At 37.4% G+C, this 144,179-nt stretch overlaps 1 protein-coding gene and 1 long non-coding RNA gene across 2 annotated transcripts; one reads left to right on the top strand and one right to left on the bottom strand.

Annotated features, from left to right (window-relative positions):
- Positions 1-60,544: 60,544 nt before the first annotated feature.
- LOC106027277 (uncharacterized) lies at positions 60,545-72,439 on the bottom strand. Its single transcript, XR_010051397.1, has 4 exons — positions 72,298-72,439; positions 70,996-71,082; positions 62,057-62,219; positions 60,545-61,587 (listed from the first exon to the last, which is right to left on the bottom strand). It is a non-coding gene; the product is annotated as an uncharacterized LOC106027277 (long non-coding RNA).
- On the top strand, positions 72,076-138,197 carry Tacr3 (tachykinin receptor 3). Its single transcript, NM_001172729.1, is given in 5 exon segments — positions 72,076-72,617; positions 101,103-101,291; positions 103,095-103,245; positions 136,113-136,309; positions 137,572-138,197. Coding segments are annotated over 5 exon segments (1,323 nt in total). The 5' UTR covers positions 72,076-72,144; the 3' UTR covers positions 137,885-138,197.
- The last annotated feature ends 5,982 nt before the right edge of the window (positions 138,198-144,179 follow it).

Here is a 144,179-nt window from a genome sequence, read left to right as displayed (position 1 = left end):
TTCTTGAACAGTATAGGAATCCAACAATCAAACTGATAAATTTGGAATTTTATTAGCTGAGCTCAGGACCATTTGCATGTAGATCCCTGTTTCAGAGTCCCACTGAGTGGCACGGAACTGGAAAGTCACAGAGCTTTTTAAAACAGAAAACCACAAAAAGACATCCTGTTGGAAACAATTTAGCTAGAATCTTACTTAGTTTTTGGTTGACACCTGTCTCCTGCTTCTTTGTTGAGCAGGTTAATTTTTCTTTTGTGGGTGCATCTCATTTTTCTTATGGGATTGTACTCCAGGTAATTTTTCATTCTCCTGGCTCAAATACAGAGCGCTAGTTAAATGCAGGGCTCAAGATGGCATCAGTTATGCCAACCTACATCACAGTTCCTCCAAATGAGCTGATTGCTCACAGAGGCGGGCGAGAGGGCTTAGAGGTTATTCTCTCCTCAGCCTGTGCACCAGTTGGCTCGGTCAGCTCACAGCAAGGATTTAGCTCGCTTCCTGGTTCTTCCCATTCCATGCTCCACCATGGGGTGGCTAAATATTTTTAAAAGCCACTTATTTCTTCTCAAAGAGGTCTATTGGTGAGAATGAATATAGATATTAGCTTGTTGATTTCAGTGAAAATGTACTTAGTGCACATACATTACTTCCAGACACACAGTCTGATCGTTAGCACAGTAGTCAACTGGACCTCTTCCAAGAACTGAATGACTTTAACTATGCGCCTTAGTTTATGGATGAGTCATGAGATTGCTAGAAATAAAATAGAAAGTCAGTCCATTAAACGTGCGCCTGAACCATAAAGCAAAATAGAACAAAATAAGATCATACTGATCTTTACCTTTGGCTAATAATTCTTAAGTCTATAGAAATAAAGTAGAACATCAGGTAAAATATACTTGTGAAATGAGCCTGTAGTGTTTAGGATTTCACTGATTGTACCTTGAAGTGTTTCAAGGTCAAAAATAAAGTGAAACAAAAAATTAAAACAAATCAAAAGCATCCATGACTATTGAGAATTAGATTTAGTTATAAAACTTGAGTCCCTATTCAATAGTTATTTCTCATACTCAATTCAAATCAAAGACCACTATATCAAGGTATGACCAGTACTCCAGAGGAAAGGCTTACACTACAGTGTACAAATGCATATGTTGATCTTACCCTCCAATCTCCTTAAAGTCATTTATTCAGATACCTACAAAATGGGTAGGAGAGACTCAAAGCAAGTTTATTTCATAATGGCTGTAGGTTCTTGTGTCTACAGTGCTGTTTTCACCCAGAAGTCAGAAGAGGGAGACAAGTGCTAGATGCATGAAGGAATTGCATTCTGATTTTCTTGATTGTGTGACTTTGAACACTATAAAGTGTTAATAGGAATCTTTTGTAATTGTAGAAATTTTTATTGTCTTCTGCTATGGTTTCCACCTTCAATATCCCAAAGGCATACACGCCCCAACTTGTTTGGCAAGCTATGGTATTATTGGGAGGTGACAGAAACTGAGGTGCTGAGGCCTGGTGATAAGGTAGGCCATTGATGGTATGCACTTGAAGAGGATTCTGAGGCCTCTGCTCCCCGATCCTCACCGCCTCCCAGGATACTGACTTTGCTCCACCAAGATGCTCTACATCACTGCATGTCCAGAGCAATGTGTCAAAGCAACTTAACCTGGACTTAATGGACTTAAACCTCTCAAACGATGGCCCAAAATAGGCCTTTCCTGTAGTAAGTTGAATTTCTCAGGTATTTGATGACACCAATAGAAATTTGACTAATAGAAAATTGGTACCAGAAGTGGGTCTATATATTATATATTATTATGTATCATATAGGCATCAACTATAGGTTGTAAAATACATAAATATCATTAGAATATTTTTATAAAAATAAGCACTAATACAAGAACTATCGGGCTGGGGATTTAGCTCTGCGGCATAAGTGCCTGCCTTGCAAGTGCATGGTTGTGAGTTCAATCCCCAGTACTAATAAAAAAAATTAAAATTTTTTAAAACTCAAAAAAAAAACCAAGATCTTACCAAATCTAGGTAGCGTAGATCACACACATCATTGATCACTGAGAATATAAAGACATTTAACTTTTCAAATGGACAATTCAGTTACTTGATTGCTACTGAATTCAAAACTTTACAATAAAAAATAATAAGGTAATTTTTGAGTTTCAGCTAAGGTATTTTATTGCTGACTTCTGTCTTAACCCCCTATTGTAAATGTAAAGTTTTGTCATCAGCATTCTTACACCTAGTAATTTATTTCAATAACAGAATTTCTGTGTAAGATGTCAAGGTATTAGGTAAAAACTGAATTTCTTTATATTATTTTATTAAGCATGTGAATGTATAACAAATTCATAAATCTGTCAGCTAAGATTAGGGAATAAAAATTAGCACTTTTTTCTTACAATGCAGTATTGAAGTCCATTTTAAAAATATTATTTGAAATATATTAGCACGCCTTTTGGCTGATTTAAAGAATGAGATCATATCAATTGTTGAAGCTAGTTTTCTAAAATAAAATATGTTCATCTACGGACATGACTTTCCTTCATTCTTATGAACATCAGGGAAGACAATTGCTTCACTTCTAAATTTCTCAGTCTGTAAGACGGACAATAGTTTAAACTAGCATCACAAAGCATTGAGTGAATAAGACTGTCCACTGTATCTTGACATGCCATTTCAGTTGGTCAGTATCAGCGTCTTGTCTCACTACTGATATTAGTTCAGCGACTTGTAATTGCTTCTCCTTTTGGGAATGCAATATTGGCCTATGAATCTTTCGAAGGTCTTTCTTTCTTGAACAGCACAATATTGGCAAGCACACAGGCTGCCCTCCTACCTTAATAATCTGTCCTCTGCTACCCAGCGAAGCACTGCAAGTTAAGTTCCATTACGCGTTCCTGTTTTCTACCTGCCAGACGTGTAACCGACATTAAAACTCACTGGTGGGAGTAATTACACAGGCAGCTTCACAATAATAGTGTAAGTATGGTACACAAACCATTCATTTCTTTAGTATGAAGACTAAAAATCAAATCAACAAAAAATAATTACGTTGAAAAGTTAAGAAACAAGCAATACAGAAACATATAAAATGAAACATCAACAACTCAAATGTGGAGTAAAACCAAGTGTAGAGTTTTTCTTAATACAGTTCTATTTCTTTTCTGCTCATTTCTGGTTTTTACCGTCATGTTGAGCTGCTCTCATTTCAAAATGGCTTGCAATAATCAGAAGGATATTTTTTAAGCAGCAAAGTAACCACAAAGCAAGAAAAATGTATAATAAATAAATCAAAAATGATTAGTAAGAAACAAAAACTACTACTGCTGCTACAACTATGACCACTACCACGATCAGAAAGAATCAATCACTACTGGAGTAAAGCGTTTAACCACAAAGGAAGACTGTAAGAGAAGGAAACATACAGCAGGGAGCTACGGGAAAGCAGGAAAGAAGTCACGGAATGGCTACAGCATTAATATTACTAGTGATATTTAATTTATATGTAAATAGGTTGAATTCACCACATAAAAGTCATAGAGTGACAAAAGGGATAAAAAATAAGCATAATTACATGTCACTTGCAAGAAGCCTCCTTTTGCCTCCACCCTACACAGACTGAACGGGAAAGGTTGGAATGAAATTGGCCTTGCTCACGGAGCCCAGTGAAAGCACGGGTAGCCGTGCTTATTTTAGGGGGTATTTTACTAGCATGTGCATTCTGGTCTTATGTGAATGTAAGTTGTGGCTATCATGTATACTTACATGTTAAGTGAATAACTCCAGAAAAAAATTCACTCCTTTTAAAATATAATAATAATAGAATACATTCTGGAAATGAATAAATATGTGGAAAACAGTTGTCAAAGATCTGCTTCCAGATATAAAGATTAAGTAGGCACCGAAAATAACTCCTCTAATTTCTGTGGGTATAAAACAGACTTCTGGAGAAGCCCAAGGTTCAGGGCACTGCTTTTTAAAGTCACTGTCTTATAAAGGAAATTACCCTAGCAAGTGAAAATTGCTAGGGAAAAAAAAAAAAACAAAAAACCTCCGGATCTGCCAGTAAGATACCACATCATTATATAGATAGGAAAAAAGTATTCTTCCTGCCACAAGTGGAGATACAGTTTTCAGAGTGGAGGTTATAAGCACAAAGTGAAAAATGTTGAACATTCCTAGTGCATTTCTGCTAGGTGTAATGATTTGCTTTTCCTATAAAATTATTTGTTAAAATTCACACACGCGCATGCACACACACACACACACAAGATCTTAGCTGCTTAGCTATGCTTTGAACTGAAATCAAGTATTTATTTGCAGATAAACTGGAAAATTATAGGATGTAATATTTCAGGATTTCTTCCCAGACGTATCTGTAACTAGAATTACTCCAAAGTAGAGAAAATTGCACCAAATTCTGGGAAACAGCACGCAAAAGCTTTCTGCTGACAGAGTTCATAGTTTCACCAGGAGATTATGAAGGAATTCCACATTCAGTTGCCAAAGAGAAAAATATTTGTTTTGGTCACAATAAATGAATTTTGGTCGTAACAGGAATATGGGTCTAAGGAAATTACTTGCTGATGGATAATTAGATAGATGTAGGTGGATTTTTTTTTAATTTTTAATTTTAAAAACAAAAAAGAAGTCAGAAAAGAAAAACAAAAAGCAAAAGAGACAAACAACACAAACCCAAAATTTCTTCTGAATCTGAATCATTTGCATTTGAGAGGAAGAGCAAGTGTTTGTTAAATGCCCTATGCTCCAAAGCACTACCTTGAAGAAAAACGGGACACTCAGTAATCAGAGGAAGCAACTTAACAGTCAAAGTAAAACATACCTGACCCAGCAGTGTGAACTATTTTTCTAGGTTCTTACTATTTTGATGTTAAGGTGCAGTTGAATAGTGAGCTTAAGTAGTTGGAATGAATGGTCCGTGTCCCAGGGTTTAGTTATGCGTATGATGTTCCCTGCATGTGGAATTATGGGTTATAAACAGGTCAAATGACATACCTATGGTATACTTTGACCAGACACATTGCCTGGGGTTATAGCAGGAATCTATAATACCACATATATATTATTGTCTCATCTTTTAGCAAATTTATAAACTTAATGGGGTAAACACTAGGGCAGATTAATATTTTTCCCTCAAAATCCAATGTTTGACCTGATTCAGTTATATTAAATAGCATTAGAAATAAAATTTTAAAATCCATTCCATTCTATAGTAGGCAAAAGAAAATTATCGATATCTTTGAATTTTTATTAATTACTGATTTTTCATTTCAAAGAGAGTTTAAGAAAACAAATTGCTTGTCTTAATAGTTCACTATTTTTAGCTGGGTGTGGTGGTGCATATCCGTAATCTCAGCACTCAGGAGGCTGAGGCAGGAAGATTGTCATGAGTTCAAGACCAGCCTGGACTACATAATAAGTTCAAAGTTAGCCTAGACTGCATAGCAAGACTGCGTCTCAAAGATATAACTCAATTATTTCACAAATCATACTACTACAGTTACTGGCTTGAAAAACAAAAAATCTCTATAGGAGCTATTTAATATTTTGTAGTTCTTTTTCAAAATAAAGATACACAGTTAAGTGATATCGATGGCAACAAGTTTGCACTAAAATATTGTAACTATAACTGATTGCTCAGAATACTATAGAAATTAATAATTACATTCTTTTATTAGTTGTGATTGTGCTACTCATGTTTGAGTAGAAACTTCCAGGGTTTTAGTTAAGAATTTAGTAGTGGACACCCAACAAAGCTTATACTCACTGAGAAATCAAACAGAATAATTGCAAAGGAGCAGAATATCCGTAAATCTAGACAGTGCTGAAACTCATGTATAAAATAGTACTCTAAAGACTTACTATAACTTATTGTTTTCAAGGACATATTACCTTGCCTTTGCCTTACTCCCTTGTGTTAAATCAAAACATCCTCATGGTTATCCTTTATTACTTTTAACCTACTTTGGAGAATTAAAAATCTACTTAATAGAATTACTGCCCAAATAACAGGCCGTCAGATTCTCCTTGTATAAGAACGAAAGCACCTTGAAACCGTACTCGTAATTGAAATGAACCAGACACACATGTAAATATTGCATTGTCTCTCTGGTGTGAGAAACGGAAAGTGTAATTAAGGACAGAAATATGTAGAGATTGTGAAATAAGACGTAATTGTTCAAAGGAAATGGGGATGAGGCAGAGGGAAGAGAAAAAATTAAACAGGTTTTTCTTTCCCCACCACATTGATATGTAAAAATAAATATATTTCACTGATTTATCCTAAAATTTCTGTAGCAGGATTTGATACATTCACTTTTTCTTATATTACAGCAAACATGAATGATCAAAGTAAGTTCATAAAGTTTATTTTACTTATTTTTACATTACTAACGCACATTAGTTACACAGAACACTGTGACAGGTTTTGCTTTGGCATCTTTGATGATTTTCATTCCCTATTATTTTGCTTCTCCTCTCCTCTTGGCACCCCACTTTCCTTTTCCCTAGTATCTTTCCTCTGTTTTCCCATCAACACTTCTTTTCTTTTTGTCTTACCAGGGAGCTGATGTAATCGACTAGGAAACACCAAAGTGGACCATTTTGCTCACTATTGCTGAAGGAAGGGCATTTGCTATACAGAAAGCATATCAGTAAATCATAATTCTCCCCTAAAAATGACAGTATAGCACAGAATGTTATCACGTTAACATTTTTGAATATTTTATCTACATGATAACCAAAGCCCCTTATACAAGCAAGATTGTTTTTCATTTTTTCGCTTAGTTTTGGTATATATTTGTCTGTGCTTTGTTTTATCATGATTCACTGGATGGAAGCATCATATGTCCTGCCCATTGAGAAAAAGATGAAACATGGTCCTAAATTTTGGGACTTTAATGTTGTCATCTTTACCCACGTGTATAGCTGGTCACTGTTATTTACATTTGCTGTGCTGGGTGCTGTGTAGTTTCAGTCTGCTATAAGTGAGACTTACCTGGTTAAATGTACTCCTGAAAGCCAACATAAATGTAGTACTAAAGTGTTGGCAGTTCATTTTATAAACCAACAGAAAGGAAATATTTGATACTGAAAATCTGAGTTGGACCGTTATATAAAACACTTTCACAATGACAAAGCGATGTACTGCTTAATACAAATCTTTTCCAAAGTAAACTATGCAAAAGAACAACTCAGCTCTTTTCTATCATTTACAAATTGCTATTAGTATTTCTTCTTTCAAAATATTTACTCTTTTGAAGGAATAGCAGGGTAACTTTTAGTTTCATAGGAATATATTGAAAACTAAAACAAACACATAACATTTTAAATCAAAATTTCACCATACTTCTGGAAAGATAAGATCCATATATTTCAAATACTCTGTATATTAAGTACATAAAAGTATGACCAAAATACGACATCACAACTCACAAGATGATGTAAATATTAAATCAGATATTCTATTCAAGGGAGTCAACATAATACTTGACCTGGGAAATGCTCAAAATAATGTTAGTTATATGAAGAATCCTTTTAAAAATATAATCTTGTTTTGGAAGAAAATAGTTTGACAGTAAAAGACATTTCATTTTCATAGGATTTTGTGTGTCTCCCACTTTGAGTTTGCACACAGCTGCTTTTCAGAGTAGAGGTTGTCCCTGTAGGTCCCAGTTTCGTGGGTGACTTACAGAACTAAATACCATGAAGGAGAGACCAAAAAAACTACAGCAAGTGGATTGAGGAAGTTGTGTGTAGACAGGCAGGAGATTATCAATAACTTAGCTCTATTATTTAATTATGTAATATATGTAAATATAAATTTTCATATTCCTAGAAAGACTTTCAGATGCATTGTATTCTTGGTATCTCTTTAAAAACAAGCTCAGGGTAAGGAGCAATTCTATATAGGAAAAAATGTCAGTAAAGTGAAGAAATTCATCATTGGGCTAGTTCAATTACTGTAAGATAGATACAGTCAACCATGTTCCCATCAGGAGAGCCGAGGAAGAGTCTTTTAAAATAGATGCTTCCACTGACTTTAGTGCAATAATGTAGCTGAGAGACATCTGGGAAGTTAGAATGAAGTTTTAAATATTATTTTAATTCTATCATGGCTGTCAAGGCAGGAAATGGTAAATGACTTCACATCTAAAGGACCAGGATGGTGAAAGAGGGCTGCTACTTAGAAGCCTTCTCCTGACTTGAAACTTCCAGAAAGTGTTTAAGAAAGAATTTATGAAACAAAGACACAACTGAAAAGGGGTGCTTAGAATTACCAAGTAGCCATCTAAAATATGAAGATTAGTCATGGGAAATCAGCACAGGGCTGAGAGCACATATGAGCATATTCCTAATTTTCTAAGTGATGAGATATGCAACACTGCATAGCCACCATGAGAAGCGAGGTCATCGATGTGCGTTTGAGGTTTGCAGCATCTCTCCACAGCGATTCTTAAAAGCAGCACAACTAATAAGATGAATACCACTCGTCGTCATGTTTTGTGTGTTTAGTGCAGATGGTACTCTGAACTCTCGCGCAGCTGCTCACTTAAATCTCACAGGCAGCCCGACTCAGTGACTACTATTATGATGTCCATTTTTCAGAAGAGGAAACTGAGGTTTGGAAAAATGAAATTAGTTTCTTAAGGCTATTCACTTAAGCTAATTCATAGCAAGTATCAGCACTGCCCATGACAGTCAACATCTGTTCACACCACACTTCAGCTGTTGCAGGTATCACAAAATATCTGTTCATTCATCATTTCAAAATTATAGTCATTATACCCATACACTAGGTTATTAATAATTTGTTAAGAGGTGTATGTATAGCTGTATAGTAAAATTACTCTATTTCACAGCAGCTACAGTTCAGTATAATTGGTTCCATTTTAAACCACAGTATTTCATTCAATGTATTTAGGGTCATTGTTCTCAGAAAGAGTACTTCAGCTTTCTACCCGGCCAAAGGAGTCCACAGCACAAGACAAGGTTAAAAATCTCTGGTATAGAAACAAAGACATCATTTTCTGATAGGAAAGAAATATTCCCTTTCATAAGCAGGAATATGGAGAGCAATAAAAATATTAAGTCCAGCCACAGAGATGCAGGCAGAGGGGACAGAGCAGTTGTCAAGGGCACAGGAGCCGTGGACTTCAGGCAAGGACAAGAGGTTCCTTGGAAGGCAACAAGTCAGCTAGGATGGAGACAGAGTGTATCAAGGACACTCAAGGGCAGAAGGGAGGAACAAGATTGAGCACTGGCACAGGAAAGCAGAAAGCACTATGTAGTGGGCTTTTTTTTTTCCTTTATACTTTTCTAAAGTTTTGACGTCACTGTGTGTCTCCACACAGCTCAGTTGATGGGATACTTTCATACATTTTTGAAGAATAATCATCATAACAATTTTGGGCTGCTCTCCGGAAATTGAAATTAAAAGGTTATATTGCACAGAAAAGCCAGGGACTTACTCAAAAGACTTGAAATGAGAAAAAAATATAGTTGTTTTCCATCAGCCTCTGGGTAATAAGTATTTTGTCCCATTTCATTCTTGTTTCCATCTGCACTAATTCTTACCATAGAAATCACAATGTAACTAATTTAATTACACATAAGAGCATATGGAACCAAGTGACTATTTCAGGAAAGATACTTGGGCATTACCTAAGTCTTAATGCATGCTAGAAGTTTCCACAAGGCTACTAATTTTATTTTAATTAAGTACCTTAATATTTGCCAACTTTCCAGGCTAAAAGTAATCTCAAAATGAATTACTGTTTCAGAAATTTAAGTTTAATAATGAACAGCCTTTATAAACAACACATCAAAAGGCAAGTATGGCATTCATTCTTTTAAGCTACGAGATGTTTGGGTACAAAATATAAATGAAGCAATCAACTTATCCCAACAAATGTCCTTCCAAAGTAATTGAGTCCTAAATGCCGAATCAAAATAGTTCTCCTTAGACTGAATGAAAATGTTCTGTTCTAAAAGATGTTCTGACTGATAGTAAATTTAATAATCTTTTAAAATGTCAAGTTGTTTTAATTCTGAGTCTATATCTCTAGAGCATAATGTGTTACAACTTTGATATCATGACGCCATCTTTTCCCTGAGTTTTGAATTTAAGAAACAAGAGCAAAATTAAAACTGTACCTTGCTTTTCATCCTTTGGAAGCTCAATTAACTTACCTGAATTGCTAATTTGTAGGAAACTATTTTAAAATACAAGTAATAATAATTTTAAATGTATAGACTGCAGCCAAACAGTTTCTTATACTGCCAGACAATTAGGATTCTGAACTAGAATATAGCTTCTAAGCTAGATGAAACATAGGGTAAAAATAAAGTCCACAAAATAATGAAACAACAACATATTGGTTAAAATCCATCAACTGTACAAAAGTATTTTTCAGTAAATATTTAACTATATAGGGGACAAAATAATTATCTACATGCTTAAAATAAGTGAGTTAATATACTGATATTTAAATATCTTAACTGCCTAAAACATATTATATCCACAAATTCAGTGAATTATTGCTTTATATAGAAAAACTTCTTTTAATAACTTACAATATTCCAAAATAAGATTCTGTAAGTGTAATGTAGCCTTACTAAAAATATCCTACTTTGAATAGTTATATCTTGCTAAAAATGAAGCTAAATTCTGCAATTGTTTTAATAACGTAATGATCCCACAGGTGATTTAGGACATGTACCTTGACAGAAGAGCTGCACTCCTTCTCAGGGCCTCCGTTTCTTCTGCAGTCTTGGAGTCCTCAGCAGCACAACACACTGTTCTAACGTGCCTCCCTCATCCACCTCCTGGAGGAGTACAGAAAGTTTTCCCCAAGATTTAGTCATTTCTCTCGAACAAATGTTTCTTGGATTTTTGTAAGCCTTTGGCTAATTTCCCAAGTTCTAAAAAATTGATTTTGACAGATTTCACCATTGTTATTACTTTGAGAGGTACAAATTTTTACTTACACTACTTTTTTTCTCAAAGTGCTCCTACACTTGAAGTTATTTTAATGATCTTGTTAAATTTTGATTTCTGATTTTCATTATTAGCATATGAGCATGTAAGTTGAGTAAGCTGAGTTTTGTATTTTAACCTTTTACGATGTTGCCTTGCAAAATTCTTATCAATTTTAGCAAATTTGTTTTTCCACTAATTCTCTGTGTGGGCTACAGTGACTTTTAACTTTCTTCACCTCTGCATTAGTAGATGAGTGTAGCATGTTGAGTAGAAACAATGAAAGAATCCACATTTCCCTCGATTCTGACTTTAGGTGAAGAACATTCAGGTTTTTACTATTAATGGATGCAGAATGATTTTTATGGAATCCCAGTATCAAGAGAAGTGGGAGTTGTTTTTAATGAGAAATAAATGTAAAACATTGTCAAATATAGTCTACACATTGATTAAACTGATAGTTTTCGTTAGTTGGTTAATGTGATCAACTAAATTTATTAATTTGTGAATATTGATCTAACTTTGAATTGCTATGTTATTTGCCAACTGGTATTTGATGTTTTAACAACTTCTGGCATATTATTGGATCCTATTTGTTCAAGTTTTGCTTCAAAAATCTTGTTTGAACATTATTTATTAAAAATGTATGGTCTTGTAATGTCATTGTGAAGTCGTGATTTCAGACTAATTCAAGCCTCATAGAATTAAGATGAGATGGGCTCTTAGCTCCAATATTCTGGATTTCTTTGCATACATAAAAGATAGCATTTCTTCTTTAAGTGTTAGTTTCTTCCTTAAGGATTTATCAGTGAGATCTGGACAGGGATTATCTTTGTGCGAAGGATTTAAAATATTACTTTAATAATATGAAACTACTTTTGTTTTCTATTTTGTATCTGATGAGGGCTAGCAATTTGGAATTATTCAAAAAATTTATTCACTTTAAGTAGTTAACAGTTCTTAGTAAGATTGTTCACAATATTCACCTATCATCCTTCTATAATATCTATGGAACTTTTAGTGGTTTAATAAAAGCTGTAACTGCTAGCACTGAAAACTGTGGTCTGCTTACTTTTGCTAATCTTATGTGTTGAAGGTTTATAATTTTGTTGATATTTTCAGAGCATCAGATCTGGGCTATTTTTATTTTCTCTTTTAGTTTTCTGTCTCTATTTCACTAATGTTTCATTCTAACCTTTTTTCATTTACTCTCCAAGTGTGTGTGTGTGTGTGTGTGTGTGTGTGTGTGTGTGTGTGTGTGTTTGGTACTTTTCTTATGTTGGAATCTGGGTTTATATATTTGAGGATTCAGTTTTTAGTAATGATCTTATGTAATATAAGCCTGTCTCTTCAATTGATCTTAAATAATTTGATATACGATACCTTCATTTTTACTCACTAATGTATTCCTAAAGTCTTTCATTTTTGTGGAAACATGAATTACTTACATTTTATTTAATTTGCAAGTATTTTAATGTTTAAGTTACTTATTTCTATCTTAAATTTATTTTTAGATAACAAATTTAATTCTTTTGAACAGTTTTATAGCTTCAAATATGGTTTATCCTAAAAAGATCAGTCATGCTCTTAAAAAACCAATGTGTTTTCTCTGGTGCTTAGGGAGTGATCTGCAAATTTCAAGTCAATTTGACACACGACTAATGTCACTCTGTAAGAAAAACTTACATATCCCTGTTAATAAAATAATTTTATTTTAAACTAAAATCTGCCTAACACAGAACTACACACCCAGATGTCTTCATCATTGAATTATACCAAAACATATATGCGAAAATCACTGGCAAATTTCTACACAATTTTCCACTTAATTGAAGAGAAATGAATATTACCTAATTATCCCATGAAGTTAGAATTATTTAATCCAAAACCACTTTCCTGAACCCATCCATATATTCACTTACCCATCCATTCACTTAGGGATTCTCTCATGAAGAGAAATCTTTAGTCTACTATATCCTAGGCACTACACTAAATTCTAGAAATATAAGAGATAATACAGTATTAACTCTCTAATGTTGTTGAGTCTCTTGTAATGTAAACACTCAAGAAAAGAACTCAATACTAATATAAATGTGTAGCAATTCTTTACATATGGGGCTCAAAAAAATCCCAACAGTTTGACAAGAGTACAGCAAAACTTAGAGTTGAAATAAAATCTAACCACAGTTGCTCTGTCTGAAATTACCTGTTTGAGGTATAAATGATGTTAACCTATCATGGTGCATTTGACACACAAGGACAATGGTAAGCTTCAGTGTTGGCAGGACATGTGACTACTCATACCTGAAGCCATCTCCTTCCAACAGTCTAAAAATCCCAAGAAGTATATACAGTACAAAGGATAAGTGGGGCTGAGAATATATACTGTAATCTTGTAGGTTCATATTTAAACTTGGGCTCTGCAAGATGCTAGTAATATAAAAGACAAGTGACTAAAATTTACTATGCCTCAAAGAATCTCTTAGAGAGTACAGTAATTTAGTTCATGGAAAGAACTTGAAATAATACCTGGAACATAGCAGGGTTTCTAATATGAGCTCTTACTGTGACCACATCTTCAATCATATAGATACTATAAATTGTTAGAGACATACTTTTTAAAGTTATTTGTGCTCTGGAAATTTTACTTTTGAAAACTAGAGATTCCACAGTTAATACAGAGATGTTATTTCTGTAAAGCACTTTCATTTATGTGTTGCTAATTTAAACCCAATACTCTAGCCATCTAGTCACAGACACTATGTTGCTCCAGGATCCTGGTGGAAAACACCAGCGTTTTTGAAATCAAATGTGTTGGATCCCTGATAAAATCAACCTCACATTGACTATTTCTCACCATCCTAACCTCTAGTCGTCTACCAGGTTCTGGGTAGTTTGTATTCAGTTCCTCCTATACTCAAGCTAAAATCATGGAGAATTCTATAAAAGGCAGACCAAAAAAATCCCCCGGGAGACTGCACATGTCCTAGTTTGCACAAAAAGTATTTAAAAAGTTTTACATACATTTAAAGAGTAGATATCTTTAGCCATAAAACAACTCTGCATTATTTGGATGAGAATAATGTAAGCACAGGAGTCTTTACAGTTGAAGAGGAATGCAAAGCAAAAAGAATAAAAGATGATTTCATGAGGAGGATTCAGTTCATTTCACTCTGAAGATGGAAGCCATGAACCTAGGATGTTAGAATCTGAACAAATGAAAGAGACACATTCTCCACCAGGAATCCCACATAGGACTCAGCCATCTTGGCTTCTTGACTTAAGACTCATTTTGGAAATTTCACCTTGAGAACTGTAATGCAGATATATTTGTATTGTGTTAAGTGCTCCTGGTGGGAGTTTAGCATGGCAGCTTATTATGCTTTGGATCTGAATGTCCCCCCAAACCCTCCTGTGTTCAGAGGGGGGGATCTTGGAAGTTGACTGGATCATGGGGTAGTCTACTCATGAGCAGATTGATCCATTGATGAGTTCCTACCTGAGTGTCCATTAGGAGCTGGGGCCCAGTTGGAGGATTACTGGACATAACTTGGGAGGTTCTGTTCTTGTCCCCAGCTCCTCTTTTTAGTCTCTCCACTTTCTGTCTGCCATGGCTTGAGAAGATTCCTTTCCACAGCCACTTCTGCTTTGGGGTCAGCTGACTATGGACTGAATCTTGTGAAATTTTGAGCCTATAAGCCTCTCCTCAACTGGGGAGTATCAGATATTTTAAATCAGCAATGAGAAAACTGACTGATATACAGCAATACAAAACTAATGCAGGCTCCCAGTGTTACAAATTTTTGGTAAAAAGATTCTAGATTTTCATAAATACAGTCATGATCCCTATAGTTCCCAGGTAGCTGAATCAAGAGCTTAACAGGTTTTTCACTTAGTAGGTTTAAAAGTTTCTTTTGTTATTAAACACTTGAAAGATAATTGCCCATGATAGTTGTAGATTAGTATATTGTATAGCACTAATTAATCTTTTAGTTCAGAATACTAACACAGTTATCAATACATCATTATTATAATAATGTTAGAAAGAAGATTCTTACATGGTAATTATCATATGATAATTATACTAATCTCATCAAATTAGACTCCTAAAGCTGTAATAGGTCCAAAAGTGCAGGTGTACATAACACACCCCAACTTCTTATTACCAGCCTTTTCCTCTCCTCTCCCTTCACTACCCTCCATCTCTTGATTCCCTTCTCCCTTGAGAACCATTTATCTCCATCCCTCCTGTTATCTGTCTTCTATTTTGCTCTTTATCTTACATCTGTATTTTATGCATATGTGTAAATATTACGTATTTCAAACATATGCAAAAGATGGAAGGAGGTCAAGGTTTGGATGGAGGGAAGAGACAGAGAAAGGGAGGAGGTGAACAAAGGGAGAAATACGTGCTGTGTCCACGTGCTGACCCCATACAAGTGTGTAAGCGTTACATGCTACACACATGCATTAATAAGCTAAAATAAAAGATGAAAGTCTTGTACAATGCCTAGATTAATAATATCACAGTAAGAATGTGAGTACCAATATTTATGTGTTCCCTATAAATGTAGCTATTTTCATTTTCACCCATTTATTTATTGCCAATTAAGTACTACATAATGGATCACCAATGCCTTATTCTGAATTTTTTGTATTGTTGGTAATAAGATCTTAAAAGGATCATTGCATTTTGTTTATATTTATTAAAATGCTTAGCTTTTCCAAATGTGAAACAGTCATACATTCTTACAGATTGCATTCATGGTTACATATCTGTTCCTTTGAAAAGAGGTAATGACAAATCTCTACCTTCATAGAATCTAAAGTCGTGGGCTGGGGATTTTGCTCAGCAGCAAAAGCGCATGCCTGGCAAGTACAAGGTAGTGAGTTCAATCTCCGGTACAAAAAATAGTAATAATAATATTAATAATAATAATAATCTATAATCTTCCTGTAAATAATAAAGCTGGCAATCATTTAATGGATAATTGTATCCACTGAAGTGCAATAATGAAGAATTTTATGTTATTTACTTATTGAAACTTTAGTAATTTTATGGAGAATTTATTTTAACTGGTCTTGGGAGACAAAGTCAAGATTCAGAGATTCAAGAGATAACATTTACCATTTTGTTAATATGTGAAGCCCTCCAACAAAGGCTTAAAAGGCCTTAATGAGTAAAAGTCATTTAAATAATTTAATGTAAGGTAAATTTAGTACTTGGTGATGGAACAGCAGAATGTAGTGAGTCCACATCCTAGCACATTTAGTTAATATATAGTGGTACTTTCTGGACTCTGCCATTATCTGAGTCACTTTTTTCCTAAGTAGGATGTATTTTTCTTTAAAAGAAAATCAGTGATGCCTGCATTACCATTATGCACATAGATTTCCAACCCAATAGCACTCTCCCATTCATCCCACCTCACAATAGGCTGCAGGATGGCCAGCCAGCCAGTGTCTATGATTCCACTGTCAAAGAGTGAGCCCTCTGTGTATTTCCTGCACATTGCTTTGTTACTGTTTAGTACTAGGATACTTTCATAACAATCCGTGAAAAACCTTTTATGTATATGATTTTATTTTAGCCTCCATATCATTCCATTTGCTCTTAAAAGACAGAACTATTTCCCAGGCTCAGTGGTGAATCATAACTAGGGAACAGATGGTTAAATTTTGTACTAAAATATGATTTATGATAGTCCATGTGAAATTTACTTTTTTAAATGTATTTTTATTTATTTGTGATTTTTAAATGTCATAAAATCCCTATGTGTAGCTATTTGACTTACTCAGGATATATGGGTTCATTTAAAAGAATAAAAATAAACTATGATAATGAATCATAAGTCAAAGATCATCTTTTGTTGACTCATTTCTTCTGATTTATTTGCCTGCAAATAGAAAGTATCTGGTTAAAAAAAAAAAACTATGAAATCCTTCCACACATAGCTGTCTCTACTGCAAGCCCAAAAAAGACTAGACGGATCTGTCTTCTTCCACGTGTGGGCTTCCTGAGTTCATGGTTTTGCACAAGGACGAATTCCAATGGAAAGGTTATAAGTTTTGCCATGGAAGGAGACAGATAGTGCAGGAAAATGAACCTAAAATTCTTGTGGCACTCTTTTCCCTTGAATGAGAAGGCAAATCTATGGCTACAGACTCACCAGTACTCTGGACAGAGACTCTCACAAAAGGCAGTCAGAGCACAAAGGTGGAAAGGACGATGGACCCCTCAGAGTCACCAGGTGGGAGGTCAACATCGACAAGAATCTTACAGTTCTTTCACATGGGAAAAGATGAATCTTCAGTGATGCAAAATTTTTCACATATTATCTGACCATATCATTTGTAAAGCCCAGGAAAATAAATATTTTTATTCCATTTTAAATTGTATTTTATTATTGCCTATTAATTTTATAAAATACTGGATTTCAGTGTGATATTCTCATATATATGTATATTTTGATCATCTTTATCCCTATGTAACCCTTCATTACACCCCTTTAACCTCACCATTATTTCCTTCATATATATACATCCATTCTTCTGTTGGGGGGCACATGGCTAGTACCATATCATGATTATTGTGAACTGTGCTATAATAAGCATGGGATACAGATAGCTCTATAGTATATTGACTTTAATATGTACAGATACCTCCCAAGGAGTGATAGTTCAAGTGGTAGTTTTATTTTTAGGTTTTTGAGGTCTCTCCATACTGATTTCCATAGTGGCTATACTAGTCTACAATCTCACAAGCAGTGGGATAGATAAATTCTCCATAAAATTGCTAAAGTTTCCATAAATAAATACCCATAAAATTCATTATTGCATTTTCCCTTCATCCTCATCAGTCTTTATTGCTTTTGCATACTTGATGATAATCATTTCAAGTAGGGCAAGATAGAATCTTAGTGTAATTTTGATCTTCAACCTGAACTGTAACTCTAACTTCTAGTGCTTCTATATTGATGGTATATCTATATGGTGGATGTTTAAATGTTTTGAATATATTACAAGATACATTACCATTAATTAATTTCAAAGTACACCCTCCTCATTTTGAATGTGTCATCCCATCATTCCTGCCACTTTCTGAGGCAATTCTGGAAGTTCCCTTCTGAGTCTCTAGTTGAAGTGGGTGGTTGCTCAGGACCCTGAATTGACTTAACACATTTACCTTTCACACTTATTTTTACTTTGTAGAAGAGCCAGAAGTTGCATGGTGCCATAATGGATGGATAAGGTAAATGGGAAACACCATAATGTTTTTATGAGCCTGGCTTTCTGCTGAACAGCACTTGACAGTAATATTGACCATATTTTATTATACCATATAAAGACACTCACAGAAAAATGGATAATTTTTAGCTATCACTGTTCCCCCAATTAGGGCAGCACCACAAAGTGGACTTAAGCCAACGCTTTGAAAATTGTTCATCTAAGACATTTTCTAGCATTTGTGATAGGTGCCCCATGCTTAAAATTTAAAAAAAAAAGATTTATCATGGGATATCTAGGTATTTCTCTTCTAGATATCTTTCCAAAAGAGGTGAGATATCATATTACAGTAATAAATGTGTATCCCTGTTTATTGCAGCACAATTTATAATAGTTAAATCATGAAAACAGCCTATATGTGCATCTTCAGATGTATAGACAATGAAAATATGATGTTTATACATGATGGGGTACTACTGTGTCATAAAGAAGGATAATCTTGAGTCATTTGTAGGAAAATGGAAGGACATAAATACCATAATAGTGAAATAAATCACACACAAGTTTAAAAATCATATGGTGCTGGGGATTTAGCTCAGCAGCATAAGCACCTGTCTTGCAAGCACACGATTGTGAGTTCGACCCCTGAAATAAAAGACAAATAAATAAAAATTTTTAAAAACTAAAAAAATTAAAATCACGTGGTTTCTCTTATATGAAAAATCCACAGTATAAATAAGTCAAAGGGAAAAATGAAAAATAGATAATAGGAAATATGGAGAGAGATGGGAGGGGGGATTAAGAGCTGGGGGAGAGGGAAAAGAAGTAAAAAGGAATAAGCTGAGTCACATACACACACCAACTATCCACAGTGAATGCGCTCACAGTGTCCTGCAGCCTGTCCTAATGAAATACAGTCCTCAGGCACCTAAGCTAACATTAACCATTCCGCAGAGCACCTGAGTCAGATATGGACCACGTGGAGCTTTGCTCTTTCCAGGTTTTTGCAGCAGTAGGGTGAGTTGCTCCACCTCTTTCTCCCTGCGGTCAGTGTTAACCGAAACCTGGACAGCCTCAAGAACAGCTTGCTAGAGAGACCACTGCTCCTAGTGTGCACCTTAAAGCTCCCAGGAATAAAGCTCAGAGCCATCACTCTGAAACAAAGCAAGTTTCACCAGAGCAAGGCACTTCTGGGCCCCTTTAGGTCCTGCTTGGACTCGGACACCAGTAGAGGGTATTTATTCAAAATGACAAGATAATTAGGATAAGCAAGCATAAGACTGCTAACCCTTCTAAACGTGCCTTTGTCTTTCTCTGAAATTCCTGGATGTGTGAGGGGTAATTCTCCATACCAAATAATCTAGACTCTGGCCTGACTCTTCAGGACTCAACTGGGGAGCATCCTCTTGGGAACCCCTAAAGTGCCTGTATCTTAGCTCTCCTCATCACCACCCCCATCAATTGGAGACTGATCCTGATAAAACACGGAGCATCTATTGCTGTGAAATTGCTCAGCTTCCTCTGAGGTATGCTTTCTCAGGTATCATCTGAGATTAGATTTATCTGTGATGGAATTTACAATTACAGCTAACACTCCTGATGATACTAATAAATACCTGCTTGGAGCTTAATAGGACGGTTTAATAGGACAAAAATTATACAACCAGGCCTTCAAATTATCAGCCAGGCATAAAGTTTTGACTGCCCTTCTTTTTAGAAAGGAAATGAAGAGTTATATAATCTCTCACAACAAGATCTTCAATTTCCTAAGAAACCTTCTGCTTTGCCTGCCCAGCACAGAGAAACTAAAACAGAAAAGTCACTCATCTCTTGCCACAGAGACAGAACAAAGGTTGGATAGTAGGGAACTCAGCTGGGGGGCTCTGCAGGGAAAAGATGTTTTTAACAAATTCCTCCCTTCCACAACCTTTTAATGACACGTCCCTTTCACATGGTTTTCTAAGTTCTAAAGAGAAGCTCCTTCAAAACCCTTGTTTCTTTCTGAGCACACAGGCATTGACTTGAATAAAAGCAATGTTGGAATTTAATGAAATCCCGACCAAAATACCACTAGCACACCTCATAGATCTAGAGAAATCACTTCTAAAATTTATCTGGAACCAGAAGAGACCTAGAATAGTAAAGGCAATTCTAAGCAACAAAGGCAAGGCAGGAGATATCACAATTCTTGCAGTATAACTTTGAAGTTATACTACAAAGTTACTGTAATAAAATCAACATGGTACTGGAGTAAAAACAGATCTGAAGATCAATGGAATGGATTAGAAGATACAACTACAACTACAAATACATGCAGCCACCTTATCTTTGATAAAGAGGCCAAACATTCAGTGGAAGAAAAATAGTCTCTTTAATAAATTGTGCTAGAAAAATTGGTTCTCCGTATGCCAAAAGCTAGAATTAGACCCATGCCTATCACCATGTACTAAGCTCAAGTCTAAATGAATCAAAGATCTAAATATTAAAACAGAAACACTAAATTTATTGGAAGACAAAGTAGGTAGAAATCTTGAAGACAAGGGGGTAGGTAGAGAATTCACCAACAAGAATCAAACCACACAGGAAATACTTCCCAGAATCAATAACTGGGATCATGTCTTATTAAAGAGTTTCTGCATGTTGAAAGAAATCTCCAGTATAATGAAGAGAAAACCTACAATCTGGGAAAACTGTTAGTGAACTGTCCCTCAGACAAAGGACTTCTATCTAGAACATATAAAGAACTAAAAAAATCAGACCCCCAAAATTCAAAGACTCAATCCAAAAATGGGCATCTGAGAGGAAAACACAGTTCTTAATGAAGAAATACAAATGGCAAATTCAGCATCATTAGTCATTAGAGAAATGCAAATTAAAACCACACTGAAATTGCATCTCACTCCAGGAAGAATGGCCAGGATCAAGAAAACTACCAACAATAAATGCTGGAGAGGCTGTGGGGGAAAAAAAGAAAAAAAAAACTCTTCTGCACTGTTGGTGGGAGTGTAGACTGGGGCAACCACTGTGGAGGTCAGTCTGGAGATTCCTCAAAAAGCTGGAATTGGAAGTCCCATTTGACCCAGCTATTCCACTTCCCAGAAGAACTGAAAACATCATACCACAGTGATATAGGTGCACCCATGTTATAGCAGCACAATTTGTAATAGCCAGATCTTGGAAACAGCCTAAGTGCCCATCAACTGAGGAATGGATAAAAAAAGATGTGGTATTTTTATACAATGGAGTACTACTCAGCTATAAAGAATGATCACATTGAGATGTTTATAAATAAATGGATGCAACTTGAGACCATATTCATCAGTGAAATAAATCAAAATCACATGTATAAATATCATATAGTCTCCCTAATGTAAGAAATGGTAAGAGTACATAAGCGTTTATGGTAATCATGGTTCCCAATTATATTGCTTTGAACTCTTATAATGTTTTCATTCATTGGTTGGAATGGTTTTATTCTGTTTTGTTTAATTTGATTATGTGTGATGGTATGAACACCTACTTTGAAGAAAACAAAACATTATGGTAGCCATTGCTGACTTAATATCATCTTGCTTTGAAGTCCTACCATCCTTTGTTCTTCTGTTTCAATTGGTTCTATCCTGTTGTGTTTTATTGGATTTTAATATGTGATAGTATAAACAAATTTTTTAAGGAAATGAGATATTATAGTAGCCATTGTTCATTTTCTGTTATTTGGTTTTGAGTGTCCTATAATACTTTTATTCTCTTGAATAGTTTTATACTATTTTGTTATGTTTTATCCTATTGTGTGTGAAGGTATGCTCAACTATTTCAAAGAGACATCGTGGTGGCCACTGCTTGATTTCCGGTTGTCTTGTTATGAACTGCTGTGTTGCTAGCATTGTTTTGTTCTGATTTGCTTTATTCTGTTCTCTTTTGTTTTATTCTCTTTAAATAAAATTAAAAAGCAATGCTGTCTGCCTGAAAAAAAATAATATAGGTGCTGGTCTCAGCATCTTGGGGTCTTGTTTGATTTGATGAGTAAATGAGAGCACCATTCTCTGGAGAGGAAAGTCCCACTCAGAACCAGCTTTCCTACCCCCTGTCTCCTGAATCCCTTCGTCTCCTAAAAGCCTTTTATGATCCTGAGCCCCTAACATGAGATTTGAGTGAGTTCATTTCCTCCCACCAACTTCTCTCTTCTAAGTTTTTCTGTGGAGTGGAGGGCAGCATAGACCTTAGAGACCAGTAATGGAAAAGCAGATAGGGAGTTTTCCCTGAGCTGACTCATTAAGCAGACTGTAAGATAAGGTGTTACGGGGAATAAGGAGGACAAAGAACAAGCAGCTGTCCCTCAAGACTACTGAAAGCAAATACCAGCGTGCTACCGCACCATGAGTCTGACAGGTAGATTCCAAACTCCACGACACTGCTCACCTTGCAGATGAACCAGCTTCCCGGCTCAGCAGATGGGGAGGAGAGGGAGCAGCAGGTGCTTTGGTCCGGGGTTCTATGGAAGGGTCTGCCAAGCTCGAGTAGATGGAGAGGAGTCGCTTCCTCAGCCTCCACTGCTCCACCTACACGGAGGGAACTTTTAAAGTCTAGTTCTCATGTAAGAGGTTGGAAGCCGCTGTCCCATTTTAACACGTTAAAAAACTGAACATACTCATTCCTCTCCTTATATCTGTAAGAAAAGGAAGGTCACTGTGAAGGGCTTTTCCCTCACATTGGAGAGACAGACTGGCAAATGCGAACAATCAGTGTCAGGATAGGAAACCCAGAATTATAATTGATGAACTACTGAGGACCCATGTGGAGAAGACCGAGATATAAAACCTCCATACAGACCCCATCATGGACATAGTGAGATTCTATGCTTTTGAGTTTTATTTCTAAGATCTTGGTTAGATTCTTGAAGTAAATATCTGAAAATAGCATGCTTCCTTCATGGGAGAGAGAAAGGAAACATTTTAAAATATTCTAAATAGAACATTGTTTTCTTAAACAGGTCTACTTCTAGGAGAAACTATTTAAGTAGAGATTAACCTACTGAGTAAGGTTTTCTCAAAATCTGTATGACTTTTATAAAGGAAATACCAAACATCACTCTCAAGCCATTTTGTCTTGGTGACGGGGTAAATGCTAAGAAACACTCATGAGGTTCATATGCTCACAAAAGACTAGAAGATTCTTCTGTTAGGCATGGGACCAGAGGTCCCCATCAGCTCTCTGAATTCACTGATCAGCCCACCGTCAAGAGTACAGGCTTAAAAAAACCTCAGACTTCCCAAATTCAAAGACTCAATCCAAAAATGGACATCTGAGATGAATACACACTTCTTAGATGATGAAATATAAAGATAAATAAATATATGAAAAAAATGTTCAATTCCATTGGTCATTTAAGAAATGCAAATTAAAACAACACTGAGATACCATCTCATCCCATAAAGAATAACTATCATCAAAAAATCACCCTATAATAAATGCTGGAAAAAAGAATCCTTCTCCACTGTTGGTAGGCGTGTACAACCACTATGGAAATCAGTGGGGAAATTCCTCAAAAAACTAGGATTAGAAGTCTCATTAAACCCAGCTATTCCACTTTGGAGTGTTTTTCCAGAAGACTTGAAAACATCATTCCACAGCAATGTATGTGAACATACAATGTATGTATGTTTTTATAGCAGCACAATTTGTAATAGCCAAATCTTGGAAATAACACAAATCCCCATTAACAGAAAAATGGATAAAAATGTGTGGTATTTTTCTATAATGGAGTACTACTCAACTATTAAAAAAAGATAAACTCAAGACTTTTATAGGTAAATGGATGCAAATAGAGACCAGACTCATAAGTGAAATAAATCAGACTTGCATGTATAAACATCATATTGTCTCCCTAGTGTAAGAAACCGAAGGAGTAAATAAGATCCAAGTGGTATAATGTATATTGTGAAAGAAAAAAAAAACTGGTCAAAAGAAAACAACAGGGATGGGGGAAAGGAGAAAAGGATTGAGGAAATAATATATATATATATATATATATATATATATATATATATACAGCTAAGATAATTGTATTACTCATTCTATTAGTTCATTGAAAGAACAGTTAGTGCTTATATTGTTTGATCAATTTTGCATGCCTATGTCTAGTAAGCTATTTTGAAGATAGAAATATGTAATATAATAGTAATTGTTAATTTCCTATCATTGTTTGGAAATTCTGTATCATTTTTATTGTTTGTTTTCATTTATTCTCTTAAAAATGAGAAAAGAGAACAAGCCTATAAAAGGTGAAAAAATTATTTTGTTCAGAATTGCTCAGATTTGGAAAGAAACTGATCTAATTCCCTCAAACACATTTCTACTTATAAGAAATGTAGAAAAGCCAGGAAGTATGCACTTGTAGATTAAGGCTTTGGTCCACCAGCAGGCCCAGAAAAATGATTAAAGTCAAGTGTGAAAAGATCTTTTGGACCAAGGCTAGAGTTGGAAATGTTTCTTTCAACACAAAAAAGCCAGAGAAATATAACTTTTTAAAAAATCTCTTCCATGCGTGTGAGTTTAAAAAAATATTTTCTTTTTAATGAAATACATGTTTAGATCACGATTTGATTGATTCAGTTTTTTAAAACTCCATTTCAACCTTTCTGTCTTGCTTATTTTCTTCCTCCACACTATCACATCACGAAAGAGCTGTTCACAACGATTCATCTCACCAAATACAGCATGCGCAGCTATCAAGAAAAAGTTAATTGGCAGCCTAAACGTCCTAAAGCACTGATGGAAATGACATCCATCCTCAGAACCAGATGCAACATGGATAATGAAATACTACATATAAAACAAGTATGATTAAAATCCTAATGGCACTGAGAAACACTTTCATCCCACAAACAGCACCCAAATGGAGAATAAAATGTTAGTCTTTAACACAGTATGGAGAGAGCATCTGGAATAGGACTGATTATGTGGCAGAAATGCTCAAAAACACAGAGGCTTAAGATAGCCTGGTAGGGGTTATTGGAATAGGAAAGAGGACGCAGACACAATCTGCACATATTCTGCCATCTGATCTTTGAAAAAGGTGCCAAAAACACACCTAGGAGTGAAGGGAGACAGTCTGTTTATCAAATGTCCTGGGAAACGTAGCTATGCGCATGCCAAAAGATTGAATCTAGACCCTTATCTCTTACCATGTACTAAACTAAAATCAAAATGGATCGAAGATCTAAATTTAAAACAGAAACCTTTGATCTGCTGAAAGATAACATAGGTAAAATTTTTGAAGACATAGGCAAAGACAAGGGCTTTTAGACACGATCCTAACTGCACAGAAAATAACATCAAGAATCAATGGATGAGATCATATTAAATTAAAACAAAGAAAATGATCAACAAAGTGAAGAGATGATCTACAGAGAGAAAACACGTTTTTATCATCTATACTTTAGAGGACTAATGTTTGCAATATACAATGAACTAAAAAAATTAGATCCTCCCAATTAAAAGACCTATGTTTTTAAAAAATGAGTGAAAAGACACTCTGGAGAAAAATTTCGCACAGCACTACTCAGAAGAAAAAATACAAACAGCCAGAAAATACAAAAGCATGTTCGTTATCTGTGACCATTAGAGAAATGCAAAAGAAAACAACATTGAGAGCCCATCTTACCCCAGAAAAAATGGCCGTCAGCAAAAAGGCAAATAATGACAAGTGTCGGTGGGGCTCAGGGGAAGGAGAACACCTTCTGCGTTGGTGGTGGGAACGTGAGTGAGCACAATCACCTTGGAAATCAGCATGGAGATTCCCCGAAAAACCAAAGTCAGAAATTGTATTTCACCCATCTATTTCTCTACTAAGTATCATTCCAAAAGAGTTAGAGACGACATATTACAGAGACATAAGATCTTGAAGCAGCCTGTATGTCCATCAGCAGATGAGTAAATGGAAAATATGTGCTATTTATACACACGCTATCCTGGCATAAAGAAGGATAAACTTGAGTCCACATGTAGAAAAATCAATGCACTTTGAAACCATATTGTTAAGGGAACAACCACTTTGTAAAACAATTTAGCTTCCACAATTGAAGATGTACACTGAATACTATTAATCTTTTATATTATTAAACAAGCAATTCTGTTTAAAGATTTTTAGCAGAGCCCTTGTAATAGCAAAAAGAAGGTAACAGCCTCCATGTCAACTACTGATTAAAAAAGCATTTATTTAAGAGAATCATGCACAAAAGAGGGAATGAATGAAAATTCACAAACATTGATGATCTTTGCAAAGTCTTAAGTACGAGTTGGAAGTCTAAGATTTCAGAAAATGCATTATTTACTCAGAGTAAACATTTAATGCTATAAATAGGGTTTAGAGATGAGTATGAATATAATCAGTGCATACATAAATGCACACATGAAAATAATTACCACCAAATTTTAAACATGTATTGATTGGAAAGTATGAGGTTTGGGGGGCCTACAAAATGGTTTCAGTATACTTAAGGTTTTGCTTTAAGAGCCCCATGATGTCAACATTGAGTTGGAGATTTTTTTGTATCTGTTGAATGAATTTTTATTCAAAAGCATTTTTTAACTGAAAAAGTAAGAAGCACATTTAAAAAATCAGTTCATGAAGATAGTAATTTTCTTCCAACTCAGAAGAAAAATAATTTTTCATCCAGGAAATAACAAGTATTAACTTATTTAAAAACTTATCTCTTTTTAAAAGACAACAGTTGGTGATAAGTATTTAATGAACATAAAGATTTTCAGAAAAAAAATTGTATAGTTTTTGGCTAAATTATTTTAGTCATTTGTATCTGAGTTTTACTTATCTCAAAATTGTTATGACTATTACACAAACTGATGCATGCATAGAACTGAAGAGGTACTTGATCAACAGCAAGCACTAACTATTGATTTAATTATAACCTGCTTTGCTAGAGAATATCACTGAATAAGTAAAATAAACAAGCAAATAACCTTCCTGAAATAGTAAGTCTCCCATTTCTGTTCTCTTTATAAGTCAATAATTTTAAGAGCTCTTAAATAGCAATAGTGCTAGAAATTAAAATGAATATTAAAATACAGAAAAGAAAATACCAGTGGTGATCATGAACATTTGTCTTTTGCTGATTTTAATATGATGCATTTTTTATTTTAAGCATAACATTGCTATTTAAGTCGAGATACATGTATTTTTATATTAAAGAAAGTAACACAAGAACGTTTTTAAGGAATGGATGCTTAGTCCATAGGTAGTAGATATGAATGTATGATTTTTCTGTTTGGATGATTTTGTGTTATAATCAATGGGATCACCTTTGTGTTTCTGGAGTAAATTTCACCTATTGAAGTTATACTAGATTATGTTGCTAAGATTTTTTAGGATGTTTTATTTAAATTTCTATTGACTTGTTTGTGTTCTCTATCTATCATTGTCAGGCTTTTGTGTGAAATTATGCTACCTAAGTGAAAATAATGTGGAAGACAGTCTTGCTTTCCTATGTAAATATTTCTCAACTTTTGAGGTTCAGGTTCTCAGTTCTACAGATCTCCCAGGTGATGCTGTCCAGCATGATTAAAAGGTGGTGGAACAACTAAATATCCCTTGCTCGTTTCATTTACATTTAAAAAGTATTTCTAAAATAGTTAGCAATGGGCTTGTTTGTGCTCGCCCCGTTCTCTACTAAATTTAGTCCTTAAATTTATTTCAGTGGACTAACTTCACTTTCACACAGACTCAGAACATCTGTCTACTCTCCCATGCCCAGGACCCAGTCCAGCTCCCCTTCCCCACGACACACACAGCCCAGCAGCTGGCAGTCTCCAGACATGCTCTGTGGCCTTTTTGACTGATGTTTCATTTTTCTCTTAAAATCATTCTCTGCAATCTGCAGGATAGCATTTCCTATCTAATTACAGACACATGCTGGTATGTAAGGCCAGTGTGTACAGCATTCATCAAATTCTCTGAAGAGTTCCTCACTCGCGAATATGCACAACAGGACAGTCTCCCATCCAGCTTCTATAGCCACTAGCATCTGCAGATGTAATTGAAGCCACTAAGAGCACTGGTGGAGATGATGACGTCCCATTTCTCATCTAATAATAGCACACAGAGATGAAACACTGAAAGCACAGGAATGGTACTCTTTTGAACTTGTTAAAACCATATGCAACTTGGGGAGAATCAGTGAATAACAATGATTTGACCAGTGTTTACCAGGTCACATATACCACAAGCGTAGAACAGATTATGTAGGCATGATACATTGCACATGAATATTTTAATAGCCCCTTTCCATTCCAAGGATCCTTAAGGAAGGTAAACATACTAAATTTTCAATTGGTGAGAGCACAGCTTCAAATGACAGATTAGTTTTGAGGAATGCAGAAAACTTCCATTTAAGTGTTGGTATTAGTCAAGGTTCTCCAGAAGAGAATCGATAGAATGCCTTTATACTTATAGGAAGAGACTTGTTAGATAGGATCACATGATCAGAGTGTTCTCACTGTGACCGTCTATAGGTGAAAGGTCAGGAAATTGGTAACTGTTCAGTTCAAGGAGCTGGAAGCCACAGAAAAAGAGGACCAGGTATGCAAATGTGACCTGAGCTGTGGGCCGGGAGGCCTTGCAGAGGTCTTGGTGAGATTTCACATTGGAAGCTGGCGTCTGACCTCTGACGGCGAACTGCTGCGGAAGAGGGGAGCCTGAAGCTGCGTGGAGCTCCCTGTCTGCTTTCTGCTGCGCCTGGGCTCTGGCCTACTGCATGGTGCAGCCCATGTGAGGACAGGTCCTTCCTGTTAACTCCACGGAACCACACACTAATATTCTCTGAAAAACCCGCAGACACGTTCACAAGGCTGCTTCCCAGCAGGCAAGTATCCTAAAGTTAGAAAATATTCTAGCTTTATTTTTAAAATTTAGAAAAAAAATATTTCTGACATCTTTGTAAATTCTACAACATGGGATTTGTTTTACGTGCAATGGAAATCAGACCTCCTTCACTCCCCTGCACACAGTGCTCCCCCTCAGAATTGCGACTATGTGGCTGATGCTCTTCTTTATTTCAAGAGAGTTGACGATTCCACATCTTGTTCAGCACTTTGTCTCCCCCACACCACACAGAAACACTTATTTAACAGAAACTAAATAAATGCAATGTTCCAGCAAAGGACTGCACTGCAAGATTAACACTGAATCAAAACATTTAAATAATCTGACTTCTGCATTTCCACTGAACATGTTGGCTATTCTGGAACAATAAGAAATTGCTATTTATCTTGACAATCAAAATATTTAGATTTTGCAGAGCTACCACAAGTAGGGCATTATAGCTATTTAAATTTATTACATTCAGCATGTAAAAAATGGCAGTAGCTGGGCCAATTGCCTCGTGTTAATTAGACATGATGATGAAGTCCCTAATTCAGCAAAAAGTTCCTAATGAAGCAATAACTACATTTGTATTAAATTTTTAAGTTCTTTAACTTATTATTCATCATAATGACTAAATTATTATCCTTATTGGCTACTATGAATAGAGCAGTATTGTGTTATACCATGCGGCCCAATACCATGCCCTGCCCATGGTCACGACTGAAGGCTTGCTCTCTCCAAGGATGGATGGCTATGTTTCGTGTCACGGCTGTTGGTCTACAAGCAAGACTAAATAAATACCATTGTTTCCCATTTCATATTAGTATATGTAAATGAATTTGAATCATCTTATAAAGAATTTTTTCAAATTAAGTGCAGTTGCACTTGGTAAGGATGATGGAGGGGGTGCCTGGGGAGACCCAGGAGCAGCCCACTGGGGTAAGTGATGAAGCAACGCCAGTGCCTCAGGAGCACATGGAGGGGGACGGGAGGTGGGTCTGTTCTAATTTTCCAAGCAGAAGTGGAAAGAAGCTTCCACATAACAAGCAAGAAAATTCTCATGTGTGTAACAGAGAGGTAATTATTTTCTATATTTTACCCCCATCCTGAAATCAAAACGCTGATATTAGCCCTATTATCAGCTACAGGGGATATGGAGACAGAAAGGTCAATTTAAATAATTTGCATTATTTAAGCACATATTTTTGCTTAACCTTCACCACTACTAACATTTATTGTCTTTGGTAATTGGATCTCTGGTAGGTTTTCAATGAATGATATTCCACTTATAAATTTTAAAATTTCACATGTAGGTGGAGTCCTTAAAATGAAGTAAATATAGGATAGTTTATTACTCTCTCAAAAGTATATAATTGTACTGAGAATATAGATCAGTATTACTCTAAATACTTTCATTTGTATATATTTATAAGTAATTTCAAATTTTTATTTTCTAAAGCACCTATTAAGGCCTTAACATGATTTTTACTTATAGTTCAAGCATTTCATTCATAATTGTTCTGTAATTAATTGTACATGAAATAATCATTTCTCTAATTTTGCTAAAATCTATATTACGCATTAACAAGTTTATTAAGAGTACAAATATTCAAAAAAGATAAAACTTATGAATATTTTCACATAGCAGAGAAAAATTGCAGTCTGTCAAGTCTCTGAAATGACATTTAACTTCAAGTAACAATTTTAAATTGGTTTAATGGACAAGGAAAGTAACAATAGTGCATAAAGAAGCTTCTGTGATCAGTAATGATTATATTGAAACATACAATTAACATTTACAGTTGAAAAAAGAACCAGTGAATATATAACTCCCAATATGCTTTCTTTGGCACCTTAGCTTAATCTACAAGAAATTTTATCAGCACTAAGTACATTATTTATCAGCAGAATGCCTGCATATTTGCTGTTATCACCTGCCTTCAGAGAATTTACTTCACTATGTATCTCCGACTAAATTCCATGACTCTATCCATGTTATTAATAAATAGCAGGTTAAGCAGACTTCAGATCTTTTGTTAGGTTAATCAAGGGCACTAACAACTGTGAAATGATACAGCCACTCACACCATAAGATATAACCAAGCAAAGGATCACAAAGTCAAATTTCTCCTAAACAATCAGCTTTATGTTTGGTCACATCTAGGCAATATCCTTCATGTAACCTCAAAAAGCCCTACACAGCATGTGATTTTCATCCAAAATTTTAAATCTGAACTTTCAATAATGAATACACTTTCGAACAGAAATATTTTCTTATTCCTGCATTTACCCTCCAGTAGGGTAAATTCTGGTCACTGAGAATGAGCGTAAAGATGGAAAAAATATTGGAACAAAAATAACAATAACAACAAATTTTCCTAAACTCTACTCCCAATCTACTTCCAATTTGAGCACATGGTTGAAGAGTCAATTCCTGGTTAGGTAGCCAAGATGCATTCAGACACTGGTCTTCATTAGTTATGTGACCTGAAATAACTTATTGCTTCCTAGTTTTCTCATGCACAATATGTAATGATACTTTTTAGTAAATTACCTTAGTAACTTTGAAAACAAAGGTAGAAAACAAGTAAGGTGGCTAGATTTTTTTCTAGTAACTTCATAGCTTTTGTTCCTACAGTGAAGTCTATAATCTATGTAGGTTATTTTATATTCACGATGAGAAATTAGAATCTTCTACATGTGGGTATCCAATTAGAAAAGAGACTCCGTTAAAAAAATTGTCCATTGTTCATTTATTTGGTGACAACTTCATCAAATATTAGTTGGCTGTGACTGTATGGTTTTATTCCTGTGCTTCCCATTCTGTTCCATTGATGAGTGTGTGTGTGTGTGTGTGTGTGTGTGTGTGTGTGCATCTGTGGGTGTGCATGTACACCTGTGTGTGTTCTTAATGCAAGTACGCTATTCTGCTTACTATATCTTTGTAGCATACTTTTAAGTCAGGTAATACGATGCTTAGTACTGCTTTGGCTATTTGGTATCTTTTGTGAGTCTACTAAAATTTTAAAACGTTTCCTTATTTTTCTGAAGAAATGTCACTGGTATTCTGACAGGCATTGGATTTAATCTGTAAATCATTTCAGATAGTGTGACTATTTTAATACTAATTTTTCCAATTGATAGATTTGAAATACCTTTCCACTTATTTTTGTTTTCTGCAATGTCCTTCATCAGTGTATTGCAGTTTTCATTTGAAACATCTTTAATATCCCTGCACAAATTTGCTACTTAAGTATGTTTTTGTAGACTTTGTGGTTAACATTTCTCCCATGGCTGCTTTCTGTGTTGGGACAAAACACCTGACACCCAAAATGAAGGAAGGAAAAATTTATTTAGCTCACTGTTTGTGGAGGTTTCAGTCCACAATTAATTGGCTCGAAGGCTGGGTGGTGTGACACAGGGGCAACACTTCACTGCAGCAGCCAGAAAAAGCAGTCAGAAAAAAGGGGGGAAAGCGCAAGCCCATTTTCCCCCCTTAGATTGTACACAGGCCGTCCCCTTTCCTCTAGGCCTGATGTAGCACTCACAAAATCTCTCTGCCCTCCTGTTTCACAGGTTCAGGATATTTATAAAGTAAGACTCTTGGCTCCTTCTGAGTTTCTTAGTTAAACTTCTAAATTTCTCAGGTTGACACAATGTGTCACAATGTGTCTGAGTGTGTGTGTATGTTCATGATGCCAGGCCTTGAATTTGGTGTCTTGATGCTGAGCTGCATCTTTGTCTTGCTCTTTTCTTATTTTGAGTAGGTTCCCACTAAGTGACTAAGTTGTCCAGGCTGAGCCTAAACTTGTGATCCTCCTGCTTTAGCTTCCCAGAATGCTGAGATTAAAGGTGTGCAGTTTTTCAAATAGTTCTTCATTATCATATACAAATTATTGATTTTTAGAGCCTCAAATTGAATTTGTTCTTTAGTTCAAAAATTTTAAAATTTTCATATGTAAGATAATGCCAATGGCAACAAGCACAATTTATCTCCTTCCCCACCATTTATGACATTTTCCATAGGTATGACATATATAACCTTGATCAAATTGAGACATATATCATCTATAACCTATCTGGTTAAGCATTTTTACCACTAAGATGTTGGATTTTATCAAAATTTTTCAATACCTATTGATTGACCATGCTTTTTGTCTTAAAGCTATTGATGTAATGTATCACATTTTATTTTTTTACATGTGCTTATGCATAGTTATATTCCTGGGAAAACTCCTAGTTGGTTGTAGTGAAAGATATTCCAAATATCCTTTTGAATGTTTTGTATCAGAAAGATGCTGGTCTTACAGAATAAATATGGAAGAATAACTTCAATGTTGGGAATGGTTTAAACTGAGATAATACAATTCAGGTCTTGGGCTTGCTTTTATGGGAGGCAGATGACAGCTAAACTTTTCCAAATATTGAAAAGTATTAGAACGTTATGGTAATTAAGACTATCTCAATCTTAATTCAGAAGTATTAGAATTAAGACTATCTCCATGATGAATGGACTAAGTAAACAGAATAAGGTACTCAACATCATAGTCACATATATGTTTGCATTTTGATTTAGTGAAAAGCTGTCATAATCGATCATAGGGAGATTTCATACATTTATTTATTTATTTATTTATTTATTTATTTATTTATTATTGACGAGATACTAGCTGTCAGTAAGTGCCCTAGAATAATTATTGGCCTATTAAATAGTTAAATTTGAATGGTAAAATCATGGTTTCTTGGAGATATTTTTGTAGGAAAGCATTTCACAAAGAAGACCTACGAAGAATAATCAAAAGTAAAAATAGACTGAAAGATGCAAACTATACTTTTTCAACAATGACATTATAAAAACAAAACTGAAGACACAATGTGGGAAATTTATCTGAAATGCAGGTAAACAAAAAGTATTAGAATTAAGAAGGGGACGATTCAATGTAGCTAGAGGAGGAGCCTCATTCAGGACTACCCAGAGAAACTCATTTAGAACACAGGTGATTGGAAGAAACAAAACGATAGGCACCCTGAGATGAAAGTCAGTCTGACATAAGAGACGAATAGATCAAGCCAGACATAGATAAAGAACTTAGTAAAACGGCCAGCCCAGCCCACCCAAGTGTTGGTGGATTACCAGAGCAGGATGACTGCCTGCCATATTTGAAATCTCAAAAGAAGAAGAAAAAAGTATGCACTAAAATAATGCAGTTAGATCAAGCCATACAAGATAGATGTGGGATGTAAGGTCCCCTGCCTCTTCTGCCTTTCTCCAAATACAAAGTGCTGGAGGACAGCAGTAAATTCTGCTGACATGAGCTGCTTCCTCCCCGAAAATCAGCCAGTTTTCCTTTTTGCTTACTTTCTTTTTCTTTTTCTCTTACTTTTCTTTTTCTCTCTCTTTTCTTGTCCTTTCTTTTCTTTTCTTCCTATGCCTTTTGTGCAGCAGGGCGCTATCTACAATGCCAGGAACAAGATTAAAGATTTCAGGGGTACGTGCACAGTAAATGGAACAGCTTACCGTCCCCCACGACCATGGTTAGAGAGACACAGGGAGTTAAACAACCTGGAACCCTGGGACTGTGCAGCCCAGGCTGACTCCATGCTGCCGTGGGGTGGGAGCAGAAAGGTACCCCACAGGACTCCTTCATCCTGCCTGAGGAAGTTAAAGACCACAGCATAGACAGGTCACTCTGACAGCAGAACTTGTAAAGCAACAAATGGGAAGTTAGCACCCAGCTCATGCCGACTGTGTAGCCTTGGACTGCAGCAGCAGGAGCAGAGGACCAGACCGTATCACAGCATCCCACCCGGCCCTCCAACAATGACCTGAGAGGACAGAGACTGCCAGTGGAAGAGGAACACAGGAGACTGAGCAAGGACCAGGAGGAGCAGAAGGCTCATGGGCCTGGGTACAGCGCCCTGGCTCTGTCTGAAAACAGCACTTTAACAGGGAAGGAGACAACATCAACAGAAACAGGGTAACGAGTGGGAAGCTGCTAAGGGACGTACAGAAATTACTAGCTGAAGACTCTGGCCCAGGACCACAGATCAGCCTTAAATGCAGCACACACTCTAATGCAGGCCTGGAGTGTCATCCAGTATTTTGGACTCTGAGTGGACACCAGCAAATTTTTTTTTTCTTCTTCTGCTTTAGTTTTTACTGGTTTATGGTTTCTCATTTCTTTTCCTTTTTTTTCCCTTACTCTTTTATCTGTATTTTTTTCTACTCATCTTCCTTCCCTTTTCCTCAATTTACCTCTCTCTAGACTCATACTTCCATGAGTGAAGAGCCTAATTTTTCTGTCAATTTCAATAATCCCTTGCTCACTACCTCATCCCTTCTCTTTTGCCTTCTTGTGTAGTTTCCCAAAGCTTGTGTGATTGTTCTTCATCCTCCAGCCTGGCTTCTACTTTATTTCTTTTCAGCTCTCTCTGTTCTATCCACTATCCTTCTTAAATTACCCCCACCATAAGGAAAACACTCTCCACCAAGGGAAAACACTTTGCATACAGGCTCCCAACATATGATCAGTACTGTGATATGACTCTAGATTTTGCTTCTATGGCTAAAGGTACAAAATTAATAGTTACTACATTTTTTTTCAGTTTCTAAACTGTGCCTGAGGCTATTGTCAGTGGTAATTATATTACTTTAGCTGGAATGACATATCTGTTTCAATCAATTGTTCTCACTTCTCTAAAAATACTGGAAATAACCTCACCACATCCCAGCAACAAAGGACAGGGGAGTGATCCAAATTGATAGCAGCATCTCACTCTTAATTAACTGGAAAAGTAGGCTCTTGGGACAGACAAAAACCAAGAACTTCCTACACACAGAGGCATCCTGAAGAACAAGCCCTACTGAGAGAGGTCATGATAGTAGTGATAAAGTTACTTACAACAAATACTTAAAACAAGCAAAACAGAAAATAAAATGAAAACTTTTGAACTAGAGAATGACAATATGCAGAAGCAAAGCGCTTAGACCTCGAGACCACCCAGAACAAATACAGGAAATGAGATAGAGGAAGATTAAAGACACACACCTGAAATTTCTGAAATGATAGCAAGTGAAGTAATGAAACATATCCGTCAGGCTACCAAGGAAATCAGATCAAAAATAATCTCTCAGATAAAAGAAAAAGGAAATGTTAATATTTATAAATGAGCTGCTCAACAAATCTAGAGTAGAAATAGATTAAAAATAGATGATGATATGAAGAGGGTGGAAATCATGAATCATCAATACAGAAAGGAAATAGAATGCATGAAATACTGACACATTGAGGATATAAAAATTCCATTAAAAGCTGGCAAAACCAGCTTAATGAAAATAAAAACAGATTTTCAAAACTTGAAGATAGGATCACAGCTAGTCATTATGAAAAGAAAGATTTCCTGAAAACAGCAACAGATCAAGAAATAACAATTCAACAGCTTCAAGATGATGCAAAGAGAAATAATACAAGAATAATTGATGTCGATGAAAAAGCAATAGCCAACAGAATGACATAAAAAATTGTAGAAGTAATAGCAGAAAATTTCCCAAGCATGAGAAAACAATCTGACATGCAGATAAATGAAGCATGTAGAACTCCAATTAGCTATAAACAGTATAAAGCCCATACAAAGCAGGAAATTATAAGATCAGAGTAGAAACTAATGCATTTGAGGCTAAGAAAACAATATAAAGAATTAATAAATCTAAATAGTTTGTTGTTTGATAGAATACATTAAAAAACTCCTGCTAATCATCAAAAAAAGGGAAAAAACTCAAATTCATGCAATGAGGAATGAAAAAGGTGAAATCCACTACAGATTTGGTGGAAATTCGGAAAGTCATCAATTCACACTTTGAAAATCTTTACTTGAATAGCATAGAAAACACAAGAGGAATAGACAGATACCTAGAAATGCATGAATCATCAAAGCTGAATCAAAAAGATGTGAAAACCCTGAATAATCTAATATCACTTAATGAAACTGAAAACACAATTAAAAGCCATCCAACAAAGAAAAGCCCGGGTCCTCGTGGATTTATGGCTGAATTCTACAGGAAATTTAGAGATTTAATTCCAATACTCTTCAAACTCTTTAATGAAATTGAAAGGGAAGCAATTCTTCCTAACTCGCCCCTGGAGGCAAGTATTACCCTTATACCCAAACCAGAGAAAGTTGCAACCAAAAAAGAGAATTAGAGGCCAATATATCCCTAATGAACAAGGATGCAAAAATCTTTAATCAAATGCCAGCAAACAGGATGCAGTAAATTATAAAGAAGAATATATGCCATAACTAAGTGGGATTCATCCCAGGAATGCAGAAATGGTTCAATATATGCAAATCAAAAAATGTAATACACCTTATCAATAGAGCCAAAGACAAAAATCACAAGGTTATCTCAATAGATACAGAAAAAGCTTTTGATAAAGCCCAAAACCCATTCATGTCAAAAACCCTACAGAAAATTGGAATAGATGGTCTTTATCTCAATCTGATGAAAGCTACCTATGACAAAGTGACAACCAACATCATATTAAATGAATAAAAGTGAAAAACTTCCACTCTAACATCAGGGACAAGACAAAGATGTCCACCAGTACCACCCCGATTCAATGTAATTCTGCAAACATTAACCAGAGCAATTAGACAAGAGAGATATATAAAATGAACAAGGATAAAAAAAGAAAAAGTTAAATTATCTATTTGCAGGCAACATGATACTCTACAAGAAAACCCAAAAACTTCTAGATTTAGTAAGAAAGCTCAGTACTGTAGCTGGTTACAAAGTCAATACTCAAAAATCAATAGTTTCCTGTATACAAATAAACTCACTGACAGAGGAATTAGGGAAACCACTTTCTTCATGATAACATCCAAAAAATGAAATACTTTGTAATTAATTTAAAGGAAGTAAAAGATTTCTACATTGAAAATTACAGTACTCTGAAAAAAATTGAAGAGGATTTCAGAAAATGGAAAGATGCCCCTTGCTCACTGATAGAAAAAACCAACACAGAGGAAAAGGCCATACTCCCAAAATGGTTATACAGACTTAACGCACTGCTAATCAAAATACCATTAGTATACCTTACAGACCTAGGGAAAGTATTTCTAAAATTCATTTGGAAACAGAAGAGATAGAATAGCAAAGGCCGTGCTTGGCAACAAAGGCAAGGGAAGAGGTCGTGTAATCCCTGAGCTGAAATTATACTAGAAAGCAACTGTGATAAAATCAGCATGGTACTGGCAAAAAACTAGACCGGAGGATCAGTTGAACAGATTAAAAGACATACCTACAAGCACACTCCACCACCTTATCTTTGAATAAGGAGCCAAACATGGACACTGGAAGAAAGATAGCCTGTTTAATAAATGTTGCTGGAAAAGCTGGGATTTCCACATGCCAAACACTAAGACTAGACCCATGCGTAAACTAAATTAAAAATGGTTCAAAGATCTGCAAATTAAAGTAGAAACACTAAATTTACTAGAAAAGAAAGTAAGTAGAAATCTTAAAGACGTACAAGTAGGAAGAGAGAGCTCATTAACAAAACCCAAACTGTATGGTAAGTACTTCAAAGGACCAATGGGATCTCATCTTATTAAAAAGTTTTTGAGCAACAAAATAAATCACCAATAGAATGAAAAGAAAACTCATAGAGTGGGAAAAAATCTTAGCCAACTGTCCCTCAGACAAAGCACTTCTATCTAGAACATATAATGAACTGGAAAAAGTCAGGCCCTCCAAACACAAAGACCCAGTCCAAAAATGGGCATCTGAGTCGAATACACAGTTCCCACATGAAGAAATACAAATGGCAAGTAAATACATGAAAATGTTCAGTATTATTTGAGAAATGCAAATTAAAATAACACTAAGATTCCATCTCACTCCAGAAAGAATGGCTTATAATCAAGAAATTAGCCAATTACAAATGCTAGTGGAGCTGTGGGAAAAAAAGAAATCCTTTTCCACTATTGGTGGGAATGTAGACTGGTGCAACTACTTTAGAAATCAGTGGATATTTTCTCCCAAAAACTAGGATTAGAGGCCTCATTTGACCCAACTATTCCTCTTCTGGGTACTTTCTCAGAAAAATTTAAAAATCATACCACAGTAATATACGTGAACCCATGTTTATAGAAGCACAATTTTTTTTTTGTCTTTTTTCCCTTTTTATCGTTACCAGGTATTGAACTCATGACTGCCTGCTTTCAAGGCAGGCACTTATGCCGCTGAGCTAAACCCCCAGCCCCAGAAGCACAATTTATAATAGCTAAATCTTGGAAACAACACAAATGCCCATCAACCATGAAAGGGTCAAAAAAGATGTGGTACTTTTGTACAATGGAGTATTACTCAACTATGAAAAAAGATAAACTCAAGGCTTTTATAGGTAAATGGATGCAACTTGAGACCATACTCTTAAGTGAAATAAATAAAACTTCCATGAATAAACATTATATTCTCTTAATAGTGTAAGAAACTGAAAAAGTAAATAATATTCAAAATGTACAATAGATATTGTCAAAGATAACACACTGCTCAAAAGGAAAGAGCAACTGGGACAAAGGAAAGGCAAAAAGAATGAAGAAAAAAATATACATATTTATTAGCTAAAATAATTACACTACAAATGTCTGTTAGTTTATTTAAAAGAATAGTTTGTGCTTATATTGTTTGATCAATTTTTGATGCCTGTATCTTGTAAGCCAAGCAACTACTTTGAAGATTACAACACACAACACATTAACTATTGTTAATCTACCATTAGCTTGTTTCCAAATTCTGTGTCATTGTTTGACTGGTTTTTCTCTTTAAAATAAATACAAATAAGATAACATAAATATCACATATATCAATATGAATAATAAATTAAAATGGGAAATGAATATAAGGGATTTTTACAAATTATGAAGGATGAAGATTATCCTATTAGCCAGTAAATATATATATAGTAACATATAAATATCTTTGAGAAACATGTTTGGGTATCATTTATTTGCTGAGTATTGATATTCACAAAAATATAATAATATAAACTACTGAAAAAGATTTTGGGAAATTGGAACTTTTCTGTTCCAATTATGGAAATTTAAATGGATTCAACTTTTTATAAAAAGAAACTTTTTCATTATCTGAATATATATACATATGAATATATATGTGTGTGTGTGTGTATATATATATATATAGAGAGAGAGAGAGAGAGAGAGAGAGAAAGAGAGACAGAAAGAGAGAGAGAGAGAGGTCAAACTATGATTCAGTAATTCTACTATTGATATACATCCCAAAATACTGTTGTAGATCTGTTATGATCACCTGTGTCAATTTGATAAATTTAGACGTTTAACTGAGAGATTCAATAGGGAGCCAGGGTTTTTACTTTGTAAATACTCTCATCCTGTGCAAAGGAGGGCAAGGAGATTTTGTGAGTGCTACACCTGCACTGAAAGTGGAGGAGATGGTGGCCTGTGTACAGTATAAGGCAGGAGAAAGAGTTCGTTTTGTTCACTTTTGCTCTGGCTGCTGCCCCAGTGCCACACCACCCTGCTTTGGAGTCAGCTGATTATGGACTGAAACCTCCACAACGGTGAGCTAAATAAACCTTTCCTTCCTTCATTTTGGGTGTTGACTAGTTTGTCCCAGCAATTGAAAAAAAAAAAAATTAGCAAGACAAGATTATAACAACTATTCAAAAAAGAGTATTTACATTGCATTGAGTAGCAAAGTGGTCTGGAGATGATTTAAACTATTGCTGTACACTAGCAAAAAGAGCTTCATTATATTTGTATTATACCAAAATACTTGTATTGTACCAAAATACCTGTAACGTGGCCCTAACTGTTCTGTATGCGTTTTTCTTCCCCCTCTGGGTGACCTAATTGATATGTTAATCAATGCTCTCCTCTGTAAAGGGTTGTGAATCCCTGAGAATCTTATCTAATTGATATGTTAACCATTGGTTGCCCTCTACAAATAACAAATGTGGTGCTAAAATAAGCTAACAAAAAAATTGTTAATTACTGCTAGACTTCTCTGTTCTCTGCGAAGGAAAACAGAGATCTTCCTCATTAGCAGATTTCCTGATCCACGCCCATAACCCCTTACTTTGTAAACTGTGATATGTACATAAAGGCTGCAAGTATGGAGGAGCAACACACAGCTTTTGCAATCTCCAACTGCACTGTGTCGCTGGGCCCAGGATAAAATAAATCAGCACTGCTTTCTTAAAATATGTTTTGGCCTCATTTTTTTGAACTCAAGTTTGGGGGCTCATTTGTGGATTACGAGATTTGAGGGCTCGCTCGGGATTACTGGGGGACCCTCCCCCAATTATTTTTTTCTCCAATCGATCAGCTAAACATCTGTAAGAATTTGGAGTGGTTTTTTTGTTTTGTTTTTTGTTTGTTTGTTTGTTTGGTTTTTTTTTTGCCTGTTTGTTATCTGAGTGCACACATTTGTAACTGTAGATAAAATGAGACAACTTCCGGGGGCGTTTTTGCCTGTTTTGTTTAGGGCTGTTGGGGCCCATTTGTAACTTTGGGCTTCGGCCCGTGTTGGGGTTTTTGCCCATTTGTAATTGGATGTGTGCAGTGACTGCAGATGAGCTAGGGCTCCTTCTGCACCAGACTCGGGGGGCTATCACCCGTTTGTAATGTGGGGGCTTAGGCCCACGTGTAGGGCTTAGGCCTGTGTGTGTGGCTTAGGCCTGTGTGGGGGACCTAGGCCTGTGTGGGGCATTAGGGCCTGTTTGTGTTTCTTTAGCTCCCCAAACTGGGGACAAAAAACCTTCGTTTGTGTCTTTAATGTGGGTCTTGTCTTTTGTGGCGCCTTGTTTAAGGTTTTAGTCCTCAATTGATTACTTGCAACCTCGGCATGCCTCTTAAAAAGTATTTTTCTTTCTGGTTAAAATGTGAATATATGTGCACATATATATGTATATTTATGGTTTTTAAAAATCATATTAACTTTACCAAGTAAAACCAGATCATACTGTAATTGAGCCAGTTAAAAAAAGTTAACAGTTTTTTAAAATGTAGCATTTTAATGTGGTGAAAAGACATAAAATGATTAAATATGTTTTAGACTACTAAAAAGATCACTTCAAGGGTTTTGTTAAAGGTTTTAATGTTGTCTAAAAAGCAAGAAAGGGTTATTGACTGGTAATAAGTAAAAAAAAAAAAGTGGTTTTGTCTTAAAATAAAAATGTAAAAGAGAAAATGCTTTCTGTGGCATGGCTATCAAGAGCAAAGAGCCCAACAGGATAATTTACAATACTGTGAGTTTGGGGGAGGGGAATTTCCAGGAATGCTATAGATTGTAAAGACAGAGTTGAGATTTTGATTGCTAAAAAAAAAAAAAAAAAAAAATAGAGAAAAAGGAACAATTCGTCTTGTACTAAAAAAAAGCCTATCTAAATTTAAAAGAAATAACTATTGTGCCTAATGTGATTGGTGATTATAGAGATAAAATACAATTTCTTGCATGTGCTGTGGACATCTGGGAGACTATGCAGACAATTACTTTTGCTACCTATGAAAAAGCCCTTTTGTTAAGTATATAATTTCAGTAAAACAATGGCCTGCCACGTGGCACCCTGGGACAAAAAAGCGATATGCCATCCAGATAAAGCCTGCCCTCTGATCTGGAATGCTAGAACCATGTTTTCCTTTTGTCCCACCCCGATTGGACAACCAGAGGTAAAGAGGCAGAGATAAGGAGGTTCCCTATTGGTATCGCCAGTTGTTCTCAGTAGCCATTATGGCCTCCCAGAAAACCCACCAATATGCCCAAGATAGCAGAGATGAGACAATTGGCTAATAAGTCTCCCTTGGGGTTTTCTGAAAATATTGCAAAAGACCTATCACATTTATACACCAGTAGCACCTAAAAATGCAAGGGCCATTAATATTGCCTTTGTAACCCAGCCCGCCCCTGATATTAAGCAAAAATTTGAGAGATTTGAAGGAATGCCCTTCAGTCAGTTATTAGAGGTTGCTTAAAAGATATGTGAAAACCAGAAAGGCCCTAAAGACCAGGTTTAAGAGGTTTCTGCTGGGCAAAAAGACTTCATTGGTTGTTGGACTTTCCATAAAAAAAAAAAAAGACTCTTTCCTCCCAGCAGATGGAAGCCATCCAAAAGATTCCAGTCCCTGTGACTAAAAAGCAAATGCAAGAATTTCTAGGAGCCACAGGACTGACCCAGAGTTCGGGACCCTGGCAGAGGCCTGTTGCCTATCTTTCCAAGAGACTTGATTATGTGGTAGCCAGATGGCCACCATGTCTGCAGGTGATTTCCTCAGTGGCCCTCCTGGTAAAGAAGGCTTAAAAATTGACTTTTGGGCAGAAACTCTTAATTGTCCCCTCTTATTCACTGGAGACTCTCATCCAGGCTTCGCCGGACCGATGGCTGCCCAACTCCCAAATTATGCATTATCAGGCCTTCTAAATCTGACTGCCATCAATTCAAGGGAACAAACCCTGCTACTCTGCTGCCTGATGATGCCCCTCCTTGCTCCTCCACCACTGTATTGGGGGCCAGACTTGACAGATGAGCTAATATTCAGAGTTCCTTTACATTTCTCCAATAAAAGCAGTTACATCTGTCAAGGTGGGCTGGTCGTGGGAGCTGTCATTACCGCAGACTCTCAGATTCTATGAAAACCAACCCTGGAGCCAAGAACATTGGCCTAATGGGCTGAACTTTTCAGCCACTTGAGTGAGGCCTCAAGTTGTCAAAGTATGCATTTGTTACTGCCCATGTTCATGGGGCCATTTATCACGAATGGTGCTTATTGACTTCTGGGGCCAAAAGATTAAAAATGCTCCCCAAATTTTGGACTTGTTGGCTGCCATCTGGATGCCAAGGAGAGTGGCTATTATCTTCTGTAGAGCCCATTAGGCAGGAGATGGCCTTGTTACACAAAAAATAATTTGGCAGATGCCACCACCCAAAAGGCAGCCACAAAATCAGTGGGGATTGAGATAGCCCTGACATTACTGCTGATCCCACCTACTTTGTCAGAGGCTATTTGCACTTCAAAAGACTTACATCTAGTGGCTCAACTTGAAGGGATCCCTGGGGGCTAATATCAAAGCTTGCCCAGTCTGTGAGCCTCAGATGCCCTCAGTGCCAACTGGTAAACCCAAAACAACTGCAACAAATAGAAACTGCTCACTATGTGGGACTATGCCTAGAGAATACTGAGAAATAAACTTTACAAAAATGGGAATCCTGGAATTCAAAGAACTACGTACTTATTAGTAATCTACGTACTTATTAGATATTTTACACTAGATGGGTTAAAGCTTTGCCTACTAAGTCTGAGTCAGCCCTGATAGTTTCCCTGATTTGGCCTCCCTTTATCCATGGGGTCCAACAATTGCCCACTTTTATAGAGCAGATGACTTAAAAACTAACCTAAGCTTTGCAGATCAATTGGAAACTCCATTGTGCTTACCGGCCTCAAAGTTCAGGACAAATAAAAGGGACTTTAAAGACTTTAATGACAGTAATAACTAAGATGGCCTTAGAAACTGGCAAAAACTGGGTGAGTCTCCTTCCTTTTGCTCTTTTGCATGCGTGATGTACCCCGTATGTTGCAGGTATTTCCCCTTTCGAAGCTTTGTATGGGAGACCTCTTCCTCTTATCCTTAAGATTTCTAAAGAAAAATTAGCTGATTTAGCTAATCAAGATCTTATTAAATCCCCCCCAGACTTTTCAGCCAGTTCTAACTTCCATCCACCGGTTATTTTGCTGCTGCCCACTGTGAGGACAAACACCCTGCTGTGGAGCCTGGACACTGGTCCTTATCAAGAGGCGTCACCGTAAATCTCTTGAGCCGCAATTGAAAATGTCCTTACACTGTAGTCTTCAGCATCCAACCTCTATGCTATCAAAGTAGCCAGAAAGCCTGCCTGGATTCATCATTCCCACTTCAAGTAGGTTCCGGCTTCCAAAGGCGATCAGCCTAGAGATAAGTGGACTGTCGTTCCCTCCAAGGACTTTTTAAAGCTTAAGATTGCCAAATGTAACTGATAATCTTGTGTTCTCCCTTATAGAGACCTCAAGGAGGCTTCTGTCTAGCTTTAAAAAAAAATTGTGGTGGCTGGGGGTTTAGCTCAGCGACATAAGCGCCTGCCTTGAAGCAGGCAGTTATGAGTTCGATCTCCGGTACTGATAAAAAGGAAAAAGAATTGTTACTTGTATGACAGAACAGAATAAATTTAAATGTTGGTTTCTTCTTTTGGTTAACAGCTTTAATAATGGCAGCTGCATGACCTTTGTTAATCCTCGTATTGGGCCTTGTATTATGCACAAATTGGTAAACTATGTTAAAGATCAGGTTCAAACTATAAAGCTTATGATTTTAAAGACACAAGGTTATAAACTGATAACTATGTCTAAAAATCTCACAAGCTAATGATTTGCCTCACTGACTAAAATCAGTGGGAAATGCTGTACACTAGCAAAAAGAGCTTTGTTATTGCTCGTTATGTTTGTATTATACCAAAATACCTGTAACGTGGCCCTAGCTCTTCTGCATGCATTTTTCTTTCCCCTCTGGGTGACCTAATTGATATGTTAACCATTGTTGCCCTCTACAGATAACAGATGTGGTGCTAAAATAAGCTGACAAAAAATTGTTAATTACTGCTAGACTACTCTGTCCTCTGCTAAGGAAAACAAAGGTCTTCCTCATTAGCAGATTTCCTGATCCACGCCCATAACCCCTTACTTTGTAAACTGTGACATGTACTTAAAGGTGGCAGGTGTAGAGAAACATCACACAGCTTTTGCAATCTCCAACTGCACTGTGTCACTGGGCCCAGGATAAAACAAATCAGCCCTGCTTTTTAAAATCTGTTTTGGCCTCATTTTTTTGAATTCGAGTTTGGGGCTCGTTTGTGGATTACAAGACTATCTGGAGATGATGCTGCCTTCTACGCAAACGCTTTACCTAAGTGTTTTGCTCAGTCATGGAATCTGGTGTCTATGCGGAGTCACTGAACCACTGCTAAGTGGTAACTGAGGAATAACTGCATATTTATAAGCATCGTTTTCAATATATTCAACATTTAATAGATTTCCAGAAAATGGCAGAGCAGTGAGCAGCAGAAAAAGACTCTTTCCAAGTTTTAGTGTCTAGACACTAAAATAAAGCTACATGAGGAAGAGAAGGAGGAGAGAAATGGATCCCATGGAAACAGGAAGGATCTGAACGGAGACTTAAGCCCAGGGAGAGAGATGATTCAGGAATTCAGCAAAAATAAAAACATTAGGAGAGGCGGACCTGCCAGACAGAGAAAAACAATAAGGAAGCACTGTGTCCCCTACCCTCTGCGGCCCAGGGAGGTGCTGCCAGGGAGGAGCTGCCATGTGGTTCCCACCTGCTGTGTGCTGGCTGAGGTCCTGTGGGCCCTGGGGAAAACGCAGAGGAGTAATGAGACTCCTGCCTCCACCCCACCACCACCCTTAACCTGGACACAGACACAGGCTGAGAGGATACCCAGGAAGCAACTGAAATAGGGGAATTCCCCGACATTTATGTTGTTTACCTGACTTCACAGGCCTGAGGTCTGCAGTCTGGGGAACTATTTAGAGGGTAACAATTCATGACACAGTAACCATTGTGGATTTCCTACTGTCCTGTTAGTGTTTTGTTTTGCTTCATTTTACTGTCCTCTTTTGCTCCCTTTAAAATAAAAAAAAATTCATGGGAAATTTATAAATATACAAAAATGCATAGACTATAAATATTCATTTTAATTGGCCTCGTTCGTGAACTGTACAGCATGGTTTCTGTTATCGTCCTCATGCTTTTGAGGCCCATTGTTTTTTACAAATAATAAGATTATAAAACTAAATTTTCAGACACTTAGTAACCAAGGTTCAGGTTTTATTTTCAATTCAAATTAAACTTAATGACATAATATAAGGAAAGGCTGATAATCTCAAAATACAAGATTTTTCAGTAATTTTGAATACTAACTAATTACATAAGTATATTTTCTTCTAACAATTAGTTAATTAGTATTCCAATAAGTTGTAAGCATTAAAAAAATACAATGTTTATCATGATAGAATCCTTTAGACATAGAAGTAACCAAGTAATTACAATAAAATGCAATAAATGCTCTGTTGGGGAATGCTGATAGTAATTTGGTGGCATGTAGTACTTACATCAGTCTTTCATGCAAAAAAATAAATTAATAGAAGTTGAATTGTAAGCTACAATGACTCAAAATCTGTGTTTCAAATTTATTTTATAATTGGTGAACTTCAGTTAATCGACTCTACCTGGGAAGAATGACACAACCTTCAAGGGCAATCAAAGAGTTATTACTCCTGAATTTCCTAAGAATCTTCACTGGATTTGAAGATTCTCCTTTTTATTTTGGTTTATGCAATTATAAATTTATTTTATATCTCTGTTAACTACTTTTACATGAGTTATTGTTAGAAAAATAATTCTGTGGAACTATAATTTTCTAGGTTCATGAGTATTTTATAGAGACTTCAACATTTACTTGTGAAGGTGAATTTTTCTATTTTATAATACGAATAGTTAAATGACCCATTTACGTCTCATCGCGTCATCTTCAACTGAAGTCCCAGGGGCCTAGATGCCACTGAAGACAGTGGAGACTCTAGATGTCACTTTTAGCTTGCTGTTCATCTTGCTTCCTCAGCTCTAGACTGCTCTGTCCTGCTGGAAACTGTGATGAAAATGGTATGATGACTCCGATTACTTAAAAATAGTAATCCTTATCAGTGGAAATATGGTTCCTGTGGTGAGAAATTATCACAGATTCAGTCACTTAAGAGGACGGTACTTTTTCACAGCATTGGCAGCCGTAAGTCTGAAGCAGAGGGACCTCCAGTGTGTTCCTCTTTCTGGTGTCCCCGGGAGACGTCCCTCGTCCTCTGCAGACTCCACTGGTTCCTGGAACACCTCGGCGATCTGTGTTCTCATCTCCACTCTTCTTGTCTTGGGTGTGTTCATCAAAACTCCCCCTGCCTGTATCCTTAAAGTGCACGGCGCCCTCCTCTAAAGGTCTTCACTGAAATCATGTGTTTTGCCAGGCAGGGAAACATTCACTCCTGAGTCACTTTAGGATGCAGATTCTTGAGAACACTGTCTGAAGCACATGGTGTGGGTGGCATTTTATCGTCTCTGCATCTCTTCTGTGCCATTATACCAACCACTTGAGAGATTTAGAAGCCACGTAAATAAGTTAAGAAAAGCATCCTTCAAAGCAAAAGACGGCCACTCTTCCCAGAGAAAAAGCTCCTGTGTGACAACATTCTGTGCTAAAAAAGGTAATACTCAAATAGGATCTTTTTTGATAAAAAAAATATAGTCTGAAATAAACATTCAGCATTTCATGCTGATTATAGGAAATAGCATTAATGAGTAACAATTTATCCTAGTAAATTCACTCTCCCTTAAGAAATGCAATAAAAACAGAGTTGAGAGGTTTAAACTTCCTGGACTCTACAGGCTCCCATACTGAAGCATGCAGTAGTTCATACTACTTTTAATTATAGACAGTTTTATATATTTTTCCCTTTGAGAAAGCTTATTTTGTAACTATGCCATAAAGTTACGTTTACAAGAAAAAAAGTCAGAATTGGTTTTAGTTGTGCTACAATAAGTACATAAGAGGAGATAAATTCAATTTGGTCTCCATTTCTAAGAAGAAATCACCCAAAAAAAAGAGTGTGACAGAGGAAATAAAGAAGCATAAAACACACTTGACAGGTCCCCATGAGAAAACACGGGACGGCAGCAAATGTCTGCCTCCTCAGGAAGTGTCAGTATTTTATAGAAATAAATTAGCCATAGAAGAAGACAAATAAGACAATGTAGTCTTTCCATTTGTGTCAAAAGCAAGCAAGACTCTCAGCAAGTCTCTGGGAAATGTTTAACACAGATCATCTGCACTTTACTGCCTAATTCCCTGCTCCGTGAGGGCTCCTGGGCCAGGTCCTGTGACTTTCTCACCGAAGTTTCCCATCTTGTCTAGAGGAGGCTCCTTCCCCATCCCAGACACACTTCCCCACCCATGTGGGGAATCACAGGTGCTGGTGTCCCCAGCACATGCAGACTCACCCGAACTGGCCCCTGCTCTTTGGAGTCAAGTCAGCAGGATTGAGAATCGTAATAACTACAGCAGTACCTGTTTTCACCCCTTCCACATTCTCTCAGACAAATGAGGGAAGGAGAACAGGAGCCAAGGCATGGAGGGCTTGGGGACCCCCCACTGTCTGGGCTGGAGGCTCCTTCTTCCGGGTTCCTAAAAAGTGCTGCTTTGGGGCTCCCCTGCCTGTGCAAAGAGCTGGCAATCTGAGGTGTGAAGATGCTTTGAAGCCAGCTCCCCAGCTGTGACTCCAGAGAACGGACACATAGGAAGCAGTTTCCAGGCCCTGAGGTCGTCTGTGCCTGTGTCTCTTTGCCCTGATATTTTGCCCATATATATATATATATATCATCCAGTCGTGTCCTGTCCTCTCTAGCATCACTTTCCCGCCTCTCTGTCAGAGTCCTTCACACTTAAAAGAACTCCTGACCCTCAAACCTTCATCTCAGGATCCATTTCTACAACAATCCACGCTCAGGTCTTCATTTTAGGCAGCAAATGGTAAACATATAAACCCAACTGGATTCCAGATCAGTAAGCCATTGATCTGATGGGTTGTAGATTAAGTTTTTTCAGAGTGTCATCATCCCAGTCGCTGTGCTTTTCACTACCGGAAGTGCACGTTGATATAATTTCAGTTGCCGCACTTCCTGCAGTGTCTAAACTTAGTGACTGCAGACACAATGACTTTCTCCCATGTTCTCACCACTCTTACTTGACTTAAATGTTGTGTTACATAAAATAATGACAACAAAAAGTTCCAAACTCTGAGCCCCAGTATCTATAAACATGTGATCGTCATGGGAAAAGGGACTCCACAGACGCGATTATGCTACAGATGTTGAGGAGTACCCTGGATTAGTATCTCAATCTAATATAACCAGGAGGGTCTTTATAATTGGAAAGCAGAGGGTGATTGGCTACAGAAGAGACGGTCCAACGGATTCAACTTGTCCTCAATTCTTCTGAAGATGGAGAATGAGGCCATGAGCCAAGGAGTGGGGGGGCCTCTAGAAGGGAAGGGAAGGGAAATGGCTCTTACCTACAGCACCCAGAAACAAACACATCTTGGAGACACTTTACTTTTAGGTCATTGGGAGCCTTTCTTGGGTTTTTAAATGATGGAAAGGTAGTAAATACATGTTATAATTTTAAGCTACTAAGTTGGTAACTACTGTAAGGGCTGCAATCGTGGAACAATATAAATACCAGTCCTTCCAAAAGGCTTTCTCTGATAAATCTTCCCAGCACCTCTGTCATCCTTTGTAAGTACGTCCATCATCTAGTTCATCACACAGACCATCGTTTGCACTTTACTGCTGTTGTCAACTCCAGAACAAATGCTCCCAGCTTTCCCCCTTCTTTATAACGCTGGGTGTGGTTTTATATGTATACTATTGATTGATTCTTTGCTATGTTCCTTCCGCACCTAATTTGTTGAATTTTTGTCAGGAAGGAATACTGAATCTTATCAAATACTCTTTCTGAATCTATTGAAATGGACACATGGCTTTTGTCCTTCATTCTGCTAATGTGTATTTATTGGTTTGCATGTGTCAAAGCATTTTTGCATACTATTTGGTCGTAGTGTATGATCTTTTTTATATCCTTTTGGATTTGACTTGTTAATATTCTGTTAAAACTTTTTGCATCTTTGTTCGTTGCAGTATTTCTTTGTGGATTTCTTTTGTTGTTGTGCTTTTGTCTGGTTTTGGCCAGAGTAATTATAGGATGAGTTTCCAAAAACAACGTTATTTTCAATTACTTTGGAAAATTTTAAGCATTGTAATTATTTCTTCTTTACACATTTTGTAGAATTCTTCAGTGAAGCCATTTGGTCCTTGAATTTTTTTATGAAGACCTAATTGCTGCTACAATTTCATTATTCATTATTGGTCCGTTTAGTTTTCCTATTTTTTTCTTCACTCAGTCTTAACAAAATGTATGCGTGCGTCTAGGAACGTATTCATTTCTTTTAGGTTTTTTTTTCAGTTTATTAATACAGTAATACCTTTCACAAATGCTTTCACAAATACTGTTCACAAATGCTTCTTTTTGAGAACAATTCAGTTTGCAAACGAAAGCATTCAGTGTAATTTTGCTTGTTTGCTGACTTCACGCTGGGTGCTGAACACGACCTCAGCCAGCTGCTCTGCATGAGCACAAACAGGGTCCTCTCCCTCGGAACTGTGAAACAAACTAAATTCATGAACCACAGTACCACTGTGTATAATTATTTATAATATTTTTATTCTTTGTATTTCTATGGCATCAGCTGTAATAGCTATCTCAAATTGCATTTTTTAAGTTTTGTGATTTTCTTTATTTCTTCCTCAAACTGACTTTCTGGTTGGTGTTCTGGAATCTTTCATCTCAATTTCTTTTCTGCTCAATTTCTTGCCTTCTGCAGATTTGAGTTTGATCTTTTTCTGGTATTTCTAAGTTCTTAAAGTTCACAGTTAGGTTGTTTTTCTGAAATCTTTCAGTTTTCTGGTTGTATTGTGTGTTCTTGGGTGCTTTCTGACTCTTTTATTATATATTATTGTGGTTTCATGGTTTCCAGTTGTAAAAAGATTTATTTTCTCATTTTCGTTCATAATTTGTCTTCCCAGTGAGTTGTATTCTTCGACATGTTTCCATGATTTTCATTTGTGTACTTTTACTTTGACATATACTAGTGCTCTCCTGAATTAGTATTTTTTGTAAAGCCCACACACCAGGAAGGAAGCTGGGGCCACAGTTGCCTGGTGCTCTTCCCTGCCCTGTGCAGCCTTCCGAGGCTCAATGCCACTTATGGTCCCCAGATGCCACTATTTGACTCTGCCCCTTTCCCTGAACCATGCTTCTCCCCACACAGCCGTCCCTGTGCTGTCCAGCTCCCCAACTCGGCCAGCGTGCAGCTGGACAGGATTTGGTGGAGGATCTACTATAGGGGTGCTACAAAAGTCCTACAAAGTTCCCGTGGAGGTGAGGGTTTGAGTAATTTCAAATACAAAGTAACAAAATAACATTCAATCACAGGCTAAGAGAAAATAATTAATAAAGACAAAATAGAAATGTATAATTAAAAATGAGTTTTTTAATCATCCCTCTGTACTTCAGAAAAAGATATATTGGTTTCCACCTCATATCCATTTGGAATAAATTTTGTTCTGCCCATTGTGTTTTATAAAGAGAAACTTCTGGTATGATTGACAATGAAAAATATAACAGTGACACTACTAAATAGGCTAGATCATAGCCATTATTATTTTTGCCTAAGATGGATAGCATGTTTTATTTATGTTGTAAAAAAAACACAATTGTAGATGACCACAGAAGTCCAGCTTGAAGAAAGAAAGATTGAAAATATGAAGACTGTCTATGGAGAAAATATGCTAAACAGAGTTTTCTATTTTCATGTTAAATTCCTATCTAACAATACTTTCTGACTATCTTTAAATGACTTGAAACTTAAGAGAGAAAAAGAATCATGCCAGGATGCTTTATTCAGAACAAATGACTCACTTTACAGACTATAGCTGGGCGATTGCTAAAAACAGCATTCGTCTTTTGAAAAACTAGGAAAAGGTAATTTATTTTCAACAAACGGATTTATAATACAGACAACTGTCTTCTGAACATAGTACAATGATTCTTGATCACTGGCCATTAAGTGGATGGTGGCGGTGGATGTACCTTTATTTCTAAATGGGAAATCTGTTAGCACAGTGATTGGGGTTATTATGTCCCTGTCATGACTTTATTTATCCTACTCATTTCCCCTCCCCTCCTCCTCACCCCTCACCCTTGTACCATTGGATGCTTTCCCTTTTGCAAGGGACTCATCTCCTGGTCCCCTTCTATCCCTGCTTTATGACTCTCTTTGTTTGTACTTTGCCTCACTCAAGTGGAAACACCAATGGTATTTAAGCTTGTGCATCTGGTTTATGTCACTTAGCATTATATTTTCCAGGGACATTCATTTATATGCACATACCTTACAATGCATCCTTCTTTATAGCCGAGTAATATTCCATCGTTCCACATGGCATTCTGAATATTCTATTCACCACCACCTTCCTGGTTCAGGACTCATCGCTTTCCACTCAGAACTCCAGCAAGTTATCATCAGCCCATGTGAATGATTTGAGTTTATTCATGTGGTAACAGTGTCTGAATATTTTTATTATAGCATGTGTCTCAAAGTCTCTCTAATGTCATCAATAACCATCTGAAGAATAAACTATAGTTTTTTCATCTTGTAATAATTTAACACCCAGATCAGTGACTGGATCATTTATTTTTAAGTCCAATAAATGTGCATGGTGCAAAAGGGACCAAGCTGACACCCCACAACTGATGTGAGCCTATTTGTTCAATAAAACAGCTAAATAATGGCTTTCTGCTTTATAAATTATAACTGCCTGAAAAGCCTTCCTTTTGCAAAGGATACAAGCAAAGAGAATATTAGTACCACATTTTGCTAGGCACTTCATCAGAAATTATTCTGCTGTGAATTTTTGTTGTGGCTGCTGGTGTTGCCGAGCAGAGCCACTGTCTGGAAGTATGTGCCAAGAACTTCTAAAAAAATCCAGTGATACTTTTCACAAACCACAAAGCACCCAAAGAATCAACCAAATAAATTTTATAATAACATTAGTTGAATATGTCGTGAATATAAGAAATCTTATTTCTTGAACTGTGTTAAAAATAACTACATGTGAATAAAAACATTAAACAATCCATAACTTCCCCATTGTTTATGGAGTTAAGCATCAACTGATTGGCTTAAAAAGAAAAAGCTTAAATAATCACCAACTGATTATGAGTGTCTAAACTGAATATTACATGGAGACAACAAAATGCTTATTTTTTGCAAGCATATCATTCCTACATGTATTGTCAGTTGGCATTTCTCTGTAAATAGAAGTTTCCTATTCCCACTTTTTTTAGTCTCACAAAAAGAAAGATAGTAACATTTTGCCAGAAAATTGAAAACCTTATTTTTACATGTGTACTCAATCAACAATTAATAAAAATAATAATTAAATTTATCATGAATAAAATTAATAATCAAAACTACTTAACATTAATAAAATTAATGAATAACATTTTAATAAGATATTTTACTTTCTTTCTTCATAGTAAGTGAATTCCAGCATGTATTTTATATTTTAATTTTAGCTAACCAGATTCCAAAGGCTCAGGAGACACTATGCTTGCTACACTGCAGGGCAAAGACTTAAGGTTTTAAAGTTTACTCAAGTTCTCAGTCAAAATGAAGCCTTTAAAAACTGTTTTTTGGTTTTCTTATTGATACCCACTAGAATTTTGCTTTACCAAGAGACTCTCTGACTGAAGAGACTTAGCTGTGCTGCAGGTAATGAAGTCTGTTTTGTTTTGCTAAAGTTTCTGCCTCTCTACAGAGGAGTGCTCAGTTTACTTCTGCTCCTCTTCTGAGGATGCTGCATTCCCTGAAATTTAAATTTATTGGAACCAAATGCTTTGAAAAAATGGCTTAAAGAATTGCTATAATTAGAAAATGTAATGGCTCAATCCTCTAAAAAACTGTGTACCACTTCTAAATAATACTATTAAATTTTCTTCTGAAACTATTGATGGTATTATGCTACAATTATTTCCCAGAAAGAAAAGAAAAATCTTTTGTCTAGTCTGAGCTCATTCAACTCCCCAACTTGCAAATTAATGCATTAGTTTTGTAAAACATTTTGAAAATGAATTAGGTACTTGGTGTGTGTGTGTGTGTGTGTGTGTGTGTGTGTGTGTGTGTGTGTGTTTAACCCAGTCTGGTTAGGCTCTTACTAGAATTGGTCATTCTGAGCTTTGTCACTTTGAATTACTAAGCCTTCTCAAACTGTTTTTTAAAAACTTTTAATGATAGATTTTCCCCAAACAATGTTTTTAAAGGAAAATCTAATTTTATTGAAAAGGAAAATCAGAAAAATTCATTTTCTCATGTATTTTTCCTCTGAAACTTTAGAGAAACTTCTGTGGCATCTCTATAGTAGTAGAAGCTCAGTTTAACCAACTTTAGAAAAATTAAGAATATAAATCCAAATCATGAATTAAGTTACTCTTTTTCCTTCTTCTACCTTAGAAACTCATGTATACCTAGACTTTTTATCTTACTCCGTATCTTCTAATACCCAATTACATTCTAGTCTACTAAATAAGTATAAAATGTATGCAAGTGCAAATATTTGCAAAAGTCCCCACAAGGACTTGTAGACGTGGAGAAGCTCAAGGCCTTTACCAGGACTTTCTCTCTTCTTGCTACATTGCCTGCCGTGCAATAGTTTTTGATATCTTGATTTTCTGTGTATTTCTGAACATGAATGAGAAATATCTCTTCCTCCATGTAAGCTATATTCAGACTGGTGGATACTAACTACAATAAGAGCCATCACACAAAAATATTTTTAAAAGTACTATACAATGTGGGGATGCAAGGTCGGTTATGTCTCATGCTGAGGGGAGCCTGCACTCTGAGATCATAGACCTTTACTTCTTAAATATTTATGCTAGCTCTTTTCCTCACTGTTTAACAGACGGGTCCCTCCAGGAGAGCCATTCTAGTAAGATAGTAGAGATAGGATTTTCTTCAAAATACTTCCAAGTATCCAAAAATCTTTGACAAAATATAGGATTTTTAGAAATCATTCCAAGTTGGGATCTAGTTCCTGAGAAAGTACTGAGGACTGTGACGGACCCCTGAAATTCAGGGGGGTTATAGTTTAAAACCTAAATATGCTACCTCACACAGTTCTGCTATTTAATTTAATAAAATATTGTATTAATAGAGCATTAGAAGGTGCAGGGTATTTTGGTGGCATCTTAAGGATCTTAGAACTTTAAGGAGAACAAAACTGAGAACACTCAAGATAGCAATTTGTTAGAATGCAGCAATGCACCAATGGTGTGTCTGAGAAGGTGGGTTAGAGGGCAGCAGCCAGTCAGCAGCAAGGAGAAATAAATAACACGCTCGGATTGGCTACTTGCAAACCTTCCACCAAAAAAGTAATTGCAGAGGATATTTGCAATGACTGCAAAATTGCAGAGGTTTCCGTGAACAATTACTAGATTCTAAGTTACATTCTAAGGACAAATCCTTGAATGACAGAAGCTGCGAATTCTGAACCATGACTTCACAGGAGTATACTGTATTTGTTTTTATTCACCTTATAGGATACATTTAAACATACAAAATATATTTCAATTTTATTATCCATATTTCTGTGTGTCCTCATCCAACTTATTCACTGAATTGGGCACCATAAAACTTCTGGCTCTTCCCCAAAGTGAAAATGAAGAAAATGACCAAAAGAAAACATTTGGAATCTATTTAAGACCTCAAGTCAGCCAAGACAGTGAAAATAAAGATATGAAAAATAACTCCCAGAAATGTGTTCACAGTGAGTTGGAAAATTTTGAGGAGGATTAATGGCAATATAGCTTTTAATATAATATTTTGTAATTTAAATATCACTATATTTATCCTTTCTTTTAAGAATTACTGTCAAAATAGTTATTACAAATAAATAATTATATTCAAGCCACAATAGGAACCTTATTTATTGATTCTCATAAAATGCTTATTGGTTGGGTTGCATGATGAATGTCACTCAGTGTTTGTTAGTTTGAAATCAATTCAAGGTACTTGTCACTACTTTTTCTATGGTGATAACAATTCTTCTTGTATTATTTTCTCATGTAGTGTATATAAGGACATAAAATAAATAATGAGAAATCATGATTAAATATGCTTGCATGAGACCAATTTTATAGATTTTTCCATTGTATCAGTATTACTTGTCTTTCCTCTCTTTGGAACAATGTAAATGAAGCAATATTTACAAGTGTGTACTTCTGGGGGAAAAGTATGTGACTTCTTGCCAATTTATATTATGTAAATAAGTGGATATTTATTTATTAAGCTCAATTTTAGGAATTTTTTCTTAAAAGATAAAATTTTTACTGAATAAGGTTAACTATATATCGGGTAGGTAATTATATCACCCACCAGTCAGCATAGTTAAATACATTATGGTACAGGTATAGTATGGTAGAATTTCCTACATCTACTAACTAGAATAACATTAATCTGGTAGGCAGTTAGGTGATAGAGCGCTCACCTTCTATGAACAAGACCCTGGGTTTAGTTCCCAGCATTATAAATAGAAAAACATGATATTTATGTATCAAACTAGAAAAATTATCCATATATATAAGTGAAAAAATCCCAGTAAAATATTTGCAACAGTGCCATTTTTTAAAAAAAATTGAAGAGCATGATAAAAATTATGTTAATAGTCCTTTATAATTCAGTATTAGGCCATACATGCATTTTAAAACATATTCTTTCAAGAACATTTTCTTTCATTACAATGACTAACCTTTGTTCCACTCCATTTCACTGGACTTTACTTCAGGGATGCTCATACTACTATGTAGGATTTTCTTGGCAATCGACTCTAATGTTCTTTGAAGAATTACTTCTTTTTCTTTTCCATTAGAAATAGTAGTATGGACTGAATTTAATAGTATTCAGGCCTTTGTAAATCTCAAATAAAGTGCAGGTCCCATACTGCAGAATCTGGGTAAAAGGTGAAAAGAAACTGTTAGGCAAAGGGCAGAAGTGTATGGGTCTAAATCACCCCTCACTCTTTTCCCTATTTTTCTCTGTTTCAACAATCTGTCCAACCATATGCCATAGATATTCACATACACCAAGTTTCAACACACATTAATTCAATTGGAAAATCCTTTTCATTCATTTATTACCTCTTAACTTATTTAATAGCCTTTTCAATTGCCTGTTCCAATTTTGAACTTTTCCACTGTTTTGTGGGTGATAAGGTATGATGTTTCCCATAAAATTGTTCCACTGCCCTTATACTAAATTGGATTTTCTGCTCACAGGCCACATAAGAAGTTCCTTACTGGGAAACTTTATGCTCTTCCCTTGAGTCATTTTTTTTTTCAGTTTATGGATACATAAATCCAAATGTAGACTATCTAAACTTGTCAAGTCTGTTATGGGACAACCTGAGTCTGCTCATTCTTCAACAGTGGCTTCTTTTATTCTATAACATTCCTGATAAATAAATGAAAGAAGAAAGACAATAGTTAGTGGTGTTGTGAATTTCTGGGTGAGATACTGTGAGACTTAGAAATTTTTTTGTTGTTAATCAATTTGTTGTTTCATTCCTCCCCACCCATTATCTCATGTATCATGACAATCACTTGCAAGGAGTCAGCAAAAGAACAGAAGGCCCCCAGTGGGTTCCACGTTATCACCTTCACCAACCATGATCAAAAGTACTTTTTTAAAAAATCAGCTGTATCTCTACTGAACACGTAGACTCTTTACATGTCCTCATTCCCTAAACAACATGGTGCAACAACTGTGTGTTTATACAGTGTTTATACGTATGATTAAGAATGTATTGGAGGACGTGCAAGGGTTGCACATGAATATTACATTGTTTTGTGTAAGGAAACTGAACATCTATGGATGTTGACATCTGCAAGGATTCTGACCTCAATATATAAAATAATAAGAAACAGCTGTATTCGTATTTTGGTCCTGTCCCTTTCCTGCATGTCAATGAAATTATTTTAGTATCAACATGCTCTGCACTGAGTTCCTGCTTCTAAATCCATAAAGTTCTCCCTAACACATCATCTTTAAGGTCTATATTCACTATGCTTGTCTTTCCATTTGAAAAAGAAGGAGATTCCTTTATATTCTAGTTATCTAAACCACATTTTCTAGATATATTTCTGGTCCATTGACAGCTGCTTAATGAAGGATGAGAATCCATGCCAACTCGCTGTCATTACACTCCTGTTTACCTGTTGCCATGAGAAGCACCTCCTTAATGCTGCCCCTTGAGTGAAGTTATTGTTTCCTTCTTCCCTTTGCTTGTTAACTATTCATGGAGCAGATGTTTTCAGGTTGAGTATCAACCCGGCATGCCTGAGGAAGGATGTGTAGGTTACTTGCCTTTCACATCCTCACATGACTGATTGTTGGAGGATTCTCAGTCAGATGGTTAGGCAGTTCCTCGGGAAGGTTTAACAAATGACCCTGGGCATAGCAGTATCATGGTTATTTTTATAAATGACACCTCCAAGCAACTCTCTAGTTGTGTGTTCTTGAATATATTATTCTCTCTTAGTGAGGAAAGTCTCTGAGTACTTCCCAATTATAACATTGAAATAATATAGCCCAAGCTATGATGGGTTTATCAGGTCTCAAAATAACTATATGATCTTCAGCCACCGAGCTTCACTGACTAGCTAACCTCAAAAATGGTGCTGCTATGGTTTAGAGCTAGAATATCTTCCAATAATCTCACATATTCAAAGGTGGGATTTTTAGAAGGCGGTTGGATCTTGGGATTGCTATGCTCACCCACTGATGGGTCCATAGTTGCATGTGCTGTTAGAAGAGGGGTCCTGGTCAGGAGGTATGGGTCACTGGGATGTGACCTGGAGGGATGCATCTCCCTCCTCAGCACCTTCCTTCTTTCTGGGCTACCTGGATGCAGTGACGTGACGTAGACAGATTTTCTTCAGCCAGGCACTTTCAGCATGCCATTTCTAGTTTGGAGCTGGCTGACCACAGACTGAGGTCAGAAGCCATGAAAACCTCTCCCCCTTCAAGTTGTGGATGTCAAGTATTTTGTCCCAGTGATGGGAAAGTGACTGAGGTAGGTCAGCACCTTGAACATCCATCAGACTGTGTCTTAGTCCAAAATCCCAGTGATCACAGATAGGTGGCAGTCAGAGACTTCCCCAGACTCCTGAAAAGGGGTTGCCCCTTGCAGACACTTCCAAAGTCACTCAGGGGCTCAGTGAGGCCCTACTGGGCTTGACTGCAATCTGGATTTTAAAAGCTCAAAGAAAGCTAGTTCTTGGTCAAAACACCATTAAAATTAGTGTTTTTCCTGGTAGCTTTATGAAGAGAGAATAGTAAAATTTCCAGCTACAGTATGTACTCTTGAGAGAGACTAAAAATCACAATCATTCTCTGAGTGTCTTGTTTTGATTTTGGCTCTGACAGAAATAACTCATTTTTTATTTTCAGAGGGATATCACCAATTGTTCCTGCAAATGTGGGCCAGGGGATTTTCCAATTTACTGCATTCCCTGTACTTTAGTTGGGTTGATCAGTCATCCTCTGGAGGTCACATGATGGTCAAGCATTCTGTTCTTGTTTGGTTGAAGGTTGAGAAATCAGCATTACAACATCAATATGAAGAACAGAGCATTTTATTCTAAAAAATCAAATATACATATCTTCAGATTTTTGCAGTTAGTAAAATAATATAAAGATTTCAGAGGAAGCATAAAATACATATTAGAGCTCATTCGATGCAAGTGAAAAATCATACTTTCTTTCCTTCTAAGGCAGGAATGAAATGAAAGAATCAGTTAAATCAACAATCAAACACCAATCTCCAGCATTTATTGCACAGCTTGAGTTGTTGATCAAACCGGGCTCCACTAATGTCACCGGAAATATCACTGTCCTCAATGTTCTGGATCTATAACTTCCAGAATACACAAATTTTCTTACCAGCCATATTTGATAAAGACTTGCTGAGTACTAATGTTTACAGTGGATAGATCCTAAATTAAAATGAAATTTCTTTATGGCTTCCACTTATCCTATAATTGTTTTATATTAACCACTAAGTGGGTTTAGGTAATTGGGAAAATTGCAATCTAGCAAGCTCAATTTAAAGGAGATGAAGAGATGTGAGCAGTATCTTTCTACCTGTGGTCTAGAAAAGGAAAGCCTTTCCTGGTTGGTTGGCACATTTATTCCAATAATATAACCTCATGACAATAGGACATGACTTTCATTAATAAGTTCCAGGTCTAGTGGGGCAGTACACGGTGTCCCAGCAGTCTACAGCACTAACAGCGTCTCGTCATCCCTTCAGACCATTTATCTACACAAATGTGCATGACTTCCTGTCAATCCCAGTGAATCCCATTGTTTTGTCTCTGGGGGACCTAGATTAAGTGAGGTCCACAGTCCTTCCCAAAAGAGACTTCTGTGTGCTGAGGTTTAATTTTTCTTCCAAGTCAACCAAGAAAATGATTTATTCAGGTGAAGCAATCAAGTTCTTTCAAGTTCAAGGAGGATAACAGGATCAGTAGGTTCTGGTCTGACTGTAAGCTGTGCATGGTGGTGCACACCCTAACCCCAGAACTCTGAAAGGCTGAAGCAAGAAGATCTCAAGTTCCAGTCCAGCCTGCACCAGTTAGCCACTTAGCAAGATCCTGTCCTAAAGAAAAAAACAAAGCAAACAAAAAGGGCCTGATTCAATCCCTAGTACTGGAAAAAATAAGTTAACTGTAAGTAAACTGTATCTTATTATACATGTGCTTGCTAAATTCAGAAACACAATTTTACAGCACAACAGAAAATATTTTCCTTGTCACATAGCAAATTCTAGCAACCTAAAACAAGCAGCATAAACATTCCAAAAGCTAGGATCCAAATTTTCCTGTTTAAAATGACTTATTCAAGCATTTTCCCCCTAAAATTCTTATACCTTATCTCTTCTTAAAGAATGAAAATGCCAGTAAGTCTATTAGCCTAACACTCCCAAACAGAAAAATGTGAATCCCCAGCTAAAAAAATAGTATCAGCTAAATACAATATAAAACTTCAGAGTTAGAATGAGTCTGTCAGAGTAAAAACTTATAAATGCAATTGCCTATGTTCAAAAAGTTCTATTAGGTAGAGCTCACTTTTCACATGGCCCCTGGAACTCAGGAAGACAGCACAAACAAGAGAGTACATGTGGTTTTCTTCCAACCCAGTGGTCTCCAAGTGCTGTAAGTTGAAGTCAACAGGAAAACTCTGCCAGACAGAAAGCAAGGTACCTTCTATGGCTTGAGCAAGACAGTAGCTCTGGAAGAAATAATACAGAGCAAGGAAGTGTAACACAAATTTCTTTTATACGTAGCCTACTTTGAAACAATGGCTTAAATGCCCATGTCAGTGTTTAATTTTAGCTGTCCCACGTTTTGTTGCTATGCAGGTTTCAGAAGGGCTCACAATCTGTTGTTACATTCCTATGGAGCAATTATTTATGTGTCTCTGTGTATCCCAACTATTAGGAAACTCTGAGCTCTGCCAGGTCGTTCCCACTTGGCAAAGGCCTTGATGCACCTTTGATTAATGAGCCAAGTCTGGTCTATTGATTATCACCTGGAACTGAGTCTACCCATGAGTTCTGTGGAGGAGTATTTTTTTTTCCTATTCCTATTTTTATTGTTTTATATTTGTTTCAGGAAAAGAACAGTGCAGTGATATCTTTGAACCATCAGCTTTAACTAGACCGTGTTCATGTTTTAGGTTTTTCAAAAGACTTTTGCTTGTTCCATTTGTTAAATTTTGTTTTGTTTCCCTCTTGAAGATGAACTGATTAGAGATAAGGAATTCGGGGCAAGAACACTGTGTTAAACTGCACGCAGTTGCAGGTCCAAATTTCCATTTCATTTGTCTGCCAGTTGTTTTATGGTTTGTTCATCTGTTTTCTTTGAAAAATGGCATACTCGAATGCCTAAGGTTCCAGATGTTGATCCTAAATTCTCAGTACAATTCTTCCTCCTAAAATTTCCTAGATATATGTTTGCCTTCAGATAAATTATGTGATCTTCTGCTCGAATTCTTTGCTTTTAGAGTAAAAGCATCATCACAGAATATCTTTAGGACATATAAACGAGGCAAGGCGTGTAAATCACATGCCTGAACCACTACAAAGAACATACAAAGTGCTCAGTGAATTCTTATCTTTATCAAAATAATTTTCTACATTTAGGGGCTAAATTCATCTAGCACAGACATCATACTTAGTACCCATTGTGTGGTGGGTATTTAATACAAAAGATACATGGTTAGATAAAACGTTCCCAACTTTCACATCCTGAAGATGAAAGGGAACCTATGACCAGTTATTTAAAGGGTGTCTGAGTCAAGCCCCAGCCTCTTAGTGCTAAGAGCTCATGCTTCTCACTATTTCCAGAAAATTATAAGATAAACAGTAACTAGAGGAGTTGTTTTATTGATTGAATGATTATCTCAAATTTACAACTTACTGCACTATAGAACATAGTGTGACAATAAGCATGCAGGCTCTGATTTTTGTTAAAAGTATTTTGATTTTAAGAGTCATAACAATAAAATGTCTTCTGATTCAATTAGCTAGTCACTTAGTCAAGAATACCAAATTGTTTTTTAAATTGGTACCGGGGATCAAACTCACGACCACGTGCTTGCAAGGTTTGACTATTAACTCTTTTTGAAGTCCTGTAAGGTCTCCAATGTAGGTTTTATTGGTCTTGTTGTGTACTGTCTTGATCAATTCTATTATACCGAATGATATAGGCAACTCAATTTAAAAATAGCAAGAGGCACAATGGTAACCACTTTTGATCACCTGGTATTCTATTTTTGCATCATGTACTATGTCCATCCTGCTGTTCTAACTGACTCTGTTTTGCTTAGTCACGTTTGGTTTTATTCTCTTCAAAAAAGAACTGTGGGAGTAATAAAACCCAAAAAGTATAATTGTTATTGTAAAAAAGAGAGGAAAGGAAGGTGGACTAAGGGATATAACCGCAGGTATGTTTGAGTATGTAGGATGGAAAACCATATTACTGAGCTTTTGCTGGATCATTGAAAGGAACTGTTTCCAATATCACTGTATGAATGTCCACTTTATATGCTTTAATTTTATAACTTGTACAACTGTTTCTAAGAAGACAATATGTAACCTATTAACTAGTGATTTCTTACTGTATATTTTTTCCTGATATTCTGTATTACTTGTACCCTTTTACTGCTTTTTTATGTCCTTTCTTTTTTCTCTTTAAATAAAAAAATACCAAATTGTTACAAAAAGTAGGTCTTCATTAGAATATTTATTTAACATCTCAGTTACAGCGAAGGAGATACTTCAAATCATCACTTCATTTGCTCCCTTCTTTCTCAGTGCACGAATTCCTCAGACCATATTTTTTATCTACTACTTGCATGTTTTAAATGAACAGAAGCAATGTAAGTGTAGAAATAAATAGATGAGGGGCTGGGGATTTAGCTCAGCGGCATAAGCGCCTGCCTTGCAAGCAGGCAGTCGTGAGTTCGATCCCTGGTACCGATAAAAATGAAAAAGACAAAAAAAAAGAAATAAGTGGATGTGAAGGAATAAAAATTAAAGTCATGAACAACCCTAAACTCAACAGTGACTACCAATTTCAAGGAAATGTAAGTATTCTCAAATTCTTTTGCTCCTGATTCTGATCATGCAGTTCAATTATTTGTCTGTACAGTTGAGAGAAGAGACTGTACAGAGCTCTATATGTATTTTTATTTTTATTTAAATCTATAACATATCCTATGTCATTAAGTCTTTCAAATTTATTCTTCAAAAGGAAATATAAAGTCCAACTTTGGAAATGCCATAATTCATATTCTGGACAATCCAAAATTAATTTACAATTATATTTTTCATATTTCCACTCTCAAAAATATCGCTATCATATGCATCTTTGTAAGTCAATTTTTGTGTGAACTTCTGATTATTTCTGCAGATTAAATCACTAGTAGTAATTAGAAATGATATTCCTAGGCTCAAAGGTTGAGGGTTTCCCTTAAGATTTTGATGTCTATTAGAAAATTGCTTTACATTGTACCCATTTTGGGCTGGGGATACAGCTCAGCGGCATAAACACCGCCTTACAAGCAGGCGGTCGTGAGTTTGATCCCCAGTACCAATTTTTAAAAAATGGCATATTGTACCCATTTCTACTTCTTTAATGATTTACTCGGGGATTATTATTTTTAAAATATTTACTGTTTTGAGGGGAGGAGTTCAAGATATTTTCACTCAGTGCCTCTGCGTTTTGGTTCCCACTCAATGCTTCATTTGGTAACAGATGAGCTTCCATTTCCCAATTACGTATTACCTTCTCTATTCGTCAAGCCTAATCACAGCATTTATCTTTCAGTCCTGTCCAGTGCCTTTGTCCACTTGCTATCCCTGTGGTCTTGGACAAGATCTCTTGAAGCCTCTGTTTTTCCTCTGTCAAATGGGTGCCTCAGTAGTGCGTTGTTGTAGGATAACAGAAGATCTATGTAAGTAAGGCGCTTCCAGAGTAAACCTGCCCTTTACAACGGCCATTTGAACTAAATTAAGCATAAAAGTATCTTTAAATGGTAGCTAACATTTCCGTAATATCTACTCTGGTTTGGATGTGATTCAAATGGGTGGGTCCCCAAAAGATCCTGTGCGGCGTGGCTCTGCTGGCGCTGGGACCTTTAGGAGCTGAAGCTTAGGGGAAGGTTACTGGCTCATTCATTCCCCCTGGGGGGAATGCCTGGGGTTCTTGCTGGGTGCCAGGGAGTCCCAAGAGAACAAGTTGTCAGGAGAAAGGCCAGCACCTCCCCCTGGTCTTCCCGCTTCCTCTGCAACCTCTCTATGGCTCTCCACGCTGTGACGCTGCCCCAAGCCTTTCACCAGAAGCTGGACTGATGGTGCTGCCCAGTGTTGGACTTACAGCTGCCAAAACTTTGAATTAAATAGACCATCTTTCTTTATGTAATACTCACCCTTAGGTGTTTTATCATAGCAGCAGAAAACAGGCTAAGAGGCATTTGTCTGTAAGGAAATGACACAGTATCTTTGGAAAAAACTCCATAACTAAATTGTATCAACATGTAAGTGTTTTATAATTCTAAACCTAGAGTATCACCTGACATAAAATATATTCTCAATCAACACATTGCAACCGAGTCAATGCTACCATACCGCTATGAGTCACAAATCTTTTAAAGCACAGGAAAAATTAAGGTTGGTATTTCAACCTGTAAGAGAGGACTGCTGGTCAATATTAAAATTTTAAGCACTTGTGGTTTCCTGCTCCTTTACTGAAAAGTCTCCCCCTGAGAAATAAGAAATATATATTCAAAATACACCCACATTCTCCCCAAACTTCTCTCTATATTTCTACTTGAACTGAATGGGTCATTGTTTCCCAAATGTATGCAGCAGAGAAAACAGTAACTGTATGGATAACAATTTATTCCTACGTGAGACACACACGTGAAGTGACTCACAAGACAAATGTGACAAAATGAGCAAAAGAAAAAAGATTAATTTCACATTATGTTTTATGAGTATTGTAAATTTTTAAACAAAGATAATTGCAAAATAAAATAAATATGGTTTTTGTAGCAGAAATCTCCAAAGAACTGATTGCAGTCTCATTTCCACAAATGATTCATTTGGAGATCATAGGAAATGAAGTTTACTTCCCAATAATTTAATTTCTTACACTCCCAAGCAGTAGAATGAAATTTTATATTTTCTTCACTGAGAATTTTCAAATTCTCAGTTAATTGAATATGAAAATCTTTGTCATTTCTTAAACTGTAAAACAAAAATACAACATGATTGTATATCTTTGCCTGAAATTTCTTAGAGAAAATATGCATAACATTCAGTGACTTCTATCAGTGAAACTGGTAAACAGAACCCAAAACTGTGAACACATGAATAGATTTTGCATTAAGTATGTATTAATGGAGTGTAAGAGCACTATTTCTAATAACACCTAGTAAACAAAAAGATTGGCATTTTCAATGATACAGTTGTAGAAAAGAATCTAAAACTGAGGTTCTGTAGGTATTTCAAGTAGTATTTTGTTACAGGAAATGAATGTAGTATACAAATGTTTTACATTTATGTGTGCATAAAAAATCAATTCATAAATTCTGCCATTCTTTTAAGAGCACCAGTGTACGATAACATGTTGAATTAATTACATGCCTGATAGTACATGATCTTCTGTGAGTCTAATATTAACAATAGATAATGTTAACAACAGGACTCCAGAAAAAGGAAAGACAACATTAGACTAATGTATTATTTTAATGTGAAATGTGCCTGTGTATGTTTTTACAGAAAATATGAAATTATTACTTCCCAGTATGATTTTAAAAACCAATTAACTTTAAAATTACAACTTGCAATACAACATAAGCTTCACCTACAAACTCAAATAGCATTTACTTCTGAAACGTTAATTTTGTAAATTAAACATCCCCTTTAAAAACTCACTAGCTAATTTAGAACTGTCATTTTCAAATCATAAACAAGATCAGATGGTATACTAAGCACCTAATATTTCCACTGACATATTTGTTATAGGTTTTATGTTATCATAATTCATATCTTACTGACAAATGTCTTATAATTTAATTGGAAGGGCAAATAGGAAAATCATAATTATAGAACAATGTGAAATCAGCTAAGCTACGGTATGAATAGGTAATGGAATGGCCTACCCCTGCTTGGAATGTTTTTTTTAAAATGAATAACATTTAAATAAAATTTGAAGAACAAGAATACAATAAAAGACAAAAAAGTCTCCAGGAGAAAGGCCAGAAGGGTGAATACGTGATATGCAAAATATGAGGGTGTGCTTGAAGCACTGTCAGCAGCAGCAGATATTTACTGGGGAAGGTAAAGGACGGCGTTACGGAGGCAAACAGGGACCTAACACTGAACAGCCTCGTTGCTCTGGTGGGGGAATGACTGATCTCATTTATGTCCATAGAGATCTGTGTCAGCCACAGAAGAGAACAGGTGACAAAAAGGTTTTGACTAGCATCAAAATGATCCAAACAGGGATTTAAATTTGGGAAGAAACATGAGTGAGAGCAGAAATAAGAAAGTGAACACAAAAGCTGCTCAGAATGTTGCATCTACTCTTCTGGAGCCAGCAAGTTACTGGATTTGTCCCACAAGGGGGAAAGTCATAATTTCTTAGCCCCTCAAATGTAGTAAATTTGTCCTGCTGGGATGTGAACTCACTTTATCCTTTCATTCCCTCCCTTCTGTACATTTTATAATGAGGATGCCACCTCAAGCTTGATTCCCCTTTACGTTTGAGGGGGACATAGTTATTTTCACATCCAAAGTCCTGCGGATGGAGAGGAATTTTGCCCTAGGATGGACCATATCCACAGACTGCTACAGACCTGATTTAGACGCTGGGAGATGGGGAGTTTTGAACTGACATTTAAATCATATTTTGGGCTTCACGTTGATGCTGGAATGCGTGAAGAATCTGGGGAATAGTGGGGTGAAGGGGATAAAGTTTGCCTGCAGAAAGCTCATGCACTTGCGGAGACGAGGTTCAGAGTGTCTTGAGTACGATTCTGTCCCCTCCCCCCAAGTCCTGATCCCCAGTGCCTGTCCATGTGGCCTTATATGGAAACAGGGTCTTTGTAGTAGCAGGAAAATCAAAATGAAGTGTACTGGTTCAGGATCAGCCCTGGCCAAATGACTGATACGTTTACAAGGAGAGAGAAATTTGGACACAGAGGAGGACACCGGGAAGGTGAAGTAAACACACCAGGGAGAAGACTATGTTACAGATGTGACAACTGGGTCTGCCCATGTACACGCCAAAGAACCTCAGAGAGGCCAGGAGAGAGGCAAAGAATGGACTGACTCTCTGTCTCTTTGGACATCAGACTTCCAGCACCCAGTCTGTGAGAGAATAAATTACTGTTGTCTGAAAACACTCAAGCTGTGGTCCTTTGTCATGACAGCCCTGGGAAACTAGTATAAATGTGAAACAGTGCTGCTACACGAAGACCAAGAAAGCCCTGGATGACAGTGAGTGTTGGGTTTTATATGCAGACAGCTGATAGGAAAGTGCGTGGAGGTTGTTAAACATTCAGCACTTTAAAACTGACACTGTGACTTGAGGAAGTAGGAATATCGAATCTAGGTACCTCAGTAGAGAAGTTCATCTAGGAATAGAAGAAGAGAGATAAAAGCGGTAACTAAAGCACAGTGGAGTCCAGAAGGGAAACTTTAATGCAGACTCTTCTGTGTGCTTCAGTACTAAAGAAAATGAGCCCAAAAGCCAAGGCGAGCTGATGAGAGAACAAGCAGCTCAGATAACAAAGGTTGTTAGCAGAAGAATAATGACCAGCACTGAGAAAATAAAAATGATGAAACATGGATGAAAATGGGTGCTGTGTAATTTTTGGCTGATGGCTTTTTATTTTGTCTGATAGTCTGGAGGCAATCTGACTTTCAAAGCCTAAGAATGAAGATGGAGAAGGAAGAGATTTGAGGAGTGGGTGACAATGTGGGCCGTGGGAATCGGTTACAGGCACACATGGAGAGGATGTTCACAGGGAGAAACAATTTTTAAGAAATAAGTCTGTGCACAATCAAGTGATGTACCGATTGATTAATGGCTGGTGTTTCCCAGGAGTAACTGCAAAGCAATTCTGATGAAATAGCAAGAGAAAAAAAGCGTAAATCAGGGTCAAAGTGGTAGGCAGTAAGTATCTATAATTGATAAGGAAAAACATTTCAACAAAATTGCTAGAAATGAACATAGTAACTAAAAACTATGAGAAATTTGTCGAATAGTGCTCTCTTGAATAAGTATTTTTTTAAAGCCCACATACCAGTCAGGAAGCTGGGGCCGCAGTTGCCTGGAACCTTTCCCTTCCCTTCCCTCCCCTCCCCTCCCCTCCCCTCGCCTCCCATTCTCTTCGCTTTTCTGTCTTTTTGAGACAGAGTTTCACTAGCAGTGCAGGCTGGCCTCAAATTCACTTTGCAGCTTAGACTGCTCTGAAACTTGCAGAAATCCTCCTGCCTCCTGCCTCGGCCTCCTGAGCACTGGAATCACGGATGTGTGCCACCACGCCCAGCTCATTTTCAAAGGTAGACATTTCTGGTAATTGTCTTTATGAAACTTCATTCCCTCCTCAAAAAGAAATTACCAGAAAGTGACAGAGCCCATCACTCCGTGGGTGTGGCTTCCTCCTTGGCAGTTCAACATTCTCACTTTTCTGTTGCTTCTTATTTTTAACTCTACACCTGCGTTAGTGGCAGAAGAAACCTCTAAGCGACAGGTGCCACGAGGCCCACGTCCACCGCTGACCGCTTAGTGACATTTCCAGTACTTGACACAGTCATGCAAAGAAGTCTTTTCAATGCACACCTGAGAAACCACAAGCAAAGACCCCGCTGAGACCCGGGACCTGTAAGGAAGGCAGATCTAGGAGGAAGGCCACGCTGAAGCTCTCCTGCACCTCCAGCTTTAGAACGGAAAATATGCTTTAAGCCTCTTCCACTGTACCTGCTTCTAAAACCATCATTCAGGATTTTGATTTTTTATGTCACCTCTATGAGTATGCAAGCCTAATAAACACAAAATACACAGCCTGGTGATGTTCTGTGTGATAAGCAAAGCAGTAGGATTAAAATTATTTCCATATAACTACGTAACTTTCCATCTTTAGAACTTCGATCAGGACCTGTTTAATTACTAAGCCACCGCCTAACGTGTTTTATTATCTTGAGTGGTGTGTCATACCGAAGAGTAGTTTGATTTTATTTCTTCCTTGTATCATTAGGGAAGGAGGAAGAGGCTTTCGTTTGTTACTCAAGCAAATTCTAGATGCTGGGTGGGAAGAATTAATCTGCCTTTCAAAATAAAATGATTAGTAAGGTGGAAGTGTGACACCCTTATTAACTTTGCCTGTCATCTGTCAGATCATCACAGGTTTGCCTGGGAAGGGACAGGGAGTAATCACACTGACTAATAATCGTGTTCCCCGTGCACTTAGCTTGTGAGCATGCAGCGGGTACCTGCCCGGCTCCGGCTTCCTCCACGCCCCGCCTCACTGTTCAGCTCCTTCTCATCGGACAGTGTTCAGACAGAATGCACGTCGGTTGCTAGAAAGGCATTAATATTTTAATATTTATCGAGGTCGAAGAAAATGCACGCAAACTGCCGACACCCATAATTATGCTGTAAATTTGATTTTAATTACTTTTCATTTTTAAATAAGGTGACTGGGGTTCAGACAGTTCGCGTATGGCTGAGAGATGCTCACCTTACGTTTAAGCCCGAATCTCCGCACACCTGTCCAGCGGCTAAGGACGGACGCTTCCTGCAGCAGTGCCCTGATAACCCCTGTGGGACACCGCTTTACTCCAGTTTGCTCTCCGGGTAAGCGATAGGCTCCCTGAAGGCTCCTGCTTTTCTCTCCCTGGAAGCTAAATTTATCATCCACATCTTTGCTTTTAAAAGCTGGACACCAAGTGAGGAAACCCGCGGAACCCTACAGCCAAGTGTGAGCTGTTTGTGGAGAGGTTTTACTCCCTGGGGGGAGAGCTAAGTCCAAATCCGTAACCAGGAAAACTTGGCGGGGGTCTGCAGTCCCTGCGGGTGTCTGCTAGACCCTCCCGTCCCGGGCAGCCGCGGGAGAAACCCAGGGGAAGGAGGTGGAAGGAACTGGCCTTCCGGGGAGAAGGGAAGTGGGTGGACAGGGGGAGTAGGAGCCAGAGGGGAAATCGAGGCGTGAGCAAGGGTCCTGGGGTCGAGACGTGGCGTGAGATTTCCAGTGGGCGACACCCAGGGCAGGGAAGCGAGCACCAGGCCACTTCGGCGCCCGGGGAGGGCGCGCGGATTTAGCGAGCGCTGCGCACCGGGCCGTCCCGGGCACCTCACCTGGGCCACCCTGCGGGTCCGCAGAGCGCAGCGGGAGGACGGTCCGGGGACCCGGGGCTGGGCGAGCGGAGCGCGCGGGGAGGAGCCGCGGGGCGGGGAGGCGCGATAGCCGCTCTGCACCCCGCGTCACCGGGCGGGCGGGGACGGCAGGGCTATAAAGCGTGCCGGCCGCCGGGTTCACGCTCTGCTCGGCGAGAACCCCGACTGACCGCGCGCACGGCGGCTCCCCGACCTGCCGCGTCCTGCGGGCGGCGCTGGGCTCCGGGCACTCGGGCTGCGCCCCCATGGCCTCGCCCGCGGGGAACCTGAGCGCGTGGCCGGGCTGGGGGTGGCCGCCGCCGGCCGCGCTGAGGAACCTGACCTCCTCCCCGGCCCCGACCGCGTCCCCGTCCCCGGCCCCGTCGTGGACGCCCTCGCCGCGCCCCGGCCCCGCGCACCCGTTCCTGCAGCCGCCCTGGCGCGTGGCGCTCTGGTCGCTGGCCTACGGCGCCGTGGTGGCCGTGGCGGTGCTCGGCAACCTCGTGGTGATCTGGATCGTGCTGGCCCACAAGCGCATGCGGACGGTCACCAACTCCTTCCTCGTGAACCTGGCCTTCGCCGACGCCGCCATGGCCGCGCTCAACGCGCTGGTCAACTTCATCTACGCGCTGCACGGAGAGTGGTACTTCGGCGCCAACTACTGCCGCTTCCAGAACTTCTTCCCCATCACCGCCGTGTTCGCCAGCATCTACTCCATGACGGCCATCGCGGTGGACAGGTGAGCGGTGCGGGGCCGGGCCGGGGAGAGGGACCCCGTGGGATGGGCCGGGGAGGGGACCGAGCGGCAGGGCGCAGAGGGAGCAGGCTGGAGACAGGAGGGTGACACCCGGGAATGGGCCTGCTGGAGCGCGGGAACTAAGGACGCTCTGGAAAAAGCCTGTGGCTGCACTGGTTTTTGCTTTCCTGGTGTCCCCTGCAACCTAACCCTGACTCCCTGAGTTCTGATGGGGCATCCAGGGACTGAATGGAGGGGAGCCAGGGACGCGAAGATCGCTCATCGCAAGTAGGACAAACTTGGCTAGAAAGGGTTAATACTGGCACAATGTTCAAATGACTTGGAGAAATGGAGTGAAATTCGTATGCTCTGTAAACTGCTGTGGGCCCTCTTTTCCTCTGCTGGTCACTATTCTAGCAGAGAAAGACAGTCGCCCACCAGCCTGGGCGCCTCCTCTCACTCTGCCGCCCCGCCCTGCTTCCTAACCGGGTTCCTACACCAGCCTGGCTCCCTCGCAGTCTCAGCCCAGCTCCCTGCTGAAGAAGACTCGTGAGTGCTAGCAGTTCCCGGGCGGGGCTCAGGAATCAAGGCTTCCCTGTGCAGAGGGAGACCTGGGTGACCCCGGGCTCTGGAAGCGAACGAGAGCAATGAATAAGTGATTTTTAAAATGAGACTCACTACTTTACACCCTTTAAAATAATTTTTTCAGAGTGTTCCCCCTGCTTCACTGTGAATTCTGCGATGCTTAAGCAATTAAAAGAAACCGAACCTACCTGGGCTCTCCTATTTGGTTTTAAAATGTGTGGGCATTTGCTTTTGTCCACTGGGCGTTGTGGGAGGCAGGGTGAATCCTGCTGTTGCTGAAAGCAGGCTGCGTTTTAACTCAGCTTTCCCTGCGGTGAACCCGAAGTCCGGAAGCAGATTCCGGGATGGCCAGGGCCAGGGGTTGCAGACAGGTCCCCCACACCACACGCTGCCTTAGCGTTCTCATCTGTGAAAAGGGCCTTTTTTCCAGGAGTGAACCTGTTGGGAAGGTTTTTCTTTTTTTCTATTAGTTAATCCGCTGTTTACTACTTGGCAACAGTGAGCACAGAAGTGTTAATGACAATTCTATGGAAACGATTTTGATGGCCTAAGCCCAGAGGGTTACATTGAAGGAGAAGCCATCCGATCTCTGGAAGTGGAATAAATTAGCTCAGAGTCACACTTTTTAAAGCGGCTGGAGTTGCTGTCTTCCCTTGGCCCTCACGGCTGGTCTTCCACCATCAGCCTGGAGCTCCTGCTGGGGATACAGGTGGCTGAGACAGCATGGTCCGGCTCCTTCCAGGAAGCTGCCTCAACTTACTCCCCCAAGATGAAGTGAATGCTGTTGCTTTGGTTCACAACCCCTCCTTTCCTACTGTCATTTCTTTGCCTAGGTTTCTTTCTCCCTTTTGAATTTCTTCAAAGTGCATATGTGGCTTTTTAATGCTGTGGTCTGGAGAAAAGGCTTTGGGATATGATAAAATGCTCACAATGCCCTTGAAGCACTAAGGAGATAAATAAAATCTGATGGAAATTGTAGTGTGTGTAAAACTGATATTTCAATTCTAAGGGGAAGCATTATGTTTCTAATTTTTTACTGCCAACACTTTTGAAATGGTTTTGGTACTATTTGAACTGATAATGCAGTGGTATTTCATTATGTTCACTGGCTTGGAATAGTATATACTTTAATATTGATTCCTTTCTGTTGTTTAATAGAAAGCATAGCATTAAAATTGCACAAAATTTATACAGCATGTAATCTACTGTAAAATCTAAAGCACATAGAAAATCTCCTTTAAAATTATTATTTAAGATACTTTTCAGCAGGAAATTGGTAAAAAGGAAATACTGAAGAGGTGATAAACATTTTAAAGATTATTTTGAGAATCAAAACTATATAAATATGACATTTACGAGACCCTCGATAGTGTACCAGTCCAAGGAACACTATCTTTCTGCACTAGTATCTTTCTGCACATGGACTGGGGACTAACCCTGCTTTCAAGGTCAGCCCCCCTGAAATGCCATGTGAGTCAGGGTGCCTCTGGTTATGGTAACGTGGACTTACTGCGTCAATTGACTGAGGACACAGTTAACAGTGTGTGCTCATAGACATATTTTTTCTAGACAACTGGTGATTTATTGCAATAACTATAAATATTAAATATCCCTAATTATCATTAATAATGCAATACATCGTATAGACTGTAGTGTGAACACTTTGGTTATTAATGAAAGTGTTCTCCATCCACCTTTCATATAAACTGAATTGCATCATCCCAGCCTAAATGAAAATTACATTCAGTTCACTCTGGTTCCCTGCTGAAAATCAAAACATCTCCTGGATATGGAAGAAAGAAAAAGAAAAAGTCTTCAGCTCTGACCTGGGCACATTTGCTTTCCTTCAGCTGCAGCAAAATGCTTGCAAGCTTCCTAGAATTTTAAACTAATGGTCACATCTAACAGGGATAATTATGGAAAGAAATATTTAACTGAACTAAGAAATGGCTTTTAGCCAAATAAATAAAAATGGACCATGTACATGACTGTCTTTTCATAATTTCTTTAGAAGTCTCCCAGTTCATAAAACTGATTTGTGCAACCTATTCATAAACCCTTGGTGGAGGGGAATTTTGTAATTCATTATTCACGAATAGCAGAAATACACTCCTGGAAAGCAGTGAGGTCTTGATTTGGAAACAGATTATCTAAATGTCACAGGACAGGGGAAAATCACTGTCCAGGCAGGTGACCCTCCTGACCAAGGCCACACTCATCCTTGAGTCCTTATTTGGTCCGCGTGCTGACCGTGATGAGATTAGCCTGAGGTCAGGTACTATCAAACCTACAAGGTATGTGTGATATCAGACACTCAAGGTAACCCTTTTACAGCCAGCAGAAGTCCAGTTAATATCAGGATTACATTAAAAACAGGCAGCCAAAGGTCTGAAAACAATCTGCCGTGTATTTAACAGGCATAGTGTAAAGAAAGAAATTCTAACATACAACATCCTCATACACTCAGAAAATGATAAAACCCCCATTTAAAAATGACATGAGCAAAAGGTTTACAGAAGAAGAAATAACAGAATCGCACGTCAATTCTTTATACTCAGTATTTCCCTTTCCCCATCTGCTGTTTGCTCCATAAGCTGCTCCAGTCTGACTTCTGACACTCTGCCCACAAAGCCCTGGCATCAGAGCCGGTGGGCACCACAGTCCCTGGCTTCCTTGGCCTCCCAGCAGCTTCCACACGGAAACTCTCCCATCAGCCCTCCCCTGAGCTTCCAGTCTTCCCCCCTCCTTCCTTCCTTCCTTCCTGGCTTCTCTTTTGTGTCTGTGCTGCTGAATTCCATTTGGAAGCAATGTTTAAATACATAGGTCCCTCCAGGTCAAGTCCTGGGTCTTTCTTCTTTCTGTATGTTCTGACCCCAAATAATCTCATCCAGGCCTGTGGCTTGATTTACCATTTTTGAGTGATGAGAACCCAACTTTTTAGAAAAAAATCTAATTGGTTTTCTTGCAGGCTACAGTCGATATATAAGATCCCATATAATAGGATCAAATATATGTGAATGAAAAAATTAAGATTAGAAAATATATATCAATACATAAAAGTAGAATCAGATATACACATTTTGTATATAATTAAAACATGTCCAGGGTAAAGTTATAAAACCTTCAAGTCAAGGATCCTAATGACTTGTGAATGTTGAACTTTTGGTTGCTGAGCCTCTTGATAACCAAACAAAAGAGGAAATAAAATTATCAATATGGTTTACATTGTCCATAATGACACTACAATGCCCTCCTTAAGTGTTGCAGAAGCTTTATCACTTTGAGTTACAGGGAAGCCTCGTAACAGTCATCAAGAGGACAATCCTCAACCTCACTGTCCTAAATATCAAGCAGTTCTTGGAGGACTATGTTTAGCTTTGCGTGAGCAGCCGGAAGGTGAGGTCCTAGAGCAGAACCTGGTAGAAGTTCCCAGGTGCTGGGCCTCTGTGAGAACACAGCTTCCAGATGGCCTGGCTCGACACAGGAGGAAACTGCCAAAGGCATAACGTGTGTTTTCTCCACGAGTGCTTTCCTCACCTGAACCTTGGAGACAGCATGAGAAGTCCATAACTCGAAGTGGTACTACAGCTAAAAGCTCTGTAAAGCATTCCACTCCCGCCTCTGCTGTCGAGCCATTCTTATTTCCTTCTTATTTTTAAATGTATTTTCCTCCAGTTCATTGTAGGAGCCACACACTCACAGTGAAAAATCAAACCTGAAAATGCCCTGCTCTCCAACTCACGAGCCTCACATCCACACTGCAGCTCTTCAGGAGGTTTTGATTTGTTTTCTCTTTCACTTTCTTTCTTCCTCTCAACTTTCTCTTTTCACTGTATGCAAACATTTGTACTTTTACAGATTGCATAAATTGATATGTACAGATAAATTAGTAAAATAATGTCACATGTCTTCTTTAAATGAGTATGCTTGTTTATGAAACATTTATGTGACCTTGAATATATTTTAGTATCAGAATGTAAAGATTTGCCTTATTCTGTGAAAGTTTTACTTTAAGTTTGAATACACATATTTGGTGTAAAACTCTAAAAAGCATTTGGCTCACAAATTTAAAATTCCACCCCCAAACCTTCTTTGAGTCACCCGCTTGACCTTCCCGCTTCCATGTCTGGAGCCTTCTTCATTCCACCCATCATCTTACTTCGCTTCCTTTTCCTTGTCTAATGATACCCTTGCTGATTGACAGCACAAGCATCCCTCAGGGCTTCGAAGGGCTCTCAGCCTATCCCCTTGCCTCTGTCTCTCTGCTCATTGCCCTGGCCCGCGACAGCCTCCTCTTCCCTGGCCACTTCGGTAGCCTCCTGGCTGGTCTCTTGACTTGAGGCTCTGAATGTGTGTGTGTGGCTGTATTTTGACATGATCACTTTAGACATCAGCATTTTTTAGTTTAGTTCATTAGCATGTGTGTAGTGCATAATGCTTACATCCCTTGTAAGAAGTTGGTACTACATGGACATGACACACCTTAATTCTTTCTTTTTCACCCTGTTTCCCTTCCCACCCTCCCGGGATCCTCCCCCCATCGTGGAGTCACCATTTTTTTCTTTCTCTTTTTGGTACCTACCTGCACTACATAATCTTTGCTTTCCTTGTGTGGAGTTCATATATTTTTATAACACATCTTAGTTCCTTCTTTTTAATCCCTTAACTCTTCCCTTCCTTCATTCCATCTCTGGTTCCCCTTCCCACTCAGGGGAAATCTGTCTTCCTCCTTTCTATTATCTATTTTTATTTTGCTCTTAAGTTTTAGTCTGGATTTCTCATTTTAGAGAAATCATGGGGTATCCAGTCATAAGATATCCCAATCTGTTTGTATAACACAGAATGACATTTTCAAAACATGTAGTAAAAAAAAAGATTCCTGCTGAGACTCCTACAATATTTTCTATTGTTTTTGTGAAAAAATATTCTGTACCCAAAACTTCACCCCATGTTGTAATTTAGGTGGGTTAGATTCTATTGCAGCCTCTCAGATCCTCTTTCAAGTTCATGACGCAAGTTCTCTGAACACACAGTTTTGTTTCTGCCTCAAATTCTTTTCTTCCAATTCCTGATTAGGCAACAGTTCCTCCCTGGGTAATAGTTCAAGCATCACTTAGTAACGGTTCAAGCATCACTTTCACAGGAAAATCTTACATGGACTTTCAAATTTTATTAGATACCCTGGTATAGATTTTATTAGGTATCCCGGTATAGATTCTCTGAACACACATCAGTCGTAACATATTTCAGATTGTTTCAGATTACTTTTAAAAATATTTTATTAAAAATTTTCTCTGACAGACCTGTAAAATGTAAGATGAAAGCAAAACAATCCTTGGACCTCTTGGAATTTATATGTCTAAGGTATTAGATTGAACACAGCAAACATACAATCCAGATTAATAAGCAAATTAGCTGTAAGAATCATCAAATAGATGAAAAGTCAAAGAGATGCCACTAAAATAGGCAGAGTATGCGATGAAGAGGGTGTTTTACCCACAATTTTATGAAATTACTATCATTATACCTTAAAACTGTCATGCAGTTTAACCTAACATATAGTTATCAGTTGGCAAAACTCTGAGAGAAGTAGAGTTTGCCAACACATATTTTATTCCACTCTTAAGAATTAGTTCTAAATATAGTAATAGATTTTAATAAAATTCACATTTAAGCATATTTTTACACACTAAAATTGAAATAATTGAAACCAACTAAAAATCTACACAAAAGAAAATGATTAAATAAATGATGTAACATCTAAAGTTGAAATTCTAGATAGAAATTTAAAAACAACATGTTTAAATATAATATATTTATGTTGTTATTAAGAGCAACCTTGTACCTAAACTTCTGTTAGCTGCATGACCAATTTCTTAATAACAAGGGTTCCTTCATCTTTTGCTTGCAATTGTCTATTTGTGGGTGACGCTCTAAATTATCTATCCAGGGCATTAAAGCATAAGAAAATAGCAAGGAAACTCTTTTAAGTATTTAAAATATAAAGGATAGCTAATAACCTTAATTTATAGTAAGTTTGTACAAGTAAATAAGAAAATGTTGATGCAAATATGCAAGAGACAATAAATTTAAGGGAATAAAACTGTCTCATAGATGAAAATATTCATCTTTAAAATAAAAACATGAGCTTTTGCCTAAAAATAAACTACCACATTTTATGTTACTACAGTGCTAATGAAAGTTGTATAAACGGACTGTCTAGTTTTCTACTGACAGAGAAATCAGAACAACCTTTTTTTAAAGATAAAAAAAAAGAAAAGAAAAACAATAAGGAAAAGAGACAAACAGTAACAACAAAACATCCAAAACAATAACAATACAGGCTTTCAAAACAAGATGGTAGGAATTTAACAATGGCTGTTATATTGCATATTGTTGTCTTCAAAAGATTTGCTTAGATTATCAGATAAAAACATGCAAGATTGATCTAATCATATGAGAATTTAACTGTCCTGAACTAATAGAATTAGTAGTATAATTATTTTATATTTATATTTCCTTTTTCCTTCCTTCATTTCTCCTTTCCCCTACCCCAGTTATTTTTCTCCTTTGAGTAGTTCCTTAATCTTTCACAATATTTATTGTAGATTTTGAATCTTACTTACTCTTGTAGTTTCTTACACTGGAGAAACAATATAGCATTTAAAGATGTGAGTCTGATTTATATCACCTGTGAGTATGGTCTCAAGTTACATCCATTTACCTATAAAAGCTTTGATGTGATCCTTCTTTATAGCTGAGTAGTGCTCCATTGTATAAAAATACCACATCTTTTTTATCCATTCCTCAGTTGATGGGCATTTGGTTGTTTCCAAGATTTGACTATTACAAATTGTGCTGCAATAAACATGGATGCACATATAGCTCTGTAGTGTGATGTTTTTAGTCCTTCTGGGGAAAATGCTCAGAACTAGGATAGCTGGGTCAAATGAGATCTCTAATTCTAACTTTTTGAAGACCTCCATACTGATTTCCACAATGATTACACCAATCTACACTAAGACCAACAGCAGAGAAGGGTTCCTTTTTCCCCACAGCCCCATCAGCATTTGTTAATTGATTTCTTGATCTTGACCATTCTTCCTGGAGTGAAGCCATATACGATAAACCAACAGCCAACATCTTACTAAATCGGCAAAAACTGAAAACTTGCAGTCTAAAATTAGGACCAAGGCAAGGATTCCATTATCACCACTTTGATTCTATATAGTTCTGGAAACATTAGCCAGAGCTATTAGACAAGACAGAGAAATAAAAGGAATAAGGATAGGAAAGGAAGAAGTTAAATTACCATTATTTGCTGATGACATGATACTCTACATAGAAAACTCCCTAAACTCCATTGAAAGACTTCTAGATGTAATAACCAAATTCAGTAACATAGTTAGATACAAAGTCAACACTCAAAAATCAATAGCATTCCTGTACACAACCAACTCACTGAGAAAGAAATGAGACACTACACCATTCACAATAGCATCCAAAAAAAATGAAATATTTAGGAATCAATCTAACAAAGGAAACAAAAGATCTATACATTGAAAATTACAGCATTCTGAAAAAATATATCGAAGAGGATATCAGACAGTGGAAAGCTATCCCTTGCCCATCAATAGGAAGAGCAAACACTGTGAAAATGACTGTTCTCCCAAAAGTGTTATACAGATTTACTGCAATTTCAGTCAAAACACCATTAGCATACCTCACAGATCTAGCGAAACTGTTCCTATAACTCATCCAGCGCTAGAAAAGACCCAGAATAGCTAAGGCAACTCTGAGCAACAAAGGTAAGGCAGAAGGCATCATAACCTCTGACTTGAAAAATTATATTACAATGCTCCTAAAATAAAATCAGCATGTTACTGGAATAAAAACAGACCTGAAGGTCAGTGGAATAGATTAGAAAATACAGCCACAAGTACAAACACACTCAGCCATCTTATCTTCAACAAAGGGGCCAAACATGCTCACTGAAAAAATGATAGCCTCTTTAATAAGTGCTGGAAAAACTGGCTTTCTATATGGTGGAAACTAAAACTAAACCTTATCACTATGCATTAAACTAAAGTCAGAATGGATCAAAGATCTAAATATTAAAACAGAAACACTAAATCTGCTGGATGACAAAGATTTCTATCTTGAAGACATAGTGGTAGGCGGTGAGTTCATAAACAAAAATCAAACTGCATGAGAAATACTTCCCAGACTCAACAACTGAGAACTTGTCTCATTAAAAAGTTTTTTTATATCAAAAGAAATTTCCAAAAGAGTGAAAAGAAAACTGATGAATTGGTATAGAATCTTAGCCAACTGTCCTTCAGACAAAGGACTTCTGTCTAGAACACATAAAGAACTGAAAAATATCAGGCCCCCAAAATTCAAAAAGCCAATCCAAAAATAGACATTTGAAATAAACACACATTTCTCAGATGAAGAAATACAAACAGCAAACAAATATATGAAAAACTATTCAACATCATTGGTCATCAGAGAAATGCAAATTAAAACAATGCTGAGATTCCAGAGCAATCTTTTAAGAAACCAGTTGAATATATACCATTGCTTATTCCCTTAAGTACAGCAGCTTTTATTATCTATCCACAGAAAGTTAAGTTGCTAAGAAAAACATCTATTGTTTGCAGTTTTTAACATTTTACATAGTTATGAAATAGACTTCCTTGTAATTGTTTTAGAATGAAGCTCAATCTGTAATTAGAAGTTACTCTGAGAATGTTGCAAAATAATGTACAGTATTAATTTATTAAAATTTGGATCATTATAAACCCATTAAAAATATAACAATATTCTATGCATAACAATAATCATATAAATATACATATGCATAATAAAGCAGTAAGAAGAAATTAAAAAATGAACCATTATGTTTACCAATGTTTATTTTCTTATGTATATACTTTCATATTTCAAAATCATATGTTAAATAATGAGGGGGAAATGTGGTGCCTTGGTTCATGAACTTGATGCTTTCCACAATTCTAGGCACAAATCGAGCTGGATAAGAACTGAATCAAATTCAGATAGTAGGCTCAACGTTGACCTCCTGAGGAAATCTGCTCAGTTCTCATCCAGTTCATTTTCAACCGCAGTAATGGAGGGAAGTGAATTTGTGAACTGAAACACAGTTGTGTCTCTTCTACAGTCCGTTCTGTGTAATGAATGGAATGTCCATTTGCCTTTGCTGTTCTTTTCCTCACAGAGTTCCAGGCAGTGTCTTGCTCTTTGCCCTTAGATGCAGCCTCTGAGAGTCACCTTGAGGTTCCTTCCTGCATCCCTTGCAGCTAGATTCTGGTATCTGCAGACACTGCATAGAATTGTTCACTCCTTTGCTCTCTGGGTTTGGTTCTGCTACTTGATCTGTAAATTTTTAGGAAAAAAATGCTTTAATGGACTAAGAAGAAAATATCACTCAAATACATAAAGTATTTCAAAATGATTGGAGAAAATATTATCTAAAGTACTTAGTCCTCCTCTTAATTATGGCACTTAACTAATTATATTGTCTAAATCTTCTTTAACATTGCCAAGTCCTGTTGTTGTTTTGTCTTCTTGTTCTGTTGACTACCTACAGTGTATGCCAAAGCCCAACTGTGATTATTGAAAATTTTTCTAATTTTCATTCTAAATTTATTTTCACATTTTGAGGCAATGATAATATTAATCTAGGATTATTATGCTTTCCTGTTAAATTGATCTCTTTTATCATGATCAAATGTCCATTTTTGTATTTAGAAACACTTGCATTAAGGTCTATTACTTGTGATACTTACACAGCTAATCTTTTCTTTTGGTTAGTGTCTTAGTTACTTTTCTCATTTTAAGACGCAATACCTGAGACCCAAAATTAAAAGAGAAAAGGTTTATTTGGCTCACAGTTTGTGAGATTTTAGTGTTGATAGTTGGTTGGCTCCCAGGCAGGGTGCCATCACAGAGGAGAAACAGTCTGTGAAAGGCAGAAGGCAACAAGCTACAAGAGAGCACAGCAGACCTCTTTCTGTCCTTTATATTCTATCATGAAAAGGTGCCTTAGGGCAGGTAGCACTCACACCCAAAGAGGACCTTCCCATGATGCACTCCCAGAACTGTGGCAGACCAATCAGTGGACTCATTTAGTAACCACACATCCTTGATCCCAAGGTTACATGCTTAATCCCAGTGTCACACATTCTAGATCCAGTCACCTCTGAAAAGTCCCGCTTATGAGCACATGAGGCTTTGGGAGGACATCTGAACACAAACCACAAAAGTTACTGTTTTATAAACTCTTTCACCTAAACATTTTAATACCAAGCATCTTTAATATGATAATCAACCACAAAATTGATTTCATGATTTGTGAACATGTGAATTCCAGTTATATAATTTTGTTATATTTAAATTAAATCTAGTATAATTTATTTTGCTTGTACAGATCCAGGATTTTCAGTGCATGTGTAAGTTCATCAACAACTACTGCCATATCTAATAACCCACCACCAGGATAGAATAACAGTTCCATCACCTCAAAAGAACTTCTTTACTCTGTTCCTTTATGATTACATGCTTTTGCCATCCTAGCAAACAGGATCTATCCTCCGCCACTTTGATCTTTGGGGAAGGGGGTGTCATATTAATATGACCATACAATATCCAGCATTGAGGCTGGACTCTTCTCCTCCCTTACACCTCTTTTGGATTGTCTAAGTAAATAGAGATATCAAGAGCTTTTCTTAATTATCACTGAGGGATCCCATGGTTCACCTGCTCCAGAGTTTGTTCATCTACCTTCTGCTGGAAAGTTGAGTGGTTTCCTAATTTTGAGCAATTATGTATAGAAGCTGCTGTAAGCATCTATGTTCAGGTTTTTGAAAGCACATAATTCACTAGAGTAAGTAACTAGGAACTGGATTGCTGTAATGTATGGTAATACGTGTGTGTGTGTGTGTGTGTGTGTGTGTGTGTGTGTGTGTGTGCGCGCGCGTGTGTGTATTACTTTATATATAAGAAACTGCAAAACTATTCTTATAGTAGATATATCATTTTGTAGTTTATTGTCAGTGTTTGAGAGGTTGATTTTCTCCAGATCCTAACCAGCAACTGACAATTTTTTTAAACTTTTGGCCATTCTGAGAAGTATTTATTTGTATTTCAATGTGATTTTAATTCACACTTCACTAATAGATAATTATATTATTTTTCATCTGCTTGCTTGCCACTAATATGTTTTCTTTCCATTTTGAAATTGATTTCTTTTGTACTAACAAAAGAAGGTTTTTTAAAAACATTTTAACAATCTTCTTTAATTATTTTCTATCATAACGTGTTAATTTTAAATAGACAATTCAACCATTTTAGCAAATTTTTACTCGTGCAATTATCAACACAATTTAATTTTAGAACATTTCTATTTATCCCCAAAGAAACCTCATATCCTGTTGCAGTTGCTTTCTATTCCACAGCTAGGTATAGACAGGCAACCATTAAGCTATTTCCTTTCAATAAAGTTTTGCCTTTTCTGGAATTTCATATGAATATAATTATAGAATATGTAATCTTTTGCATAAAATTAAAATTTTTAAACTCTCTTTTTAAATTGTTCAATATGTCTTATTAAATTATAAGAATTATTTGTTTATTCTGAACACAAGTATTTTATTAGGCATATGAGTTGGAAATTTGTTCTACAAGTCTGCACCTGTTATCATGGTGTATTTAAAGAGCAAAAGTTTTTAATTTGGTGAGGTATAATGTATCACTGTTTTTCCCCTTAATTTGTCTGTTCCATGATCGTGCCTAAAAAAGAATTGCCAAGATTGTGAAGGTTCATTTCTATGTATTTTTTTGAAACTTTTATAATTTTAGATCTTACATTTATGTATGACCCATTTTGATGTACGGTGTGGGGTAACAGTCTAATTCTTGTTTTGCATGTGGATAGCCAACTGTCCTAGTACTGGATGTTGAAAAAATTACAGTTTCCTATATTAAACTGCTTGGTGCTTTGATCAAAAATAGATTAAACATAAATATGGGGCTGCGGATTTAGCTCAGCGGCATAAGCACCTGCCTTGCAAGCAGGCGGTAGTGAGTTTGATCCCCGGTACCGATTAAAAAAAAAAACATAAATATGTTTTTTTATTTGACTCAGTGTTTCTATTCCACTGGCCTATATGTCTGTTTTTATGTCAGTCCATGCTGTCTTTATTAATGTGGCCTTGTAATAAGTTTTGAAAAATGAAATTTAAGTCTTTCACTTATTTTATTCATTTTAAAGGTTATATAGGCAGTTCCAAGACTTTTGCACTTCGACATCATTTTAAAATCATAATTCTGTAATTAGAATAAGAAGCTTGATAAGAATGTTGAATCTTTTGATCAGTTTGGGTAGTATAGTCAGCTTAACAATATTGAGCATTCTAGTCCATGGAAATTGATATTTATTTATAGAGACCTTTTTAACTATGTTCAAAAATATTTTACATATTTCAGCATATAAATCCTTCACTTCCTAAAACTTTCAGTTTTCTCACTTAATATGATGTTGGGTATTCATTTGTCATAAATAGCTTTTAATCAGACTCAGGTATAACTTTTATTCAGGGATTTTATCATAAATAGATGTTGGATTTTTGTCTGTCACTTTCAATGTTGCTGAGACAAAACACCCAACACCCAGAGTTAAAGGGAAAAGGCTTGTTTAGTTCACAGTCCTTAATGGGTTTGTGGAAGTGTCAGTCCTCAGTGGGCTGGTTCCAAGGCAGGGTGGCACATGGCAGAGGGCAAAACAAGAGAGAAAGACAAACTCTTTTTGTCCCTTATACTGTGTCTAATCTACCGGGATTAGGGCAGTGCAAATCCAAATAGTGGACTGATCCAACAATCACCTGCCCTTAACCCCGGCACCCTTAATCCCGGCACTGCACTATGAATTAATCACACACTCTAAATTCAGCCACCTCCAAAGATCCCTCTTACCGCATGAGGCTTTGGGGGTGACATCTAAACATAAACCAAACATATTTTGTCAAAAGATTTTCTTCATCTATTGATATCATCATGTGGTTTTTGTTTACGTGCTATGATACATTTGTTTATTTGTATATGTTAAACCATTTTGGTAACCCTGGGATGAAACCCACTTGGTCATTGTATGTCATTCTTTGATATTTGATAAGTTGGTTGTGTAAAGTACAGAGTTTAACTTCCACTTACTTGTGAATTTTCCATGTTTCCAACTTTTGTTCAGATCTGATTTCATTCCACTGTGGAAAATTTGCACACTTATGATTTAAATTCTTTTAGAGTTTCTGAGAAGTATTTCATAATGTTGATATTATCTGTCTTGGAAAGTGTTCAATATGGACTTGAAGTATGTGCACTCTATTGCTGCTGAGTATCCTATAATGTGTTATTCAAGTCTGTTATATTTCTGCTCATTTTCCACCTCATTGTGCCCATTATTAAAAGTAGTTTATTAAGATAGATGACCATATTGCTGGGTTTTTGTGGGATCATTGTACACAACTGTTTGCAGTCTCACTGTTTGAATGTCCACTTTGTATGCTTTAATCCTGTAACTTGAACAACTATTTCTAAGATGACAATATGTAATCTATTAACTAGTGATTTCTTACTGTTTTTTCTTTTTAAATTCTGTATCACTTGTACCCTTATACTGGTTTTTTTTTCTTTTTCCTTTAAATAAAAAAGTAGTTTATTAAAATATACAGGTATGGTTACTGAATTGTCTGCTTCCCTTCTATTATATCTGGTTTTGTCAGTGTATTGAAGTCTTCTTGCTAGGTTCATATATGTTTGTATTTACTTTATTTTTCCAATACATTTCTGCTTTGCCTCTGGTATCTTTTTTCTTCAAATCTATTTTGTCTGATATTAAAGAAGCCACGTCAGCTATTTTATTTATGTTAATTTACTGTCATTAACCTTTGCATAGTTTTTTCCCTGTTGCTTTACTTTCAATCTCCTAATTATTTAGGAGAATCTAATTTTTTATGTGGATTTGAGGTACCACTTGATATTTCTTTCTTCCACAAATGCTTAAGGCAGATCGGTTTGCAAAAAGTTCTCTTGGTCTTATTTTTACTGGAAAATGTTTGCTCCGTCTTTCTTTTTGTAGGTTATTTTGCAGTTTTCTCTTTCACACTTTGAATTCCTTATACTAACGCCCTTTCTGACTTCCAAATTTCCCATGAAAATCTGCAGTTAGTCTCTGTGTGGCTCCCTTCTGAGCAGTGAATTGCTTTTCTCTTGCTAACAGCAAGGTTGTGTTTGTCTTACTTTGTTTTATTTGTTTGTTTTGTCTTATCTTGTTAGAATGATTAAAATGGGTCTAGTTGTGAATCTTTGTGTTTATAATCCTATGAGATTACAGGGGTGTTTGGGATGTGTGGCTTAATATTCTTTATCAAGCTTGAAGAGTTCTGAATAAATATTTCCTAAAATATTTTTCTGTTTTTCCTCCCTTCTCTTGTTTTTGGAATCCCATTTTGCAGATGTTTTTATACTAATGATGTCTAGCAGGTCTCTGAGGCACAGAATCATAATGGACCATTTCTGGTTCTGCCCTCCATGCTGGAGCTTACCACTGTTGCAGATTTTTATCTTACAGTGAATTAACCATTCTAGTTGTGTGAAGTCTGTTTCCCCCTTATTTGTGAGCTATAATGTCACCCTTATGGTTTATTTTCTCTTATTTTTAAGCTTGACTTCCAGAGATTTGCCTCTGGTGACCTTTTCTAGCAGTCAGAGGTTAAGTTTAATACCTTGAGCCTACTAGTACCATACCACTTGTCAGTTTGTCATTGGATCCTTGTCATGGGAGCACTTAATGCTTTCTGGCAGTTTACAAGTCTGTTTCACATTTAGCCAGGGGTTGGAGTAGCTCATAAGGGCTTTCTTCAGTCTGTCTTACGTGGGCATAGCCTGTGTAGGCTCCTCACCTTCCAGACCACACATACCAAAGCATGTGCAACCTGTCCAGGTCCCTTCTTCGCTGTGTCTTCCCATGGATGATCCTGTTAATGTATAACTGGCCTGTGGTTTCTATGCTGTCTCCACTAGGAATGTTATCATGCTACTACCCTCCCTGAGATAACTATTGGGTTTAATAGAATCTCCAGGTATAGGTTTCTCTGTGATCTGCTCTAAACAAGCCAGTCTCAGCAGGCAGCAGAGCTAACAATGATATTGATGTTCTCACCCTCAAAGGGAAAACTTCCTAGAACTGAGGAGCAGACATAAATACAACCTCTTTTACAGAGATGCAGATTTTAATCAACGAATGCTTCTTGGCTTATTTTGTCTTTAAGAGACTTTTAGTGTATAATTTTGACAGTTTTTTCTTTGTTTGTTTATTTTTTGCATTAGGTTTAGAGTAGAAAATTTCTGGAGTTTCTCACCAGACTATTCTGGGAGTCTATCCCCACTGTGGGGTTTTAAGCTTTCTTTATGCTTTCCAGGAACAAATTTTTCATCTAATAGGTGATTTGCAAATTTCTCTTAGTCTGTAGTACCAATCTCTATTCTCTTTATAGATTATTTCAGACCAAAAGTTTTTTATTTTAAGAAAAGTCAATTTATATGACATTTTTGCTTCTATGAATCCTACTTTCATTGTTATGTTTAAGAACACTTTGCCTTTACACAAGTTGAAAAGATTTTTTTTATGTTTTCTTCTAAATGTTTTATGTTTTACATTTAGGTTTATGATTTGTTTTAAGTTAGTTTTTGTGTAAAATATGAAGTTAAATTCAATTTAAAACCTTTGGCACATGACCATGTCTAATTATTTTAAAATATTTGGTGAAGTAGCATCACTTCCCCATGTCACTGCCTCTATACCTTTGTCAGGAACCAATGAGCTGTGTTTATGAAGCTCTATCTTTGGACCCTCCACTGGGTTTCATTGAACTGTATAACATATCACAGCCTTGATAGCTGCAGCAGAGACCGTCTTAAAATATGACAGAGTGATCTTTCCAACTTCAGTTTCTTTTTGGAAAAGTTATTTTTTATCATTATACTTTTTTGCCTTTTCAGATAAATTTTAGAGTGGGATTTCATTTTTCTACAAAAAGTGCTGCTGGATTTATTGTAATTTTATGTGATCTGAAGGTCATTTGGAATTATCACAGTATTTGTTACACTAAATCTTTCAAGTCATGTGTACAGTATGTCTCTTTTGCATCTATTGAGGTCCTTTTTATCATAACGATGAAATTTTTAATATGTTGATCCTACATATGTTCTATTAAATTTAGGCCTGAGTTTTATTATTTTAGCTAGTATAAATAGTATCTTTTAAAATTCAGCTTTAAATTGCCCATTTCTACTAGTGTGTGTGTGCGCGCGCATGCGCATATACTAATTTCTTTTTTTTTTTTTTTTTACTCTGTATCCTGCTCCCTTACTGAGCTCACCTACTAGTTTTAGGTGGTTTTTTGTAGAATTATTAGGATAGTCTGGTAGACAATATTTTCCTGTGTGATGAGACATCATTTGTTTCTGCCTTTGTGTCTCACTGACGATTTTTGATCATGCTAATTGCTCTTCAATTATGGGACTGAATGAACATGGTAAGAGTGAGCATTTATGTGTGACCACAGAGAAGATGTACAGCCTTATATCCATACATATAACACTGATTAGAGACTACTTGGACTCATTAATTTAGGAAATTACTTTCTATTTGGGAACGCTGAGAGTTTATAATAAATGGATTTTGAACTTGATCAAATGCTTTTCCTGCGTCAGGTGATATGTTTATATGATTATTTTAGATAGCATTGATTAGCATTAAAATCATCCTTGGGGAACTGAGGATGTGTCTCAGTGATGGGGCACATACTCAGTTGGCGCCCACCCTGGAGACTGAGCCCTGTTTTTGCAAACAGTCTTGAATTTTAAATAATTGCCTTGTGATTGATGCACGTCTCTTCTCTTCTCTTTTCCTCTTCTCTTTTCTCTCTCTTCCCCTCTTCTCTTCTCTCTCTCTCCCTCTCTCTTTCTCTCTTTGTCTCTCTTTAGATAGATAATCTTACATATAATGAAATTTTAACACGATTTTTGTATCTATTTCCACAAGGAACATTGGTGTATACTTTGTTGTTGTTGTTTTTATTTTATGATCTTTAAATGCCTTTGACAGAAGTGCAATACTGCCCTCAAAAATGAATTGTAAAATGTTCTCTACCTTTTAGTTATGTCACATATTATAGTATTTGTGTTATGTTTTCTTTGAGTATTCATAGAATTCACTAGTGAAACCATCAACTTCAAGAGAATCATATTTTAGAAGTTTCATAGATATAAAGCTCATTTTGGCAAACATCTATAAATTGTGGCTATTAAATAACAAATCTATTTCAACCTAGAAAAATTGATCATTGTGTTCTCTTGTATTGTTTCAAATGTCCATGTCTTCCTAGTGACACGGATTAGACTTATTTCAGATATAGGTAATTTGTGTTTTTCTCTGGCTTGCTCGCTAATCAGTGCATAATCAATTTTACTTATCTTTTATAAGATTTGACTCTTGAATTCATTGATTTTTCTACTGTTATTTTACTTTAACTTTCATTCATTTCTTTTTCTTTTTCTTTCTTTTTTTCTCATGCTTTGGGCTTTATTGCTCTTATTTTTTTCTACGTTTTAAAGGTGGAACTTGGTTCTTTATTTAAAGTGCTTTTTCTAATAAAAGCAGTTCTATAAAATTAATTGGTTTTATTTACACTACTAATTTGAGTTCATTGAAAAGGAGGCTTTGGGTTTTTACTTGCTTGTACGAAACTCTGTCTTGTACTCTGAGCAACTACTTTGCAAATAACAATACACAGTGTAGTAACTATCTTTATTCTCTCTCTTATATGAATTTGAAATTTTGTGTTAGTTACTTTGCTTCTTTCTTACTATATAAGTTTGAAATTTTGTGTTTTTATAAATAAAAAAGAATTGAATTCTAGAAAACTTTATATCTAAGCAGTGCTTATTTGAATTCCTATGGATTTTATTTCACATTCAAATCAAAATAATTTTTATTGTCCTGAGACTTTTTTGGCCCTTTGCATGGTAGGCAGACTTCAAGATTCTCTTTGTCATCTCTGCCTCCCACTTTTATTGGTTCTTGATGTGTGAAGGTTGAATCTGTGACGGCATCTAATATGGCATGGCCTCTGTGAGCAGAAGTGACCCTAGTGACACCCCAAGTTTCCATCCCACTAGAGTGAACCTTTGCAGTCTACCTTTTTTTACTGATACTTTGCAGAAAGAGGCTGGTGAACTCCCGGAGTATAGAAACATTCTCCCATACTCTATGGGATGAGAGCAGGTCCTTCTAGTCATACCTGCAGCTAAGAACAGGTCCAGCCAGGTCTGAGAGAAGCCTCTGAGATCTTCCATAGTAGACTCCACTAACTTGTTCGTAGGTCCCCAATTCATGGAATCTGTGCGATAATAAATGTTGGGTAGTGAAAATTTTGTTGACAATTTGTATGTCACAGCATATACAACTAATAAATTTGGATTATTTAGTGCTTTGCATATAAGTTTAAAATTTTTTCCTGTTATTGATTTGCAGGGCACTTCCTTTACAATGTAAAACATATTTTAAAAATTATTTCAACTCTTTACATTTTTAAAATTTTGTATTATATTTTAGAATGTAGTTCTCCTTGGTTGAACGTCCCACCAACACTTTCAATGTATATCCTGCTATTGAATGTTCTAGAAATATCAGCAGACTCAGTTTATTGGTTACTTTCTTCCTGGTTGTTGCAGATTTTCTAGGAGTCACATGCCACACAGCAATTTTTCAGTCAATGGCAGAGCTCACGTATGATGGGGTTCTCGCCAAGGTGAAAAAAGAACAGGAATGATCTACTGCAACACATCACTTGTGTGTTTGTGGTGATGCTGTGTGAATAAACCATTGCACTGCCATCAGTGTATAAGTACAGTACATACAATTAGCATATATCCATGGAGAAGGTCTTCAAAGTCCTTCCTTCTAATTTTTATGAAATGTGTGATTTATCACTGTTCTCCACAGGCATTCTTCTGCAGCACAGCAACCCAGAACTTCTTGCCCCTGCCTCTGTATCTGAGTCCTCACTCACCAACGCGTCCCCATGCCCTCTCTTCACCTACTATTCCCAGCCTCTAGTAATCACCATTCTGCTCTAAACTTCTACAAGATCGAGTGTGCTGAGTCCACAGAGAAAGGGAACATGCGCAGTGAGAACTTGTCTCATTACTTCATAACTCGTGTTACAGCCACCTCCGCCTTTCTAAACATTAGTATTTATAGGGCAAGTCTGCTACCACTACTTTAGTATGCTGATGTCACTATATAAAGTTCTACGTACAATTTTTGTAATTTGTGATTTCAAATGAATTATAAATGAGATAATGTTAGAAGAAAACATATGTCTAAGAAATTCCTGGCAATATATTTTAGGATATATGAGAGATGCTATGTTTTAGGATGAATTTGTACTACAAAAAAGTGAGTGAGGTTAAGAGATTCTTCGTAAAGTATGGAAACATTAACTTGTATTGTTTAGTTAGGGGAGGGTGGCATGTGTAATATAACCTTCTCTGAAGCTTTAAAGTTTCATTTTATCCTGAGGCTAATGAGTGAATTCTTCTATGTCCTGTTTCATCAGTATAAATAGCATGCAGTACAGGAAACTTACAGTTGTAATGTTTATCAAGGAAAAGTAGCAAAAAGTAACCCATTAAAATAAAAATTGAAAGAGTAAATAAGATCCAACATATACAGTAGATGTGAAATGGGAAGAAACTGTTGAGAAAGAAAACATCTTGGATGGGAGAGAAGAGAAAACAAGGAAGGGAAAAGAAAAAATATATACATGATAGTTAAGATATTTATATTATCGTATATGATCACAGTAACATTCTGGTTTCTTCCAAGTCATTCATATTTTATGAGGATGACTATAAAATAACTTGTACCCACTTCCATGGAATTCTCAATTTTGCTATTGGTTAACAAAAAATGGCAGAAAAACTGTTGCTTTACAATGCTAATTTTACTATTTAGCTTTATTTAATCACATACACAGAAAATACTAGCACAAAAGTACATAATTATCCAGTATTTAATAGAAGGAAGATAACTTTGGTTCAGTAAATTTTTATATTGGTCATAATTTTGGCATTTTGAAAGCATTACAAAGTAATAGCAGTTACTTCAAACATACAGTTTTTAACATACTACCTTGTCCTTAACCAATCTGCTTCTTGTTTTTGTCTTCAACATAAGTATCTGAACTATGATTAGCTTTCACACGACTTCCCTCTGATCACATATAGAATTTTAGTGTTGAAATAAAAGAGTATTTCCATCTATTCCAACAAGCCAATTGGTAATTTGTAGTTCTTTGATTCACTCAGTAAATGGTTACTCTCTTCCTGAACCTATCACAACACAGTGGAAAACTTTTATAGCACTGAGAAAATCACTGTGCTCCTGGACAGTTGTGATTCACCTTTGTCACAGAACCACTGCAATATTAGATCTTCCTGTTCACTTGTCTGATACTCCTCTAATAGCTATTCTAAACTATACCCTTCTGTGCATTTAACCAAAGCTAGCAAATGTCCTCCTCTCTCCTGAGCTCAAAGCTTCACTTTCTTTACTTGTTAATTACAGTATCTGTGACCCTTAATGCTCCTATGACAACTTCATTGCATTAAGAACATGACCATAGATTTTATATCTGGTCCCTTGCTCCTTCCTTCCACAGTGTTCCCCTCTTGTGCTTCCTGGATGCAGGGGAAACTAAATATCTTTGCTCCACAAACCCTCACATTATGACATTCCTCCCTAGACTCAGCTCACCATGAATTGAATCCCTTAAACCAAGATCCATATAAACCTCCTTTAAACCATAGGTGTCTGGTATCATGTCTCACCAAGGCAAAAGGTGACTAATACAGTTTGACATGTCTATGGCTCCTACCTGAGAGAGTTTAGACCTTATTTTACTGTAAGTAACTTTTTTCCCTCTCTCTTCATCAAAAAAATTCTCCTCTTACAAAATGAAATAAAACCAAATAGAATGGTTTATATCTTACCCTGTGAGAGAACTTTACATGCATTTTGGGAAGCATATTACATTAATACTTTAAACAGAATATTATGGACGTTGATTATGTGTACTAGTTTGTGTTATATAATAAAACATTGAATACTGAAGATACTGTTTAGAGGTGAATTCTAACATATTTCAATTAAGATATTACTTTCTAGAAAATAAACTGCTAAGAATTTAAAGGTATTTTCAGAGAAAACTGAACTTCAACAAAGTTAATTGACATTACAGTTAATATTCAATAATAGTTAATATTCAATAAATAGTTGAAAATGAGTAATTGAAATATGCAATAAGTAAATAATAAGCCCAATTTTAATTTGACAGCATATAAAACTCAAATAGTCACTATTTCAAAGGGTTTTTAAAATATAATTTCTGTCAAATACCAATGAATAAATTGCATTTATTAAAGTAAAACAATTTGAGTAAATCTATAAATTGTTTCTTGTTAAGTGATATTTTGAAGTTATTTCTTATACACATTCATATGTATGCATATACATGTGTGTGTCTGTATTTCAATAAATATTATTTACCTTAAAATTCTTCAAGACAATATTTATAGTTAACTAATGGATTATTTTATTTTCAAATTCCTTTAAGCATTATTATAGAAAATCAAAAATAAAACTCATTAGTTGATTATGTGATTCTGTTTGTTTAAGGATTTATAATTTTTTTTAATTTCCTAGAAAGTACAACTTAGAGAAAGGCTATATGTTCTCAAGTGATTTATCAAAGTGGAAAATACCTTAGTGCCTGAAGTCCAGGAGCTGAAATTTTATGACTCATAGAAGCTATTGCAGCCAATCTTTATTTTGCAAAGCCAGTAATCAGATCACATTTCATATTTGGGATTTATGGGCCAAAACATCTGCTGTGAGCAGAAGTGAATTAGAAGGCAGGAAAATCCATCATTTTAGGAAAATTTGCTTTATATAATTAGGACAATCAGGCAGTCAAAGACTTCACTTTTCATTGCAAAACATGAAATGTGCAGAAACATATAAAGAGCCGAAAACAGATTAATAAAAATACCTAATAAGAGTGAATTACACCAGAAAACCAATAGTCATTACAAAGAACAGGTTTGTTGCACATAGGTGAAGTTATGTTAAAACATTTAATTTTTGAAAGACATCAAAGTAAGTACAAAAAAACCTCTTAATTTTAGTAGAAAAAAGCAACTAATGAAGAAGGTTGGTGGCTAGCTGCAATCTTTGGTGCTCCTCCAGTAGTGATGCAGTTACTCATCTGACTGTCTCTCTGAAGCTCTAAATCTCCCCTTTACATCAGCACAGTTAATTCAAATTGAATTAAAGATCTCCCTAATCACATCATTTTAACTTGATTGCTAATAATAGGACCTTATTTTGGGAAAAAAGGCCATAGCCTATCATACTGCGGGTTAAGACTTCCATATATATCTTCAGTATTGTGTGAGGACACAACTCAACCCATAGAAAGCCACTGTTGAGCAGTATTTCCTATACTGCTGGGTTGAAACCTTCACCCTCTCCTTGCCACCTTGCCTATCCCTCTTCCAAGTCTCAGCCCAGAACTTGAGACTGATGAACCTAAACACGTTTTCTCCAGTCACTGCCTTCAGATGGCCTGGCCTTCATGGCCCCTGACACTGGTGATGTACACTGCAGTGGGGTTTTCTGACTAGACTCTGCTTTGATCTGGATGTGGTTTGACTTCCAGGGGTTTGTGTGTTGCATGCTTGGACCCTCATTTGGTGATAGTGGCAGAATGTCAGGTGGTGGAGGCTAATGGAGAACGGATGGTCTCTCCAACCTTTTTTGTCTTGCACAACTGAAACTCTATACCCGTTAAGCCAAAATTCACCATTTTTCTTCCTTTCATCCTGGGCAGCCACCATCTATTTGCTACTTCTATGAGTTTGATTATTTTTCAAACCTCATATATATGGAAAGCCCTGTAGCTAAATGAAATAAACCAATTACAAAAGGACAAATAGTATTTTCTTACATATAAGATTTATATTTGTCTATTAGCTAATGCATATAATGAACTAAGAATATTCCATTAGGTAAATGGAACTAAAGTTAATATTAAATATAGTTAATAATTTTCAATAAGTATAGTAAGATCCAGTTCTGCCTAGTAGTTACATAAACAAAAGACAATAAAAAATTGATGAATTATCCTTAATATAAAATATTTATTCTTAAGGTTAAAATGTTGCGAGATTGAGATTAGAGAAGATGGTGGCTTGATAGGTAGGTAGGTGGAGAGCCTCTCCAGAAAAAACAGCTCAGATGCTGGAATTTGACGACATGGAGAGGGCCAAATGAGTGGAGAGAGACTATCACAAATCCAGGAGGAAACTGAAGGAAAAAGAAAAACAGGAAGAGGAAGGAAAAATGCAAGTGGAGGGCTGGAGCCCAACATGCCCACTGAGACCGGGCCACACAGTGCTGGGAGTGCCACAGAGTCGGGCAATTCAAGGTCGCGCTGAAGACACAGCCGTGGATAATGGGAATTGGTGAGTCCTGGGCTTTTGGTGGGAGGACGCAGTGCAGTATGGCATGGAGCCAAGGTAGAGAACTATAATAGTTCACAGTGAGTGCTGGAAATTGGGTCCTGCCACAGGTGTCATTGGTTGGAAGACATCTTGGAGTGGGGCAGAGCCCGACACCATGGTGGCATCAGTCAGCCACCCTTGGCCCTGAGGAGACTGGTGGAATCAGCTTGGACTGAGTCATGACCCTGGTTGGGACCCAATAGCCAGGGACAAAACTGTCCCAACACTGTGATGTCCACAACAGCACAGTCCAAGTTGCTGAAGGCACTTGCCAGTTGACTGACTCAGAGGAGAGGGGCCAGCCCACATTGTCCCTGCATGCACTTCAGATAACAGCAAATTGGAGAGGACAGCAAAACCCCAGTAAGCATGTTTCAGAAAAACTGTAGGCAATATGGAGAGGGCCAGAGACCTCCACTACACACTTGTGTGAAAGAAACCAGAAACACGACAAGAGATAGAAAAAAGAAAAAAACTCCAGCGGCTGGAAAATATTTTTGTATTTACCCAGGAGAGGTAAATACAGAAGAGAACCAGTGCAGCAATCACACAATATTAGCCACAACAGCAGCGGACATAAAGAAATACCTTTGTGATCTCATAGACGAACTTAAAACTGAAATTCTAATCCAAGTGAGGTAAGATATAAAATGATTAATTAATGAAATGCTAAGCCCCTCTCAAGAAGACACAGACGGAAGAATGGAGGAACCCAGAAAAGGAAGAGAAACCTTTGGTGAAGAATATAAACAAAATCTAGAATACATAAAACAGATGTAAAGAGATTACCAGGAAACTAAAAACTCCTTTGACAGCTGGCAAAATACCTTGGTAGAAACTAAAGTTAGCCTTTGGAAAATTGAAGAGAGGTTATAATGTGTGTTCGTGGAAAAAAAAGATCTCTTAAAAATAACAAGGAACCAAGAAGAAACAATTCAAAGGCTAGAAGACAACAAGAGGACCTATAACTTAATAAAAAAGTGAGTGAAGAAGCAGAAGTAACCACAAATGAATTACAAAGACTATTCACTGAAATAATTAAGGAAAATTTCCCAAGCATAGGAAAAAGAAACCATATCCAGATAAATGAAGCATGCAGAACTCCAACCAAAACAGATCTACACCCAGACATATAATAATCAAGATCTCAGAAATATACAAGAATAGAATATTAAAAGTGGCCAGAGAAAAGAAGCAGATCACCTACAAAGGAAAAATCATCAAAATAACAACAGACTTATCAGCACAAACTCTCAAATCGAGAAGAGCTGGGGGGAAATACTCCAATCCCTGAAAGAAAATAACCTCCAACCCAGATTGATGTACCCTGAAAAACTCTCTTGCAAAATTAATGGTGAAATAAGATGTTTCCAAGACAAGGAGGAACTGTGGGAGTTCATGGCCACCAATCCAACCCTACAAAAAATACTGAAGGACATTCTAGAGAGAGAGAGAGAGAAAAAAATACCAGAATTCAAGCAACAGTGGCAGAGAGGCCTCAAGGAACAGGGCAGACAGTGGGATGAAGGAGAAAAGTGGACAAATAATAGCAGAAAAATACAATAGCAGAGATGAGGCAGAGAAGGTAGGCTAAAATCTTTAGTATAGATAGCCTTGATATACTAACAAAAAAGGAACACAGGCAGAGTAGATTAGGAGGCAGGATCCATCGAGATGTTCTGAATAGGAAATATACTCAACCTGAAAGAGGGTTAATAAACTGAAAGTCAAAGATGAGAAAACAATGCTATATGTGACAGGAAACCAGAGAGAAATAGGGACAACTCGCCCAGCATCGCAGATAGGTTGGAAAGCTATGACACTTTTGTGCAGTGTAGAACTACACAGCTGGCAGGAAGGAAAACCTTGTGGCTTTAGTTAGTAAAGGAGTACAGCTCAAGATTAAGCTCAGTGGTAAAAAGGCTCAGCAACACTCAGACAGATAACAGCTTGACCCCCTAATCTAAAAACTAAAGGAATTAGTGGGATCCAAAATGTATAAAGCATCCTGAGAAGGGAAAAGGTTAGGAACTGCCTAAAAAAGGAAGGCAGAGGACATTGTTAATAGTGTATCAGGATTTAAAAGCCACAGTAGTCTTATTGCTCTGTTTAGTTTGATTTTATTTTGTTTAGGGCTGTCTCCTCATACTAGATTTGAGGGCACAGACAGCTATCCCCAAAATAGTAGGCTATACCACAGTAACTATCCTTAATTTCGTATTAACTTAAACTGAAGCCCTGCATTACTTACATTGTCTTACTATGACTGATCTTATTTGAAGCTGGTTTGTTAGACCGCTATTCTGCCTTGACTGATTTTATTCAAATTTGGTATGCTTGATAGTATCAAGTCTAATAGTAGAGGCAACTACTCTGAAATGACAAGATGTAATAAGATACCCATTCCAGTTTGATTATTAACTGCTTTCGAAATCTTCCAATGTCTCCAAAGTTATGTTTTTATTAAAATAGTTATGTAATGTTATGTTCAATTATATAAATTCTATTGAAAATAACAAGAGAAAGCACAGTAACTACTGTAGATCACCTAATATTGTGGTCTTATATGTCTTTTTCATTTCGTGTTTTCTAGGAATTTGTTTTGTTGTCTTGTTATGATCTGTTTTTCCCTATAATACAGAAAGGATAGATATACAGGTAGAGATCCACACATGGGGAGAATTTCTAAACAGTTTATAGGAAGGGAGTATATAATGCACGATGTAACGAACAGATACTCTAAAGAAGAAGAGATACTAAGAAACCCAGTGCTCATTCTGTAGCATTATGATATAAAATCTAGCAATACTATTATTCACTGTTCAGAGTGATATTAGTCTAGTCTCTTATGTTCAATTTCAGCATACGTAAAGATAAGGACACCTACTATGAAGAGAATGAGAGACATTATGGTAGTCATTAGTGTCTTCCCCAATGTCAAGCCTTGAAGACCTAAAAAGCCTTCATCATCCTGTAATGATTTGATTAGCTCTATAATGTTCAATATGTATTCAATGTGTGTGAAGATGGGACAACTATTTGGAAGAAAACTAGAGAAAATAAGATAGAGAGTGAAGATCTCCAGTGGACTTGCTTTGAAATCTGTGTTTCTTAAAATTGTTTCCTTATGATCTGTTTTGTTATGTTTAATCTTATAAACCTTTTTAAAATAAATTTTTTTAAAAATTTTCTAAATCTTATGAGCTTAAGTAGCATTCATTCTTTGATGAAGTATAATCTTTGAAAATTTTGGATAAATAAAAATATGTTTAAAAAGCACAAAATGTTCTATAATGAAAAGGAAACAATTTTCTCTAACCATGAGCTAACATCTGGCAGTTAATCCTTCTGCATCCAATTTAAAAGTGGGTTATTTATCTGAGATACAGTGTCACTCTGTTTAACATGGGAATATAACTTTACCCTTCTCATCATATCCAGAAAATTCTCATTGTCCCTGACAGTTGCACTGCAATTGTCACATACGTGTTTTTCAGAGCCACAAATGTATATTCCCATAAAAGCCATCTAAACATAGCTACATTCATGGATGTCATAAAGATTTGCATGATGCAGTGTGAATTCACTTTTGTGGATAATCAGAAAATACAGCCTCAGACAAACTTGATTTATTCCTCCTTATGTCGATCCTGAATTTGCCTGTTTCTGATGAAAAATGGATATGTTAAACATTTACTTAAGTCTTTTATCTTTTTAAATCATGTATTTATCCATATTACATCTCCAACCTTTCCTTGTAAAAAGTTGAACAGAGAATAAATGAAGGTTCCAGGCACGGAACTGGCCTTGAGCTTTCCTATTCAAGTCAGCAGACATCAATATAAAGGTCTCTGATGATGTGCTATGCATGGTACCATATAATCAGTACATTATCTTTACACTATTTATGTTGATCTTCACTGTACTCCTAAGGAAGGGGATATTCCTATTACTATCTTAAAATAATGAGCTGTGGTTCAAAAAGGTTCAAGAAGTGTCATAACAGGACGTGAATCTGGACCTGCTAGATTTTTAAAGCTACACTTTGGTTTCCGTTCTGTGTTGCCAGTATCCAAGCAGAATCCTCATCAGTGCTCACCAGGAGATCTGCCTCTATTTACCGAAACTCCTTTGAAACCTCACTGTAATCTCCAGTAACAAAGGAACAAAACCCTGGTCTGGTTTGTTTTCATACAGATACATGGCCATTATTGACCCCCTGAAGCCCAGGCTGTCTGCCACGGCCACCCGGATCGTCATTGGAAGCATCTGGATTCTGGCATTTCTACTTGCATTTCCTCAGTGTCTGTATTCCAAAATCAAAGTCATGCCAGGCCGTACTCTTTGCTACGTGCAGTGGCCAGAAGGTTCAAGGCAACATTTCACGTAAGTTAAATCTCTCTCATGATTTTCAGTTTAGCTTATTAAAGACTTAGGGAAATAGAAGATGGTGTAAAATAGAAGATGGGGTCCATGTATTACTTGGGATAATAAACATGTAAAAATACAGCACACTACAATGGGGTAGGTAAGTTTGTACAACACAGGCTTTTAGTTGTAAATGTGATCTCCATATGGAGTAGCCCCGAGTTCTCTAGATGAGAGCAAGGTGCAGAGGGAAGCGGATACTGATGAGAAATGAGCCGCGGGGGAACAGAAGCACAGTGGTGACTGCTCCTTTAGGAAGCTGCTGGAGTCCCCGAAGGCCTGCTGGGTCTTTCAGTTTAGTTTTGGTTTGATCTGATTTGTGTTGATTTGTTTCAGCATTAAGGAACCTAAATGCTAGGTTGGAAAATAAATAGGAATCCTACATGATGGAATCTAGAACTTTGTACTGTAGACCCACTGTAAGGGAACCAACAGAGAAGAGGAGCATACGTGTGTAACTGAGTATAATTCTAGTTTTACCCCTTAAAATTTTTTCAGTAAAATGTGTATCTTACTATTTTCATTGCCTATTTCTTTTCCCTTTAAAATGGTGAACTGAAAATGAATGGGAGTTCTTAAAAGGGCATTGGTATAAATACATTATATATATGTTAAAATAAGTGTAAATTTTGTGTTGATAAAAGTTAAAATATATCAAAAATACTTCAATAAATATAAATCAAAGGATATGCCATAAAAAATAAAAATAAACTGTTCACCCAGTGGTCATCTATTAAGTAATAATTTTAGCTAATTCCAGTCTTTTAAGAGTTTAGGTTTCTGAAGAAAACAATTATCAGAAAGCATTTATTGCAGAAAATCAGGAAGCAGTTATTCAGCTAAGTGCTGTCCTCTATTATTTTAATAAATCTTAAATGCTTTTTAATGTTCTTGTTTGTCAGCTAAAATATTCCCCAATGACCTTAAATCAATATTTAGTCAGCTACTAGGAAATAGGAGAGGAGAGTCAAGATTCATTTTACAAAAACCACAGGTGTTAATAAGACTATTATAATAATGTCCTTAATTAATTTAAAACCTTGTTAAGATAATGGGTGCCATACAAAAGTTTATAAAATTTTGTTTGGTTGTTATAGTATGAATTAGGCTCCTCTTTCTGTACTGCAATCTTATAATTTTGATTGTGCTAGTGCTATTTGATAATGACAGCATCGTATCTTTGATGTGACTACTAGATTTTGGCTTATTTAATAAGTAAACAATGCCATCAAGCACAATATGACCTTGGAAAATGCATGAAAATGTCTCTAGTTGATTTTTTAAATAAAAAAAATTTTGGTACCTAGTTGCATTTTTTTCATTTGGATGAAAAACAATTTATTTCAAATATGTCCGAAGTTGCCATGATATATAGAATAGTCTCACAACAAAGAAACTGTGAGTTAGGAATTATTCTCCCCCACCTCTTTCTTCTGATGTGGTATTTAAGTAATTTAGCTCAGCAGTTACTGAGCAGAGTACCAAGTGGAGGAAAACCATTTATTCTCCATTCTGGGCAAAAGAAACCTGTACAGATTATATATCTGAGTTTTGGTTTTTGTGTACAAAGTGAAGATCTCCAAGGATTAACTAACAGCATTTGAAGCATACTCATAGGTGACAGCAGCATAATATTTTAGTAGATTTGTAAACTGAGCACATAGAAATGAAGCCAAATAATCTCTGGCATTTTGTTATAATTTAAAGCTGAACTAACTCAAACTCTAGATTCCTCCACACTGTTTTCTTTATTGTTTGCAGGTACCACATGATCGTCATCGTCCTGGTGTACTGCTTTCCTTTGCTCATCATGGGCATCACCTACACCATAGTTGGAATCACGCTCTGGGGAGGGGAGATCCCAGGAGACACCTGCGACAAGTACCAGGAGCAGCTGAAGGCCAAGCGGAAGGTACTGCCCGCGCCTGGGTGCACAGTGGCCCAGGGGAGAGGGAAGGCCTGGGTGTGACATTTTAATGTTGCGTCATTTGATATTCTACTCCTACCTGCCAAAAGTGCCTTTGTCTTAGAAGTTTATTCTTTTATCATCTGTCTTTTTTGTTGCTATTGTCCCTCTTCTGTAAACCACTGTCCAAGTACCACAGCAAAAACCAGTCTCAGGTTGGATAGTTCCTTCCTTACACGGGACTTTTTAAAATTGCCTTTTGCAAAGTATTTTCAATTATTCCACCTGCAATTGTACAAATTTTACTTTAAATGATAGGCCAATTGATTTCATTTCTGTGACTCTAGATATCTTTGACTTTGATCAAGCAAGAATCAATGGTCTGCCAAAAGCTTCCTGTATCCCCGGAATGGTACCTTTCCTTACAAGGCTATGATTCCTTACTGCCTCTCCTCGCCATCCACCTCCCTCCCTCTCCCTCCCTCTCTCTCTCTCTCACTCCACCCTTCTTTCTCCATTCTTTCCCTGAATCGTCCGTCATGTGTATCTGATTAAGGGGTGGGAATTGTACTAGTGCTATCCTGCATCTCAGTGAGTAACACGAAAAAAGCATATTTGTAACTCATATTAAGTAAGAAAATCTTTTTTAAAATGGAGTGTTGACATATCATCACAATTATGTTTCAAAGATCTTTTTCAACTGCATTTTCTTAATTCAGCGAGTGTGAAAAGTCTGAAAAATCAGCGGGCATGGTGGGTCATGCTTGTAATCCCAGCACTCGGGAATCTGAGGCAGGAAGATCATTGCAAGTTTGAGACCAGCCTGGGCTACAAAGTGAGCTCAAGGCCAGCCTGAACTGCATAGTGAGACCCTGTCTCAAAAAGAAAAAAAAAAAATCTAAAAAATCAGAAATTTGTGAGGTTGGAGAAGAATGTGAGTCCCTCTTCCGTCTAGCTGATATGTGTCTGGCATGTGCTGGAGAGGTCATGCCAAGAGAGCTAAGTGTCAGTCCCTGTCAGTTGCCCCATTTATGATTTATTTTGTGATGTATGCAGAACCAGCGGCATCCCATGGATTTGACCTTCAAAATGCCTCAAGAATCTTCAAACTACTTGATTATGCACATCCACTTACTAGTCTCAATGAGGTTATAAAGTATAAAATAGCAAATAGATTCAACTTTAATACTGCACTTTGCCCTGATTGTGACAGATGAGGCTACATAAGAGTTATATTTTTTTGTAGTAATACTTTGAAAAAAGTAAGCATAGTCTTTTAATATATACTTGTATACATACTTTATATACATACTTTATGTACATAATTGTATCATATACATAATTTATATACGTAATTTCATTACATAAATTATTCTGTTTCATTATGTACATAATTCATATATATAATTGTATTATATACATAATTTATACACATAATTTTCTCTGTTTCTGATTAAGATGTGCACAAACACCAATGCTATCATTTAACATTTAAAAAGAGGAACTTTGAAAATGTGTTTCTCTTATAAGAAGATTTCCATTTATAAATTCAAAGCTTGTTTTCTAATATCATCTAAATACTGAAGGGCGCTCTAATTGGGATAATTCCTTATAACTATTTTGAGTATCATCTCATTAAATAATTCACAGCCTGTTCTACATACTGCAGAACAATTTTTGTCTTTATATCACCTACTTAGTTCTCTGTCTTTTATTTCTTTCTGCTTACATTGGACATCTGTCATTAACACTTTGTCCTGGTGACTTCTGAACAAGTTGAAATAAATCTAGACAATATAGATTATAGCTTATTTTTCTTTATAGTCCTGTCATGTTTTCTTAGGGAAAGATGAAAGTTTCGTCTGAGCTCTTTTAGTTTTGAATTTAGGGTCCCGGAGGGAACGAAACCAAAAGGAACTATTTCCATTGTACTCTGCCACTCCACGTGTGGTAATCGTGAGGCGTAACAGCCCCTTTCCATTTCATCACTCTGTGAAATGCCCAGTCAAACTTGAAGTGTTACTCTTCCAGAACATTTCAGAAAAAGAGGACGTGTAGAAGCTGGGACCGACCATTCGCCTTTCTCTCAGACTGCCTCTGCGGCAAGGTAACCAGAGTGACAGCCGTGCCAGGGGTCCGCACCTTGTCACTCACGATGTGGCCCTCACCATCCAGGCAGCAGTGTTCATTTGCACCAGACTTTAACATTTCACAATATAGCAAACTCTTACTTTGTTCGTTTTTGTAGAGGTACTGAGTTTATTTTATTTTTAATTGAAATGTAGTAATACTGTATCTATCTAAAATTAAAATATTATTCTGCTGTGATCTGAAAGTTATTACAAATGATCACTTTTTTACATTTTTTCATATGCTCACAGACATAAGTGCTACCTGAGGTGAACCATTTGATCATAGGCTGTTACCAAATATGTTTTTCATAATATAGAGTGAATTTGAGAGTTAAAATATAAAAATATTGATTATAAAATATAAATTATGATGACTTCCAAGAACAACTTCATAAGCAAGTCTGTACCAGCTCTTAACAATAAAAGATTAGCGGATGTTGATTGACTCCCAAATTCATATGGCAGGAGAAAATGCCCTTCTATTTAAAGAATAGCCATTACTAATATGTTACATTTTGACTTCATATGATATCTAGTATGTCTAATAATTCAATGAACACAAAATTTCCAGCTAGGTTAGGATTAGCCAAGCTCTCTCAACTTTTACATATATCTTGCCTAAGGATATATGGAGAGCATAATACCCCTGGATAGGATAAAAAGACTATGCTACAGTTTTGAGAAATAAACTAATATCTCCAAGAATATTTCCTTATTAAAATTACGGTGTTTAACCTGAAAATCAACTTTGAGATTCTATAGCTCCAAGTAGCTTAATTACTTCAACTTCTGAATACCATGTAAAAAGAAATATTAACAAAATATTTAAAATTTTTCAGGAAATGCATTTTATAGTTTCTAAGCACCTTTTATACCTCATAACACCATGCAAGTTATTTTTAACTTATAACGTTAAATATGTCTGTTTAAATATATACATTGAAAGAATAATGAGCCTCTCTCCATTGTAGCAAAAAGTTAACTTAAAAATTCTTGCACTTTAAATAAAATTATATTTAGCTAGATGTAAAATATAAAAAGTAATGTGATATAATCCTCAAAATCCAAATAAAGTTTATTCTGTTTTTTCAATGATAATTATTTACAAATCTTGCTAAAGCTTTCCTTCAAGAAATAGGTACTACTCAGTACATTGCTGTGATAGTGGAAACTGAGGTTATTATACTTTTATGAACTCTTAAGAGAGAATACTTTTCTCATATTATGCTGTTTGCTGAGTATGTTACATTAAACAGTAACCAACTTTGGCTGCTTATTAAGATCTTCACTAAAATCCCCTATGAAAATTATTAAAACTATATAGTTAAATCATAACAACTGCACAACAAAATTTGACCTAAAAGACCTTACCACTTTGTATAATATACTGTATATTGGCAAATAAAAGTCAAATTTTAAAAATCTACTGCTCAACTTATAATCTAAGTTAAAATTTTCAGTTTTAGAGTGACATATTATATACAGAATCCAGAATTCTCAATCTAAGAAGAACCTAAAATTTCATGTATCTCTCACCTAAAATCACTTGGGCTAAAATGCAATGTAATGTAAGAAGGAAATACATAAGTAGAGAGGCTAGCAGATCTCACATGTAGGATTTTTTGGTAAAGAAATTAAATATACTCTACTTTTTTTCTGTCTTGAAAATAGCTGTTTCATTTTCTTGAGACATCTAAGTAAGAAAATCATAGATTTTGCCTCAAAGTTATTTTCAGTGCTTATTAAACTTAGGGTCTTATCTATAACAAACCAATCCATAGGGCTATGACTGGAACTCACTTTGGAAACAGATGTGCCATCCATCTGTCCCATGAGAGTATTTTCATAAATATTACCCTTCCTTTCCAATGTGTGTGGGGGAAAGTGACATTCTCCTAGAAATGTTTTTAAGATTCTTGGCAATGTTAAGTATGCCCCAAAATACACATGTGCTGAGACACATGAATCCCTGCTGGAGTCTTGGAATAACTACCTGGAACATACACGCTAGAATGCTAGCGATTGACAAGATGGGCAGAAAATAAATTCCACTAACAGGTATATAAACTGGGCCTGACATGTAGTTAATGCTAAATTATTACAATGACTAAATGTGCCTGTGTGAATCAGAGTGGTGATTAGATGGAGAACAGAAGGAAACAGTGAGCATAGTTACACTAGAGCAAGCTGCATCCATCCATGAGAGGTTATTTATTGAAAACTCCTGCTGTGGAAACGCCAAAGTGTGCAGACTCCAGGAAAAGTGCTTCCATCTTCCCCCATCCTTGCAATCCAGGTGAAGGCAAACAGGCTGGTGGCGATTTGTTTCAGGGCTGGTTGAATCGGACTCGAGTGCTGACCTGGAGCCTGGTCTCCATCTGGGCGAGGTCTCCGAGGGTGTGCCACAGAGCTCTGCCCTCACGGTGGGTGTGTGCTGTGCTCACGACAGTTAAATACACAGTTAGACACCAGCACGAGGTGACTGAGCCAGGGCTAGGAAGACCAGAGTGCAGTGCCACCTGCGATGACAGGCTGTGGGGGGACAGGATTCTGGGAGTCCATCATCTGCATTTTAGTCGGTGCCTCCCCTGGACACAGCTCTGGCTTTTGTACATCTAATTGGCTAGAAATTGAAGGAATATGCAGAAGGGTAACTATCAGGCCCTACTGCCATTGAAATTCTGTGGTTCTAGTATCTAGCATGGCACCCTTCGGGCAGCTAATCCATTGTGCTTTTGTCGTGCTGCTGTGTGCCCATGTCAATAAGAAACTTGTTCTTTAATTTCATTCTTTATTAAGTTTATTGGTACAATTTAGATATGCATAATGATTGTATTCATGATAGGGAATTTGTCGCTGTACATGACAGATCTTTTTCCCCAGCCCCTCCATTATTTCAACCCTTCTTTTCTCCTTATTTACAAAGCTTTATTTCCATCTTATCCTCTTATCATTTTTCCTCTTCTTTCCCCCTTTCCTTAGTTCCCCTTTTCTCCTTAGTTCCTTGTGAACTATTTCTTACCATTTCATTATACGTATTGTATGTTTGGTCCTTATTTGCTCTTTCAGTTTCTCACAGCAGGGAGATAATGCAGTTTTAGCATATGTGTGAGATTTATTTCACTTTAGAGTATGATCTCAAGGTGCATCCAGTTACCTAAAAATGTTTCAAGTTTATCCTTCTATGTGGCTCACTAGTACTCCACCATGTCTTTTTTATCCATTCCTCCGCTGATGGGCATTTGGGTTGTTTCTAAGATTTAGCTATGACAAGCTGTGCTGCTATAAAGTTGGATGTGGTATGATTTTTTAAATTTTTCTGGGAAGATACTCAGAAGAGTAATAATTGGGTTACATGGGACCTCTAATTCTAGCTTTTTAAAGAATCTCCACACTGATTTCCACAGTGGTGGCACCAGTCTAGAGTCCCACTGTCAGAAGTGTTCCTTTTCCCCCACAGCATCTCTAGCGTCTGTTATTGGTGGATTTCTTGATGATAGCCATTCTTTCTGGAGTGAGATGGAATTTCAGTGTTGTCTTAATTGGCATTTCTCAAATGACCAATGATGTTGAACATTTTGCATATATTTATTTTCTGTTTGTGTATCTTCATCTGAGAAATGTGTGGAATGCAATGAAAGTAGTCTTAAGAGGGAAAGTTATAGCAGTAAATTTTCACATCAGGAAAGCAGAACAGGCTCAAATACACAATTTCATGTGGAACCTCAAATTTCTCTTTAATTATATAAGAATTTGTTAGGATGGCCATAGATTTCATTAAGACTTGCGGTCAAGATGAATTACATGTAGAACAATATTTCTAGGGCCCCTTGGTTTTCTGTGCCTTCACTGTGGCAAGAAATACAAATGGCAAATTTCCTGTGGTTGCTTTTATTCTCTCTAGCAACAGCAGCAACAAGCACAAGGAAAAAATGACTTAATTTTCAGATTTAGCCTATAAACAAAACTTTGAAACTAGCTGAACTGAGAGTTTTCCACCATTTTTCTTTCCCTGTGTTTTAATATCTTCATCACGTTTTATGCAGTTAGTTGGCCTCTCGCTGGCCCTTTCTCCCTCTTTAACTACTGTGGTGTGGCAATCAAAGTGACAACGAATGCATACGATTTTCTAAAGACAAGCTCACTGCCCGTCAGTCACAGCAGTCAGGCCGTGGAGTCATCCATCAGTAGCCAAAACACTGGCTTTGTGAGTAGGCTGGAACTTTTATGACTCTCTCCTTATAATCCGTCCATCTCTTACACTACTTTTATTCCAGTGAAAGACTTCACATTACCCAGATGACTGAGGCTTCCAATATGCATATGTCCTGTAAATGTTCAAGCTCAGACACAAAGCGGCTGTGATTTTCCCATCTTTCTGTCCTTCTCTCATCCCTGTCCCCCCACCATCCAAGGTCACAAGTTTCTAGGTACCTTTCCCAGTAGTTTTTTAATAATATCTGTTGTATTCCCCCCCCCCAAAAAAAAAGGCCCCCAAGATGACAAATGGGACAAGACGACATCATTTTAAAAAGAAGCGCTTTTATTTTAGCTGGCCCAGCGACACAGTGCAGCTGGAATTTGCAAAGCTGTGCGACTGAGTTAGAGTTTTGACTGATTTTTATAGTTCATTTATGATTAGCTCATTGATCATTAAGTACATAGTGATGAGAAACAGAAACAAGGTGGGCCTTTGTTCCCCTTTGCTTGAGGTCAGAGGCACCTCACAGTGGGTGGTTAGCCAATTCACAGCCCTTGGTCTGCCAATTCCAGGAACATTTGTCTCTCATAAAGGGAACAAAGGTTGACAGCAAACAGGTTACTGGGGTTGGGGGGAACGACGCACACAGAACAGCATGAGGACACGGTCAGTTAAGCTATAACGTGTGGTTGGTGGTTGGTTACTAGGGCAAAAGCATAGAGCATAACAATATCCTTCTGGTTGCTCATATTGTTATTAACCATAAAACCTTTAAACATTGAAGTATTTTCCTTTTCTTTTTAAAATACGTATTTTCATATGAGAATTAACCAAACTTTTTAATACTAAATTTTATAGGACAGTAAAAGTAAAGAACCAAAAAGTAGCTTTTTAGATTTTCTCCATGAGTCAAAATGTATCTTCTCTAAAAAGAAAACACAGTGAGAATTTTATATAGAAATAAACATCATGAGAATTTTATATAGAAATCCGAGGTTATTTACAAATTATTTTGCATTTGGATTTTTAAGCAAAGGCTCTATTTGATCTAGTCAGTAAGTACCATTACAAAATGCCTGACATGTTCTGAATTTGGATAAATACTTCAACAGAGAAAGGTGGAAAATTATGCTGTTGGTTCTTTGAAAGCTTCATAGTTTGAAGGAAAAGAACTAAAAACAAAAGCCATAAAATGCTTGACAGTTCTGATGGGTTTCAATAATATTGGCATCCAAAATAGCTTAAAAATGAAGCTTACAAAGAGCAATCACTACCTGTTCGTTCTACCTAAATTCGTGTACTTTGCCTCACACTACAACCTCCAGTCAGGAGAGCCTCACCTCACCTGGACACTGATTACCAAAACTGCTTTCTCTGAACCTTTTGGTGAGAGAGTCTCCCTGTTCCCTGGGCTGGCAGTGCATGGAAATCAGTTTGAAAAGCCTGAGAAAGTTTCTGGCTTACCAGTCATACTTGAGATGTGAAAGTGTCTATTTCTTTCTCTGAAAAAAAGATAAGAAATGGTAAGAACTGTAAGGAGGAGATATCTGCACAATCCTGGAACACTTGACAGTACTTAAAAAGGGTTCTCTGTAGGTTACCCATCGATATTTCTCCTATAACCACAGATACAGGAAAGAGAGAACGAGATTCACAGATTTCTGCCTGGAAAATGAATCATAGCATGCAGAATCTCTAACGATTGCTGTGATTCTGTATGCATCAGGATAAACCACCCAGGATGCATGGTGGGGGACACAGCTACCCAATATTGATCATTGGGTAGCTATATCAATATATCAATTGGAGCAGCTTTTATAAAATCTGTAAGAACAAGTTAGATTTAATAGCACTCTTCACTGGTTTTATTTTTAAGCTTAGATCCACTTGCAGTTTATTTGTCTGAGGTGCAGGATTCAACTTCAGCTTTCCTTGTAGATGCTTTCCTTGTAGATGCTTTCCTTGTAGATGCTTTCCTTGTAGATGCTTTCCTATGGTCCTCACCAACACTTTTTGAGAAAAATCCATATTTGCTAACAGTAACACAGAACATCACTGTTACTGTAATCTAATATTCTCAGATGTATTTGAGACTCAACAAAGACTTTCAGTTCTATTCTGTTCTATAATAGATCTGACTTCTGACTGTTCATACATTATTATCACACTGGTTAACTAATGAAGTTCACATAGATAGATGATTGGTAGATGACAGATAGACAGACAGACAGACAGACAGATAGATTGAGAGATAGGTGTATCTGACAAGGCAATTCCATCACATATGTTCTTTTTTCCCCAGATTTTCTCAGCTATATTTGTTTCTTTATTTTTACATTAAAATATACAATTTTTATTTAAGATGGTTCATTTATAGAATTGAATAAATTTTTATTAAATTTGAAGGAATTGGATAATGACTACTTAGTAAAGAAACTATGGAGTGGATTGACGGATGGATAAATGAATGCCTACATTTTAGTTTCTTCTAAGCAGTAAAATATAGTGGCCAGTACAGAAGCTTATAATCAGAGTTCAAACACTGCTTCTGGCATATAGCTTGGGTTGTACAACTAAGAGAGCTTACAATCTCTCAAAATGAAATGAAAATAAAACACACAGTCATGCAGTTATGTGGGAATTAAGCAAAGTGATACACAGTAATCAGCAAGTGTTTCTGGCACAAAGAACTGTTCCCAGCAAATATCATCTGTTGTTTTAGGCACTTTACTGTGAACATATATGTCAGAATGTGACGGTGAGAAGCCATCATGTGGAAGAAAAGGAAAGAGATATCAAATTCGTCATTTATTTTTATAAACATAATATTGACCTGCCTTTTCTAGTGAATCATAGTTTGCAACAAATGTCCACGTATACTTGTAAATTATTTAATTAATTTCCACAAAGAGTTGTAAATTATTGAATTCTCAGAATGTCTATGTAAATTTTCTTGTTGATACAAAAAAGGTAACAGTCTCAACCTAATAGAATTAACCTATCGTATATTTTGGACTTCCGGGCTAGGTATGAGAATGAGACTTTATATCCAGTTATATTTACAGGACACAAGGAGCTTTCTCAGATGTTATGTATTGAGCCTCACAAAAATCCTGGAAGGCAGGGTTGGTAGAAGTCATTTTCCTCCATTTAACAAGTGAGAAAATGAAGCTGCAGGGTAAAGAAAGTTCCTCAAGTTCACACAATTAGTAACAGTGCAAGTGGAGTTTGTTCAGTGCTGCGAAATGCAAGATAGCTGTTTTTTTTGTTTTTTTTTTTTTGTTTTTTTTTTTTTTTGTATGACTCGAGACTGCAAAGAATTGATGGCTACCCTTAGCCAATTTCTTGCCTCTTGGATTTCCTGCTTGTGGTTCTGTTACACATTATGATCTGTCCTAGGGCAGAGCTGTCAGTGGAAGTTTCTGCCATGATGGAAATGTTCCATATCCAGGCCAACACAGTGGCATTAGCACATGTAGCTCTGTCATACTTGATTACAACTACAGTGATATTATTATTAGATAAATGTAAATAGTTACATCTTTAAAAGGCTACCATATTGGTCAGTGCCTCTGTAAAAGATATAAGCAATAAAACAAACCCAGTATCTATTTCAAGACCAGAGTTCACTTTCATTTAGCTATCACATAAATAGACTTGAAGAAAGTCAGAAAGTCTACCACTAGGTTTCATGAAAATTTAGATTCATTTTCTTTAAGAGTGTGTACATCGAATTTTAGTATTTATTATATTTTTCTCTAATTTTTAAAATTATATTTTAAAAAATAATAATTGTGTGCAGTTATACAGTACATGCTGATGATTTGCTGTATGCATACAATGTGGCATGATTAATGAAGGTAATTTTAACATATCCTGAACCTCACATACTTAAGGTTTTGGCATATTTTTAAAAATTTTGAACCTTACAATACATTATTATTAACTATACAGATCAGGCTTTGGAAAAAATATACAAATATACTTCACCTATCTAATTGAAACCTTTTCTTTTTTGTACCAGAATTGAACTCAGGACCATGTACTTGCCAGGCAGGCACTGGGCCACTGAGCTATACCCCTGGTCCCTAATTGAAAGTTGATTCCCTTTGGCTAATCTCTATCTCCCCTACTGCACCCCAACGTTAGTTCACCACCATTCTATTCTCTGCTTCTATGAGTTTGAGTTTTTGGCTTCTAAATTGATTCATATTCTCTCAAGAGACAAAGTCATTCTTTTATCAGGCTACATAGTATACCATATATGTGTATGTGTACATGTATGTATGTATGTGGTATGTGCATGTGTATGCACATAAGTTGCACGTGTACATGTGTTTAAATCATTCATCCATTGATGTACACTTAGGTAGTTGATTGATTCCTCATCTTGGCTATAGGGGAAAATGTTGCAGTGAGTGGGAGTTGCAGCTACTTGTTGAATGTACTAATTTCAATTCCTTTGAATATATACTCAGAAGAGACACTGGCGGATCACATAGTACTAATGATATTAGTGTTCTGAATAATTTCCATAAAATTTTTCATTGTGTATTTTCCATATTATTACATGAATTTACATTCCCACTAACATGCCTTATATGTCCACATCTTTCCAAGATTTTTTATATTGTCTCTAACAATCAATCAAATAAGCATGAACTGATATATCTTTGTAGTTCTCAGTTATTTTACTGACAATGATATCATATATGCCTTTCCTTTATGTGATATGAAAACACACTACAGAGCTACAGTAACCATAATAACATGGCGTGGACCAGTGAAGTCACTATAATATTTATTTGAATCATGATTTATTGTTCTCAGAGGCACAAAAAGCAAAAGCAAACTACTAAGATTGTTATCAAAATGAAAAGTTTATACAAAGCAAAGAAAGTAATTAGCACAGTGATGCACACCCCTTGTCAACTGGACACTAAACATTTCTCCATGTCATTCTTAATTTCCAGATAAACCCAGTACCAAGTTATTAATTTTTCTGAACATGACACAGCTACCCTGCATACATATGAAAACAATAAACCTTTCACAAAAGTCTCAATAGTTCCAACATTTTTCAAAAGTCAAAATCTCTTCTGAGATTCAAGGTAAACCCTTGGCTGTGGACCTTTGTAAAAATCATGAACAATTATATAATTGGAAAGTACAATGGCACAGAGCAGATTCCCACAGAGCAGAACTCACACTCAAAAAAAAGGAGGAAAGGGGATGGAAATAAATGGAATAAAAATAAGCACACAGTGATAAAATGTGAGTTCCAGGGATCTTTATTGCCCCCACACACACACACACAGCCTTGCTAACCGCTTTCCATAAGGCCTCACTCTCAGGCTGACGCCACTTACAAGTCTTTTGCTTTCCTCAGCAGACCTCTCACGTTCCTAGCATCTCACGTCCTGTAGTGTCCCTTGCATTTTTGGTTTCATTCCCACAGAGTCACACATCCATGACCTCCATGACCCCACAACTGCTGTATTCTGTATGCCTGAACAACCAGCATCACATGGATGATGCCAAAGTCTTCTGCCAGTTCTGGCAGGAGTCAGGCTCTCTTGGACCATGGTAGCAGTGGACTCTGAGTGCCTGTGTGGCTGAGCATGGTGACGTGAGTCCCAGGGAACCACTTTCCTAGAAGGCCCATCTTAAAAACAGGTATCAAGGACTCTCTTTTCAAATGAAATTTTGGCACTTTCCCATCTTTGCACCTTAATGGGTGGGATCTTGCTGATTTCTGAGATGTCCTCCCAGGCATCTTTCTTTTTATCCATCTATAAGGGATTTGCTTTGTTTTTAATGGCAGTAATCTTTTTAACAACCACAACCTCCTTTGCCTGCAACATTATACATGGTTCCTTTTGAGTCAGAAATTTAAGTTTTTCCCATAATTCTGATCTGGTTTTTGCCCTCTATTTACACTATAAATCTGGCTAAGAGAAGTCAGTAACCATAGTGTCAACATTGACTTGAAATTTTCTCTGCCTGATCAGTAGTTCACCACCCTCTATCTCAGTGTCCAGTGAAGTCTTAGGACATGGGCAAAATGAAGACAACTTTTTGCCAGAGGTAAATATACATAGCCTGTATTCCAACTGCCAATGAAGTCCTTGGTTCCAACTAAAACCACCTCAGCTGGATCTTAATGTCCATGTTTCTATCAGCTTTTTGTTCTTTTGCATTTCAACTAGAATTGCTCATCAAGCTCTGCTTACAACAATCTAGGACTTTCCTTGCCCAGATCTCCAAACTCTGCCAAACACCTGAAAACCAGTTCCAAAGGCCTCCAAGGCACGTATTTAGGTGTAGTCACAGCAGTGACCCCACTCACCATGCCATTTTTCTGGATCATACAGCTTTCTCATGGGTGGAGAAAAGTACCTGAAATTCACAACTTAAAGGAAGAAAGGCTTGTTTTTGACTCCAGGTTTTAGAGGTTTCAATCCATGGCCAACTGGAGTTAAGGCAAGAATATCGTAGCCAAAGGAGGTAAATAAAGATATTTACCTCATGGGGACTACAAACACTGCCAGAGAGGAAGGGAACAGGGACAAGACACAGCCTCAAGGGATCTCTATGCCCCATACAGACACACCTAAAAGAATGTTTACTGATCTCCATGCAGCCCCCAAGCCAATCAAGTTGACAGTTAAGTTTAACTGAGGTGAGATGAGGTGGGGTAGTGAGGAAGAGTGATGAGGGGCCGTACAAGAGACCCACACTTTTAATGACACAGTGGAGAAAAGAGTGGACCTCAGCATGTCTGCCTGCTAGATTTAGTTCCATAATCCAGGGTTATTTAGTGGAATCACCATGTGTCTTTGGATTTATTGACTGATTTATAAAATGAGAAACTTAAAGTATCTCTAAGTTCTCTTCCAACTGTAAAGATGGATGACAGATTGACATTCATCAAATATTTAATATATAATATGTACAAGACATTCTGTAGTTTTGTTTAAATGTAAGCTTTTTGTAGCAATCTATGCATTTTTTATACACACAATAATTTTCTGGATTATATTTAAAATACGTTACTTGTGTTTTGGGGGGGTTGTTTTGTTTTGTTGTTTGTTTGTTTGTTTTGGGCCTAGTGAAGTAAGAAACTTGTGTGTAGAGAAGGTGAAAGTGAAATGGAAAATGCAAAGATACCACATGAAAGGCTTTGATAGGGGCTGGGGATTTAGCTCAGCGGCATAAGCACCTGCCTTGCAAGCAGGCAGTCGTGAGTTCAATCCCTGGTACCGATAAAAACGAAAAAGACAAAAAAAAAAAAAAAAAAAAGGCAGGCTTTGATAGTCATCAGTTTTGTGACTGTTTAGAGACTCAGAGAAGGAAAATGAAAGATTGCATTTCAGGATTCCACTGCTAAGAGAACAAAGATGCTATTGATGGGAAATTGAGGGCTTGTGAGAAAATCTACCAGTATGGATGAAGAAGAAGAATTCTCCATAGGAGGCAGCAGCGAGGTAGAAATGCTCAGGTGTGCCTAGAGTTGTCATCCACTTTATGCCAGTGACTATGGCAGCCGATGGGTTGCATGAGCACAAGTAGATGTCACCCCGCTGCATCCTCTGAGTGGAAGTACGCACCGGAAGAACATCCCATCCCACCCTGTGAGTGACACTGCTGTCATGAAGATCGGTGCCCCTGCTCCTGACATCTGAGCACCAATGCGTCTGCCCTCTGCTCTGGCCCCTTCTACCCACTCCCTACTCTCCTGACTTCCCAGAGCCAACCAACCACCAGAAAGAAAACTCTTAGGCCAAAACTTTAGGTTTCGTTTATATATACATTATCTTTGTTTTTTACTTCTAATTTAATGAAAGGAAGGTTTCAACCAGTGCAGAAAAATCAGTTGATAAGCATTATCCCTCTTGATCAGAAGTCACCAGTTAGTAACAGGTTAATAAAATATGTTAATAAAATGTTCTTTGAACAAGATGAGGTAATAGCTGATAGTGCAAGTGCTTGTTTTTGTGCCCTCCAGAAGTAGGCAGGTTGGTACCACTGCCTTCATCCGTTTCCATCCAGGCCTGCATCATAGTGATGTGCTTATATCAGTTGCCTGGTGCAGCCTTTTAGCTTCTGACCCCATCAGCAGAAGACACGTTTGTGGCTGTTTGGAGGCTGATAGACTGTTGGGGCTGACTCCTGTATTTCCTGTTACTACTTTAAAAGACACCATTTGTTTAAAAAAGAGCCAGCTGAGCATGGAGACATATCTGGCTATAAAACAGAGCAAATCCAAATGATTTATTGAGTCACGAAAACCTAAGCCAACAGGCTCAAGAGACCATCTGGCTATTTGTATGTGGCTCAACCAGTGATAGACATCATGTCATTTAAATTCATAGTAAATAAGCTGTCCCATGGACTACTTCTCAGTTTATTCACTTTTAAATAAGGATTACAAAGTCTGATATCTTCCTTCCAAGTTCAATGTTTCCTTCTTTAACTCTTTGTATTTATTGTGAGACAAAATGCCTAAGCACTTTGGTTCACATATGTTATCTGATTTGTAGCCTTATTAACACTGTAATATTAGACTTAGCCAACTAATGGTGTAACCAACTTCCTTGAAATTACTACCTCCAAGTAAGTGGAGGAATCTGGTTCAGAAACCAGTAGAACACTAAGGTCAAGGAAATAATCTATTGCTTCCCTATTTTTTATACAGTTAACAGGCATTATAGTTAATCTGAGAAAAAGGGAAAAAAGGTTTAAAAACGTTTTTAAGGGAAGATAATAATATCACAACACTAATGTCTTTTACTCCTCTCCCAGTGTATGCACAATACATAAATATTTGAGAAGACGTATCCCTGGAAACCAAGTCCCTTTCCTTCTAGTGCCTGTGAGTAATGGGCATCTCCCCTCCTGTGACTGACTAAGTTTCTGGCGGTGGCCACATTCACAGGCCGCCCCAGGGCTCACACTCAAAGCTGGAAGGGTCTTCTGCCTTTCGTAGTGGAAGGTCTTACCTGGAAACACATCTGCCCTTGCTCTGCATTGTATTCTTTCTTCTTTCTTCATGAAATTCGCATCAACTCTCAGTGCAGTTTTCAGGACAAGATTTTTGCTAGAATTTGTTTCATTATTTTGTGCCTTTTCCAAGAAAGTCAATTCCCATGAGTACTATTACCTCTTCCGTCCCCTAAGATTAATGGACATCTCAAAATGCTATCCATGCTCTTTTACTTCTCTTCCAGTGGTTCTTATGCATGCTTAGTTTTAACTAGGTTGCTGATGAATTCACTTTTGTCATTCATGGCCTACCATTTAGTAACCATTTATAATTTTTCAGTTTATAGTTAAAACCCATTTAAAATTAAATTCGTTGATTTTACTAGAGTGGACTAAAACTACAGGAGGAAGGAATAAGGTAGATTTAAATTAAATTAAATCAAATTAAATTCAACTGGGCATGGTGGTGTACACCTGGGAGTACCTGGGAGGCTGAGGCAGGAGAATCACTGAGTTCAAGGCCCCTGGGTACATAGTGAGTTCAAGACCAGCCTGAAGTACATGGTGAGACCCTGTCTCAAAAAAATAAATTAAATTCAAATGAGGCTTGGTGATGTTTCTAGGAAAAGTGAGACAATCTGTCATGAACAATTCCTGTACCTGTTGTAGAATACTGAGCAAGGGCTGACTGCTGTCTACTGAATGCCTGGTGCGATGCTGCACAGGTGGATGGCACTTTATGAGCCAGCTGCATTCCAAGTTTATACATAAAAGGGTATGCAGTCATGTGATGTGACTTGCTCAAGGCCAGCATTATTAGAAGAGGGAGAAAACTCTGGAATTTAGTTCTAAATTCCAGTCTGCCACTCTCCCTGTGGTCTCAGCACACACAAAAGAAAGATTTTAGCCTGAATTTTGGAGCAAAAGTGAGCATCCTCAGTGTTATCTTTTAGTCTCGGGGCTAATAAGGTCTACTTAATGATAAATGAATTAAACTCCATATCTCACTAAATGTTTCATGAGTAGAATGTCTCTTAGACCTGACATAATTAAAATAATATACAGAAATATCCATAGTATAAGGTGCTTCAGACATTATCTGTAAAGCATAATTTCTAGTCAGTATGAAGTTTATGTCCCACATGTGTTACTCATTGTGCACCAGTAAGCAGAAACAGTAAAAAACACCCAGGATTTGGAAGCAGATTTATTTATGTCAGTGAACACTGATCAGGATCATTCCCAAAATATCAGTCCCTGGTCTCTGGTGGTGTAGGGCTTATATCTTGTGACGTGCATTACAGTGTCCAGCTATGTACCCCAGTGACCAGCAGTTTCTAAGAGATCAGAACTGGAACAGGAACTATTACCTAGGCAACCAACAAACTGAAGTATACTGGCTGGGGAGGATGCGGGGAATTTCTGCTACAATAAAAATTCAGCTTCTCTTAGTATTGATCTGTACTGAAAACAACAACAGAACAGAACCCACAGCTAACTTCAGCATTTTTCAGGTGTGTACCTTAGCAGCATCAAAGATAAAGTACAGACGTCCTTTAAAGAATGACAGAGTGGCAAGGGGCATGCATTTTAGTTTAAGTATTGCAAATGTATAGGGCATTTTTGATAGCCTAGTGAGTATTTCCACAAGTCTCTCATTCTGCCCCAATCTAGTCCCTGAGCTTATAATACCAGCTGTAAATATTTTCCATAAACCCAGAAATCCTTTCTAAAGAACCTAGAGTCTGTGAAGAACAGATTCTTTGCCTTCATGTCCTTTAGGTGGGTGGTTAGGAAACAGAAGGCATGGGTTGAGGTTGTTTTAGTTTGAGCTGTTAGTAAACAGTTGGTAGAAAGTGCCCAGGGTCAGCGAGCGAGTCACTGGTATCTTGCCAGGGCTCTCTGTGGCAGACATAGGCTGAGGGACAATGTAAGCCTGTTAACTGTCCTGACACCTGCCCCTCCACCCCATGGGAATCAAGGGGTGGATGAGACAACTGTCAAGAAAGGCATAAACGAGAATATACTCATTTGTTAGAGCCGATACCACCCAAGGTCGCCAGCTAAGTGGAAATTCACTTTCCTATGCTCGGGGCCCATGACCCATGTGTCAGGGGTGCTGAGTTCTGAAGCCTCACTTTGTGGCATCTTCACAAGCTCTTCCCTCTGTCTCTGTGCATCCCACTGGTCTTGAGCAGCTTCAGGCACAGTGGAGTCCTGCTGAATGACCTCACTTTAGTTTGTTTTAGCTCTTTGGGGACTGTCTCCAAATCCAGTCGCCATCTGACCAGGATTTTAACATACATATGGATGGGGTGGAGGGCGGGGGATGTAGAGAGCAATTCAATTCAGCCTATAGCAAAGAGATTATTTAAGATCTTTCCGAATCCATCGTAGTGATCCCAGTCACCTCGTGGAGTCTGGCTGCTTCCTGGCACCAGGTAGGAGTTCTGCTCTGTGAGGAAGACCACACCTGAGAGGAGGCCCCTGGTGAAGGACAGCACAGCACCGCCCACCTGAGTCTGACCCTGCCCACCACGCTGAGCTCAAAGCCAAGAAACTGTTTGGCTGCTAGCTGCTCTTGGAGCTCTTCTACCTGTCTCAGCATTGTCATTGTCATGGATTCCCTTTGTCTTCCGCTTCTCTTTCTTAGGGAAAACAGTTCCCGTTCAGGCTCCCCTCTCCCCATGCTATTAGAGAAAACAGGTCCTGTTCAGGCTCCCCTCTCCCCATCCTGCTCTCTCCGTAAGAAGGATGAACCAGTCTTTCCTGGGGAGGGACCCAGGCTTCTCCCTCCCATGGCTTCCTCTACCTACCCTGCTGAGGTTAAGGGTCCTACTGGGGTGGAGGTCCCTCTGCTGCTCACAAAATCCACTGTTCACAAAACCCAGGCCGTAACTAACTTCATGTGTGTCACACTTTCAATTTTCATGGGTCCTGGATGAAAAGTGTAAATTTTACTGGGCATTTGACAAATTAGTCCAAAAGGAAAACTTTCGTACCGCGGCCTAAAATTCCTTTCAGCTTTCACCTCAGGCCACCCCAGCCCCAGAAGTGCTGACTCCCTGTCAGAGGCTTCTCCCTTTCTGCTTTTCCCCTGGCTGCTATGCCTTGACTCACTTCTCTGCTCCAGAAGGATCATCCACCACACTGTGTCTTTCACCCACACTTTAAAAAGACAGATTCAGTTCTGTACTTAGCACTAAAACTACAGCACGATTCCTGTAGTTCAATAATCCCCAGAACTTGGAACTCTCACCTACGAATATATTCAATACCCTGCTCAGAAAACCAAATATTCCTTATAGGCCTCATTTTGCGATTCAAGTTAGAAGAGAGTCATAAACATAAAAATCGTATTTCTCTGTTTACCGTGTTGTGCCAGTACTTCATTTGATTACAATTATTTGCTGTCTTTTCAAGGTCGTTCCACTATTTTTATTTATTTCAGCTAAGTACTCAGAAAGATTTTACTAGATATCTTTGCCTAGATATTAAATTTCTAAAATGCGGTAAATCTATGTGATTTACTCAGTGTATTTCTAAGTTTATGGCTTTGCCAAATTACTCCTGTGCTCCTCAAACCTGTCATTAATCTGTTTTTATTTCATAGTCTTTAGAATTTGTGAAATAATACATCGCAATTAGTTTGTACTTTTTGATTCTCAGATTACTTTTGCCCCATTATTTCATCATTCTCTGAGAAGGAGCAGCATTATACAAACATCTGAAGTAGGAATTTCTAAAGCCTCTTGCTGCAGTGTGTAAGACCAGATGATGAAAACGACTTCCTCTGAAACCCAAAGGGACACACACATCTTCACAGAGTGAGCCTGCCAAGGCTGGAACCATCCTAAAATAACTGAAAACAACACGCAGAGCAGCAGTTGCCCTTCTGAAGGGAATTGAAACCTGAATATTAATTAGAATAAATAACATCTTTCAAATGCTACCTACTGCAAGCAAAGGGCAGATGATCAAATAAGAAATTCCTTGCACATATAGCAACTCACCAGAAATTGAAAACTCTTAAGAGTTGTAAGTGTATAAGCCTCAGTTAATCTATGTTTGAAAAAAAGTGTTTTTGTTTTAAAACAAGGTGTTAAAACAAGATTAAAACAGTTAATCTTTGTTTGAAAAAATGTGTTTTCATTTTAAAACAAGGTGCTTAAAATAAGATTTAAAACAAAAGAAGTCACTTTTTCACTGACACGATTACAAATACAAGCCAGGTCTCTGCCATGCCAGTGTCATCTGGCCTTACAATTTCCCAAGGCATTTCCTAGAACGCTGTACTACCAAACCAGAGATCTCATCTAGGAAGGACTGCACAGAGATCTCTAAATCCCACGCTGAAGCAGTATGGGGTCAACTTACATGTACGGAAGGATCACCTCCAAAGCAGTGTCTCCCAACTCAGTATCTATTGCTCTCCTCTCCTCCTAAGAGAGTTCCTAGCATTCAGCAACTTTAAGCAAATGGCTCTCTGATGAAATATTTTACCCTCCCTGTTCTCATGTGTCACAGTGAAGCAGGAAGCATCATCAGAAGCCTTTTGCTATGATGATGTCACTAAATCTTTAAAACAGATAAGACACTATATACTTTGATTACCGGATAAAAGAAACTTATCCATTAAATAAGCAAAAGAAGCTGTTTTCTTGCACATAACACAGTTGCTCCCACCTTTAAGGGAAAGCACAGCCTCTGTGTTCATGTGATTTAATACCACAGGTCAGATTCCAATTTCTCTGAAATGTATAGTTTTGCATACATTTTTTCATTCAGCTAAAGTACAAAGCTCCATCATGTGAGTGAGAGAAATACACAGTTTTGTATATGTGCATTTTAAGTATAAGAAGGTATTAATATACTTATTTTGAATTACTTTTCCAAGGGAGGTACAGGCATCCTCCAATTTAAGGACAGGTTGATCCAGCAAATTACCCACTACAGCAGCTTCATTTCTCTTGCATTTGCATTAGAATCGATGGCCCCTGATTTGGAAATCCATGAGGTTGCCAAAAACCAGCACTGTTGCTGTCCCTGAATAATTCCCAGGATTGGACTTGAATTCATTTCAGTGTGGCACTGTGGGGGTTCAGCTGGTCATAGATCACTGCCTAGGTTCACTCTCTGGGCATCTCATCACCCTTCTGATGTTTTCCTGTCTTTTCTGGATTACCTGTGTTCCGAATCCTTGAGTCCTCCTGCTCAAGATAGAATGGCTATTCTGCCATTGATGAGAATAGGAACTCCTAATTTTTTAATGGAAATACTAGAAACATTTCTTTTAAAAATGTCCTGTCATTTTTCTTTGGCTCTGTCTTTTATGTTGTAAAGCCTGTGCTATTTTTTTCTTGCAACTTAGAATTACTCAATATCCTGCACAGGCATTGTGTCTAGCACAAGTCACTTGATTTTCAACATTACTGATTATGTGAATCTATAGCATTCACTTTTCTTTTCTGGAACACTAATTTTCCTGATATTATGTAGGAAGAGCTTGAATGTAATGTTTTAAAATATATTTCTGAGTTGTCAAAGCAGAGGATATTTCTTTCTCTGAAAATATTAATCATCTAAAAGTGTTACTGTGTAGACAAGTTATTTTGTCTTTGTCTCAAGCAAATTTCACAGGTCAGTACAAATGGAAGTCTTAAATGCAAACAGCAAAAGATATTGGGAATTTACTCCTTGTATTAATTTTATATCTATATATTATAGTTAATAATTAAATGTCCATTATGATCTGCACTTTTTGGACTTTAAAAACATTTATTGTCTTTTTTTATTATTTAACTCATATTTTATTAAGGAAGTTGCACTTACCTGATTTTCAAGACAAATATCAAGAGTCAAATATCAAGAACAGAGCATTCCTTCTTTTTCTTCCTCTGATAATCATTATAATAATTGTTTTCTGAAGGAAAGATTATTAACATCTATTATTTTATGGAAATGGACTATGTGGAAAAGCAGTGAAGCCATTGTGACTGTTGAGTTTCTTAGACTTTGAGTTGCAATTGAAAAATGGTTTTGATGCCACCTCCAATCACCTCTCACTTTCACACACACAGAAAGATAACAGGAAGTATGACCAGAGAAGAACTATTTTCAAAGTTGTCAGTAGCTGCATAGCTCCTATCACAAAGTTTAGCAACAGCTTTTAGCTCTTCAGGACTGAATTTGCATCTCACCCTCCCCCTCTCCTATACCCACTATCGTGGCCCTCTTTGTCTTCACAATGTACATTCATAGTCTCATGCTAGGCGATGGATTATTCATTTCAAAAATATCTATAAAGTAGTTATGTCTTGGAAATGAAGCAAAAATGTATATCTTGTCCTCTCCTGGGTATCTCAGAACCTAGCACTCACATTTTCATTTAATCTTCATAATCCCAGGTGAGGAGTGTTCTTTCCTCTTCTTTAGTAATAAGATTGTTGGTATTCAGAAAGTTTAATTTTCCCAAGCATGCATAACTGCTTATTAACAGGGCCTAGATGTAAATCAAAGTCTTTAACTGCAATATTCTGGACACTGCAATATGCTACCGTGCAGTAGAGACTTTGGGGCCTGCCTTGTAAAGGCTCCACGAAGAAAGCTTCCTTCATGATCCCACAGAAAACCCTTACAAATGGAGGGTAATTAATTTTACATATCTTTTCAAAAGTCACTGTAGTCACTTTTTGGCAGTAGAACATAAACAACAAGATCTCTTAAATTATGTAATGAGAAAAACCATGAGACTCTTTGATCTAAACTTAAAATTCCAATTTTTCAAATTTCACTGTTGAGAAGTGAAGAATTATATCAAATCACAAAACAATATACAAAACATCTAATGCCCAGTGAGGAAAAATATGCATATGCATCTGTTATGCATAAGATCTTAATAACAGATAAATTTATTACTTGAATAACCAGGAGTTTACCGTCTAGAAAAAAAGTTTTGCTCACTCTTTGCTCTGGAATCATCCTCCTTTACTTCTTGATATTCCTGATCCAAGAGAAATGCTTGCATTGGATGTTTAATTCTAATTAAAACTGGGCACCTCTCACCCACACAGACGCATTAGACCAAGTGAGGGGATATAGATACCGCCCAGCAAGGTGCCTTGCTACAACAGGGCCTTGACGAATTTTAGTTTCCCTTCTGCCTTCGGAGATAACCATGTATATGTTACTGTTGCTATCCTAGGTGTGTACTTATTCTATTTGATAAATAGTTTTATGGAACTGAATGTATGTCCATATTGCCATTCCTTTCTGAATTATTATAGTATAAATTTCTTTCCTTTTAGCATTGTGAACACTGAAGAAAGCTTCACAAGCTTCTAGAACATGTATTTTGAATTATATTTACTGTGGAGTGTTAATAGGGTACACTGACACAGTGTCACTTTCTACTAAAGAAGTTTGTGGAATAGTTTGTGGACACTAGTGAAACAGAATGCAGTGAATAATGCATACAAATCCTTATCTTGCTTTATTAGTAACATTCAACACACACACACACACAAAATCAAACCAATAGGATAATGAAGCTTGTGCTGCAATACCCACTGTGCAGTTCCTTGTTATATGCTTCACATTTGTGGTCTCCCTAGAAACAGTCCAATCTTCATTTTCATAGAAAAATATATGCTATGGGGAAGAATACATTACTTTCTGATATAATTCAATCTAGCTAATGATGTTGCCACATACCTTATTAATGTGTCTATTTCACAAACATTCCGAGACATACAAAGCATCATTAAAATCTGGAAGCCATTAGATTAAATTGCTGTCGTTTTCCCACAGTATCATCCACAGATCAACATACATCTGCCCTACCTTCTTTCTTCCCTCCTGTTATACCGTGAAATGCTTAAATCTGTGGATTCCTTTCATGCTCTCTAAGAAAGCATGAGCCTCCAGTTGTACTCTGCCATCTACAGGCTAATTTTGACGGCATTCAAACACATTTTGGAATGTCAAGTTTTATAAAGTGTCTTTGCTTTCCCACCTCTTCCTCCACCCATCTGCCACTTTATATTCCTCTATCATAACCAACCAAAACAACCAAAAGTTTTACGCGTTCTTTCTCTACACCTCATCCACACTGTAATTTTTTTTTCCATTTGGATTTTTCTTCTACGGAAAAAGGCTTCTATTCAGTTCATCACTCATCTTCAGTCTTGTGGTAACTATAATTTCTTATCTTATTAAAACTTTAACAGCATTCTAGGGAATTAACAATCCTTTCTCCTAAGGGGGAGGGAGGCTCCTCTTTTGACTTTTCTAACCACATTCTAGTAGGTTTCCTACTAAATTTTTGTTGCTTCCTATCTGACTTCAAAATATCTGAATTACCTGTGGCCTGATCTGAGCTATTTTTCATTCTTTGTTCTTTGAGCGATTTATTTCACTCTTCTGACACTGAATATCGCCCACTTCCCACTGATGGAGATACGGGTTGTAAGTCCATAATTCTTCCATGAGCTGTAAGTTTATATCATCAGCTGCATCCTTGACATCTTTGCTCTTTAATTTATCAAACATTTTTAAATTTTAGTGTACAAAACTGACCTTTGAGATTAAGTGTAGAGTCTGTCATGAAAACGGTCTCTTCCAGCACTTACCCAAACATCAGCTAATGGCATTTTTGCTTTCCCAGATACTGTACTCAGGAAAGAGTAGTTCTTAAACGTTCCTTCTCCTGTACCCATTATCCAGTCCCCCACTAAGCTCCAGTGTCTCTCTGCCCTAGAAACATCTCCCATCTCTCCACTTCCTTCCAGATCCATGGCAACAACTTCTCCAAGATCTCACCAGTCACCGTGATCGTTTTCACAGCCCCCAACAGGCTTTCCAGATTTACACCTGTTCTTCTCAAATTCATTCTCCACTCACAACCAAAGGGATTTTTAATGTAAATTAGTTCTTAGAATTTGTTTATAATTTTCAATGATTTTCCAATACACTCAAGTAAATTTAAATCCTGAAAGCCATGCTCAAAACTTTACAGAACCATGCTATGTCTCATCCTGCTGACCTCACTCTGTGTAACTTTGGGTCACCAGTATACTATGTCCCAACAATGTGTGCTCACTATTGCTGCTTAAGCCCACCAGCTTTTCTCCTATTTCTGAGCATTCAGTCAGTCGCATTGGTCTCAGGGCCCAGAAGGATGTGACTATCGTGCTTTACACTGGACATTCTCTAGGTTTCAGCTGAAATACAGCTTCCTCAAAGAGATCATCTGTGATATTCCACAATCTACACTCATGTCTTAAGAAAGACATGAATCTATAATATTTTAATAAATGTTTATGAATTTATTGTTTAATTATTGTCTCTTTAATTTGTCACTGAACTTCTAGAATCTGGTATCTTGGTTCCTTTAGAAAATTGGCATTATAGGAAAACATTTATAATGTAAGGATACAGCAAATTAAGTGCAAATAATTGCTTTATGTAAAGATGTGTCACCACATGTATCAAGTAACTGTTCTTTCCAAACATCCTGCTAAACACCAAAAGCAAAGCAAAGAGACCTTGAGAAACCATGGAACTGCCTCTGTATTAAGTTCTTCATCTATAAAATGGAGAAATTACTTCCATGGTCAAAGATTTGTCATGAAAATTAAATGAGTTCTTGTATTTAAAAGGTTTTATTTTTAATGACTATACAGATCTCTAAGTCTTTCACTAAGACCAAAGATGGACACAACTCTACCAACAATCTGTCAAGGCTTGTTTTCTGGCCATGTCTCTTTCAAAGCACAAGCTGCAAGAGTAATTTTTTTTCAGTGATTCTTGAAATGTGCTGAGCATGGCAAAGGCAGCAGAGAATGAGTGTCAACAGAAATTGATCATGGGAAGGTGGTAAGAGGAAAAAAACGGAAACAAATGTTTGAGAGGTAGAATAAGTCCTTAAATAGGTCTCAGGGTGAGAATGCTGCCATGTCTCCTGGAATTTACAGGCCAAAAACCTTAAATACAAATACAGAAATTGCTCTCTATTTTGTCAAATTATAATATAACCAACCTGCCTATTTCCATAAGCAAAAGCAGAACACTTTGATCAAAAATCTCTCCCATTCTTATTACAAGACTTCCTTTGTACTCTATCTTGAATAGGCATTTTTGTGCTTTGACTTTTATGAACAGTATACCCTTATTACATTTTTGTGTTGATTTGTCAAATGTATATCATAAAAGTAGATTATGTGTTTAAACTATATGACATTATTTTCTTTTCTAACATAACAAAAGATCAAGAAAATAAATCAGCTCCAGTATTTATATGTGGGAATTTCATCTAAAAATTATTGTTGAAATTGGTCTATTATTTGAATCTCTAGAACATTGGTTAATAAATTCATTTTGATTTTTTTTAGACCACAGAAATTCCTTTTTTATTTCCTATTTTAATTTTCTTCCTCTAAAACAAAAGTTGAATCTTCTCTGGTCCTTGAAAGGTAAATAGCTAGCTGTGATACTGAGAAGTCTTTTGTTACTGTCAAAGAAACCACTGTTCAAGATAAGCACAACCGACAGATTCAAATGGATTTCTGAGCTGTGTACAAGCCAAGGCAAATCTGTGGCCTTGCTCAGAAAACAAGCATCCTTCATTTTTGCGACTTTTCCCACTACAAGGAAATTAGGAGGGGAAGCAGCATTTGTGGGGAAGGACCTATGAGAGGCTGAAGGAAGGGGAGACACTGGCCTGTCCCTCAGTGCTGGCAGCAATTCACAGGTATTCTGAAGTCACCCTGGAGATCTCCATTTGCACTGGGAGTCTGTAGACTTCTGCCTTCTTGCTGGAATGAAACCACACAAAGTACTCTCCTCAGCATTCACACACTATATTTGAGACTTCTTCTCAGGCTGCCATAACAAAATTGCTCAAACTGCATACCATAAACAACAGAATATTCTCTCACAGTTCTGAAGATTGAAGTTTGACAGCCAGAAGGGCTGCTTCTGAGCCTCGTGGATGGCTATAGCTTGGTGTCTTCCTGTGTTCCTTACTTCCAAAGTCCATGCACTAATCTCTTGTCTTGAAGGTCACTGGTCCTGTTAGGTTGGTGCCCACACTAGTAAATCTTATCAGAGTTTAATTCAGTTACCTCACTAAGGACTCTGTCCAAATACAGTCATTGAGGCTCTGGGGATTGGCACTTCATATGCATTTGCAGAGATGTAATTCAAGTCATAGTCCTCTGACTATGGAAGCTTCCTCTGATAAATGTCTAAGCTGCTGTACCCCTGTACCCCAAATGTATGACTTTCTCACATGTGAAATATATTCACCTCATCTGAATAGTCCCAAAGTCTTCCCCCATTACATAACCAATCCTAAATTCAAAATTTCATTTATATTATCATTTAACCAACAAATGGTCAAGACTCCAGTAAGATTTATCTTGACATGAGATCCTTCTCAGACTGTGAGCCTGGGAAGCCAGACACTCTGATTCCAAGCTACAGTGGTGGCAAAGTTCAGAGGGTGGACATTCCCATTTCTCAGGGAGAGAACAGATCATGGGTCACAAGCAAATCTGAACCCTTCAGAACAGAGCCCATTGAATGCTAATGCTTGAAAGATGTTCTCTCTAGTTTTGCCCTGTAGGTACTGCAGGGGCCCCACTGTCTCGGCCTCAGTAGTACCTTAACCCTCTAGTGACAGGGGAGCAGATAGCCCTACACCCAACTCTGCCCTCATGGTAGCGCTAGCAGCTTTGCCAATCTCTGAACTGTTTTTGGCATCTTTCTACCCTTTCCTTGAAAAATGCCGTATGTATCCAGAGAGCTCTGTTAGCTTGACCTTGTGAAATTCTAAAACTGTGAGCACTGTTCTTCATTTTATCCCTTCCATCTGCTTCATTCCAAAACTGACAGATTTTCATTGCTTAATCTCGTCCATTTCAGCCTTCTGCTGACCTCCTTGGTTAAAGATCCACAAGTCCTGATCTTCAGTCTTTGTATGAAATGGTGGTCTGGTCATTTGCGACAACGTCCTTTCTTATTCTTTGTACTATGGATAGTCTGGAAAACATCCTCAGGTGCTGGCTTCTCTCTGCAACACCTCCTTCAGTTGATCTCTGTCCTCTCACATTTTACCACAGCAGCAAAGGGAAACCAGGCCATGCCATCCACGCTTTGCACAGAAATTTCCTTAGATAAGTGTCCAGGCTACTCATGTGTTCACTCCCACACACACTAGAGCACAATCTGGCCAAGGTCTGGGCCATTTTAGAAGAATTGTCTTTATTCCAGTGTCCAGTCACATTGTCTGCATGTCCACCTGGGACCGCATCAAAGCCTCTGTAATGCTTGCATTCCTGTCATTCTTCTGTTCCTGATCATGTTTGTATATCTCTCCCGCTCCCTTCCTTTCCTTCTGAGGCTCCTCTAGAATCAGGTTTAAGATACATCATTACACCAAGAGTCCTTTCAAGGCAACTGACTTTTTTCCTCCATTTCAAAATTGGTTCTCCCCCTACAAGGTACCCAGGTCCAAAGTCTCATCCACTTTTTCTAATATTTGCTCTAGTAGCCTCCCACTGCTCAGCCAGTCCTGAGATTGTACTGGTTTGCTGGAGCAACAGAGTGTCACAGGCTTTGTGGTGTAGTTAATAAAACTTGGCTTTCTGACAATTCCAGAAGTTTAAAGTCTAAGAAAAAGAGGCAGCAATGCCTTTTGCCTCTTCATCGGGCTGTGTGTGGTCTTCCCTCTGGCTGCCTGTCATGTCCTCTTCTTAGAAGAGGTTGCTTGATTAGTGCCAGTCATAATAGAGCAGAGTCGACCTCTTAAAAGGGTGTATATCCAGACACAGCCACACTCCCAGGTGCTAGGTATTAGGATTTCAACATACAAATTTTAGAGATGCAAAATTCAGGCTGCAACAGACCTCTGTAAGTTATCTGTAATTTATCGTCAGTCCATAAAATCAATCTCATCCTTTGGTGTATTCACTTTTATGCTGCCACCCACCTTCTCTTTGTTTTGGTGGCTACAACCTTTTCTTTAGTTTAAGTTCATCAAAAGCCTAAAATCTTATGAGAAAGGTTCTCAGTAGAGCCATAAAATGACATTTAAAATAAAATGTGTCTAATAACATATAAAAGAGTAGACTGCAAACACAACGCAACACACGTAACCAAGTATTTTCCCTATCGACATATACGTACACAACTGTGCACATATGCTTGTTTTTTTCATTTGTTTGTGCTTCACATAATTTCACACAGGCATTACTCTAGGCTGATGCTAACCACGTGTACATACTGGATTTGGCAATAATGTCGTTGCTTGCTATCACTAACTTAATGTCCTTGTATTCTTACCCCATCCTGACATTAGAGCACAAATCCAACACATGCTCTGAACCACGCTGCAGGTTCCACAAATATGTTCTTATTTTCTCACTTAGAGCTAAAATTCCTAAGCAGTGTTCAAAAACAAAGCACCAAAACCAAACTTACATAGCCCAGGAAATTTCATATTTACATGGTTGCTACTAGATTTTTCTTTAACTTATGCTTTTAGCTTGATAATTTGTGGTTAAAAGTGGCAGGTGTGTGCTTTTCACTTCAGGAAATACAATGGCCTTTTCAGAGACATTCCTGCAGAGTAAAGGTTCATAAAAGTGGCGGGGTATAGTCCAGAGATATTTCTTCAAATCATGTGCTCTGAGGGTATTCTACAGTAAGCAGAAGTTTCCTATCACCCAGGACTACTTGTAGCTCGAACATTTACAGAAAATAACCCCTACGTCAGAAAATATGACTCCTATGAATTTTTTTAAACAGTTGGCAGTGCTCTATTTAATTTCCCAGACTGACTCTTTCATGACCTAAACCTCAAAAACCATCCATCAGACTCTAACTGAATGTGACAGGTAAGAACAGCCACAGGCATTGCCGTGTATAACCTGTGCAGGATACAAAATGCGAAGATGTTTTCCCCTTTAACACATGAGGAAAAGGTATGAAAGATTATTCTCATTAATAGCTGACACTCATTTCGGTCGTCCTCCGTGGTTAAAGCGGATCATTAACTACTAGAGACAGGCACCATGGCTCAGTAAACCCTGTACCACCTGTCCCCATCCCCCTTGCCGTCCTGCTGGCAAGCTCCTACCAAGGACAGTAAGTGGCCACAACTACACAGGTTGCCATGGAAATAACTCCCATCCTGTCAGAAGCAGGATATGTCTTTCAGCTTCAAGACGTGCATGACATCAGTCAATCTTTAAATCCTGTTCAGTAAAATTCGTTAAGACACGATAAGAACTGAATCTTCTCCAGCCCAGACTTCCACCTACACTCAAAATCTCAAGAGCCTCAGGATTCTACCAATGGATCCCCCTCCTGTTAACATGCTAGTGCTGTGTCGGTCCAGCTGGGCAGCACAGTCCTGAGACATTTGCACGTTTATCATTGCTCAAACGTCCTGCTTCCAGAAGTCATTTTCCTTAGCATTTCATGGAGAGGATGATTATAGCCGTATGATTTCAGTATTTCACAAAACAAAGCAGCTTCTCCCTCCCAAGACACTGTCTTTGGATTTATATCAAAACTAAGGTCCAGAAAGTTCAACATTCAAAATAAGGCCACAAGATGTTTTTAGTTGAGGGATGGATAGGGAGACAGCATTTTATAGAAATACATCTTTAAAAACCTATGTCAGTTGTCTCACTTAGGAAGAGCCTCCTCAACATTTTCAAATATGTTTGTAAATCCTTTGCAAGGAAGTCCTAAAGGTCCCGTACGTGGGAAGTTATCAGAAACCTCTTTCCATTCTCCCATCTTTTGTCCATACTTTTCTGGATTTTCTCCATGTCAGTGGTGGAAAGTCATTTAAAAAGACTCTCATAACCTCACTTACCACTTCACTTTTGTTGGAAAACAACTTCTTGGATAGACAATTTGGGTCAATTTATATAAAAAGATTTGAATAAACTGCAATTCTCAGGTATAATTTTTTTTGCTCTGTACATGTATTTAGACTGTAATTGAATGTTTTCATATGTCAAAAAATATGGTTTTTTTCACTTACACTTTTTTTCCTGGATTTATTTACTAAGAAGGAGAAAAAGCAGACACTGCCATTTTATTTTTTTTGTTTTGTTGTTTTTTGTTGTTCTTGTTTTTGATACTGGGGATTGAACTCATGACCTCAAGTTTGCCAAGCAGGAAGGACACAGCCATTTTAAACATACAGGACAAATGATACGGGTAGTGAACCACATGACTTAATCATCTTTGTGTCTTTCAAGTTCTTCCATTTTTTTTATTTACTTTTCTTCACTTATGTAAACCTTTCTGATCACCCTATATTGAGAAGTATTATCTAAATGGCTGGAATACATCAAAACAATCAGAGTTTTTTTATATTCTGGCATGGGAAAACAAAAAGTAAAGTAAAACTTAAGAAAGAAATTCACATTTCATTTGCTCCTGAAAACAAGGAGCAAATTAATGGTTTCTGAAAGGACAGATTTGATTTTTAAACAGGCTGGTCAAAATGGGGGTCACAGAAGAAAACAAAATGACAGTCGACAAAAGACTCCAAGGAAATGAGCAAGTTAACCAACAAGAATAATTGGTGAAAGAGTGTTGGAGACAGACAAAGAAGCCAAGAGAACGTGCGGGGGAGCCTACCAGGAGCTTACCAGGGGCAGTAGACTATTCCTGTATTTATGAATGAAACTCGCAGGAACCAGCTTCATTCAGCCTAATGTCACTGCAGCCTCCGTGAGCAGACGTGCTTCGGTCATTCACTTTCACAATAAACAAGCACAACCTCAAAACATTGTTCTCAGTTGTATTGAAATATATTTTGTACTCACCACCTTCCTATGCCTTTTAACAAAGATTTTACATTTTCACTTTTGTCATGATAGTGTGAGCTTCAAAGTAAGGTGCTTCCTCTATCATTATATTTCCCACTATGATTTTCCACACTAAATTCATATTCAACAAATGTTTTCAACTAGAAGGAGGAAAAGAAGACTGCAGAGTCTGAATTTTAAGAGCCTTCCATTCACTTAGTTCTGGGAGTCACAGTGGTGAAATCTTTGCCTCAGAGTCTCCTATGCAATTCAAAGACAATAACTTGGTAAACAGAAATGTCAGTTAAAATGTGGCTCTTACCTGGATTCCACAAATATGTAAATATAATAAATACAAGACAACATGCCGGAATATGAATGCTTTTCTTTAGGAAAAAAATACAATTTGATGAATCCTGAGAAAATCAAAGGACCTTCCATAGGTGCCCAATGATGGCATTCTGGGAGCTGTTGACCTGGATTTTCCGCTCCAGTGGCCGTTCTCCATCGGGTCAACTTACTCACCTGGATTGTACAGTCGTTCAGCCCTAGGGGAACCCTGGCTTTCCATGATGATCCGTTTCCTGCTTTGCCTATTTCTAGAACAGTATCTCTCATGACTCTTAACCTTGCCAACTTTCATCAGAATTTGCAACTTACAGTCAAAGGACAAGATCACTCCATAAATAATGTATTCTCCTAGTTCTCAGTGGCCGCATAGGACTTGCTCTGGTTTATTAATCTGACTTCTCATAGATCCTCAAATTATTTTAATATACCTTCTCCTAAATATTGTATAATTTCCAGATCTATAAGACTGATCAAAGATGAGCTAGATGAATGAGATAATCAGAAAATACTATACATAAAGCCACACTCTTTGGTGTCTTCGGTGCCTTTGATTCTAGCTTTCTCATATATAGACACAGACTAAAAGTACACAGAATACCCTCTCATACAAGCTCTCATACAAATACTGCATTGCCATTTGCCATTCATATATTCTGTATTTACTGAGCTTCATGTATATAACCATGAGCGTGGGATACTATGGTCCAAAATGGTGAAATCACAGGAAATGACTTATGCTTCCCAATTATAAGTCAGTTGAATAAGCCAATTGCCTACTTGGATGTTCTTGGACTAGTGTATTTATAATCAGTATATATAGCAATTTTTCCAGTAGAAGAAAAACCAAGTTAATTCAGATGTTTGCCTAATGAGTGTGATGTGAAAGAAATCTTAATAGCCTTAAGCTACAACCAGAGTATAATAAATAATAGAACACTGCCCAGCCCTTGCCCTTTACTGTGCCCACACAGTGACTCAGTTTCCCTAAATATAACGTCTTCGCTCTTGTACAGTCTGAGTAGCACAGCCAAATCCTAGCTCGGCTTTCATCTCCCGTAGATCCCATGGGCTTTTGCAAACCCTTCCTCCAGGCTAATTAAAGTATATTTGATTGTGTTTAAGCTAATGCCACTCCACTAGGTAGGTACAGATGCAATCACAACACACTTCCTGAAATTTCACCTTAAATACTTTCCATGTATAATACCTATGTAATATATCTATGTTGTAACCCTCACTATTTTAATGTACTGACTAATGTTTAGACATGCTGTATATCTTCGATAGAAAACTATGATTTGCAGCAAGCCATTAAAATTATTACATGCAATGAATTTTTAATTTACCAAAAAATGATATTTTTCTTTTCAGGTTGTAAAAATGATGATCATCGTTGTGGTGACCTTTGCCATCTGCTGGCTGCCCTATCACATCTACTTCATCCTCACCGCCATCTATCAGCAGCTGAACAGGTGGAAATACATCCAGCAGGTCTACCTGGCCAGCTTCTGGCTGGCCATGAGCTCGACCATGTACAACCCCATCATCTACTGCTGTCTGAATAAGAGGTAAGAGCAGGGCTGCCAGTGCAAGGTTGATCCCTCCCGCCTTCTCTAAGAGCATCTGTTGGCCCAGTTTCTGTGTGTTAATTTAATAGATAAAAATAAAGGAGACTGCAAAAACTCACTAAAAGGAGTACAGAGCCTGGGTTTTTAAGATTCCCTCCTGCTTTATGAAAATTATTTTTTCAAAACAGTATTCCTAGAGGTTCTAATGGGGTGATATCTCTATGGGCCAGCTTCTTCCTCCAAACTCTTCAGAATCTTACATGCTAGAGAGCGAGGTGCCCCGTGATGGAAGGCAGGGACCTGAAATTGTGTTTAATTCCACAAGGCAAGGAGGTGCGTAATTTCCATAAGATGAGGAGGATTGGCATGATCAAGTGGGGTGGACTGGAAACGATCATCTGTACAGACTTCAAATCAGCTGGCTGCAGGAGGGGGTAGGAGCAGCGTAAGGGAAAGATGTTTGTGGGGACATAAATACTCAAATTTAATTCCAGGATAAAAGGTGGTATGGCATTTCTAGCTTTAAGAAAAGAAAAACCACCCTTGTTTAGTGTGTTTGACACATAAATTTCTTACAGTTGACAATTCTCTTAATAGGCCAGTGTATATGGCGCTGATACTAATGGCTCCTCCTGGAAGTTAACTGAATGAGCTAAGGCGCATGCTCTTCTCAGTGGGAGCTGCACCACACTGTGCCCCAAGTTGGTTAAATACTTAATTAGTTCAATTAACACTCAGTCTTCTTCACTAATTACAGAGGTTGTATCTTGATTTAAGCCACCCACGAGCAGCACATCTGCTTTTAATTGACTTCGTGTGATTTACAAAGATGACGATTTCACACTTCATGTATAATCAGATAATAGCCATAAAGATTAATAATTAATTCTCACATTAAATGAGACTTTCATTATAAATGTGCAATTTTTCTGGAGAAGCTAGTTTGTTATACAGTGTATAAGCCAGTTTTAAGTGCTTTACGGATCCAGCCTAATTCAATCACAGTAACAAAACATATAAAAGCATGGCCTACTGATAACCTGACATGTGCCTGTGCTAGGCAGTGACTTGCTGGTCACTGATGGAAAGCTAAGATCTTATTAGAGGAGGAACATAGAAGCCCAGGGCCCAGATTCTGAGTTTGCCTAGAAGTCAAGTTCCCAAGCAGAGCTGGCTCACGTGGCTTCAGCAGGGTGTCAAGGCACCTCAAGGACTGTCCCCTGGGATGTAACCTGACATTTCTGTGGCCTCTTTCTCTTCAGATTTCGTGCTGGCTTCAAGAGGGCCTTCCGCTGGTGCCCTTTCATCCACGTCTCCAGCTACGACGAGCTGGAGCTCAAAGCCACCAGGCTCCACCCAATGCGACAGAGCAGCCTATACACAGTGACAAGAATGGAGTCCATGAGCGTGGTATTCGACTCCAACGATGGGGACAGTGCCAGGTCCAGTCACCAGAAGAGAGGGACGACCAGAGACGTAGGCTCCAATGTCTGCTCCCGCAGGAACTCCAAGTCCACCTCCACCACAGCCAGCTTCGTGAGCTCCTCCCACATGTCGGTGGAAGAAGGCTCTTGATTTCTCTCTGGGGTCAAGGCCACTGCAGGCACCCCTTCTCCTGTCACTGCTGCTGTCTCTCACTCTCTGGAAGCTGAAGGACAGTTTTTAGACAGCTACGCTTACAATAAGACAGATTGCACATAAATATAACAAAAATACTACTAAGATATGAGCTCTCCCCCCAAAAAAAGAACAAAATGGGCTTTAAGAGTATGCCTTGAAAACTCTAAATTATTAATATGATACAAACAAAAATATAGATCCGAGAAATATTTATAAAGTGTCCAGTTTTGCTTATTTAAAAGTCACTGTGCACATTTGTGACACTGATATGGTAGTTTTTTCCCAAAATATTAAAGTTTAAAATTTAATACTGTCAGTGAAGAGAAGCCATGTTTTCCATTACAGACATAGAATGGAAAAGTTAAATGACTCATTTTCTTACAATAGTGATGGAAATTTAACCTCAAAAACTAACAATTAACGAAATCTCAAGAAAACCTATTTTGTACCATAACAATTTTCAAAGACATTTAAATGAAAAGGAAACCTAAATCAAACCACTAGGCTTATCTAAATGCCTTTCTCTTATTTTTTTCTGAGAAAATGATTTCAAAGGAAAAAAATGTAGCTTTGATTGTTACATATTTTAAATGCCAAGTTAATATGTAGTTAAACTTAAGACCTTAAAAGGACAAACAAAATTCCTATGATCCTCTATTTTTCAGAATTTTGTTCTAAGTAGGTAAGTTGTAAGACATTAAATATACTTTCTGAGATGGAAGGAAAGAATCCCATTTGTCTCTGTAACTGGCTGCTAGCCTTTAGGCAGGAACCACCCACAGCCTCACGTAGCCATGAAGGTGGACAGGAACACCTCCCAGCTCCAAGGCAGTTGTTTTTCCCCTGTACCCCAGCAAAAGTTCCAGACATGCACTTTATCAACCATATCGTGTCCTCCTCCTCCTTCATCAAAGAAGGAGTGTGGGCATGGGGGAAGGATCAGAATGCGTCTTGTGAAAATCCTGAGAGGAAAAAGTTGTAAGAATTATGAAAGCAAATATAGCTGATGAAGTTAATATACATGTTGGAAAATCAGACAGGAAGTAGAAAGTTGAGTCAACTCTTTGAAAGATGTACCATAGTTTGGGTCACCCGTCAGGTGAGTGACAATATTACCCTGCTGTTCCACACAGAGACCTGTACGCTCTGCATAGGTAACCCTTGTCCCTCCAGAAAGGACGGGAAAGAGGCATTTGTTTTACTACAATAGTATATTTTTTGAGAACCATATTTGTGAGTGTTTTATGCCTCAATCTTGAAGCATGAACCTTTCCTTAAATTAGGAATACTGTCAATCCTGCTCAAGAAATCACAACCCTTCTGGAAATCTAAATGTGTTATATAAACTTCTGTAAAATATTGTTAGGTTTTGAAAACTGTCTAAAATAATTATCTCTAACATTTATTTCATTGCTATGCCTTCCTTAGTGTCAGAACCAAATAACTTTTCAAAGATCAGCATAAAAGCAATTATCCAATGACAAGTGATGGTCTATTGTTACCCTGATATTAATCTCCCAATCCTGCTTTGGAGCCAAAGTCAGAAATATTTAGTTGTTAGTCTAAACAGCTTAACAACATGAGTTTGAGTTGAATTTCTTTTAATGACACCAATAAACACAAACAAGTAGATGGCACAATAAATTTGCAGACATATACAACCAGCCAATGAATGTAACAATATCAAGAAGTAAATTAAAATTAATTCTAAAACAGTATAAGTGGTCTTTCCAGGGTTCCTAGAAATAACCTAATAAAATCTGTGAAACATGTGTGCACTTTTTTAGATAAACAAATGTATCATAATTTAGAATCTAATTGTTTGAATGTTTTAACATGTACGGGAGCTTGGTCTTCAAATTTCATATAGTCAGCCACTAACAAAGTATATCTGAAATACATACTCTTGACCTTCACATGCATTATGCAAATTCATGCTATGGCGTTTCTAAAGAAAAAATAGTAGCTTAATCTTGTTTTGTTCTGTTTGTTTGGAATTTTTTCTTTAGTAGATTTGTTGTTGCCTTGCTTACCGAGCATCACTCCTTCTAGTATGGCAGAAATACTGAGGTCCAGGTCACATCTCTTAAATAGTTAAGAAAAACTGACATCATTTACTCAATAGTCATGACTTTTAAACTAAGATTTATTATATATAATTTTCAAGTTCAAGAAATGTAAGCAATAACAGTAAAATGAATGAAAAAGGCTAAAGGTTAGCCCTTGTGTCTGAATTTCGAAGCTAAAAAGTATGAAATGATGCCCATGCAGAGCCGCTTTAGTGGGCTCTCTGTGAGTAAATCTATGCCAGTGTTTTCACATTTGCCAAGGCTTAGAAGCATTTGCCTCCAAATGCGCTCTACCCCAATACTAACGTCCACGTCCATCTTCTTCATTATTTGCAGTCAAACACTACTCAGGACACTGAGCAGATAGGTACAACATCTTAGGGTTTATTAAATTTAGATCAGCAGACAAAAATCCTAAACTATGTTGAGAAAAATATGGGAAAAAAAAGCCTTGCCTTGTTTTAAATATTCTCCTTTTTGAAAGAACATGCTAGTAAAACAAACAAACATTGAATTTCTATTATTTTGCACCTGGACAAAGTGACTGAAGTGGCCTGCCGGGGAAAAGTTTAAAGCAAACGCGGCTTTGTGGAGTCCAGTCTAGCTTTTTTTTAGTGGTTCAGTATGTTGTTGCATGATTCCACCTCCCAGGTGACATTTCTGACCCAGAAGCCACATTTACGTTTTCAGGACGTAAATCTGAAAATCTCTTGCAAAAAGAAATCTGGCCAACTTCAAAGTTCCGCCGCCCTTAGAAGGCACACAAAGCACCAAGAAGCTTAGTACTAAACCTAACAAACACAAAATAAATGTAAAAACCAACACTAGTTACCTCAGAATTTGGATTGGATTTTGTTAATGCAGAATTTCCCCAGAAACCTGTAATCAGTGTCTGTTAAATTGCTCCATTACATACAAAGACAGGAGGATTAAAACAATTCAACTAACAGTAACAATCTGAGTTCCATTTTCCTTTGATGGTGTGCCAGAAGTTAAGGAAATCAAGCATAACATTGGCCATGAAGAAAAAAATTGTAATAATCTCACTGGAGGCCAAACAGGAATGGAGAATCACATTTAATGGAGCTGTACAAAGTCATTTATTGTGTGATTTAATATACATTACTGAAATCCTGCGAGCAAGAATTTCATATATATAAAATTTGTAGGCAGTGCATAAAGTATTTTTCAAGTTGTGGAAATTATACTGAGTATGCTAAAAATTCCATCTTCTGTATATGTGCCAGTATTTTGGAAAGTTTAAATCCAATGTTTTTATTTAAATATATTAAAAATCATATGAAAAATAAAAAGTTCTAATGTTTTCCTATTACAATCAAAATGCATACATATCACAAAGGGTCTTATTATTTCTTTTCCTTCTTTTTCTTTTTTCGGGGAGTTTTTGAGACAAGATCTTACTACGCAGTTCAGGCTGGCCTCAAGCTCACTTTGTAGCTCAGGCTGGTCTCGAACTCACAACGATCCTCCTGCCACAGCCTCCCGAGTGCTGGGACTACAGCCATGCACCACCGTGCTCAATTTGGTCCTATCTTTTCTAAATACACTCACCATGACATTGTTCAGCCTTCCTTATTTTTTTCCTCCCAAGAATGCCTACTTTTCATAAATTGCCTTGATTTAGAAAAAGCATCTTTGGGAATCAAAGTTACCAAAGTATAGAAAACTATCTGGCCTAGACAGGAGGAGCCTGCGAGCTGGGAGAGAGCTGTGGGTGGCCACCTGAGAGCTGGAGCACAGCCCCTGGGCCCGTCACACCCAGATTCGCGCCCATAGACTCACCTGCAAGTTTCATGTCCACCATCAACTACCAAGGGGATGTCTAGAGAGGGTTTCTCTGCTTCCAGCCTCACTTAACTTTGAGGGGGAAAGAAAATTTTCCCTCTTTGGGCTCATGTGATGCTGACCTGAGCTGGTACATAGGACACAGCACAACAGGGAGAGAAATTTTAAGTCTCCATTATCAATATACACATGGCAGAAAATAGGAGAGAAGCCCTTTCTTTGCCTGCATCGTTCTGCTGTCATCTAAAGCTCCAGAAAGCGTCCTCAATAGCCTCCAAGCCTCTTGCCACTTAGGCTGGGGCAGTTTTCAAGCTCCCATGAGGTCACAGAGTGGTAGATGAGTTCTGGAAACCCACTGTCTGGCCCTGGCACTGGGAGACCTCTTGGACAGGCAGACATGGTGATCAGGATGAGGAATGAGTCTGAGGGTGGAAAATAAAGTCACTTCTTCACAAAGACACAATTAAATAAGTCAAGATTAATCATGCCAAACTGTGGAGAACAATGAACCTGGGAAGGACCGCAGAAACTTTTCCCTTTGAAGTTTATTCGAAAGCCCAATGACTGTTGTCCTGATACCTTCTTCGCCCAGTGCCAGAAGAACAGTGTCCTGTAACATGTCCATGGTGGGAGCAGCTGTGGCCCACAAGGCCTGTGCAGCTGCTGTAAGTCTAAGGCCTTTCCTCAAACCAGGCTCTCAGCCCAACACAGACAGAGGGACTGCCACATAAACAAAACATCAGCAATCTCTGTCTTATTTTTCTTGTTGCTGAGACAAAATATCTGACACCCAAAATTAAAGGAGAAAAGGTTTGTTTATCTTACAGTTTGTAGAAGTTTCAGTCCATAACTGGCTGGCTCCAAGGCAGGGTGGCACATGACAATGCGGCAGCTGTCCAAGGCAGCAGAAGACAGCAAAAGCAACAAGATAGAGCAAGACAAGCCTATTTCTGTCCCTTATGTGGCATCCAGGATTATATAGTATCTGGGCGGTTTCAATCCAATCGGTGGACCAAACCAGCAGTCGCCTACCCTTAATCCCAGCATTACACGGTGAATCAATCACAGACTCTAGATTCAGTCACCTTCCAAAAATCCAAATGAGACTTTGGGAGGACATCTAGACACAGATCATCACACCCTCCAATATCTTAAAATATATCCATTGTCCTTCCAGTTCACACTGCACTCAGTTTTATAAACCTGGTCTAAGTTTCAGTTATGTCCTGTCTGGATTATTGCAATTTGTTTTACTTCATGCCCTCCTGAGCCTTGATTCTTGGTGCAGTAACAAGAACTCGTCTTTTAAAAGAGTGCAACACCATCTAACTCAAAACCCGCAAGTCCTTCCCCTCTTTACTCAGAATAAAAGTCGAAATATTTGCAATGGCTTGGAAAGACCATGGTGACATGATGCTCCTTATCTTTCCTTACTCAGCTCGTGCCTGACCCGCAGCCCCATCTGTTTGGCTCTCACCTGTTCTGTAGTTGCCGAGTACAGCAGTCTTGGGATTCTTGTGCAAGTTATCAATTCCAGCTACAGTTCCATCTACCAAGAGAGTTGCATGACAAACTCTCTTTCAATTTTTTTCCACTAATGCCAGTCTCAATTGTTTTATTTACAATTGCAAATCTTCAGTCCCCTTTATACTGCTCTTCTCAGTCTTCCACCCCACCCCTTTATGTTGTGATAGCATTTATAACTTCCAATATGCTCTGCAATTTGCCAGCTCATTGTGGTTATTATATATACATCCTTAAATGAAATATAGGCCTTCTATAGGACTGGGCTTATTAAAGAATTTTGAGTGACTTAATTTGTGGTGGTCCCCCGCTTCCTGAGCTATAAAGGAGCCAGAGAAAATAATTTGGAAAGGAAAAAATTATTTATTAAAGCGCAGGCCTGGCGACGCAGCCTCCAGTAGCCAATATGAAAGACTGAGCGCCTAACAGTTGAAGGGCAGGATTTTTATCCTGTAAAACCGCAAACAGCTGCTGGTCTCACAATGCAGAGGCGTGGGGTTTGCAGAGCACTACAGAACAGGAATGCGGCGGTTACATTTCTTGGAAAGAACAAGGTTCAGGTGGGCTAACAAGCAAGTTTAGATTAGGCACACATCCTGTTCTGCTCTTAGAGTTACCTTTGATGTTTCTCTTGCCTCCGGGGAGACTTATGAGGGTATATATATATATATATATATATATATATATATATATAACAACAAATTAACTTTTGATGCAAGTGCAATGCATATTGAAGTTCTCCCCGCCTCCCCAATTCCCATAGTCAGATTATGTCAGATGACATTTTCTATCACCACCAATTCCCTATTTGTATAATCTTCTGTGAAATTACCAGGCTGATATGAAGGCTG

Source organism: Cavia porcellus, unplaced genomic scaffold, assembly GCF_034190915.1.
Source record: "Cavia porcellus strain 051 isolate PalLab524CR breed Dunkin Hartley unplaced genomic scaffold, mCavPor4.1 scaffold_14, whole genome shotgun sequence".
NCBI classification, from domain to species: domain Eukaryota; kingdom Metazoa; phylum Chordata; class Mammalia; order Rodentia; family Caviidae; genus Cavia; species Cavia porcellus.
This window is presented reverse-complemented; position numbering and strand designations above follow the sequence as displayed.